This window comes from Diachasmimorpha longicaudata, chromosome 19 (assembly GCF_034640455.1).
Source record: "Diachasmimorpha longicaudata isolate KC_UGA_2023 chromosome 19, iyDiaLong2, whole genome shotgun sequence".
In the NCBI taxonomy this organism is placed as follows: Eukaryota; Metazoa; Arthropoda; class Insecta; order Hymenoptera; family Braconidae; genus Diachasmimorpha; species Diachasmimorpha longicaudata.
The window spans coordinates 1,349,881-1,494,059 of record NC_087243.1 but is presented as its reverse complement, the minus strand read 5'-3'; the positions used below and the strand labels follow the sequence as shown (position 1 = coordinate 1,494,059).

Genomic DNA, 144,179 nt, shown 5'->3' with positions numbered 1-144,179 from the left:
CCTTCCTCTTCTTCGATACTGGAATACCGGAAACTGCATGTTCCGAGCCTTGGTCCCGCTTTCCTGTGTTCTCTATATCCAACTGGTATAAAATTTCGATAAACCCGTAAAAAAAAATCACTTGTAAAGGATTCCCCACCGATTTTGAGCGACTGAATGAACGAGAGTCAGATAACTTCTGTTTTGATTCCCATTCGGGTGAGTGTATTGTGCCATTGTCAAAACAAAACATTGACGTTCATTGGCCCGCAGGAATTTTACGAGTTCGCGGAATTGTACCGAGTATCTTGATCGTTTTTTTCGGATATTTTCGGAAATGCTTTCGTCATAAATTAACGGGATATTCCAAATCGGAGGAAAAAAGAAGGCATCAGAAAAGAGTTTATAAAACCATTTGAATATTAAGCAATTATCAATTACGAATGGTAATAGAACAAATTCTGTGTAATTAGTCCCTCCGAATGTCTCAGACAATTTAATGTAACTTGCAGTTACAGGTCACTCCCCTCAGAAACACTAACAATTGAATAGCAGATTGATTTTGTTCATTAATAATACAAAAAGGAAATTGGGACGTTTCGGAATATTCACCATTTTACAAAATTCTTAATATCACAATAGCCCAGTGGTGCAGTGGTTCAGTCCCGGTCTTACAGCCGAAGTGCCACCATGGAGCTGTAAGCTTCCGATGCAATATCCAACACAAAACTCAACAATCATACACCATTAGTCAACAATAGTTCAAATGGTTCTTAAATACACACCTACTGAATCGTGTATATACACGTTTCCGAGTGGAATCGCCATAAAATCAGTGAAAGTGCCCAACATCCAGCTAACCTCAAAAGCGGACACGTGTGAGCATCCCACGCCAGGCGTGCCTCCTGGCACTCGATGTCGAACTATAGAGTCACTGATATCCAGCTCCCCAACAACAACTTTTCACCGTAGTTATACACCATCTTACCAAAACAAGACGATGGAACTCCATAACTCAGATATGGACATTGAGGCCGCCAAGACAAACCTCTTGAACAACACAACCAGCATAAAACCCACCGAGCCTGACGAACTGATCATCATAGGCAATCAAGCCATGACCAAAGCCCAAATCAGCAGATCTAACGGCAAATTTAAACCGACCATACCGAACAGACCCTCCAAACTCACCAAAGACACAAACAAAAAAGGTGAAAAAAGACAAAAATTACAAAACTCAGAATCAAACAACTCATCATGTAGTGACATCGACGAGAGCTCATCCCAGCCAAACCCGCAAACACATCAATGGTTGGAGAATTTATTCGAGGAGAATAAATCACTAAAAAACCTCATCATCAACCAACAGGAGACAATAGCAAGACTGAACATAACCATCACAAAACTCCAAAACTTCATGGACAAAGCCTTTGACCTCCATAGCGACAACACCTACCCAGCCAACTCTACAAATACAGTGATGCACCAAGCCAGTCCACCAGCGGCTAATTCCCCAAACCAAACAGGCAACTGGGAGTACCCGCCTCTCCCGAAACCAAAGACACTACTGGAAGCTACACTACACTTAGGGAAAGAAAAATCCTCTGGTGCCAAGCAGCCTATGAAACCCAGCAACTCCAGCAGAGCACCATCACCGTCTCCAGCAGCCCCTCCCCCCTCGCCAAAAGGTAACCCACCACCAATACATATACACAACAAATCCCCAGAGCAAATTGTCAAGTTAATAGAGATAAATATCAAAAACAATCTAACAGAAGACTTCTACACTAAAAGAGTCTCTCATTTCAAATCATCATTATAATTAAGCAACGCTCACGATTTTAATTTAGCAAAAAATCTTCTTATTGAAGAAAAAATTCAATTGTTTACTTTCACCCAAAGTGAAGTAAAACCACAAACATTATTATTAAAAAACCTTGCGGGTAACTATTCCGACCTGGAAGTTCTTGAAGAGCCCAAAAAAGAAGGGTACAAACTAAAAGACGTAGAATTCACCAACGTCAAACGCTTTTCAACCAAGAAATCTATAGAAACAAACAGGAAGTTATCAATGTTTATCGTGCAATTGTCCCCAGCCAGTTCAGTCGGGAATGTTAAGAAATTGAATAAAATTTTCCACCAAATCGTTTCTTGGGAAAAACTTTACCAAAAAAAGGACACATCGCAATGTAAAAACTGCCAAAGATTCGGACATATAGCATCTAATTGCAATTTACCTCATAGATGCGTAAAATGCACAAACAATCACCTGCCTGGGCATTGCCCTCGCAATAACACAGAAGGGATGGAATCTGATGGTTCTCCATCCCAAACCCCTAGAGTAGCCTGTGTAATTTGTAAACAGGAAGGCCATCCGGCATCATATAAAGGCTGTCCAGTCCAAAAAGAGATGAGACTGAAAAACAGGCTCAAAAAACGAAACATATCCAACCAAAGAAATATTATCAAAGAGAAAATACTTTAAAAAACCATACCCGGCCTAAACTACAGCTGAGTAGTAAGGAACTCCACCCTTCCTGCCTCCACATCGCACACTACCTCACCACCCCAGAATAAACCCACCTACGCACCAACTATGAATCCTGTAATCATGAACACACTCAGGCACGCAGCTCCGAGGCCCCCATTTAACACCCCCCATCCGGAATCCTATCACTTGTCTCATTTCTTCAAGAAATTTAAAGAGGATATTACCTCAATCATCGACGCCAAATGCAACTCCTGGCAGTACGCATTGGATCGTCACACCAACCAACTAAATTTCATCCTATCAACAATGGAGAAGGCCCACCTGATTCATTCCAGCAATGCATAATACACCGTATCAACCCCAAAAATTTAAATCAATTAACGAATTGAAATTTTTCGCAATGAATGTCAACTCAATTATAACGAACCAACGCAGAGCCTCCCTACTCCAATTCATAAAAAAATGACCCAGACTGTATACTACTCAGTGAGACCAAACTATCAGAGGTACACACGCCTTACTTTGATAATTATAGACTATACCGCGATGATAGATCAGCCATGGCGGGGGTAACGGCGATTTTAATCAAAGAGTCGATCAAAGCGTCAAAAATAGCGACAAGGTCGATGCCTAATTTCGAATGCCTAGAAACCACCATCTTAAAAATTAACATAAATAATTCTGTCATTTTATACATCATTGCTGCCTACGGGGTGGGCGACAACAGAAAAGAATTTATGCAGGAACTTCAAACCCTCTTTATTGAACTCAAACTCAATAACCCAGATGTTTACTACATTCTAGCAGGTGATCTTAACGGCAAACACGAAAATTGGGAAAATTTTAATCATAATAACAGAGGTCTAGCCTTGAACAAATGGATAGAAGGCAACGAATTCGAATTCAAAATCCAATTTAACAGCTCTCATGAGCCATCTATGCCTAGGAAGGAGTCCTACCTCGATATATCTTTGTCTGACGCCAGATTAACTATAACAAACCCAGAGCAAGACGGACGATTAAAAACAATAGACTATGACAGCGATCACAGCGGCATCCAATTCAATGTATAATAATAATAGATCAACTCTAGAAATCCATGCACCAGAAAAACAACGCAATTTTGGGGCCACGGATTGGCAGAAATTCTCTTCATATATACAAAAAGACTGTAAAGTCAAAATAGATAATCACAGAAACCTTAATAACGCGGAAATCGAAACACACATATCCAATGTCAATAGAATCATCCTGGATGCAATAGCAACCGTTGTTCCAACAATTAAAAAAAAAAGTCGTCTTGAGGACTATTATAACGAGAAAATTATTAATCTCCTAAAGAATAAAAGCTTCCTTATCACAGAAATTAACAGAATATACAGAAAAAATAACAAAAGATTTTTCTCCAATGAAATTAAATTACTAAAAAAAGCTATTGTAAACATTAATGAGAGACTGACGATTGAGTTTTCCAGATCAGTATCTAAATACTGGGAAGAAAAAGTTGAATAAATCCCCAAGAATGAACCAGCCAAAATGTTCCCCACCCTTAATAAAATATTCAGACCCAAACAACCAAGTGACATTGACACCCTGCATATCCCAAGTAACAAAACAGGACTACTAGTAGCCGCGGAAATTCCATCCACCCAAAGATCGTTAGACAATAATGGAGACACATTAATACTACATCCTATAGATAAACTGAATGTCATTGGCGCCCATTTCGAAGCCGCAAATACCCAAAACATTCATCTTGATAACCCTGCACTCGATAACACCATTAAATTAAAAATCGACACCTTCAAAGGCCAGGTAACTCACGAAGAAGAAAACATGATATCAGTAACCCACTTTAATCAGAACAACCCTGCATCACTTCCAAATACGGTACTTGAGGACAAATACTTCACTTCTTCCCTAGAATTAACAGGAATATTAAAAACTCTCCCTACAAAAAATCTTCCAGCTTTGATAAAATTCCCCACATTGCCATCAAACATATCCCCTCAATCCTCATAGAACAGCTTGTCATAATATTCAACAATGCACTAAATAACAAATACTTTCCCTCCTCTTGGAAGTTAGCCAAGGTCATAGCCCTAAAAAAAAGGTAAAAACACCCAAGACCCCGCAAATTATCGTCCAATCTTCCTCCTGCCCAACTTAAACAAAATCTTCGAAATTATCATAAATAGAGCAATAATTAAATTTTGTGATAAAAAAATGCTGATGCCTGAACATCAGTTCGGTTTTAGACGCAATCATTCCACCCTACACGCAGCCACTAAATTCTCCTCTGACATCTGCTGGACCCTAAATAAAAAAGAATGCGTCGGAGCCTGCTTTATTGACCTTGAAAAAGTATTCGATAGTGTCTGGCTGGATGGCTGAATTTACAAACTAATTACCAAGAACTGTCCTTCTCATCTAATAAGAATAATTTTTAGCATGATCCATAATAAAGAATTCACAGTCACTAGCGGTGCTCACAGCTGAAACCGGAGGTTCAAGGTCTTGAATGGCCTCCAACAGGGTACGGTAAATTCCCCTGTATTATTTAATCTATACACATGTGATCTGCTTAATCTATTTGGAGTTAATGTTGACCCTGATAAAAAAGCATTAGCTTTTGCTGATGATCTCCTCATCTACGCCACCAATAAAAAAGTATCAGTGATCCAGAAAAATCTACAAACAATCTTCAATAAAATTAACAATTACTTTCACAACTGGAAATTAAAAATGAACCCCAATGCGAAACAATACTGTTCACACCTAACATAAACACAGCTTGCGCCGATGTTCGCAAGAACTGGAATATCTTCAAAATAAATGAAAAGGCAGATGGTACATGCATCTCGACCCCACACAAAAAAGTGGTGAAGTATCTGGGTATTTATTTTGACAATAAACTAAATTTTCGGAACCACACCCAAACACAACTAACTAAAGCAAACAATGCCTTTAAAATGTGCCTAAAACTATTCCAAAATAAATACCTACACGTAAGAATAAAAGTAATATGTTATCAAGCTCTAATAAGACCTATTTTGTCATACGGATGTCCCATATGGTTCACTATAAATAATAGACAATTGGAAGAACTGCGAAAATTCGAAAGAAAATGCATAAGAACATGTCTGAACAAATTCAGAACCCCTCAATCGGACTATAAAAAATTTCACAGTAATCACAAATTATACAACAGCGCTGAAATACACAGATTTGACTGTTTTACCATCAAACTGACCAGAGACCACATATATAAATCAACAAAACACATTAAAATTAACAACCTAATTGGCGCACCTTATTACACAGATGAAAAATACATAGAAAAGACACTAACATCGGGATTCATCGCCCCGGAAGCATTTATTTACCTAGATAAAAACAATATGGTTCAAGATAGAAACAACATACCTGTAATTCACCACGCCAAAAGAGGTGGTTATTCCACCAAAATAATATATAAGAAAAACATTGATTGCAAAACGGAAAAAAATCTGATAACATGCGATACAACAATTTCTGGCAGAGATAGTGAACTAGATTATAGAAAAATGTCTAAAATATACTGGTGATTACATGACCCCCCCTAAGTCAATCTATGGTAACCCTTTCCCCTGTATTATACCCCCATAACCCTTGTAAATACCCAAAAATGTATATATGTATTTTTCTACTAGACTTAGATTTGAATCCTAAGCACTGATGATGTAAGTCATGATCACACCAGTTTTTACTGGCCATTTCTGGTCCCAAAAATCATTAAAATAAGTCACAATACAGTCAAAGACTCAACACACCAAAAAAAATAAATAAATAACATTCAATACCTCAAGCTAAAATCAACCAACATTATGAGTTGCGAAGCGAGCAGATCTCGTATGTATCCTCCGTAGCATTTAAGCCATCTTAATACGTTTTTCTCATGTTTCTAAGTAGCATTAAGTACAAACTCTGTCACCTGCAATGTACAATTTCTATGATCTCGGCCAAATACACATGATTTAAAAAAAAAAAAAAAAAAAAAGTGGTGCAATGGTTAGATACCGTAGTTCCAACGCTGGAGATCCGGGTTCGATTCCGCCTCATATATATATATTTTTTTTTTATTTAAAATTGCAGTCTCATTTTCAATTTACATCGATTAATCATTTATTGATAGTGACCCTCGTGGAATTGGGGACTGTTCATGGCCCTCATTACCCTTATGACCCACATGGAATCTGCCTCTCGCCTCACTGCCGTCGTTCCCCTCGTTGCCCTCGTTACCCTCGCGACCTACGTAGCCCTCGTGACCCACATGAAATTTGACTTCCCTTCGCTGCCCTCGTGGTCTTTGTTGCCCTTATCACCCTCGTTGTCCTCGTGACCCACATGAAATTTGACTTCCCTTCGCTGCCCTCGTGGGCCTCGAGAATTTGGACTTTCCCTTCGCTGCCTTCGTGGGCCTCGAGAATTTGGACTTTCCCCTCGCTGCCCTCGTGGGCCTCGAGAAGTTGGACATTCTCCTCGTAGCCCTCAGCACCCTCGTCACCCACATGAAGTATAACTTTCCCCTCGCTGCCCGCGTCGTCCTCGTCCCCCTTATCACCCTCGTGGTCCTCGTTCCCCTTATCACCCTCGTTCATTTTTTTCATTTCCCTCCCCTTCCTCTTACCCACCGCCGCCAGTCATCTCTTTCTGCCGCCGCAGGGGAGTCGTACCGTATGGTGGGGACACCTCCACACTCGAACGTTTTCCTCACCGTCGTGCGACCGGGTATTCCACGCCCCTGATTCGTCCAACTTCAACCCTGAATAAATGGAAGAGGGTGCGTCTGATCAAAAAGTCGCTCAGGAGTTTTCGATCCAGAATTTCACCCCCAACTTAAGTTTAAACTCTGGACGTGCAATTCTGGGACACCCTGTATACATTAAGCATCCGATTAAATTGCGACATGGGGCGTCATACTTATTATCGCAACTCAGTGCTTCAAAATTTATTTTGCTTTTGCCGTGTACTAACTCCATTACATTCATTCATTTTGAATTTCGTAAGTACTGTTCTAATATATGCATTCTGGTCTAATGTAGTCCTATCATTGCTTCGACAAATTTTGGTAAATGTCTGGTATAGCCCCCCCAGGAATTATACCGTCGAGGTTGGCTGATCCTTGTATACAAACAAGGATTAGGCAGACTTCATGGGTTCTGGGGACTATTAGCTGTCATTATTAGATCCCTCTTCAGTATCGAATGTTACGCGAATCGAAAAACATGAAACTTAGCGAGATCTTTGGTGTTAGTGAGAAATACGATGTGCTAGTTAATTTCTTACGTGATCATAAAGTGTTACTGAAAGAGGTGAAGTGCCCTAAATGTGGTGAGAATATGAGTGACAACGATTCGAGACCCAGGTTCAGGTGCAGAAAGATGAAACGACCTGATGGCAGCCACAAGAAGGGAGGAGGAGTGAAGTGCGACACTGAGCTTAGCCACGTACATGGTTCCTGGTTTTATGGAATGCGTATCCCCTTGGCTACAGCCATACGATTCATCAGTAGGTACATCCTAATGCATCCTCCAAGACAAGAATTCCTTGAATTCGAACTTGGATTGGCACGACAAACCGTGGTGGATTGGTCCAACTTTGTACGAGAACTGCTCATAGATTGGTGTGAAGACCACACTACTACGTTGGGAGGACCCAACATTATAGTGGAAATAGATGAGACCAAAGTGGGCCATAGGAAGTACAACCGAGGACGTATTATCGAGGGGCAATGGGTATTCGGTGCATACGAGAGGGATTCGAAAGCCTTGCTCATCACGACAGTCAAAGATCGGACAGCCGGAACTCTTGTTGATGTTATCAGGAAGTGGATTTTACCTGGAACAATAATAGTCTCGGATCAGTGGAAAGCATATTCGAAACTAAACGAGGAAGGGTTTCATCATCTTTCAGTAAACCACTCAATCAATTTTGTGGATCCTGAGACACAAGCTCACACACAAAACATTGAGAGATCATGGAGAGACCTCAAAGGACAACTCCAGAGGTACGGCACAATCGAGGACCACTACCAAGGATATTTATGTGAGTTCATGTTCAAGAGGAGTGTACCATTCCAGGATCGAATGAAACAGTGTTTGGAAGTAATGGCCAAACATTACACCGTCAACGGGAATTTGAACAACCCAAGTGAAAGCCGTACCTAAACTGTTAAATATCAGCCACCGTCTTGGCTGATAATAGTGTAAATAAGTTTTTAAATTTAAATTCTCTAATTAATTATTATTATTATTTACTAATTTAGCTGCTAGAAGGAGCAGTGGCGGAATTTTACACTTATTGTCAGCACAAGATGTTTAAAGTAAAAGGCCATATTTACCTCGAGGGATTAGCTGCATTTGGGTGAGTAAATATACCAACCACAATAGCTCTGTGTATTGTCCATTGTCTTTAGATGTATCAACATGTGTTGTTTATGGGGCCGATAACCGCCACGTCCAAGCCGTGGCCCTGGGTAATGCAGAGAGCGTGTACGGAGTAGTCGATGCGTTTGGCCTTATGCTATGTTGGGCCTCTTCTCTGGGGTCGTAAATCCCAGGTATACTGACTGCAGTACGTCGACACTATCATCTGTACTTGTCATTAACGGCAAGTGACCCGAAAATGACTTTATTAGGGTGAGGTGTATTGAAAGGAATTATAACACAATTCAAATACACTGATGATATAATGAATATATTTAAGTTTGAATGATTAACTGTTTTTACACTGATAAATTAATTGATTACACAAATAATACTTGATTGCACTGAATGATTGCGCAAGTAAACGAATTAACTAAATGAAATTTCGGATATATTAAGTATTGGGAGAAAACAAGGAGTAGGCGTCTTGTCTCTGCTGTATCGTGGAGCTAACTAACTCTATTCCTCTTCTCTTACAAGTAAGTGCGATGAAGGGGTGTGTTTTTCCCGGAATTTGAAGAGTGAGGGTTGTTGCAGGCAAATAGAATTGAAGAAACTATCCTGTGGGTTTTCTTATTGGTCATGTGCTAGAAAGAGATTGTGAGAGTATTTGGGAGAGTTGAGGGGTCTACGAAGAAGCCCTAGAGGGGAATTGGGGTCCTTCTCAAGAGGCCCAAATGTGACAAAAAAAAACGGGTGGAGAGGAATGGCTTTATTGCACTGAGGCCTTATTGCTTGTACGTGTCTTGAAAGTCTTTTTCTGACTTAAGGGGAATTCCCCACATATATTTTTTTCTATTTTCTTTACGGTTTAACAGGGTAAAATTTATGATTATTTATGACTACTTGAGTTGAAAGATTTGAAGTGAACGCGTTGTATTTTTTCCGTCGAATTTCTCTGGCTTAACTCTATGGTTTGTTTGAGACTGAACAGAGCGGTATACAAATTCCAACGTTGTGAGGAAACTAATTGTTTCCCCACCAAACGGTTTTTAGATTTAACAACAAGAGGATGAAATCTATCAGCAGCCAAAAAATCAGAACGGAATTCCATGGGGGGGGGGGTGATACTAGACATTTACCCAAATTTTTATTCCTAAAAAAAGTTTAATTTCGTTCAAATCACTCATTGAAAACTTATGAGTTAGATCATTTTTAAAGCCATTCATTGTCTCGATGTTTGCAGTAACTATTACGAGGTCATCGACGTACAAGACTACATAAATAATTTCAAAGATGTTTCCTCTATATAACATATAAATACACCTGTCAACTAATGAATTTTTAAAATTCCTCTCGGTGAGAGCTTTCTCAAAAATTTCAAACCAGCAACGAGCTGCTTGCTTCAGCCCATACAAAGCTTTATTTAGTCGACACACTTGATTATCTTAACAATTAATACCTTCTGGTACCCTCATATAAATTTCTTCCTTCAAGTCACCATTCAAAAACGCTGTTTTTACGTCCATATGATGTATTAGCAATTTATTCTGATTTGGAAAAGCAATAATAAATCTAAAACTCGGTATTCTTGCAACAGGAGCAAATGTTTCATTATAATTTACCATATATTTTTGACTAAACCCTCTCGCGACTAAACGAGCCTTATATTTGAATGGCTTCCCAAACTCATCATTTTTAATTGCAAATATCCACTTACAATCTACAATATTTATATTGTTCGCTCTCGGTACAATCGTCCAGCTTTGATTTTTAATCAGAGAATCTATCTCTTCTTTAATGGTCTGTTCTCAATGGATTCGGTCATCATTCTCCTCTACCTCCACCTACGATTGCGGAACTTTACACGCGACCGATCGAGCGCAGAGGAGATAATTGTTTATATTTTCATCATATGATACAGGGGTTAGATTTTTTAATCGATTGCTTCTTCGCAACTCACTAGTTACGTTTTCATCTTCCGATGAATCCATCGAATTATTTCTAAAATCAGTTTTCGTTTCACAGTCATTGTTTATTTTAGGAATTTTATTTGGTCCACCACGATCATTATAATCATCGACCTTATTTGTTTCCTCTATTTCATGTGATTTCATCCTATCAGATGCATGAGACATTACTGATCCCGACTTGTCGTCAAAGATATCAGTTTCAATCCGGGCACCCCGACCATTTGCCCCTTCATCTCCCTCTAGCCCTTTAACAGGCCACGAGTGTGGGGAATTTGTCTCGTTTACAATGACGTCCCTCACGACAACATATTTACCATTCGTTACATCCCAAACTCTATTACCATTCGGTTCATATCCAACCAGAATTCCTTTCCAAGACTTTTCTTCAAAATTGGATTTTCTGTTTTTTTATGAACGTATGCTGTTAAACCGAATACTTTTAGATATTTAATTTGGGGTTTTCTCTCATGCTACATTTCGTATGGAGTCTTGTCCTCCCTGAGAGCTTATATTGGCGTCATATTGATCAAATAAGTTGCAGTTAATACTGCATCACTCCAGAAAACTCGCGACAACTACGCATCAGTTATCATTGACCTAGCTTTATTTGTTATGGTTTGAACTATTCACTCTGAAACCCCATTTAACTGTGGCGTTCCAGGAACCGTTAAATGGCAACTAATACCCCTTTTTGTACACTATTCTTTCATTTCGTTGGATAGATATTCTCGTCCCTTATCACTATATAAATGCACGACTTTCATACGGAAATGACTTTAAGGCTTAGATACCAAATCTTTAAAAACTGAGAATACTTCCTATTTATATGTTAGGGGATAAATAGCGCAATAATGTGTTTTCTGATCTGCAAACAAAACAAAAATAATTGTTACCATCTATCGAAGAAGGAGTGATTGGCCCCGCAATATCTGAAAGTACAATAAATAATGGGCGTTTTAAATTCTCTCTATCTTTCTCCTTTCCTAATGGTAAACGCGCTTGCTTCCCTAATATGCATGATTCATATAAATCATCGTTCGGTGAAATATTTTTTATTCTTTCCATGTCTTTCACCATTGATTTTAACTTCATTTGCATAAGTTTTCATTTCCCAATGTGTCCTAATCGCCGGTGCCATAGTTCGTAATTCTCTTTTGTATTAACACCAGCAACATTATTCGCCGTTAGCCCAATGACTTTTAGGTTAACAGTAAATAAATGATTTTGTACTTTACCTTCTATAAGTATTCGACCATCTTTACTTAGCTTTATTCCCTCTGGGTCAAATATGGTTGTGAAGCGCGCCTCTCGCTTTCTGGCGACTGATAGCAGATTATGTGGGAGCTCAGTAGAGAACGTCCTGAAGAGTCCCTTTAATTCCTCTGTCCGTTATTATATCTCGTATTCCTCGGTTCGTCGCATTGATGTTTTGCCCATTCTTGGCAACAGAAATCTTAATCGGCGTTTCCAGATTGATGAAGTTTTCAGTCAAATCGTTTCGGTTCATTAGATGTTCCGATGCACCCGAGTCTAGGATGAATGTGATTCCTGTATCTTGTTTTTGTTGACACAGATTGCTGTTGACCATAAAAGCAAAGCCATCTGCGTCTCAGCTGGATCTCACATTTTGGGCAGTTTGAACTGTCTTTAATATTCTCTGTCTCTCTTGGCCTGATCTTTCTCCTTATGGTGTCCTCTTTCCTTCTCTTCCATTTGAGCCTTCAGAAAGTGTCGGCATTCATTTTTTCTGTGTCCTGGTTTTCCACAGTGAAAACACTTTCGTTTAAATGTTGGGCCTCTGGGATTAAGCTTTTTAAGTCCCCGATGACAACTCCGTCGCCTTAAATTAGCACTTCCATAATACACCTTTTGTTTATATTGCAACGAGGCTACATAACCTCCCATGTTACTCTCCCCCCGCGACCCATATATTCCCGTTATTTTTATTTTATATCGCTCACCGTTGGAGAACCCCTTCCTATAAAAGTCCTCCCTGTTCCCCCATTCCCCTACTCGCTGCGCTCGGACAGCGCGAGAACCACTGGAGGAATCACCACTGGAGGATAGGATGACGTAGGCATCCCCCTCCTACCCGCAGTCCCCTACTCGCGGCGCTTCGCCGTCATCGAAGGAGTGGATGACGTAGGTCGTCTCCCCCGCCGCAGTCTCCTACTCACCGCGCGGACTCGGACAACGGACGCACACGCACGTTGCGTAGTGCGTATTCCCGATACCCCTCTGCCCGCCGAAGATGTCGACAGGCATCGATCGGTGGATCAGAGGGATGCGGACGTTATGTCACCGAAAAGGGACGAATGTGGACCGAGGACTCTCGAATACATCGAGGAGATCCTCGAGTGTCCCATCGAACGACACTCATCGTATAGCTATCTCAGTAGTCAGTACAGTCCGTCAATAAATATAATATTAAAATCGATCGCGGAATATAGTGAAGTGACCCAGGATCTCCAGAATTGAAAGAGAGGCTACTTTGGACCAGAGCGAACCTTGCTTCACTTCAGGAAAAGGGTAGACACCCACCAGACCCAGAGAGGATGAAAAAGCCAGAAAAATCAGGGAATTGTCATCAGCCGAGTGAGTACCCTTTCTTTCCCCCTTCACCGAGCGGCATCATTTCCCCCATTAATATTTCCCTCACCCTTCCAACGGTGAACCGTTTATTCATCATTATTCTATTTTCTCCCAATATTATTCTTATTGATATCTCGTATTAATTACTATTATCGACCATCGATTATTATTAGTGAGTGCCTGCCCCTCACCCCTGAGAATAAGAACAAGCATTAATTCTTTATGTTGTAATTTGGTCAAATCATTGTAAATAATATTAACTGTAATGAAGAAGCTAATTTAATATTAATAGTCTTTGCCCCTTTTTTTATTTCTCCTGACCCGCCCGCTAATTAATAAATAATTAGAATAAAGGCCACAATATTTATCACTTTTATTTTCAACATATAGCACTTTAGCACTTGTCTCACTTGCTTTCGATTTTAATTTTACTCCATGGTCTAGCAATCGCTTTTTGACACATTCGAGTGTCAATTCATCCCCACTGATGGTTTTCAGTGCAGTGACGACGCTTTCATAAGAGTCCGGCATTGTTAGAAACAAAAGGGAGACTTTGTCAGGTTCAACCAATCTGCCACCTACTGAAATGAACTCGCCCACAAGATCATCAAATTCTCTGAGATGGATGATCAGTGGTGTAGCTCCATGAAATTTTAATTCATGTATTTTCTTGCGAATTGAGTGTTGGCTGGGAAGACTTTTTCGACCGTAAATTCTGTCCAGATTGTCCAGGATCTGCTTGGCTGTCTGACCGGGTTTCGCAAAGGGCACGAATGTGTCATCAAGTTGTTGAACAACCGTTATTCTTGCCAGTCGTTCAACTTTCATCCACTTCCTCGATGTCGGGTCCTCTGGCTAAGAGTTGTAACGTAGTAGATTTTTCTCATCTAAAAAATGCACCAGTTATCCCGCCCTTTTCCCCTGACGGTCCGTAAATGGAACAAATGCTCTGAAGAGCGCGAGTTGTTCTTTGTCTCGACGGGAAGAACAAACCGAAAAACATAATTGAAGCGGATAACTCACGACGACGGACTAAAAATTCTAACTAAAACCTAAACGTAGGAAAACTTAATCTAAAAAGTGAAGGAAAAGGTGGTAAATGCTCACGCTGCTCAGGATGGAGGTTGTGGTGAGACGGGTGGTTCGGGTGGTTGCTGGTCACCGAGCTATTAATTCAATAAATAAGCTCAAACCAAACACATTTTTATTATTTCTGGATGGAACTATATTCTGTACCTTTCGATAATAATAATTCTAAATACAATAATTTCTTGAATATTCCCAATTTTCCTAAGAAGCTAATATAATCCCAATAATTTTCATGAGAGAGAGATAGATCTTTCAATTTATTCATCATTCCATTTTTTTTTAAGGAATGCGGCGTATTCCACGCAGAGAGTGACCCAAACTGTTTTTATCCGTCTAATCTAATCTATCAAATTTATCAAAAAAACTAAAACAAACGAAAAAATGGTGACCCTACAGTCGGGTTAAATACGACTAATTTTCCCGAAAATAACCTAGTGGACTATGATTTCCATTCATTCATGATCGGTACATTAAATAAATTCGAACTACAAATTTCGAGGCGTAACAAGCGCAATTAATAACAGAATATCCTAATACAACATAATCCTAGGAAACATACGGGCTCCGAGAGCATAATAAAATCTAGTAGCTAGAACGACGGACGCGGGATATGCAATATACGGAGGCGCGATCTTGACGAGAGAAAATACGCGAGAGATTCTCGCGTGGGCGCGTAACGTAGACAAAATTAAATTCGCACACAAAACGACGAATCGTTCAATACTTTTGGGTAGCGAAGTGTAGTAGCAATGGTCTAAGGCATAAAAATGGAATAAATCCGTCGGCGATAATCGCAGACACCATATTCCATAGGAATATCGGTACAAGGCAAAAATTTGCAGATAATTTCAAATTAATTTGGAAAACACGGATAATCCGTAATAAAACTTATTTTTGGAATGGATAAATAAACCGAAAGGCCAAAGGCACAAAGACTCGAAAATTCGAGAAGGTGATAAACGCAAAATCAAATAGGTAGGCGACTAGCGCAAAACATATTTTAATCTATGAATTCTTAACCCAAATTCACCAAATATCTTCAAGGACATGAGTATTACGTACCCCTGCCAGAACATGGGAAAGGTTAATAATTCCCAAACAAAAAGAGGCGTAAAAACGCAAAAGGCATAAATGCATGATTTTGGCGTTATTTAGGCTCTACCGCACAGAGCGAAATCTCAATACATTAAACGAAACGATAAATATTACCCTGAGAGAAGAATCCCGGATGAATTGTTCTAATATTTAATAATCATTATGAACAATTAAAAACTCACGGTTGTGGCGTACACGCACCCTGGGACAGTATTAACTGTATTTCGTGAAGGGCGTGGATTCAGCCTCAATGGGTCCTCAACGGAGTGTCCTGATGATCGGATGTTCCCTTAGTGACGGCTCGATTGCAACTCTCTCGATGAACTTCGAATATTCACTATTCTAACAATTACTTTAATTTACAGTGAAGCAAAACGTGTTTGTCCTGTCGATGCCTGGGCAGAGACAGTTGCTAGGTGCCGCTTTGGCGCATGGCGACAGGCATGAACCTGGCGCCCCATGCGCTATAATAACGCAGATTTGACCTACGGCCGGTAACAACAGATTTCGGCGCGAACGTTTGAATTTCCGCGTGACTCGATTTTGATCTTCGCGGTCGTATTCTCGGGATCTCCGGGGTTAGGAGAAATGTGAAAAAATAATCAGAAACAAAATAATATTTTCGCGATTTTATATGATATTTTTATCGCCCGAATATTGCAGTTACCTTAAACGTAAATGAGCCTTTCGCAATTCCCGCGAGAGCAACGGTCGTGATTGTTCATGTGACCTTCCACCCAAAGCCTAAAACAAACCCATCCTACCCCGTAAATCCACTTATTTGAGCGGCAGTATTTCATCTGCACCTACACAGTTCCGCGAAGACAAAAAAAAGGGTTTCAAATAAAATAAATCGCGTAGCTGGGTGCCGGCAATGTTTCGGCCTTACACGATAATTTTTCCTGAACCCAATAGCCTAATTTTAAACCAAAATTGAAAAACCGCGATGCGCGTCAAATACCCGCAGTGTCTAATAAAACATAAATTTCCAAATCCATCGGATTTTCTAACTCAAAAAAAACGCAACACGCGAAACATAGATAACTAACTATTCAATCAAAAGACAAATAAATGAATCCATTTTCTAATTTTCCCTAAACTTTGACTGGGTTATTCTCTCTCTCTGCCTACTGACGATAAAAGCAGTATTTCTTCAAATTCCGCGGTGAGCGAAGGGAATCACTCGGAATTGCTTACACCCCCTCCCCTTGACGGGGCCGGATCGGGGTACGCCTTGGTCAAGGGTTGGTGTTGGTGGTGGGCGGCGTTCGTCCTTTCTTCCTTCAGCACTGTAGCATAGTGCTCACCTGATGGTTTGGTATCCTTCGAACCCACGATCTGAGTTGAGAGTCTCATGTCCTGACACTCAGAAGTCGGCAACTTATGGGATTGTTGGTCCATAATCGAAACAGTGACCGATGATGAAGGTTCTAAGAACATTTTGGCACAGAGGCACAACAAATTCAATAAACGTAATTAAAGGCAATAAGATGCAATTATTGATGTACACTTTTCAGTACATTGGTCAACAGGCAGTGGAAGCTTCAAGCAAAGCTGACAGGTGCACAGTTAGGATTAATATGTATCACAGACAAAATCACAAAAGACTAAAAGAGAATAAGAAAATTCTCGACCCAAAATAGGTAGTTCACGAGACAGGGAATCGGAAGGTATTATAGGAAACGAGAATTAGGTGGTGTATTCCCAATATCCAATAAACCCAAGTGATATTTTCTGACACTTATGTTTATTCAGTCAGGGGTTCACTAGTAATATTAATGTTAATGAGTCTTTCCTTCTCTCTCTTCAACATTTGACTTTGGGCGGTCGTATCCGCAAAACGATAAGGGAATGTATGACTTAGGAAAGGAAAGGTTGGGGTGCGATATTCGCCTTGGCTATGACGAGCATAGATATACTGGCCCTTTATTTCGGGAATCCTGTATTCTCCATCTTCTTCAGGAATCGAGCAAAGTCTGCCGGATCCAGGCGAGCAATGCCTTCTAGCCAGTCCTCGGCATTCCTTGGTGTTGAGGTAGCAAAAGTGATCTTTCGGGCCGCTGTGGGATCACTTCCTGAGGGCAGTATGGCCGGATTGGCAGATTGACTGGAGGCACCTTGAGTGGATTCAGAGGTGGTGGATGAGACCGCTGATTGGGCCTTCTGAACCACAGCAGAGGTCCTCAGTCGTTTGGCGACTGAATCCGCATATGATAGGACCTGGGCACGATTCAATCTGGCTTGAACAGGCACTCTCTCCGAGGTGCTGGAGGGGATAGTTCCAGGGTGGTAGATGGTTACAGGCCTCTTGGGCACAGCTCCCTGGTTGGTGTTTGGAGTCCTGAATTTACTCAGGAGAGTGGCACGCGCTGCAGTCTTAGGATTCAGCTGGGGTAGCTGATCCACCTAATTGGCCCTTATGGTAGTCCTCGCTCTCTCGTGGCGTTGATCAGCGAGTTCGCAGGAAAAGACGTTGCAACGCCACTTCCCGCAGACAGCACAGTAATCGTGTCGGGCGATACGCGGGCAATCGGGATACCCGTGGCCATAACCATGGCATTGGTGGCACCGAACTTCTCTCCTGGAGCGTTTGGTGAGGTCCTTGGGGACTTACACAACTTTCTCTCTTCGAGTGGCCTCTGGCAGGTTTTTGGTTGGCAGCTCCTCTGCAGGTGTCTCGGCCAATTCTACCTGGGACGCGTGGATCTCGAGCACGTCGGCAGGGTTAGCCAGCTCTTCTCACGGGTTGTTAATTGTGGGCTCGGGTGAGGGTGTATCCACAGGAGTTGATGGGTTGGCATTAGGCTCTGAGCAGGATAGGGATATTTCCGTACTGGGAACTGAGGGGTCCGCATTTGTGGCAATTACATCTGCAATTGGAGTTGAGGGATAGGTAAAGCAAGGACTGGATATTTGGGTGTGGTCAGGGGTACATGGTTTAGGATCAAGATTAGGTGTTCCGGGAATTGTGCTGGATGGCCATTTGGGCAATCGCTTCGTCAATACAGGTGGAGTACCAGCCCTGTGTCTGGGGCTTGTCCTCCTGGATCTCCTCCAACGATGGGAATGGAGGCATCTGGGCAAACTCAGCAGGTGGGTCTTGGTTGAGCAGAGATGTGGCGAAAAGTCGCAAGACAGCCATGAAAGCAGGTTCTTTACTAGCTATGGCCCGATGTTCTTCACCATCGGAGGTCAATGTCGACCACCACATCTCCTCAGCTTTTGGCAACTGAATGGCGGTGGAATCGTTGGCCTTACTGTCAGTGGCTTGGTCAGCAATTTGAAGAGTCTCCTGACTCTCGACCGAGTTGGCGTCCTTGGTCACAATATTCGAGAGAGTGGTCTCCTCATGGTTGGCGTTCCTTTCCGCAATGGTTGAAGGTATCCCCTCTGGGTTGGTGACCTTCATGGGCGCCTCGTTCAGCTCCTTCTCAATGTTACTCTGAAATTGGATCTGGAAGTGGAGGAGTTCATTCATGCAAAGTGAGGCGCAATCATAGCGAATTAATATGCAGAGCAAAGTTGCAGTTTTTCACAGGTGGCATGCAATAGCAGCAAGAAAGCGATTTTCTTCTCGGGTACTATAATTCGTTATCCTCATCTAATTCAGCGGCGGTGAACATGGTTTTAAATCCTGTATGGATATTTTGCCTTGATTGTTACCTGAGAAATCCGCAAGTTGGTAACGTGGTTTCGATATTTTCATACAAACAACGTAAGGGGCTTCAAATGGTGGCTCAAAGGCAGCAGAAAAATGCTTCGCTGCACTTGAAGGTGGATGTGATCAGCGCACACCAAGGTCTTCTTCGTTAAATTCATGATCACGACGGCGCACATTATAATAGTGAGCTTGGTGAGCTTGAGCTTCAAACAATGCATGATGCAGGGTCTTACGAAGGGTCTCCAGCCGTTTCATACGTTTTACCCACTCTTCCGGTGATCCGGGTTCCATTTCTAACTCACCTTCCAGGTCTCGACGAAGAGAGGTAGCCGATAGAGGTTCACGACCAAAGTTGGTAAGTGCGGGAGTAGACCGCAAGGCGTTGTGAATCGCAATAATGAATGGGAACCGAAACTCATGTAGGTGTGAATCCCACATTCGATGGTCGCTATCAACAAAGGCTCTGAGCATCATTTTCAAAACCCAATTCACCCGTTCGACAGGGTTTGCCGGAGGGTGATACGGAGGCGATGTTTGGTGACGAATACCCGTGATGGCGACTAAGGCGCGGATATCTTTATTGATGAACTCCGTTGGATTGTCCGGGAATAGGACTCTCGGAGTTCCCCAACGAGACACTATGATATTCTCAATATGTTCTCGAATAACTTGCCCAGTTGCACGACGCAATGGGATGACTTCATTCCATTTGGTGAAGAGTTCTTGAAGAACGAGAACGTAACAATGGCCAGATTTGCTAGCAGTGATTGGGCCCATGGTATCAGCGGCAACCGTAGTCCAAGGTTCTTCGATTACTCGATTTCCCATGAAACCTCTCGGTGGTGCGTTGTCTACCTTACATAATTGGCACGTAGTGCAGCGGTTGACAAAACTTACGACATCGCTCAACATCTTAGGCCAATAGTATAGCTGGACCAGTCGTCGATAAGTTTTGTGGACACCAAGGTGGCCAGATTGCGGCAATCCGTAGCATTCCGCAATAGCTTGGGGACGATGTTCCCTTGGGAGAACCAGCTTCCAAGCATCTAGGTCTTCCATCTTCACGGAAATGAATTCGGAAGGGCGATGGTGGTATAATTGTCCCTTCGAAGTTTTCCAATCGGGGAAGAATTTTGGCACCTTCTGCACATGGTAGAACTTGTCGTTGTACCCTTTATCGTCGCTTACGCGAATACGTTCGATTGTCTCACAATCGGCACTTTCCTGATCTGGAGCGCGTGATGAGGCATCAGGTACGTGATACAGAGCTCCATGACGGTGTATGATCTTGAAGTCATACTCCATCATGCTGAGGGCCCACCTGGCTAGTCGATCAGTTGGATTTTTCAAATTATGCACCCAGCGAAGGCGACTGTGATCAGTTATCACAGTGAAGGCATACCTTGCCAGGTAGCAACGTAACTTATAGATAGACTAGAAGACGGCTAAGCACTCTAATTCGGTGACCGTATATTTCTTTTCAGTGGCTGTTAATGCGCGAGTCGCATACGCATGACTCTCTCAGCACTGTCAATAACGTGAGTTAGTACAGCACCTAGTCCAATGGTGCAGGCATCCGTTTGCAGGGTGAAGGGCCGCTCAAAGTTCGGACAGGCCAAAGTTGGCGAGGTCGTCAAGCCTTCCTTCAAGGCTTTGAAAGCAGCATACTCTTGTTCCTCTCTCCACTGCCAGGGTTGCTGTTTCCTGGTGAGACGTGTGGATGAATCGACGGTACCACGACACCATACCCAGAAATCGGCGTAATTGCTTAAGGGTTCTGGGAGCGGGATAGTTAAGGACCGGCTCAATTTTATCCGGATCTACGTGCAATCCTACACTGTGGACTATGAAGCCAAGGTATTTAACGTGCGAGCAACAGAAGTGGCTTTTCTCCCTGTTCGTTGTCAAACCAGCGGACTTGATTTCATCCAGGACCTGCTTGAGGTATTTCATGTGTGCCTCAAACGTCCGAGATATGATGATGATGTCATCTAGGTAGACGAAGACGTTGGGGTATAACCCTTGGCCCAATAATCGATCAAGTACGCGATGGAATGTTGCCGGCGCCTTAGTAAGGCCAAAAGACATGCGTTGAAAGTCATATAAACCTCTTCCAGGAGCGATAAACCCAGTAATTTCTTGACTTTCAGGTTCCAATGGGATCTGAAAGTAAGCCTGACTCAAGTCCAACATAGTAATATAGCGCGCATGGCGCAATTCATCCAATATTCCAGTCATATTCACGGGATAGGATGTTTCTCACGGGATAGGATGTTTGCTTGATTGGAGTATTAGCTACGACGTCGATGTGATGAGACGTAAGGAATGTAATTCCTGGTTTTCCAGTATCTTTAGGGAGATTTCTCTTCAGGAAATCTTCGAGTAGCTTCTCTTGCGTAGTCTCCAGGGTACGTAGACCGTTGCAGATAATGACACGCACAGGTGAGTGGAGTGGTGTAAATTCGTGAAGTTCTTCCGGGGCTTCTCGATAATGCCAGGATTGGTCGAAGAAGTCGATCACCATCCTTGCCCATAATAGGAAGTCGATTCCCAGGATGAAGTCCTCCGACAGCGTTGGCATTAGAAGCACGTCCAGTCGAGTAACTTGACCAGCGAGTTCGGGGTCACATGTCGACATGAGTCGAATTCTTTCCACTTGGCTACCCGCAAGGATCACACGCTTCTCCGGTACTTCGTACGAGGTGTGACGAAATTTCAAGCCATCCCGTCACCTCCGACTCCGAATAACAACAGGGTATTTATTAGACTAAGAGAGAGAGAGAGAAAGAAACTAATAGAGACCACCGAGTTACCTTCAAAATCCGGGAAAAATCGTAATCCAAACCACTTTAGTATTTCGCGATTCGAATAAATAAAAGCTACCTTTTGTTATAGAAATGGATTAGAGTTACCTGCTACCTAAATCCGGCGGAATAAACCTCGCGGAAAACCGGAATTAGATCTAACGGTTGCTATTCAATTCGTATTATATTTTAGGGACTTTGGGCAGTAAAAAGGCCGCTTCACGGCAAATAAAATGCTGAAAAATAAGAAGATGAAATTGATAATGCCTAAATGATTTGACGTTTGATATAATAAGAATAAGGTTTTGAGTTAGAGTCCGTATGATTGAGCTAACACCTGGAGGTCTCTTCGCGAAAAATCCGGTTGAGGGCCAGGATAATACCGTGGAATACTCATGGCCAAGATAATGTGCTACCCGGTGTTACCTGCAACCCTTCTTTGGGTTAATCGGTCATATGAGTATAGAGGTCGAGTTGAAATACTTGCGCTCCCTTGCGCGAGAGTGTTAGGGCTTTCAGTTGGAAGGCCGCGGAGACAATCACCCAATTGTTGAAGCGGATCGCCATTTGGGTACAAATTTTCGGTTTAGTTGAATTACGGTTTGCGTTGCGAAAGCCCTAATTCCTCTCCGGAGAGTACCTGTGACAGAAAACTCCCCGATTCGAGTCGCGAACAGAGTCAAAAACCCCTCGAAAACCCCAGGTAATTAGCTAACTACGATAAAATATGGATTAGAAGCAATAAGTTAAGAAAAATAATACTAAGGAAAGAAAGAAGTAATATTTAAGAGTTTGAATATGTCGCGCCCTAGTCCCGCGAGAGATAGTACGCGTTGCCACCACCGCGCCAGCGCCGCATGGGCGAATACGCAAAATTCCCCACCGCGACGCAACAGGTACAAGTGGGGCCAGGAGGTTCCGCCATGAGAGTCTTTGTTACACCGTGAGACGTTGAACATCGTCTCCAGAGAAACTCCCGGCGAGAATCATCCGGAAGAATCCAACACAATCCCAATCAATGGAGAAATCGGCCCAACGCGACTCTCCAGAGATGGTAAGTACCAGTGTATATATTACAGTGGTGTTACCGCGGGAAATGAGTGCTGAATTCTCGAGTTAACCTGCGTGGCTCGAAATTGCGTCACTACCTCACTTCAAGGACGCCAACGACAGGACCAGCGATTTGGAGGATCGAGAACCTTCCAAACGCCTGGAAACGCTACCTTATCTATTAAGAATCAAAATGTTATCTTAAGTTTTAGAAAAAGAATAAAAAGATTTGGTCCAAGGAGGACGAATAAGGCGTCTCGCCAAGGCGATTGACGCAGCTACCTTTTCTTCTGCTACCTTTTCGTATTATCTACGCTACCTATGCTACCTAATAATTGTTAAAGTGTGGAATTCCGGTTGGGCATGGGGACGTTATCTTTTTTTGCTACGTTAATTAAAAATTATGGTTGGAATTCCCCACAAAGAGACCAAATAAAGAGTTAAAATCGGACAAGAAGAAATTGACGGATTCAAATATCTTCGCTAACTAAAAAGTAAGCTACCTATAATCAGAAATTGTAGCTATCGAATTTAGGCAGGAAAGCGGGTGAAATTGCGGAATGACACAAATGGCGGTACAAACGGTGTTCTTGACGAATTATCGGCGACTCGAATTAATTGCGCACGTCGAACGTAACCAACTCATTATTTGAAGTATCAAAAATGAATCTCGAACTCACGAAGTGGTATCGTTATGCGTTCCTTCGCATAGTCTATTATAATTCATCAAATTAATCGACAGCTACCTTAATCCGATAATCATTCCCGTTATGGATCAGTACCGTTCCGAAGAAATTGGTTATTAATCTCGCGGGCTACCTATTGTTGAAATGCCTTCACAACCGCACTCGCTCTGAAAAATCCGGTAAGCTACCTATCTCGCTCTCTCTCGGTTTCACGCTACCTGTACCTCTTTTCTCTCTCTCAGATTCGTGTCTAGTCCCTGACTCGTCACCCACGTGACCTGGCTAAAGAGGAATACTTCGAGTAACTTCCATAGTTAAATAAATTCGCAAGGGATTCCTGTAATTATTTAGTTCTAAGAATCCCGAATCTGCTAGACTGGATTGTGGTCATTTAATATATTAAATTATGAGGATTAAGAATAAATTATTGATGATTAATTAAATTCGGATCAACCATTTATTGCCCATCATTAGCCTATGCCTGTCCATCATCTAGAATTAAGGGTGAGACCCTCGATTTCGATTCCGATCATGGGTTTTCATTGTTCTTGTTTTTCTCGTCCACGAATCCACCCCTCTCTCCACGACCCACACACTGAGCAACCGCGCAATCCCGTACCCTCGTAATCCACAATTCCGAGTAAGGTTTTCGAATTCCGTTTTGTCGTTAGAGGATCTCGGGGAATAATTAGCAATCATTTTTGATTAAAGCCTGGTTTATCTGCGGTTCGTCGATTCCGCGTAGTCAAAAATCGGCTGGCGCCCTAAAATTATGTAAGAGAGGATTATTGAGCTGTTAATCTTCCCCGAGGTCCCGTTTATGTATTGAGTTTTTGGCGTTGCGGATTTGTCGGATTGCGAGAACGAAGGTAATGGTTTGGCCAGGTTTATGGATAGTCGAGATATTTGGATATTAGGGCATTGAGTTTTCGCTGAGGCCAAAGGAAAACCGTTACAGAGGTGATCCCGGCCTTCTGGAATAGCTTGAGTCCAGCGGCACCAGCAAAACTACGAGTGGCACCCGAGTCGATTAAGGCTCTCACTCGACATTTATTAATTAGAATATCGACGTGAAAAAGCAAGTGGCTTTGGTTCCCTAGAACTATTCAGTATCAATGGCGTTTCCGCAGGGATTTCAGGAACCATTAGTTCCAAAGGGTCAGACTCTACTCGAGTCAAATCGATCGAGAGAGGAGCAGCAGGTCTGAAAGTAATAGATTCCGGTTTAGGAGAGATAGCTATTGGAGGCGGACGTACCGGGTTGGCCCGTCTCATTGTTCGTTTCCCTCGCTACAGTTGGGACATTTCCTGACCGTGAAACCGGAGTGTCTGCAACGATAGCACAACAGTCTTCGAGGATGGGGGCAATCTCGATGGCGATGTCCCTTCTCATTGCAGTTCGAGCACTCGATCTCAGTAGATGATGGGTAAGCTGGCGCAGATGACGATGGCACGTTGGCAGCTAAACCGGCGGTTGAAGTAGTGGCTTTCGGGGAAACCGAATGCGTGGCGGCTTGAAACCGGGGTTGGATGCGTTCCCGAGGCTGAGGTGTTGCTGGCTTAATGATGTCCTTCGGGGCCAGGGGGTTATTCGGAATTTTTGCTATTCCCCTACGTGGCACGAGAGTCTTCCTGAGTCAAAATTGTGACCTAGGTACTGCAGTAGCTGCATCCAGTCCTAGCTCCTCGAAGTGCTCATCTAATCCTTCCTCAATCAGCTCTTCATTCACCTCGTATGGGTCTTCGAACTGAACAGCTCTAACCCTAGATCGAGGGGTTCCGTTAAATGTAGAACGAGTGCTGGCACGAGATGCACGATAGGCCAGACTAGGGCAAACTGGGTCTTCCGGTTTGGGAGGTGGGCGACGATCTAGGATGCCCTGATAAATCCTTTCGATTCTCAACACTCCCATCTCCAGTTGATCCATCGTCAATCCTTCCCTCAGTTGGAAGTTGATACGATACATCGGTAGCATGTTGCGATGGGTCAGCTTCACTTGTTCCCATTCGCCCATGGCAGGTCGTAGGCGGGCAAAGTAGCCTCGCAAACAAGCGAAATAATTTCTCGCAGATTCGTCTTCAGCCTGGGTACGTCGGCTGACCTCATCTCTGAGAGCCATTTGGTAATCCGGGACAGCGAAGTGATTTCGGAAGGCTTCACGAGCATGGTCCCAGACGAGAAATTCTTGGAGGTGTCCTCGATACCATATCAAGGCGGGACCGTCTAGCACGAACGGTAGTGCACTCAGTAAATCCGACTCCCTAATATCTAGGAAGGCGAGCCCCTCATCTATCCTAGATGTGAGGAGTTCCACATCCTCGTGGGGATATCCAGAGAATTTTATACCCCACTTCTTCAGGATATTTAGTAACGCGATAGGCGTAATTGGACGGCTTCTGCTACGATGTTGCATGGGGTCGTCCTCATCAGACCATTCAAATCCTGGGTTAACGGGGACTCGTCGACGTAATCCGAGTTCGGGGTCGTTGTTGGATGCTCGTAGGGCGTATTCAGGGTTTAACGGGCCAGGATTGGCAGTTTGACCCTGAGAGGTATGCCCTCGATATTCTGGTAATATCGGGGAGGCTTCTGGAGCAGCAGTATCGGCATTGGGAAATGCAGTGTTCTGGGTATTTACAGGAAAGGCAGATCTTTGGGCCTTTGAAGGAAACGCAATAGCCGTGTTGGATTGTTGCATCCTAGGATCGGCATTCATAGAACTTTGTGTCGGAGTACGAACCTGAGCTGAAGTGTTAGCGTCGATTGGTGGTTGAGTAGGGACAACGGTGGAAGTTGCTTTCGCTCGTTCGTTCTCCACTTGAGAAGTTTGACTACTGGCATCGGAGTCGTACGCCAAGGGATTCTTCCTAGGTCGTCCTCGACTCCTCTTCAGTGGCTCCTGTTGGTGTAGTGTGGTTATGTCGCCGGGTAGAGACTGAGCGCTAGACACTGGTCTTTCAAAGATGTTTACCCCACTAGGAATATCCCATCTAAGTTGGGTATAGACACTGGTGGTGGGGTTTCCAGCCGCGGTAGTGTATAAAACTCGGGTAGCTTGTAACTGACCACCCGGAATAATGGCGGTTGAACCCGCAAGAGTGGCGTTAGTATTCGCATTGGTAGTTGAAGCGGTTGCATCCGCAAAATCTGTATCAATACTGAATTTATCTAGGTCAGGATTCATCTTATAAATGGAAGGTGCAACCTAGGTAGTCTCAGGCGTTTCCGCAAGCTAGGATAGGGAAAGGACAAAAGGTTAGGTAAGCAGAATTATCGAGATAAATAATTACTGTAGTCGGAATTTGGCGACAAGGCGCAAGTAGTCTCGAATGAGAAGAAACCGTATTATTTTCTATTAACGAGAGGGTAATACGTTGAACGTAAGCTATAGTCAACCGTAGTATTCAATGTAGGATACGATGTGATTATCCGGGACTAATGTCTAATCTTTGAAAGAATTAGCACGTATCGAATTGACTGTTCAGCGGAAGATTTCGACTCAAAGTGAGTTATGCTCTGTGACTTCCCGAGTAATTAGTTCTATAAGCATTCCCCACTCTCGTTGATTCAGCCCGGGATTGATGCGCAATCAGTAATCGGTACTGATGATCCCAAATTCTACCCCTACTTCTCGAGGCAGGATCAAGACGTTATTAAACGTAAGGCTCTCTGGCATCAGAATTTATGGGTGTTATGATTTACGAGGTTCCGAAGTTATTTTCGAATTATTCTCTCTTATATTTCTCTAATGATAAAATTCCAATGTAGGTTTATCAGAGGCAAAATATATACAACGGCGAAGAATTCGCAAATCTCCTGGCATCAAGAATGCAAACAATGTTAATCCTCAACGGAATTTTGGCTACCAAGGCAAGAGAAAAGATATTTACTACATTCCGTAAGGGATTATTTCACTTTGTGGTCGATCGGGAATTAATTCCGTTCGATCACCGAATTATCAAGACGAAACACTTACCAATGAAGCAAATGAAATGGGCGTTATACGCAAAGATATCAACATATAAAATCACAAAAATCGATTGGCGTAGAACGCATGTATAACACCAAAAATTTTAATTTGGCGTAACTCGCAAAAGATGTATTCAAGTCGGATTTTGGGTTCTCTCAGTCTCACAAAATTTTAACTTTAAACTTTAATTCTCTATAAACTTATTATTTAACTATAAATATCCCAACAAAAACAGAATTAACGCGCCCAATGAACCGAGGCTGCCCCACGTTGGGCGCCACTGTAACGTGGTGGATTTCCACTGACATAAAAATGGACCAGTTAACCCGCCCTTTTCCTTTGATCGTCCAAAAACGGAACAAATGCTCTGAAGGGCGCCAGTTGTTCTTTGTCTCGACGGGAACAACAAACCGAAAAACGTACTCGAAGCGGATAACTCACGGCAACGAACTAAAATTCCAACTAAAACGTAAACTCAATAACTTAAAGCTAAAAGATCAAGGGAAAGGTGGTATTTGCTCACGCTGCTCAGGATGTAGGTTGTGCAGAGAGGGGTGGTTCGGGGTGTGCTGGTCACTGGGCTATTAATCCTATAAATTCAAAACTCAACACATATTCCACATTTTTTTTACAGAACTATATTCTTTAACTTTTCGATAATAAGAACTCAAAATACAAATTTCTACAATATTCCAAATATTAATAATGATACAGATATAAACCCACTAATTTTTGTGAGAGAGAGAGAGATTTTACAAATTAGGCAATATTCCATTTATTTTAAGGAACCCAGGCGTATCGTCGCAGAGACAAAATCAACTATGTTAATCCTTCTAATCCATTACAACAAATTTTATCAAAACCAAATAAAACAAAAGAAAAATATACCGATCCTAATGTCGGGCTAAATGTTATTAATTTACCCAAAAACCTAACAGTCCATAATTTGGAACTCATTACTAATACTCAATACATCCAATAAATCCGAATTATAAGTTCCAAGGCGTCATAAACGCAATTAATAACGAAAATTCCTAACGTAACATAATCTATAAAACATACGGGCTCCGAGAGCATAACACATAGCAGCTAAAACGACGGACGCGGTATACACACTATACGGAGGCGTGACCTTGGCGAGAGAAAACACGCGGGAGATTCTCGCGGGGGCGCGTAACGTAAACAAACGTAAACTCGTATTCGAAACGACGAATCGTTAGACACTTTTTGTTAGCGAAGGGTAATCGCAATGGCCTAAGGCATAATAAAAAAGAACAAATCCCTAGGTGATAAACGCAAACACAGCTTTCCAGAAAAATATCTGTAAAAGGCAATAATCTACTGTTGAGGCGACGGCCTCATGTGGCGAAGGGTGGCAGCACCTCCTGGGCGAGGTCTGCCTGACCGGCCGCGCTGGCATCCAGGTGCCTAATTGCACCTGAGGCGCTGCCCTAATCACCATTTCCGATGATTTATCTGGAACGTTCGATTTTGTTCTCGAACGTTCCATATTTCCGTGGGAAGTCTCTCGACTCTTCCGGGGGTCACTTCTCAACGTGCTCTCTTGGTGATCTATCGCTACGTTACATCTCCGTCACCAAAGTTGTCTCTACCGCGCTCAATAGTTAACTGTTCGCTCGCGGCTCAAGTGCAACGCACATAATTGTATTTTTTATAACTTCTACTCGACATTGACGTGAAATAAATAAGTTTTTTGAGTGACAAATAGTGCGTCTCGTGTCACCAGTTTATTCTCCCCCGTTAACCCGCATCCCCCTCTCTACCGGTTTTTTTGTGCGCTCTCGCCGGAACATCTACAAATAATCCACACGACTAACACGTATCCAAATTCAGATTTTGGATTATAAAATAAACGAAAAGGGCCATAGGCACAAAAATGGAATAAATCCATAGGCGATAAATGTAGACACACAATTTCATAGAAATATCGGTAAAAGGCAAAACTTGCAAATTCTTCCAAATTAATTTGGAATATACGGATAATCCATAATAAAACGTAATTTTGGAATATATAAAATAAACCAAAAGGCACAAATGTACAAAAGAACTCGAAACTTCAAGAAGGCAATAACCTAAATAAAATATATATAGGCGACTAGCGCAAAGTATTTCCTTAATCCGTAAATATTCTCCCAAATTCCAAAAACATACGTGACATCATCAAGGTCACGAGTATTGCGTCATTCAGGCGTGGCTTGCAATTGCTAAGCGATTGCTAAGCAATAGAAAAATGTAAAACGTAAAAGACGTAACTGCATGATTTTGGCGATATTTAAGCTCGACCGCACAGAGCAATGACTAATCAAACTAAATAAATCGCAAAATAATACCCTGAGATGAGAACCAGGACTAGTTATTTTAATCTTTAATAGTTATTGTTAATAATGAATTAAAAACTCACGGTCACCCTTAAACAGTACCAACGGTGTTCCGAGAATCAATTGGGATTCGTTCTCGATGGATCCTTAGCGAAGTGTCCTGATGGCTGGGTGTCCTTTGGGCGATGGTCCGATTGCAATTTTCCTCGATGAATAACTATTTTTCACTATTTTAATTATTAATTTTACCGGCGCTCACACAACACGTGGTGATGTCGGCGACGTCTACGTAGAAACTGTTGCTACGCGACAGGTCGGCGCATGGCGACCGACGGGAGCGTAGCGCTCCAAGCGTTATGGCAACGCAGGGTTGGCCTGGCAGGTCTCGGCGCGAAAGTTCAAATGTTCGCGTAACTTAATTTTTATTTTCGCGGTCGCATTCTCGGGATCTCCGGGGTTAGGAGAAACGTAACTAAATAACTAAAACAAAATAATATTTTCGCGATTTATTTTTATTTTCCTATCGCCCTAAATTTTAACTTAAACGTAACATAAATCGACCTTTTGGCAATCCACGCGATGGTAATGGTCGTGATTACTCGCGTGGCCTTCCACCCTAAAACTAAACTCAAAACCCATCCTACCCCGTAAATCCACTTATCTTAGCGGCCGTATTTCACCTGCACCTACACGTTTCCGCGAAAACAATAGAGCGGTCTTAAATTGAATAAATTGCGTGGCTCGGTAATATTTTGGCCTAATAACGCAATAATTCTTTTTGGACCCAATAGCCAAAAATGATAAAACCGCGAGGCGCGTCAATTATCCGCAAAATCCGATAGACGTAAACTCTAATTCTCAAAACGCAACAAAAATTTCATATAGCTACGGATTTTATTATTCCGAAATCTAATTAACTACAAACGCAAAAATATATATTTTAGATCTCTTAATATAATTAATATAATCCCTTATTCTTAATTTTGACTAACTTAGTTTCTCTCTCTCTCTCTCTCCCTTTACTCACGAGAATTTTACATGGCTCTAGATTTCGAAGGGATGCCTTCAGGATTCCTTACACCCCTTCCCCTTGACGGTTCCGGATCCGGGTACGCTTCGTTCAAGGGTTGGTGTTGGTGGTGGTAGGTGTCTGTCCTTCCTTCCTTCAGCACTGTAGCATAGTGCTCACCGGATGGTTTGGTGTCCTTCGAACCCACGACGGGAGTTGAGAGTCTCATGTCTTGACACTCTGGAGTCGATGACGTAGGGAATTTTTGGGTCTATACTCAAAACAATGACTAATGATAGGTTTCTCAGCATTATGACACAGAGGCACACTAATTCAGTAAACGAAAAATAAATAATGAAATGAAAATTAGTTATGTACTTATCTCAATACGTTGGCCAGTAGGCAGTGGAAGCTCCAAGCAAAGCTGACCAGCAGACAGTTAGGATTACTAGGTATCACAGACGAAATCACGAAAGACCACAGGAGAATAAGAGAATTCTCGACCCAAAATAGGTAGTTGACAAGACAAATAATGGAAAGGTAGCCTAGGAGAGGGGAATTAGGTAGTATATTCGCAATATCCAATAACCCAATAATACTTTTTGGAAACTTACATTTATTCAGTCAAGGGTTTTATAATTAGATTAAATGTTAATAAGTCTCCCTTCTCTCTCCCTTTACCCTTCGACTTGGGCGGTCGTATCCGCAAAACAATAATGAGATATAGGCTTATAAGGGAAGCATGTGGTGCGGTAGGCACTGGCTCTGATGAGCAAAAACATGTTATCCCTTTATTGTGGGGGCCCTGCCTTCTCCATCTTCTTCACGAAGCGGGCAAATGCAGCTGGGTCCAGGCGAGCGATACCTTCCAACCATTCCTCGGCATTTCTCGGCGTGGACGTGTCAATGGTGATCTTGCGGGCCGCTGGGGGATCACTTCCTGAGGGCAATTTGGCCGGATTGGCAGGTTGTTCGGAGGTACCCTGGGTGGACTCAGAGGTGGTGGATGAGGCCACTGCAGGGGCCTTCTGACCCATCGCGGAGGTCTTCAGCCGTTTGGCGACTGAATCCGCATAAGTGAGGCCCTGGGCACGACTCAATCTGGCCTGAACAGATTGCCTCTCCGAAGGGCTGGAGCGGATAGTTCCATCAGGGAGGTAGATAGTGACGGGCCTCTTGGGCACAGCTCCCTGATTGTCCTTCGGGGTTCTGAACTTGCTCAGGATGGTGGCACATGGTGCAGTTTTGGGGTTCGGCTGGGGTAGCTGGTCCACCGAATTGGCCTTGATGGCAGTTCGAGCTCTCTCGGGGCGTTGGTCGGCGAGTTCGTAAGAGAAGACGTTACAACGCCACTTCCCGCAGACGACGCAGTAGTCATGCCTGACGAGGCTTGGACAGTCGGGGTATCCATGGCCATACCCATGGCACTGATGGCACCGAACTCCTCTCCGGGAGCGTTTGGTGAAGTCTTTGGAGACTTCTCCAACCTTCTCACTTGGAGTGATCTCGAGCAGAACTTTGACCGTCAGGTGTTTGGCAGGATCTTCTGCAGGGGTTTCAGCCAACTCTTCTTGGGACGCATGGATCTCCAATACGTCGGCAGGATTGATCGGCTCCTCACAAGGGGTGTTGATTGTGGGCACGGGGTTAGGTATAGGAGTGGTGGTGTTGGAGTTAGGCTCTGGGCAAGGTGAGGATGTGTCCGGAGTGGGAATTGAGGGATTCGCATTTGTGGCAGTTGCATCTGCAATGGGGGTTGAGGGATAGGTGAACCAAGCACTGGGGAGTGCGGTGTGGTCAGGTGTACAGGATGTTGGTTCGGGGTTACGTGTTAGAGAAACGTCCTGGATGGCCATCTGAGCAACCTCCTCGGCAATGCAGGCGGAGTACCAGTCCTGTGTCTGGGGTTTGTCTCCCTGAATTTCCTCCAGTGATGGGAATGGAGGCATCTGAGCAAACTCTGCAGGTGGCTCTTGGTTGAGCAGAGATGTGGCGAAGAGTCGCAAAACGGCCATAAAGGCAGGCTCTCTACGAGCTATGGCCCAAAGTTCGTCTCCATAGGTGGTCAGGGGTGACCACCACATCTTCTCCGCTTTAGGCAGTTGGATGACGGTGGCATCCTGGGTCTTACTGGCAGTGGCTGGGTCAGCAGGTGGGAGAGTCTCTTGACTCTCAATCAGGTTGGCGTCCTTGGTCGCAGTTTGCGAGACAGTAGTCTCCTCAAGGTTGGCGTCCCCTAGCGCAAGGGTTGAAGGTGTTCACTCTGGGTCGTTGACCTTCATGGGCTCCTCACTCATCTCCTTCTCCATGGTATTCTGAGAAATTGGATGTATAAGTAAAGACATTTGTTCATATATAGTGAGGTGCAATATGTGACATATGGCATACGATAGCAAAAGAAAAGCGATTCTCATCTTGGGTACTTAAATTATGATTCGTCATCCTCGTCTAATTTAGCGGCGGTGTATATGGTTTTAAATCCTGTACGGATACTTCACCTTGATTTTTACCTGAGAAATCCGCGAGTTGGTAACGTGTTTTCGATATTTTCTTATAAACAACGTAAGGGCCTTCAAAGGGTGGCACAAGAGCGGCAGTGAAATGCTTCGCTGCATTCGAAAGTGGGTGTGATCGGCGCACAACAAGGGCTCCTTCGTTAAATTCGTGATCACGACGACGCAAATTATAATAATGAGCTTGGTGGGCTTGAGCTTCAAATAGCGCATGATGCAGGGTCTTACGGAGGATCTCCAGTCGTTTCATGCGTTTTACCCATTCTTCCGGTGATCCGGGTTCTATTTCTAGCTCACCGTCCAGGTCTCGACGAAGAGAAATAGCCGATAGAGGTTCACGACCAAAATTGGCAGGTGCTGGCGTAGACTGCAAGGCGTTGTGGAACGCAGTATTGAATGCGAATCGAAACTCATGTAGGTGTGAATCCCACGTTCGATGGTCGCTATCAACAAAGGCTCTGAGCATCATTTTTAAAACCCGATTCACCCGTTCGACAGGATTTGCCTGAGGGTGATACGGAGGCGATGTTTGGTGTCGCATACCCGTGATGGCGACTAAGGCACGGATATCTTTGTTGGTGAACTCCGTTCCATAATCCGTGAATAGGACTCTTGGAGTTCCCCAACCAGATACTACAACATTTCCAAGATGTTCTCGAATAATTTTCCCAGTTGCACGACGCAAAGGGATGACTTCGATCCATTTGGTGAAGAGATCTTGAAGAACGAGAATGTAACAATGGCCAGATTTACTAGCAGTGATTGGGCCCATGATATCGGCGGCAACCATAGTCCAAGGTTCTTCGATTACTCGATTCCCCATGAAATCTCTAGGTGGTGCGTTCTCCACCTTGCATAATTGGCACGTAGTGCAGTGTTTGACGAAACTTATGACGTCACTTAGCATCTTGGGCCAGTAGTACAGTTGGACCAGTCGTCGATAAGTTTTATCTACTCCGAGGTGGCCAGATTGCGGCAATTCGTGGCATTCAGCAATAGCTTGTGAACGAAGTTCCCTTGGAAGAACCAGCTTCCAAGCGTCCAAGTCTTCCATCTCCACGGAAATAAGTTCGGAAGGGCGATGATGGTATAATTGTCCCTTTGAAATTTTCCAATCGGGGAAGAATTTCGGCACCTTCTGCACATGGTCGAACTTATTGTTGTACCATTTATCGTCGCTTACGCGAATACGCTCGATTGTCTCACAATCGGCACTCTCCTGATCTGGAGCACGTGATAGGGCATCAGGTACGTGATGCAGAGCTCCACGACGGTGTACGATCTTGAAGTCATACTCCATCATGCTGAGGGCCCACCTGGCATGTCGTCCAGTTGGATTTTTCAAATTATGCAACCAGCGAAGGCTACTGTGATCAGTGATCACCGTAAAGGCATACCCTTCCAGGTAGCAACGGAATTTATGGATAGACCATAAGACGGCTAAACACTCTAACTCGGTGATCGTATATTTCTTCTCAGTGGCTGTTAATGCGCGACTCGCATAAGCAATGACTCTCTCAGCACCGTCAATAACTTGAGTGAGTACAGCACCTAATCCAATAGTGCTGGCATCTGTTTGCAGGGTGAAGGGGAGCTCGAAGTCGGACAGGCTAAGGTTGGCGAGGTCGTCAAACCTTCCTTCAAGGCTTTGAAAGCATACTCTTGTTCCTCTCCCCACTGCCAGGGTTGTTGTTTCCTGGTGAGACGTGTGACTGGTTCGGCGGTAGTCGCAAACTGTGGAATGAAACGACGGTACCACGACGCCATACCCAGAAATCGGCGTGACTGCGTAAGGGTCTTGGGAGCTGGATAGTTGAGAACCGGTTCTCCGGATCTACCTGCAATCCTGCACTGTTGACTATGAAGCCAAGGTATTTAACTTGGGAGCAACAGAAGTGGCTCTTCTCCCTGTTTATCGATAACCCAGCGGACTTGATTTTATCCAGAACTTCCTTGAGGTATCTCATGTGTTCCTCAAAGGTCCGAGATATGATGATGATGTCGTCTAGGTAGACGAAGACGTTGGGGTATAACCCTTGACCCAATAGGCGATCGAGTAGGCGCTGGAATGTAGCCGGCGCATTAGTAAGGCCATAAGGCATCCGCTGAAAGTGGTATAAACCTCTTCCAGGAGCGATGAACGCAGTAATTTCCTGACTTTCCAGTTCCAATGGGATTTGAAAGTACGCTTGGCTTAAATCCAGCGTAGTGATATAACGCGCATGACGCAATTAATCCAATATTCCAGTCATATTTGGGATTGGATCGGCATCTTTCTTCGTCACGGCGTTCACCCGACGAAAATCGATGCAAAATCGGTATTTACCGTTCGGTTTTCGAACCATAACGACGGGACTGGACCATTCGCTCTTCGATGGCACTATTATGTCTTTCTCCAGCATCGAGTCGACTTCCTTCCACATGACCTCACGAATGGCGGGGCTCACAGGATAGGGCTTTTGCTTGATTGGCGCATTAGCTCCGACGTCGATGTGATGGGACGTAAGGGATGTAATTCCTGGCTTCCCAGTGTCTTTAGGGAGATTCTTCTCCAGGAACTCTTCAAGTGTTTTCTCTTGCGTGTTTTCCAGGGTACGTAGACCGTTACAGATGATGACACGCACAGCTGAGTGGAGTGGTATAAATTCGTGACGTTCCTCCGGGGTTTCTCGATAGTGCCAGGATTGATCGAAGAAGTCGATCACCATCCTTGCTCCTACTAGGAAGTCCATTCCTAGGATGAAGTCCTCCGACAGTGTTGGCATCAAAAGTACATCCAGTCGTGTAACTCGACCAGCGAGTTCGGGGTGACATGTCGACATGAGTCGAATCCTTTCCACTTGGCTACCAGCAAGGATCACACGCTTCTCCGGTACTTCGTAGGAGGTGATCCCGGCCTTCTGAAATAGTTTAAGTCCAACGGCACCAGCAAAACTACGGGTTGCACCCGAGTCGATCAAAGCTCTCACTCGATATTTATTAATTAGAATATCGACGTGAAAAGCAAGCGGCTTTAGTTCCCTAGAACTATTCAGCATTAATAGCGTTTCCGCAGGGGTTTTGGGAACGATTAGTTCCAAAGGATCAAACTCTACTCGAGTCAAATTGATCGAGAGGGCAGCAGCAGGGCTGCAGATAATAGGTTGCGGTGTAGGGAGAATAGCAATTGACGGCGGACTTACCGGGTTGGCCGGCCTCACTTCTTGTTTCCCTCGCTGCAGTTAGGACAGTTCCTTACCGTGAAACCAGAGTGTCGGCAACGATAGCGCAATAACTTTCGAAGATGGGGACAATTTCGATGGCGGTGTCCATTCTTGTTGCAGTTCCAGCACTCGATCTCAGTAGAAGGTGGGTAGGCTGGCGTAGGTGGCGAAGCCCGTTGGCAATTAAATCAGCGGTTGAAGCAGTGGCTGTCGGGGTAACCGAAGGCATGGTGACTTGAGATCGTGGTTGCAGGCGTTCTGGAGGTTGAGTTGTTACTGGTTTGAAGGTCTTCTTCCAGGCCAAGGGGTTGGTAGGAATTTTCGCCATTCTCCTACGTGGCATGTTAGGGTTCCCGGATCGAAATCGTGACCTAGGTACTGCAGTAGCTGCATCGAGTGCTAGTTCCTCGAAGTGGTCCTCTAATCCTTCATCGGGTAGGTCTTCCTTTACCTCGTATTGGTCTTCGAACTGAGTGACTCGAACCCTAGGTCGAGGTGCTCCGCTAAAAGTAGAACGGGCAAGGGCACGAGGTACACGATAGGCCAAACTGGGGCAAACTGAGTCTTCTGGTTTGGGAGGTGCGCGACGGTCGAGGCTGCCCTGATAAATCCTTTCGATTCTTAGCACTCCCATCTCCAGTTGATCCATCGTCAATCCCTCCCTCAGCTGGAAGTTGATACGATACATTGGCAGTATGTTGCGATGGGTCGGCTTCGCTTGTTCGCATTTGCCCACGGCAGGTCGTAGGCGGGCAAAGTAACGTCGCAAACACGCGAAATAATTTCTCGCAGACTCGTCCTCAGCCTGGGTACGTCGGCTGACCTCATCTCTGAGAGCTATTTGGTAATCCGGGTCAGCGAAGTGATTTCGGAAAGCTTCACGAGCATGGTCCCAAACGAGAAATTCTTGGACGTGTCCTCGATACCATATCAAGGCGGTACCGTCTAGCACGAATGGTAGTGCACTCAGCAAATCAGACTCCCTGATAGCTAGAAAGGAGAGTCCCTCATCTATCCTAGATATGAGAAGTTCCACATCCTCGTGGGGATATCCACAAATGTTAATACCGCAAATGGTTCAGGATGTAAAGTAACGCGATAGGCGTAATCGGACGGGTTCTGGGACTCATGAGACCATGCGAATCCTGGGTTGACATCGACTTTTGCTCGATGACAAATCGTTCCCAGATGAACTTCGTGCATGGTAGACGTGTAGTTCGACGAGACAAACATATTGCACGCAGTTTGATCGATCTACGACGATATGGACTCAAGTTATAGGCCATCACATCGGAAACGAATATCAAATTTTGAAGTGAAACTTCTTTGCGCTCGTTGGGCTGTCAATCCAATATCGTATGTAACGAAAAAGCGACAGGAAAAGGGAGGGGATGGCGCGCGTGGTGGGGCAGTCGGACGGAAAGAGACATGGGCGGGAAACGAAAACGCGATAAATTTGGAGTAAGAAAAGGACGCATTTTATTAATATGACGAACACTACTAATAAAACCGTATTACTCATTTCGGGATAGTTCACTGGGAATTACCAATCCAGTCCCATCAAATACTTATTACACATTTTGTACGGTGAGCGATCTGGGTTGCGTTAGAGGAGTGTGTGAGGAGAGCTGGTGGCGGTGAGGGGTGATGAGAGAGGGAATGAGGAGGGCCGGCACAAAAATCACGACACAAGTTCCCACCCGTTTTGAGTATATCACGTCACTTTAATTATAAAAAGATAGATGTTACTTGAGATACAATAATCATGAGCGGTCACTGAAGTTAACAGTTGAGTTATCAAATGAATCTAATAGTGAGAAACCGAGAATTATATTTAATGGTGAGAATTTACGATAGAGAAAAACTAGAGCACACAATTGCACGTGTTACCACTGTGATATCCGGGAGACGAGAGAGCGAGTTTGGAAGAGGTCACGGCCGAGAACAATCCAGATCGATGGCACGTGACCCTTCCAATTGGTCAAAGGGCGTGTTTTCGGGGTTGATGTCTCCGGAAGGGGGCGCCCCAGTTAGGCAAAAATGCCAAAAGGTCCACTGGCAACAGCGGGTTGTTTTGGGCCAGGGGTCGAGCGGTCATAGGTTGTAGAGCGCGGGGGAAGGGAAGGCTGGGATTTAGCCGGATTCCCAACACATTTGAAAATCATGAAATCTCCGGTCTAACTTATCCTTCATTAAAATTCCCGAATTTTAAGCGGTACGAAAATGAGAATTTCGTAATTTATTTAGATTTGTACTCTGATATGAATATTGGAGATCGATCAATCTCCGCGATTTTTCAATGAAATTGTAAATTTCCTGATTTTTTGTCCTAAATGGGTTTCGGTGTCACTGTTCCCCAAATTCAAAAATGCATTGACAGCAATTTCTTCGTTTTCTGTTAATTTTCAGGAAAATATGGAACAGAAATTGACTATTCTATTTGGTTTCTCCGCGAGATTTCCCCGAATTTTCAATGACAAAATGATCTGAAATCTTCCTGTGTAGCTCAATACAAATTTCCGAAAATTATCAGTCGTAATACCTCAAGACCTTCAAAATTAAGGTGTTATGCCCCAAAATGCAATAACATTTCAGTTTCGTAATCCGGAGAATACGAGGACACGAAAGTGGCACATATTATTCGGAATGGAAAACATATCATATAACATCTGTTTAATTCTGATGGGAATATTAACGAGAATCTTAATGTGCAACGGAGATATAACCGATGTTTGCATCAGAACTTGTTAGCTAGTGGTCATGCACAACAGGTTAGGGTTGTCGTCCATCGGGAAGAGGACGATCTGCCCGAGGAATTACCTGAGGAGCAGCTGGCTAATAGCACGCGAGGGGTTGAAGGAGGAAATCAACGATCCTCTTTCCAAAATCCTCCGAATGTACCTGGAAATCCGTCTGAGGATTTGGATGAAATTCAGGAAGACAAGGCAAGGGATGTGACGCCCAGACATGAGTACTCCACACCCAGTAATGTGTTCTACTGTACAGGAACATTAGCGGCGGGAGGTTTCGTTTCTGGGGGCGAACGCCATGGGGCAGATCAACTTCCCGAGGGGGTACGACCACTTCGGCGAAACGACGAGCTGCGGGACTCAATAGCAGAGTTGCGCGAAAGAATGGCCGAGATGGAGATGGAGAGGCAAGTAAAACAGGGGGAAATGCAACGCCTCCCGGATTCTGAGCGGCGGCGTCGAGAGGAAGCTGAAAAGGAAAAAAATCAAGTTAGAGATCTTTTGGCGGAGGTCTGGGCAGATCAAAACATGCAGAATAACCAGGCACCGGGGAGAGCATACCTTGATCTGAAGGGGGCACTTCAAATGGTACGTAATTTTGCTGGGCAAGATGCAGATAAACTAGATGTTTTTTTTTTAATGAGTGGAAGCTGCTAGGAAATTGAAATATTCAGAATTTCAAGATTCTCTTCTAGAAGGTATTCTGGGAGGTGCTATGAAGAAATTGAAGTATCGAACGATCACCTCATTTCAACAACTGGAAAATGAATTGCGATCACTTTTGGGGAAGACAAAACGTCTCGTCGGGCTTCAAGCAGAATTTAGCAAAATACAGCAAAGGGAGAATGAAAATGTTTCTAAATATGTTGCACGCACGGAGGAAGCCACCCTTGATTTATTGAATGGCTTACTGAGTCTGCATGCTGATTTCACGGAGGGAGAAAAGGTAGCTTCTAAAACCCTTCTAATGTCTTTGGCTAAAATTATGTTCGAACAGGGATTGCGAGGGCAGTTGCAGATTTTGGTGCGAGCCCATAATTTCAAGACACTCCACGAGTCCTGTGCAGGGGCCATAGAATTGGAGAAAACCGTCTGTGGTCCTCAGAAAGGGAGAAATTTTGAGATGCCTCAGAGGAACGTCAGTGGCGGGAATAGAGTTTCTATGGACCGGCAATCCACTGGGAATCGCTTCAACTGCGCACAATCAGGTCATCTTGCAAAAGATTCTCGCAATTCGCAGGCGGGTCAACGCAAATCGTTGCCAGTTGCGTCAGAGCGACGCAGCGTCAACGCATTCGGCGCTGTTTGTAAATATTGCCGATATGCAGGTCATGAGGCCGCTGATTGCCGTGAACTAAAGAAAAGGATAGGAATATCTGATTCACAGAAAATTCCTGCGGAGCTCGTGGAGTCCCATTTTGCAGGTAAGCAAAATGATAATTCAGGTACCGACAATAATAACCTAAATCCAAAAAGGAGGGTTGATAAGTCTGATGATGAGAAAATTAGGCCTGTCGGAGCCTATCAGGATATGATGGTGAAGCCTACACGGCAAGGGAGAGGTTTTCAAGGGAACAATACGACAATGATAAAACCAGCACTACAGGGGGAAATAAAATCACCGATTTTACTCACCGCGGGGAGCTGGAGTTGCCAACTAGGTTCTTGACAGATTCCGGAGCGAAGATCTCCTTAGTGAGGGTGGACAAGCTGACGAAAGGAGTTGAAATTACCCCGAGGAGCCGAATCTTGAGGGGGATTTCGAATCATGACCTCGCTATCTTGTGTGAGGTTATTCTTCGGGTGGAAATAGGTAATAGATGTCTGGGACATACGTTTCAAGTCGTCCCTGAGAATTCTCCTTGCCTTGGGGGAATTTTGGGCGAAGATTTTCTGGCTTCACCTACATTGAAAGTGGAAACAGTCCATGGGCAGGCGTTGGTGATCAATGGACATCCTTTCAAGCTGTTCCCGGATCAAACACCGACGAAAATCAGGGCTAGAAGTGAGGTATTACTAACAGTACCCACACGAAGCAGGGGAACTGGTATCGTCCAGAAAAACTAACTGACGAAGGGCGTCTTCATGGGGGAATGTCTCACAAAAGCAGTGGAAGATCAAGTGCTCGTTTGTGTGGTGAATCCGAACGACAACGATGTGTTCATCAATCTACCGACGGTTAAACTGGAATCGCTAACTTCGGAGGAAATAATTATGATGCTGCGGGATGCCGAGAGGGGCGAGGTGAAAGAACGCATCAAATTATTGCGCGAGCATTTGAGGATTGAGCACCTGAATCAGGAGGATAAATATTCCCTTCTGGAAATGTTGGAGGAATGTAACTCCATCGTACAGCTGCCAGGAGATCCTCCTGGAGCTCCAGATCATCTGAAGCATGAGATCCCATTAAAACCATGGACAGCGCCTATTAATGTCAGGCCCCCTCGGTTACCAGAGTCACAGACGGAGGAGGTGGATCGCCAGGTCAAGGAGATGTTGCAGAATGGAATTGTGCGCCCAAGCAAAAGCCAGTTGAATGCACCTTTGCTTGTGGTTCCTAAAAAAATGGATGCGTCAGGGAAGGTCAGGGTTGGTGAATTTCCGACGCTTGAATGAAGTCACGGTTGGTGATTCATTTCTATTGCCCAATATATGCGATATACTGGATCGATTGGGAACTGCCAAGTATTTCTCAACTCTGGATTTGGCCTCAGGATTTCATGAAATTCCTGTAAGGGATGAGGACAGGTGTAAAACTGCCTTTTCCACACCGTATGGGCACTACGAGTTTTGTAGGTTGCCATTCGGGGTTAAGGGCGGGCCTGCAACATTCCAAAGGCTCATGAATTCTGTTCTGGCTGGAGTTCAGGGAATTCGGTGTTTCGTCTATCTAGATGACTTCGTGATTTTTGGACCGGATCTACAGGAACATAACAAGAGGCTGAGGGAAGTACTGCAGTGCTTAAAGGATGCAAACCTCAGACTTCAACCTGATAAGTGCAATTTCTTGAGGAAGGGCGTTGTGTATTTAGGACACATCATCACCAAGAATGGTATTAAAGCAGATCCTAATAGAATAGAGACAGTAGTGAAATTTCCAGTGCGGCGCACGAGAAGGAAATTATGTCCTTCCTAGGATTAGCGGGGTATTATCGGAAGTTCATCCGAGACTTTTCGAAAATGGCTAAACCCTTATCTGAATTATTGAAAAAGGACATAACTTGAACATGGGGAGAGAGAGAGCAGAGCGCCTTTGACGCCTTAAAAAGGGCTCTGACAAGAGCTCCGGTGTCGCAATATCCGGATTTCGGGAATCCGTATCTGCTCACCACAGATGCGTCAAACAAGGCCGTAGGTGCTGCACTATCGCAGGGCGAGATCGGCAAAAATTTACCGATTGCCTATGTCAGCAGGACCTTAAATAAGGCAGAGCAGAACTACAGTACCATAGAGAAGGAACTCTTGGCTATTGTATGGAGAGCTCATCACTTTCGTCCTTATCTATATGGGCGTAAGTTCACCATAGTGACCGACCATAGACCCTTAAAGTGGATATTTAACGTAAAGGACCGAGGGTCAAGACTCGTACATTGGCGGATTAAATTAGAAGAGTATGAATACGAGGTGATACACAAACCTGGTAAATTAAATACCAACGCTGATGCGTTAAGTTGGATAAACGTGGTAACCCGAGCGCAGATAAGAGCGGACACAGGTGCGATGGACTCGGACGCTGACGGCGGGGTCAGTACATCTGCTGACGACGACATTCGGGAAATACTACGGAAGTATCATAACACGCCGATTGCTGGTCATACCGGTGTAAAACGTATGTACGCTAAATTAAAGCAAAAATATTACTGGAGGGGGATTAAATCGGATGTTCAAAACCACGTGGGGAATTGTGAGGAATGCCAACTTAGCTAGTTGGGAAAAGCCACGAAGGTCCCCATGATTATCGGGGAGAGCCCTGAAACAGCATTCGATCAATGTGCAATGGACATTGTTGGTCCATTACCTATTACGGATGCTGGGAATAAGTACATCTTGACGTTTCAAGATGGACTAACTAAATTCAGCAAGGCTATACCCATCCCGGACCAAGAGGCTAATACGATCGGGCGTGCGTTGGACGAGAAAATCAAAACCAAAGAGCAAGTCCTGCCTATTTGGTTCTCAACTTCCAGCTTTTTCTTAGCTCTTGTCAGCTTTTAATCAACTGTACAGTTTGATCAGCTATTTCTCAGCTGTGTCGTTGAAAAGGAGCTGAATATGTCTCTCTGTGACATATTCAGCGCCTTTTAGCTGTTGTTTTCAGCTTCTCTTAGCTGTTATCATTTTTTATGCAGCTTTCGTAAGCTGTCTCCCTCAGCTGAATACAGCTGTTGCTAGAATGTATTGTATGTTTTATTTCTTTGATGTTACAAAGGTTTCTTCTTTGTTTAACATCCTCCCAGGCCTCTCTTAAAATCCCTTCTATTTTACTACATCATTTCTACAAACAATTAGCCGTATTTGTATAATTAACACAACAAGGTCATCCATAATTTATTCTCCTTCCGCCCCTACTCTTTCTTTAACCTCCTCTCCGTAGTCCTAGCTGCCCGTCTCATTTTCCTTCTTCTCTTCGGTCCCCGCGTGACCTTCCTCTTCTTCTTCCTCTTCTGTTCTCTGCTGCCTTTCTCGCACCTCCCTCTACCCTCTTCTGCCTCTCGCTGCACCATCTTGACCTTGTTCTCCACCACCTCTCGTCCTCTTCTCCTCGCCTCTTCCTTGACTTCTCGCCTCCGCAAACTTGCTCCATCTTCTTCGTCCCACCAGCGCGTTCCCACAACTCTCTCTAGCCCGCCCTATCTTCTGCTCTTCCTTTAGTTTCTTTTTCCGCCAGTGTTCTCCCACAACCCCTCTATCCTCTCCTCTCTTCCGTCTAACTCCTTTTTCCCATTCTTCCATATCCACTTCACCACCGATTTTCTATTTTCCACCTGTTTTCGCCACTATCACTTCCTTCTCCACCCATTTCTTCACTTTTCCTTTATAAATCTGTTTTTTATTGTCCACTACTTGCTCACACGTCTACTCTCTAGCCCGCCACCTATCGGCCTCCACCACGAAAGGAAAAAACTCCAATAATTTTTGTATTCTGTGAAAGGGTGTCCTTAGTCTCAGAAAAAATCATCTGAATCTTAAGTGCAATAGAAGTAATGCATTCTAGGAATGTCTTGATCGAAAAAATGAATTTTTGAACAGGTAAATACTGCTCTGAAGTGACCGAGTATTTAGGAAAATTATTGTTTTTCTTATAGATGGCTATAATTGATCTTATGGTCATCCTCAAACTCCATAATGAATCACTTTCCGGTCTAGGGCCAATCAGAACATATAACTGTTGACATTTCTTACGCCTTCAGTCACTGCTCCACATACTCGATTGCTTGAATTAAAATTTTTTTTTTCTGAAACGCAGCTCCACTGCCATTTTCCTCATTGTTGACATTGTTGTGTTGGTGCTGTAATATTTTTAGCCATTCACAAGCTGTGTTTATTATATTTTATTATATTTAGTTGTGTTTGTTATATTCATTATACGTTCATGTGTGACAGTATTATTGTTAAGTGTGTACAATTTCATTCACCAAGCGTGACTGCATAAATTGAATAAATTGAATAAATCTTCAGACCTAATTGTTGTAGTTCATTCAATCATGCCTTTGTTCAATCGCAATTTAATATTAACAAGGGGACGAGAAGGTTGGTTATCTGATGATGAGATTGATTACTTTGCGCAATTACTTCATCAACAATTCCAATTTGAATTTCGAGAATCTTGGAAATTCCAGCTGCCTGGTTTTATGGAACCGATCAATCCCTGTAAGAAACACGTACATTTGTTGCATAGTATGAGTGGAAATTTTTCAGATGAAGACACCAGAGAAATGCGTAATGGGCACTGGATTTGTACGTATTATGACGGAAATTCTATCTATATTTATGATTCCGATAATAGACGCAAACTTGACCCAAAACATATTGAGTATTTGAAAGCTCTATACCCATTTTATCCAATGGATATACTTGGCGTAAAGTTCTGTACAGTTCAACAACAACAAAATATGGATGACTGTGGACTTTTTGCAATAGCTTTCTAATGCGTTGAGAATGCGAGCGCATTTATTGCGCATATGTGTATGCGCATTTCGATAGTGGCAAAATCTACAAGTTCCCAATTCTCAGGGATTCTTCGGTGCAAATTGGGGCCACACCAAAAACCAACCAATATCCAGTCATGGAGAAATAGAATTCGGATCACTTCTAGAAGAAGATAAAGAGAATCTGCAGACGAATGACCAGCAAACCGTGGTAAAGGATGGTCAGAATCTTCCGCAATATATCGACCAAAGTCAAACCAATGACGGTGGTTTGTCAGGACACACAAACCAATCAGACGCGATGGAGGTTGATAATGGCCATAAAGCGAGCAATAGGCGATTCATTGAAGTATCTCAATCTAAACGCGTTTTCAATGAAACATCATTTGGAAAGTCCACAGGCCAAGAACCCCCATTAAAAAAAGTCGCCGGGCCACAAAAGTGTGCGGATTGCAGGTTTCCCGCTTGTGCTCGAGTGGATTGCGGTAATTCGTAGATCTGAACTACTCGCAAGTCAATACATGGATTTTTTTGGGAAATTATGATCAAATCATTCCGATTATTGTCAACAAGATACATTATTTTTTCAGAGGCCCGAGCGAATTGCACCCCTACCTCCTGCACAGAAAAATATTCAGATTCTATATAGTAATGATAATGAACAGAAAGGAGAGTATGAACATTGGGTGTGTTCTTGGTATGATGGTAGGGATATTTTCATTTATGACTCATTGAACCGGCGCTCATTACATGACGATCACGAAAAATTTCTACGCGCTCTATCCCTTCTTCACACGGAGAAAAAAATCTGCTAAAAATTATAGAGAGATTCGGGATAAAAATTACCATGTGGCAGAGTAATTCTGTAGCATTTCGTCGATGGGTTAAAAAGTGTTAAGTGTCAAATAAAAATTGCAATTGCAGAAATAAAAGCAGTCAGGCCAGCAGGAATAAAAATTACCATGCCCGCATAGTAAACTTTCTTACCCGGGAATTCAATTTTCATTAGGCGCTGGATCATTTTTGACCTTGATCGCCTAATATTTTTTCCTGGATTAATTTCTTTTTTTTTTTGGTCCGTTAACTTCTTTTCTCAAATTACAATCAATTTTAAATAATGGACGAGTACATATCGAAGATTGTTTATGAAACATTTATTTTTATTGAATTGTCAAAGTCCCATACATTCAAAAATAACTTATTATTATTCTTATTAAAAGTCAAAACCAATTTTTTAGAAAAAATTTACCTTGGAGCGTCTTAACTAAATTCGTCACTCTACATCCATTTAAATCGATAGCGCGAAGAATATCCATAATATATTGTTCACTGCAGAGTGCAAACGATTTGTTGTGTTCATCAAGAAACACATAAATGAATTGTTTTGCAATGAAGAAAAACTCATTATCCTTGATAATGATGTGTTGTACATCGTAAACATCAGGCCCATCTTCTCCAGGAACTACGCAGAAATGCCCAATTTGAATGTGGGTGCCACGGAAAATTATGTTTTTGATCAATTGGACTTTTGAATTGAGCGACTTATTACAGAAAGGTTCAAGATTTAGTAGCTCACTGATGCCATCGAATCCTCCTACTTCTCTCTCTTCGACTTTGTCTGCGTCATGAATCAGTTCAGAGGGTGTTTCTTTTTTCAAAAATCTATAATTAAGTTGGAGCTGATGCTTAATGGCTATGGTCCTGCAAATATTTACCCGACAGATTGCGGTCCGAGACGTAATCATTCCGTCTCTGTGCTTCGCTTCACACCTGATCGTGCTAACTTTCTACAGAGGGCCGCATAAGCGAAGTACTCGTGGGTAATGCAAAGGGAAGTGGTGTTTGGGTTTCATAGAATTGGGGAATATCGAAGTTAACAATGTCAAATATTGAGTTATTTTTACCCCGAGGATTTGGTCAGAACCGTAAGGAAGATCATAGCTCGTTACCATGTCAATTAGGTCTTTCATTTCTAGAAGCAATTGCCAGACCAGTTCATCATCAGTAATTAGATGACCAATCATTAGGGGTGAGGAACGAACTAGAGTGAGCATCTCAGATGCAGACAATGTAATACTTTGTTTATTTAAGTGGCCAGGCGTGATTTCTGGGGGTTTGTTCGTGATTATACCGTAATCAAATGCGCGTATGAGATTGTTTAATTGAATTAAAGTGAATTTTTTATCTTTTATAAAGTAATGGACAATGAGAGCGATGTCATAACGACATATTCCTTCCAACAGATCATGTACGACGTCCACATATAGATTGACGAGAAGGTGAAAACCGCCTACACCATACAAAACGGATTCTCCCTCGATACCGGTAGTTTTCTTATCGTTTTTTGCAACATCAAAATCATAGGTTTATTTCGAGCGCAGTTCACAGTCATTGTCATTGAAAATTTGATTTATATCCGTCTTGTTGGTCAGACAAAATCGACAGAATTGAGCTTGACTGAATGCTTCTGTAAAGCCCAGCATGTAGTGCACACCTAAATTATCGCCACTAACTAAAGCTAGCCTGAAATAAATCGTCTACTGATTGGTTCCTGAAGACACATTAATCCCTACAGTCTCTAAAAATGCTAATTCTGTTTTAATTTTGGAAAAAATGATTTTATCCTGGAAATATTTCCGATCTAGCGAGTTGAATAAAACCATTAGGAAAATACTTTCAACTTTTGATGCAAAACGAGGTGGTAAGCACGGTATCAAAGCATAAATGGCACCGCATTTGGAAATCCCTCGATGAGAACCTAAGGGATTGTTGTTCTCATAATCATCAAAATAAATTATGAGAGGAAAAACTATTGTGTTCCCATCATTAGCACTCAATTTTTTCCAAAGTTCTCCCTGAATGAAATTGGAGAAAATCGATGTCTGATATTTTAGTCTTTCCATATAATCCATTGTCTCCTGTAGAACGTTAGGCAGCTCGAAGACAAGTTTTAACACGGAACTTAAGGGTATGAATTGCACTGTTGTCGGGTGCATCACCAATTTGTGACGATTTCTTCTTCGGAAAAATTCATCTCTTTGACCTAATGAGTACGCTATGGGAGGGATGAATGTATTTCGATTCTCAAAATTTTGGAAGCACATGTGCTCTGATCTGAGGTTAATAAAAGGGTCCTCGCGCTTTTGAAAAACCTCCTCGATTTTCTGCCTAATAGTTACATCTTCATTCGAAATAGAATTTAACAAATCAGTCTTCAATTTGTTAACTTCACACTCCACGAAAGTTGCCGTTTCATTTATTACTTCAAGTGACCTATTTCTCCTAACATCGGGGTAATCCAAAAATTTAGCGGCGAGCATCACAGCAGAATTTGAATTATTAGGGAATTGTCCTGATCTGACTGTTTCGATCACATTTTCTGGGTCTGAACTAATGGGTTGAACTACAGCTACTTCTACCTCGTGAAGCACAGCTTCATTTTAAATTAACAAATTTTTCCCCTGCTCTCTCAATCGTCTTTTTTTCCTGATTTTAATCACGGCAGGATTTGAATGTTTATTGTAAATATAACATCGGAGTGACCCTATAGTCGTGAACGTCCTGAGACAGTTTGCGGAGCCACATCTAAATTTCGTCAACGCAGGATGAATTAACTTCAAGTGATGTAAATATTTTTTACATTCGAAACCGCTCAACTTACATATATCACAGTACAATCTCTCGTGCGTATCCATGTTCTTATCGTATGATACACGAGACAAATAAAAGCGAGAATCAAGAGAAACCAACTTCAGACACTAAGTTTAGGATTACAAGTTATTCGGTGCTTCGTTCTCGTTATTTCTGGCAAGCCAACTTGAAATTTTACCTATCAGTACCAGTGTTTCTCTGCTGAATTTGTCTTTGGGGCGATGAATGTCGTAAAAAGCCTTCTGAAGAAACATCCAGACGCAAGATGAACGCACTGGATATGAGCATTTCAGGGCGAATAAGATTTTCAGAGTAACATCAATCGCGTACAAAACTGAATCCACAGTGTAGATCGTTGGATTGCCCACTGTGTCATTAATGTACACATAAATACTTTCTATATTGGCTAGGGGACCCACGATGACTGGCAACGGCTGAAGAGTCAAGCTTGTAGCGCGGAGAATTCCCAACTGTCGTTCTAAAGCTGGCTGAATATCGTCTGGCGTCTGAAAAGAATAACGTTTCAACAGACTCGCACAAAACAATTATGAAATCGATAGTTACCTCAACATGGAGTATAAAAGAGTCTTGTTTTTCTCGAAATGAAATTTTACGTAGTGCCTGATTTCGTCGACGTTTTGCAGGTGGATTGGAGAGTAGGGCAGGGAGGAGATAGAGAATGAGAATGTCTAGGTTATCTAAAAGCAGAATTCAATTCTATATTATCAACTAAACTCAATCGGAATAATTTAGAGGGACTGATCGAAAAAAAAAACGAGAGCAAAACATGAAAAAATAAGGAAACGAAAGAGATTGTGAGGGAATTTTGCTGCTAAGCAAAGAAGGTTGTTTGTTCTTTAACGGAAGAACCAAACGGTTGGATGATAATATTAAAAAAAAAGGACCCAACACACTTTGATAAAAAATACTATCATATATTTTGAAAAGCGAAAGGATAAAAATACACTTGTAATTAAATTATTGGATCGTTTGAATCGTGAAAGATGAATCAATTTTTTTACGATACTGGTTGCAATTTCCGCGTAGTTTAATATTTGGAGAGTTGGAAACCTGAACAGTATATATGTGAGCAACGTTACACGGATAGATGCCGATGCGTGAAAAATAGTAATCGTAATCTATTGTAGAAAATCGGGGGTCTTATGGACTTGCACGGACCATGACGAGAATCGACAAACCTGAGAGGTTACACCCTTTTGGGGAAATTTGGAGAGATTTGGGGAGAACGGTTCTGCCTAGGTCAATATTCCGTACCGTAATAAAAGACATTTCTCGGACTTTTCACCGTAGACAGACTTTATGACTGAATTGAGTGAAATGTCTAGACTTGGGGAATTACACGAACCGTAATAAAACATCTATTTGACTGGAGTGTCTCAATAATTCAAGGGTCAAAATAAGACGGTTCTGGTTATTCTGAATTTAAGGAAAATCCGGAACGTACAAAAACAAAAAATAATATTCTGGAATATTCTGACAATCGACGAAAAAAGATTCCACGACGGAACATACTCCCCTATTGAGTAGATAATGATCAATAAGTTATGTTTTTTCGTCGTCATTGGTTATTAAAGGTGCGAGCTTCTTGACGTTTCGTTTGAGAGTTCCCTTGGGTGTCTTGATAGAGACAGTCCGAATAATACCGTCAGCACCAGGGTGAAATTGGATCACTCGACCCATAGCCCACTGTCGTGGTGAGAGGTTGTCTTCCTTCAACAAAACGATGGTACCTGCTGTGATGTGGTGCTCCCCGTTGGCCCACTTGTTCCGCAGATTGAGCTCGCTGATGTACTCGCGATGCCAGCGAGTCCAGAAATGTTGCTTGAGCTTCTGGAGATGCTGCCATGAGGAGAGCCGATTGGAAGGAGTTTCTCGGAAGTCAGGTCCTCTCAACGCTGTCAATGCTGCACCAATCAGAAAATGCCCAGGGGTAAGTGCTTGCAGGTCATTTGGATCTGATGAGAGAGGTGTCAGCGGCCTGGAGTTCAGCACGGCTTCAATCTCGATCACCAGAGTGTTTAGCTGTTCGAATGTCAGAAGTTCGTCTGTAACAATTCTCTTCAAATGAATTTTAAACGATTTGACGGCAGCTTCCCACAGACCCCCACAATGAGGTGATTGTGGGGGAATGAAGTGCCACCTAATCGATTTGATCGCAGCAAATGATTGAATTTTTTTCTGTCGATCTTCGTTCTGGAGAAAATCATGGAGTTCCCGGAGTTCGTTGTTGGCCCCAACGAAGCAGGTCCCGTTGTCCGAGTAGACATTGTCGCACAACCCTCTCCGACCGATGAACCGACGAAAAGCGGAAAGGAAGGCTTCGGTGGTCAGGTCACTGACGATCTCCAGGTGTACTGCTTTCACAGCCAGACATACGAAGACTGCTACCCACACTTTCACACGAGCCCTATTGCGGAACTTCTTCTCCTTGATGAAGAAGGGCCCACAATAGTCAATACCCACGTTGTTGAAAGGGCGGGACTCGGTGACGCGCGTTGCGGGTAGACTCACCATGACGTAGTTCACTGGAGGTGGTCTGTGGCGGATGCATCGTACGCAGGAACTGATGAGGTGTCGCACAGTACTCCGTCCATCTGGGATCCAAAACCGGAGTCGAACAGCACTGAGGGTGGCTTGAGCTCCCGCGTGAAGTTGCCTGTGATGCTCTTGATGGATCACGAGGTTTGTCACGTGGTGTTTCTTGGGCAGTATCATGGGGTGGCGTTGGGAATAAGGTACGTTGGAATTTCTCAAACAACCACCCACACGGATCACTCTCCGTTCATCAAGAAATTGGTTGAGTTTAGCGAGAGGTGCTAGCACTGCTGCTTTCTGCCCGGGATTCTTCTTGTGGAGCAAAGTGATCACTGGCATGAAGGTTTCCCGTTGGACCCAATACGTAATTCCGTGGAGAACAGAATCCATCTCCTCCACGGCAATTGGACCCTTGTTGCGAGTCACGCAGCGGCGACAATGGGCAATTATGCGCTGAAGTTTGGTTAGAGATGAGTACCATGTGAGCACATTGCCGCTGCGCTGTTCCATGCCTGTCATGAAACAGGTTCCAGCTTGAGGCGATGATTGTTGTTTTTTCAATTCTGAAGGATCTGAAGGGAAATCGAGATCAAGGATAGGCCAGTGATGTTCATCCCCAAGAAGCCATGCTGGACCCTCCTTCTACAATGAAGGTTTGACGAACTCTTCTGCTGTTTGCCCTCTGGACACCAGGTCTGCTGGGTTCTCGTGAGTCCTGACGTGCTTCCAGTCGGAGATTAGTGTCATCAGCTGAATCTCAGAGACTCGATTGGCCACATACCAAAAGCCATGCAGCTCAATTCTCTGTACTAGTTGAGTCAGAGCCTTGCGTGGATATTGGAATTCTTGGAGAACTGGTAGCTGCTGGTAGAACTCTTGCCACTACTTCTGAACGTCGGCTGGTAGTGGAGAATCCCAATTCAGCTTCAGCTTCCACAACCGTTGGATGAAGGTTTTGGCGATGATGATGACTGGAGCTAGGAGACCCAACGGATCGAAGATCTTAGCTGTCTCAGACAAGACCATCCGCTTCGTGATTGGAGCAGTTATCTCGACCGATTTCACCTTGTACGCGATGTTGTAACTCGTAGAATTCCAGCATAACCCCAAGGTCTTCAATGTAGGCGAGTCTGAGATGAGCAGATGGCGGTTGATGTCGTCGTGTGCTAGGTCTTGCAGCAGGGCTGGGGTCGTTGGATCCCCACAGACGCAGGTTGAAGTCTCCCCGTTTAACCAGCTGGGTTAATTCATTCCGAATGGCTATTGCATGTTCTCGAGTTTCAGCTCCGGTCAAAAGGTCATCGACGTACATGTCGCGTTTCAAGATCTCAGCAGCTATTGGGAAATCTTGAGCCTCATCAGTAGCCAGTTGATGGGGGCATCTAATGGCGAGATATGGTGCAGCGGATAGCCCGAAAGTAACAGTATTCAACTCGTAGGTTCGGACTGGACCATCATCGTTGCGCCACAAGATTCGTTGATATTTACGATCCTCCGGTTTCACGAGTATCTGGCGATACATCTTCTCGATGTCCGTTGTCAGGACGTATTGGTGTAGCCGGAACCTCAAAAGAAGAAACAGGATGTCATCTTGGATGGTGGGCCCAACATGGAGAGTATCATTCAATGAGATACTCGTGTTGGTCTTGGCTGATGCATCGAAGACCACTCTGAGCTTGGTTGTCAGACTCCCTTCTTTGAAGACGGCGTGGTGAGGCAGGTAGTAACCTGGATGAGAGATGTTATGGGTGTTGACTTCAGTCATGTGGCCGAGGTCAAGGTATTCCTGAAGTACTGCATCGTACTGGGTTTTCAGTTCTGGATTCTCAAGTAATTTCCGTTCACAGGCCTTGAATCGATGATAGGCTCTAGAGCGAGATTCTCCGAGATTGCTGATTTTCTCGTTGAATGGGAGTGCCACAACGTATCTCCCCGTGGAGCTTCTCGAGAAGTTAGCAGTGAAATGTTGCTCGCATTCATTCTGGATGATGTTGGATTCTGGAACGGCTTCTTCAATTTCCCAGAACTTCGTTAGGTCGAACTGTAGATTCTCAATGTTCGTGAGACGACAGGAGAATGATGATGATGATTGTCGAACAGGAACCCCTCCACCGATGATCCAGCCGAGCGCTGACTGCATCAAGTATAAGTCTGGTTGATCCTTGGAGGACAGGCGCCGTTTCGATGTGCCAAGCATGGAAAGGGTTGTTCCACAGCCTAGGAGCATGTCAATGTGCCCAGGCTGATAGAATTCTGGATCTGCTAATGGTAGATTAGCAGGTATCTTGATGCACTGATGATCAAGACGTTGATCGGGAACCAGAGATGAGATACGGGGGACAGTTAGAAAGTCCAGTGTCTTCTTGAAGTTGCTAACTCGAGACCGTATCGTTGCAGTGACGAGGTGTTTCGTGGAAGTGTTCATGGAGTTCAGAGCACCGATTGGGACTACGAAGTTTTTTGTAGGTAATTTCAATGACAAGGCGAGACGCTCGGTCATGAAATTTGTGGTGGAACAGGTGTCCAGAAGGGCCCGACAATTTACGGGTTGATCGGAATGATTGATTGCCTGGAGTTGAGCGGTGACCATCAAATCACAGTTGGAGGTGTTGATGATGAAGGACTGACCTGTTGTGTTGGTGCTCTGATGTTCCTCTAGTCATGCCGGGCTGTCCATGGGTGGTTGCGCTTGAGGCTTGACAGCTGGCTTTGTTGAAGATTTGTTGACTGGATTCCTTGATTCAGACTTATCATTGAAATGAAGAAGGGTGTGATAACGTTCGTGACAATGGTTGCAATCGAAGCGTGAAACACACTGTTGTCTTTCATGCTTGGCGCCAAGACAGTTGATGCACAATAGTTTTTGTTTTGCGATTTTGTAGCGTTCTGCTGGTGAGAGAGCTCTGAACTTCGGACATTTACCAATCTTGTGGCCTTCTTTACACATGTCACAAGTGGTTTCTGACGTGAAGAATGCCTGTCTACCTCGTTTGGAATGACTCGAACGTTCATTCAAAGTTGATGTGATCCGAGTTGAACACTGTGATCGATTCTCTAGGAATTCCAGGAGGCTGGTGTAGGTGGGCAGCTTGGAATCCTTGATCTTGAGTTCCCAAAGAGTGAAGAGTTCGGGGCTGATCTTCGATTGAATCAGACATATGAGCGGTAAATCCCATTGATTCACTGGTTGATTGAGATTCTTTAATGACCGAGGGTGTTGGTTGATAGTATCGACAAGATTGCTGATGGCTTCTGGAGTTTCCTTGGTGATGATAGAAAGATCTTGGAGAGTCCACCAGTGTCTCGAGAGAATTTTTCTCTCAAAGTTGAATTTTTTGTCGACCATTTCCAATGCAGTTTCGTAATTGTTTTCGGTATTTGGAAGAGCTTCAATAACTTTGGCAGCCTTGCCAGTAAGAAGACTGCGGAAATATTGAAGTTTATGAACCTTGGAGAGCTGGGGATAATTATTGATGCCAGACATGAATGTGTCGATGAATGGTCGATAATTTTGATATTGGCCATTGAACTTGACGATCTCCAGCTCCGGTAAACGCATGAGGGCGAGGAGAGATGTGGGTGTGTCTGCTGCTAAACCGGCTGGGGAAGGCTGCCGTTGGATATCACTGGTGAGACTTCTGGATCTGGGCAAAGGAGACACGATGGCTGTAACTTCCCCGATGACGTCGTAATAATCACCCTCGATTTCGAACCGTTTCGCTGTTTCGGCTTCATCCAGTGTTTCTATTTGTTCTTGAAGGTCATCAAAGGCTGCGAACTTTGCTTTGGGAGCCTCGACGGCAACTTGTAGCTTCTCTGGACTCTGAAGTTCAGCTTCTAAGGCCTTATAATACACCACGGCATTTTTTAGGTGTGTGATGGCCCCAATGATGTGACCACGTTGACGTCTGAGCTTGGATAATTCAGGCATGCTTGAAACCATATATCGGAGTCCACAGGGGTGTAACGAATGTGCGTCGTTCACTTCACTACACGGACACTGGTGTCACTCACGATGATTTTTAATGGTTTTAATAGAGGTTTCGTTGCTATGTCGGGATTCACAGGTCTGGAGATGAATGCGCGTCGTTCACTTCACCACAGTGCACTGGTTTTATCCACGATGAGTTTACAAAGTTCAAAGTTTTTATTCAATCACGATTCAATATCCGGCTCGAAGGACCAAATTTTATGTTTGTTCGTTAACGGAAGAACCAAACGGTTGGATGATAATATTAAAAAAAAGGGACACAACACACTTTGATAAAAAATTCTATCATATATTTTGAAAAGCGAAAGGATAAAAATACACTTGTAATTAAATTATTGGATCGTTTGAATCGTGAAAGATGAATCAATTTTACTACGATACTGGTTGCAATTTCCGCGTAGTTTAATATTTGGAGAATTGGAAACCTGAACAGTATATATGTGAGCAACGTTCCACGGATAGATGCCGATGCGTGAAAAATAGTAATCGTAATCTATTGTAGAAAATCGGGGGTCTTATGGACTTGCACGGACCATGACGAGAATCGACAAACCTGAGAGGTTAGACCCTTTTGGGGAAATTTGGAGAGATTTGGGGAGAACGGTTCTGCCTAGGTCAATATTCCGTACCGTAATAAAAGACATTTCTCGGACTTTTCACCGTAGGCAGACTTTATGACTGAATTTAGTGAAATGTCTAGACTTGGGGAATTACGCGAACCGTAATAAAACATGTATTTGACTGGACTGTCTCAATAATTCAAGGGTCAAAATAAGACGGTTCTGGTTATTCTGAATTTAAGGAAAATCCGGAACGTACAAAAACAAAAAATAATATTCTGGAATATTCTAACAATCGACGAAAAAAGATTCCACGACGGAACAAAGGTAGATACAGAGAAGAGGAGCGGTAATGAAAGGAGACAGAGAGTTGAACCAACGTACGCTGTAATAAGTTCTCTGCACTCAACAACACTCTGTCAGCTTCGGGAATACTCTTGCACTTCTTTAACTCCTCCAATACACGATTCCTCACAGTCCTCCATCTGTCGAAGAACTCGTTTTGTCGATTGGGGTATAAATGATCAAAGTCTGACAGAAGCTACAGAGAAAGAAAATAATTTAATTCATATTTCGGATCAACTTTTGATTATTTAATTGTTATGAAAGCACTTACCAATTCAACCCCTAACTGGATCTTTAAGCACGGCAAGTCTTGGTAATAGTCGTGCACAGAGCAACCGGTTTCCAATAACTCGTGACGTGCTGGACGAGATATTTCCCAGTTAAATTTCACCCTGTCTTCTGGAGACATATGTGCATTCAGCCATTCCTTGCCTTCAGTGGCACCAACTATAGAAACACGATTTGCGGTTTAATTATCAAAATATCTTCATAGTTTATCCAGGTGATAATTAAACAGAAAAAAACACTCAAAATTTCCTCAGAATTAAATCCGAAATATGTTAATTAAGGCCCGGGTGTATTATCTTTCGTACGTTATCTACAATCTGTCATCCAGCATTATGAGGGGAAATCATGCACTCAGCAAAAATCCTTTGGTATACTGCACATAGACAATAATTAACCAAAAACTCTCTTTAGCAAGATTCGTAATATTTTTAAGAATTTTTCCATTACGCTTTTACTACAAAACAGCGATAATTAGCGACGTAAAATGGAAAATACACTTTAAGGCATCAAACTGTCATTCGAGGTGTAATCTGTGCAAAGATAATCGTACAACTTCACACAGACATCAATTCCCCATAGAAAAGACAGCTGGATGTCTCATGCGTATTTCCAATTTTACGTTGCAAATTATAACTAGTTGATGATAAAAGTGGAATTGAAAAATTCTAAAAAATATGACGAATCTCGCCAAAGAGAGTTTTTTGTTCATTTGTTGCCTATGTGGAGGGCAGTGAAGATTTTTTTGGAGTATACGGTTTCCCTCAAAAAATTGAAAAAACAATGGCGATAACATTCTAAAAATAATACACCCTGGCCTTAATCCTAATAAATCTAACCTGGGACTTTAGGGGCAGCTACTGGAGCGTTTCGCCGTGGAGCAACTTGCTGAAGTAGGTTGTTCTTCCTTAACTTCTTCTTGGTGTAATGGTAGTGTTCATAGAGAAGTCCTCTTGGGTCTATTTTAATTCCATTTTCCATCCGGAATGGAGTATAATAGACGAAAAAGCTTTCATCAATGAACACTTCTGCAATCTGTGTGGCCCAAGTGGTGAACTTAGCAGACGTTATCCTGCAAATAAAATTAATATTTATAATTGCAACTCACAGATAGATTATAATTACCAATACTTAGTAAATAAATACTTGAATTGTCTCAAGTAGGTGATTCCTTCTTGTCGAAAAACGTCCCTGAACTGTCGATCTTTCTCCTGTGCGATGACCAGGCGAGTCAGCAAACATCGAGTATTTTTCGATAGACTTCCATCGTTCCTGTATGCACCTATGATAGTCTTCCCGTCAGTACTGTCAAGCAGTAATTGATAAATTGGCTGTAAGACAAAAAAAAAATTCAGGTTAGAAACAGGACTAAAATTAGTTTTTCAATCAATTCACTTCCTACTCACATTGTTGTTAATACGTGGGTGATTGAAGTATGCAGGATCAGCCTGGAAATAATTTCAAGTCAGAAACAACTAGGATATCCACTTTTTAGATTACCAACGAGAGACTACAAAAAGCATGCGAGAAGAGGATTCAGGAGTCAGTCAAAAATGAAAAGATAATTTTGTATGATTTATGTATACTATCCGTATGGAGAAAGAAAATAAATGTGTGAGTAAAGCCCTTACCATATTGATAACCTTCTGTAAAAGAAAAAACAAATACAAACGATGCACAGGACAAAGAGTGTTGCGATATATGGAGATGAAACCACGTCTTTAACCTAATTAATAACGCAATTTTTCGCCATGCCAATAACCACGTGCTTAGATCTCTTTCATGGCAAAAAAAAAATGACAAAAACAATTGAAGACAGAGAAGAAAACAATAATTATACTTACGTCGAAGTTTATTAGGATTTCACCAATTATTTTGGTAAATAAACCAAAAATTTGCAGCGTCCACTTAATCCTTACACGGTACGCACTGCGAATAACCCACGGTTTTTATGCGTGCATTTTCGGGGGTGCACGGACATTTCCGAGGCCGAAAGGTCGCGAATAAAATCGGAGATAATCGACGGACGCTTACCCGACGGTCGGATGATTTTCTAATGTGCAGCATGGTAAAAAGTGCATGCGCAGCTTAGCAAAAATCGTGTATTTTTCTGTCACATTTTGAATGGATGGAAGAGTAAAAATTCATCTGTCTCACAAGACAAAAAATGAAAGTATCAACTCAATAAAAATTATAGGAAAATTAATAAATAACATTAAAGGATCTTTCATTTTTTGTTTTCCGGGTAACTTTTATTATTTGAAAGGCGTCTAAAATCGATTGACCTGGAATAAATTACCATGCTACTAAATAAAATTTGATAATTGAGACAAGAATTTTTCTTGATGACATTTTAGTTTTTTTTCAATTGTCTTGATAAAATAAACTAGAAAGGAAGAAAGCTACACCATTATTCGGCTAGCATAGTAATTTTTACTTGAATTTTTTCTCCGTGCAGTATCTCGAGTAATTTTGTCCGATTCATATCAGCACAACATCAGTTGAATCATGTTGACGGTGGTGCATTTGCCATAGCGTTTATAGTATCGTTATTATTTAGAGAAAAACCGGAGTATATCAGGTATGATTACTCACTAATGCGTGACCACCTGATCAATATGTTTCAGGCAATGAAGATCACCCAATTTCCTTATACGTCCAATTCCAATCCACCGACATTATTATCGTTACATCTAATTCAGCAAAAAGAATGGAAGGCATATCAAGTCCGTAGCTGTAGGGACAAAAAGGCTTCAAATATTACTGATTGTGTTCGGAGCGTGAGTGCGAAGAATCTATCTTCATCCTTCACATATAGATGAAAAGAGAGTAAATGATTTAAGCGAGTACTCTACATACATTCAATTAGACATGCCATGTAAAGAAATAGGTTCTCAGTCATTGCTGCCTGATGTGGACAGGAATAAAGCTAAAGAGATTGACGGACTGGCAAAACTTGAGCAGCATGATATTTCTCTAAGAGAACATTCGAGCAAAGAAGAACACAGATATCTCACCGATTTGAAGCCAAGAAAAGTTACATTCAATGAAAACTATTGGAAAGTGTCCGAAAAAACCATGAAAAAATTTCAAATTTTATTTATTGTGAAGAAAGGTACTCGTATGGATTGTAAAGCGAAGCTGGAAACAATTCCAACTAAAGTCTGTTCTGAGCAATGCGTAGAAGAATTGACAAAGATAATCAGCCAAATGGAGGGAACTGTTCACGCTGAAAGTAAGCTAGAACCTCAAAGGATAATAAAATGGTGTGTAGAACAACGAAAGAATTACCTGAAGAATTTGAATCATTGGGCGGATACACTTCGAAAAAATGCAGATCATCATCTTACTCAGACGAATGGTAATAAAAAGGGAAATAAAATAGGTGATCTTTGCGGAAAATCCAGGCATACAGCATCGACAGAATCCTTCTTTTCCGAAATGATTTATGTATTTCAAATCCCTAAGAAATTCAAAATTGACATGAATTCGAAGGGACAGGCAATGAATATATTAGCCCTGATGAGAAATAGAAGAAAATATGTACAATGCGTATGCAATGAGTATTATAAAGTACAGCAGAGTGAAAGCTTACGGGGAGATTACCCAAAGTTTCTCGAAACTTTGTCAGCGCAAAAATTCTGTACTTTGAAAGAATTTTTAAAAAGTTGTTTTCCAAAACATTCAGAAGACAAGTTAGGACATTCAGCCCATTGTTACCTTGAACAAAATCCATGTGACTCTTTATTGTCTTCTTTGGAGATGCTATTATCTCACTTTCCAAGCGCGAGAAATCTCAGAAGACTCTTCTATAAACTCGATGAAACATTCAAAAAGGTAGAAGATTTGGATGATGATTTGGATTCAATGAACCTAGCTAAATTGAGACAGATCTCAAATCAGATGAAAAGATCAGGCCAATCCTTTGACCCACGTTCGACAGGGATCGATGATTTAGATGAAGATGAAATACAGTCCAAGCGTAAAAGTGCTTTTCTAGCCCTGAACGAGCGAGGTATGGCTGAATACGCTTGTATGTCGTGTCAAAAACTGCATTCAAAATCTTCAGTTAGAGTGATCAATAGATTACATAGCCCACTCCCATCGGAGTATTGGGAGGACTTACAAAATTTTGTGAAAGAGCATACGTCTTTCTCGAGCGACTATATATGTGATTATTGTTTAGGAAAATTGCGTAAGAATAAATTACCACCATTTTTTATATTGAACCATACTAATGTCGGTGATGTTCCACATGAAATGAAGAATTTGAATGATTACGAGAGAATACTCATCCAGAAAGCGAAGGTATTTCAAGTTATACAAAGAGCGGGAACCATTCTAAAAAGAAACATACGACATTCCATGCGAGTCCAGAAATTGGTGGGTCAAACATTTCACTTACCGTTACCAATTTCAGAAAATTTGGCGAAAATAACTTCAACGACTGATCCGATTAATAAAGATCAGCAACTACACATTTTAATTAGAGGAATCCCTACAAAGCTAAGGTCGTTTGGCAAAACCTAGTCAATCTGGAGAAAATATGCACAGCCCGGAAATGGTTGCAACGTAATAATCCGCTCTATGCAACTATTAAATTGCCTGAATCAGCTCAAAATCAGATGGAATTGTTAATAGCTGATGATGTTGAGTGTCCAATTGAGTCAGGAGAAAGTGATACAAAAGATGATTGTGAAATTCAATCCGACGCTGTAGGTAACGAAGGCGAAGCAGAGGGCAATGCTAAAAATGAAGGTCTTTTCCCCCCAAAAAAAGAATAGCGGAGAACCGAAAGAAAATTCATCAGCAATACACGGAGAAGGTCTTGATGTGATGAATGAGAGAACATCTCACTCTTTCAGTGATGGTAGTCGAAAAAAAAAGAAAGTTGTGTTGAATCACCATCATCCATCGATAAAAAGAGTGCTCATGTATCTCCCATCTTAACTCAAAGTTTGGATCGAACGGCACGTTTTGAACAATGCACAATTTATCCTATGCATGACAAAAGAGTAAATGCTACTGCATGTAATTTATATCAAATGAAAAAAGTACGAGACGTACCACTGAATTATAATATGCAACAGTTAGATTTACTCTGTTTCCCAGATTTATACCCATATGGGCAAAATGGGCAATGGGAAGAACGTAACACCCCTCTTACGGATCAGGAGTATATAAAAATGCGTCTTTGCTCGAGGATAGCACGTTTCCGTTTGAATCACCTGTATTTGTCCTATCTTTTAAATAACACTAATATAACGCAAATCAACGGTGGTGTCGATCACACATGGCACGTGATAAAGCCATGGCAAAACTATACGGCTGGATGGTATCTTGAGGGAATACAAACTGGACATGTGGAAGGGAACATGAATACAATTTTCGAACGGCTCCGTAATTCTGAACAATACTGGCGAAAGCCCCGAAATAAGTTGAAATGCATGGCTAGGCACTATGGGCCTGCTACATGGTTTTTCACAATTAGCCCTGCAGAATGGCATTGGAAACATTTAGTCTTATATCTCCGCAGAATCAATCCGCGGATCCCGTTTCAGTGTCTCGATTCCTTGATATGAAATTCCCCGCTTTACTCGATTTTCTATAATCAGATAGTCATCCTATCGGTCAAATTGAGCATTATCTTTGGCGAAGAGAATATCACAGCCGAGGCATTCAGCATTTCCATTTATTAGTGTGGGTGAAAAACGCATCAATGGTTGCGATTCACTCGAATGAAGAAGTGGCAGAATTTATTATGAAATATGTGACTTGTAAAACGCCTAATCCAAAAATTTTACCGACTTTAAATCGCCGAGTTATCACACATCAAAATCATAAACATAACAGTTATTGCTTACGCACGCGAAAGGAAAAGTCTGAGAAAATAACAAAAAAATATCGGTTTGGTTGTCCTCGCCCTGTAACCGACACGTTCATCCTCCGGGATCATGCCATTTCAATCGCTGGAAGAAAAAAGCTCAAAACCAAGTCGAGATTTTAGGATCTTCCCAGAACCGAAACAGAAATTAACACCAATGATTACAACCCTGCTATTCTCATAGCATGGGAAGGAAATATGGATATCCAGTTCATTGGAGAATCATCATCTCTCTTGACACAATACTGCACGAAATATTCAACGAACCATGAAGTCTCGAAGTCGTCAACAGTTAGAAAAGAAGCATGTACTATTTTTTTTTTATTTGTTCCTTTTATGTTTTTATTTCTTTTATACTATTTAGAACACAAAGGTATACTTAACATATATATGTATGGATATAGTTCGTCACAATATTGTCGAAAATTGGCAGAAGCTAATTGGCTCCAGTCATAAAACTAAACATATATCACCTCAAAATAATTAACATTGGTACAAATAAGGAGAGAACTAAAACTACTTATCTCTAAGAGTGCCCGGTGAGGAAGGAGAATGACTTCTCCTTCCGGACAGTGAACCGGCCTCGTATCCCTTCTACCCATTTTATCGATAGTGGGGTGAGGGATAAGTGGGAATAGGCGTTAGGTCCAGTACCCAATAATTGTGCCTTTCCCTTTGAGGCGCATATTCATTACAAGCAGCGTCAATGAAAACTGTAAGGCAAAAATTATGGAATGTTGGAATGCGTGCTCTCCACAATCGAGAAATCGGAGCTCTTGAAGCGTCCGATATGCTATTACCGATTTCTTTATACGGAACAGACTCTACCGCAACTATTGAATGGTTGGATGTGAGGATGGTCCGGAATCGAAAAGTACAAGTTCACGACGAAATCGCTAAGGTGGACAAACAATCTATAGATATATTTTGTCCATCATTGATTGATGATCATTATCCCAAACGAGTAAAAGAACTCGAGTCTATAAGTCTTTACGAATTTTGCAAGTGGTATGACCTAGTCAGATTAAAACCGAAAGCTAAAGGTGTGGAATAATACACTCTGGATTCTTCGTTATTCTTGAAAAGACGGGAACGAGGTTCTTTAATCAATCAGTGGAGAAACGATATCACTACTGAACCTGAAACATATTTCTTCGCGCTATTACTCCTGTTCAACCCACGGAAAGATACAGACGAGTTGAAAAGAGGCTTTTCGACTTATACTGATGCATTTGAAAATGAAAAAGGCTCTCTGAGAGAGGCTTGTGAATATTCTCAACAAATGGGAGATTTCCAAAGAGGAATAGAATATATTTCCGAGAAAATTCGTAATGAACTGGAAAAATCTAATGAAGAGATAATGCAATCATCGAGCGTACAAGCTGGGAATGATCCAAAGGAAGGCAAAATGGCTATGAAAGAATTCCATGATATTGATGAAAAAGAAACAAAGAGTGTAGATTTGCGTGTAGAATCCATTGGTATTGCAACTTACAATATCAATCGATTGACAATTCATAGATACTTTCGCCTTAGTAATAGAACATGGTGACACCCCAAGATATAAGCAATTATCGGATGATTTATTGAAATTAATGCGTGAACAGATGCGAGACGTCAAGCTCATCATCATCGATGAAATATCAATGGTGTCTCATACTACCTTGATGTACATCAACCAACGACTCATGGAAATATTTGATACATTTGAAAAGACTGATGGATGGTTCGGTGAAAAACATATTCTCGTGTTCGGAGATTTTTTCCAACTACCCCCTGTTCGTCAAGATCCACCATATATGAAAATCCCATTAAATGAAGTCGAACAACGGTTAGGATCTATGTGTAGCGTCAATCTTTGGGTCGATCTATTCAGCTATGATGAACTGACAATCAATATGCCTCAGAAAACAGATAAAGTCTACGGAAATCTTCCATCACGTTTAAGGGTTGGTAGTATGACAGCTGAAGACGTTGCATTATTGGAAACGCAGAAACTTGACTTCAGCTCATCGAAAACTTCGAATCGCATCCATCTTCTAGCTCTATACATAAGAAATTTCCCACCAGACCCAGTGTGTTTACTAGCAACACGTAAACAATGCGAATGTTTGAATACCATAATGTTGGAAGAAATTCAGACAGAAGAGATACTACTTATCTCTGAAAACTCAGTCGACTGTCGCGACTTCCGTCTGAGGAAGAAAGCAATGAAAATTATGGACAAGGCAGAAGAGGACGACCGTTCATCTGCTGGATTAGCGAAAATCATAACTATCAAAATTGGAGCCCGAATAATGTTAAGACGAAACATTGATGTGACCATCGGTTTCGTGAATGGAACAATTGGTGTTGTAACATCTATCACCCAATCCATTGTGAAAGCAAAAGAATACATCAACTCTATCACCATAAAATTGGAATCTGGGCAAGAATATGCAATTGAACGTTCAGAGGTGAAATTTGAAATCATGAACGGTGCATTTATTTCGAGACGACAGTTTCCAATTTATCTGAGCTATGGAATTACAATACATAAGAGGCAGGGTTTGAGTTTACGCAATGCTGTCATGGATATAGGACAAACAATATTCTCTCGCAGTCAAACTTACGTTGCGCTTTCAAGCGTAACTACTCTAAAAGGTGTTCATCTAATCAACTTTGATCCATCTTCTGCCAAGGCATCGATCTCAGCGATTGATGAATATAATAGACTTAAAGCGCAATATAGACCTGCATTGGGACGAATTTCACTGCCCGATAAATACTGGCACAAGGTATGGGATATCCAATGGGCTTTCGAAAGTGGATCCATAGCTGAAACACAATTCCCAAAAACAACGTGGAGTAGTATTCCATCTGTTCACGGCCTATGCAATTATAGTGGCGGGTCTACTTACGCAAATGCAATCATTCAATAGATATTTCACTCCTCAATATTATGCCTAGCATTGTTGCTGACACCTGATGATGAACGTACAGTGATGAATGAACTTCGTCGAGAATATAAAGAAGGGTCGAAAGCATTGAGTGCTGTTACCATTGTTACGTCAAAAATACCAGGGAAACAATGACTCGAATCAATGACGTAACTCTTCCTCCTAATAATTTGCAAGTACTTGAAGAGTCACTTCAAGTTAATAGAGACGGACCAAGAGAATATATTTGAACAAGAATTTAAATCCCAAAAAGAGAGTTTAAAGGAAATAATTTTTATCGAGGTTCTTGATAAGAACCGTAGGAGAAATGTGAAAAATTTAATAAAAACGCAAAACAAAATGTTGTAAACAAAATGACTCTAGAGAGTCTATATTTGAAGAAATCAAAGATTTTTTACTTACAGGTTTGGTTGAAATCCGTTACAATTGTTCGCATTTAACGCTGGATGTTGAAGTATAAAACTGTCACTTAAAGACAGTGTGCAAAAAAATTTTCACACACACACAAGAATTTACCACACTGAATATTGTTTAATACTCATGTTCCAATTATTTCTTGAGGAGTTAAAGGATAAATGTGGACTTGCCACGGAATACAAAACTGACCTCGACTGGGTTCAACTATGCTTAATTGCTCTTACTTAACTGAGGAGGGAAAACACGGGGATGCGGTTTTATAACTTCAATCTGAGGGTGTGTCCTTAGATATGAAGAAAATTACGGGCCCAATCGTTACTAACCTTGGAACCTGATTTGTCTTACTTCCTACTCTAGTCTTGATGCTTCAGGGTTAACTCCAATCCCTCCACATCAGACATTGAAAAATGTGGGCGGACTTTTCCTACCCCATTGTACCAAGGAGAATTCTTTCGGGAGGTCCCATTTTCTCCTTGCACAATTGTAAATACTAAATAGAACATTGAAAAAGAAACTAAAATAAAGGAATTTTATCAAGAAGGTTGTTATCGCTTCCTATTACAAGGTAAATTCTATCAAGAGCTTGGGAAGAAAAGAAACTGAATCTTCCCATTTATTTTTGGGCGAAACTTATTATCAAGGAACCAAAAGAAAATATAGGGCGTGGATGGATGTATATTTAATGTGATAAGGATCCTATTCGAGTCCACAGTCTGCCAACGAATTTCCTCTGATATTTCAACGGAAAAATGATTAGTTAGTTTGCTCATATGAAGTAGGTCCTTATGTGTCCCAAAGTAAACGATGCAACCTGGAGAGCATGATTCCTAGGTTTTGATAACGAGATAAATTTCAAAAGGTGACTTCGTGTAGATAGTACACTCGTATGCAGCCGACTATTACAAATCTTAAGACAAATAATCCAACGTGGGAAACACGGGACAAATGTCTCAAATGTGTATTTTCGACGGATGTTACACCATCATAGGATTAGCTGGTACTCAATTTCGTCAGAATTCGGAGAATTTGGAGGAGGTTCCAGTGATATTGCTGGAGAATTTATGTCCAAAAAGAATCCAATTTCAGAAACATCTGCAACACGAAGTGATGCAACTCAATCGATGTAAAGTATGTGATTATACGAAAACTTATAAAGAGACTCATGTGGTGATAAGTTTATGTTTGGATGGCATGAAAGAACCTGTACCTTTAAATGATTTAATGGAAAACTCGTTGGCGAAATGGCAGGACATCCTTGAATGTTGTGATAATTGTGGGAAAATTACAGAAGTTTGGCGAAAAACGAAGTTTGCTAGTACGAATGGAGGATTGATTATTAAATTGAATATTTTTTCATTCAATAGTAATGTCGTTATATGGTGTCAAAGAGAGCCTAATTACCGATCTTTATCGGTAATCGATTTTACGCTCAACGAATTAAATCATTGTCCTACCGTTACGCGGATCTGTCGGTCTGGTCGATAAAATATGGCGTATGTATAAATACGTGTAATAACGTGCTCGACATATAATCCGATATTATTGTAATAATCTTAAATATATTCATCAATTATTGGAGTGATTGTTTCTGATCACATTATTTCCTAAACCTCCAACAAGTAAGAAGTTTAGACTGAAGACCAGCAAATGGAAGCTGAAAGCCATTCCAACAACTACACTTAATGTTTGTGAGAAGGCGTATTACGTCAATAGTGCTGTTTTACATGGTGAAGTCCAAGGGAACTACCATTGTAGTGATGTTTTGAAAGGTCAAAAGAGTGAGTGGATATATGGTGATGATTTGACCATTGACACAATACGATGGCCAAGGAACTCGAAGGACATTTATATTCTGTTTCTGGAGCAAAGTAAATCCAAATAAGATGTCATATTATCTGGAGTCTTTTTTTATGACATGAGTCGTGTGATACGTAACTCAGTCTGCTAGAATAGATGTTAGAAGTGTACTTCTCTGGGTTTGGAGAAATGATTGAAATCCCATAAAAATCAAAAATATTTTTTGAAAAAAATGGCCAAGTCCACGTTTCAATGCATTGTGTTTTGTACGGTTTCGTTAATTTCACTGGTTTCAAAAAATGCTAAAAATAAAAAAACAGCCAAGCTGGTATAAATACACTGCCTTCTTTACAAAGCCACCACTCTGAATACAACGTTTATGCCAAAAATGACTGATATTTGGTCGAAAGAAAAATGTTCAAAAAAAACGCCGCGACCAACGTACTTGGTGCGGTTTGTCTTATTAACGAGGATTTAGCTTAGGAGGTTCTGTATCCTGAAGCATACTTCAGGATCAGGAACTATATTGCCACAGGAGGTGTTTGGAGATTATGAGATAATATGTGTTTTATTCCAATCAGTTAGAATGACTCCATGGCGTAAACCCAGAGCTGTTCAATAGTGCCACCCTGGAATTAAGGCAATTTTTAACTTATACCATTGGATAATCTGGCATCCACAGATCAATAAATCTGGCACAGTAAGGCAGCAATGATATTTTTGTCCAGGGACACTTCTTGCACCCAATCCTATAATGTAAGACCTATATCTACCGTCAATAGCAGCTCTGAGCTGATGGGGTTTTTTAGAAACCGCGCCAAGTACGTTGGTCGCCGCGTTTTTTGGAATGTTTTTTTTCGATCAAATATCAAGCATTTTTGGCATAAACGTTGTATTCAGAGTGATGGCTTTGTAAAGAAGGCAGTGTATTTATACAAGCTTGGCTTTTTTTAATTTTTAGCATTTTTTGAAATCAGTGAAATTAACGAAACCGTACAAAAAACAGAGCTGTAATGGACCCGAGCGGTTGGGTTCGTGTTTCGGGATTATCACACGCGGATAAAAGATGGAAACAAATATCTTCAATTGATTAACTACTTTTATTCATTATTTCCGAAGATTATTAATAATTAAAGACTCGCTCTGAGACAGAAGGTATCAGGCGAGCATAAATACAAAAGAGGTAACTCTTAATGAAATGAATTCAGATCACTGGCCCAGAGAATACGAATTTACGAGTATTTATTGTCTCGTGGGTTCGTATTTGTTTGTAGAGGGATCTGGTTTGCGTAAGTGGGAGTGAGTGAGGAGGACTGGCGGCGGTGAGAGGTGAGGGGTGAGAAAGTTAGCCAGATGTGGGCACAATAATTCACACGCGGGTTGAGTTATTTTTGAGTCACTTTTATTATAAAAAACGAGTTAAACACTAATACAATTGATTATAAAGAGCGGTCACTGATTTGAGTATAACTATATGATGAGAAGTCCGCGAGTTGAGAAACCGATACTGATTATACGCAGTTGAAGAGCGCAAAAGTTATACACGTGTGGTCGCTAGGAGATCCAAACGTCGAGAGAGTGATTTTCGGAGAGGTCACGGTCGAGAAGGATCTAGATTGATTGACACGTGACCCCTCTGATTGGTTGAAAGGGCGTGTTTCCGGGGTCAATCGTCCGGAAAGTGGCGCCTCGGATAGGCAAAAATGCCAATTGACCCCCTGGCAACAGCGGGTTGTTTTGGCCAGGGGTCGAGCGGTCAAGAGTTCGGGGGGCGCGGGGGACGGGAGGCCAGCGTTTAGCTGGATTTCCAACAGTATTACACCATGCACGGTGACGCGCTGAAGGCCAGATTCAAGGCGTAAACCGCTGACGGTGCGCCCCAGTTATCTACATAAGTTGAATATACGTGGATTTATCCACATATATTCATCGTCTTTAAGTTTACCTTCTTCATGTTTTTAATTCCAAATAATACGTGCTACTTTCGTGTCATCGTATTCTGCGAATTACAAAACTGAAGTGTTCTGGAATTTTGGGGCATAGCAATGCATTGAAACGTGGGCTTGGCCATTTTTTTCAAAATTTATTTTTGATTTTTATGGGATTTCAGCCTACACTACACGTAAAGCGAATATTGTTGTAGACTGCCCGTTTTATTAAGATATACATCTATTTCAAGAGTGGGAATAAATAGATATCGTACCTGAGACGTGAGAATCTTCTTTACCCGAGGTTATGGGAATGATGCGCAGGCACAGAAGGATCGGACTGATGCGCAGGTGGAAGGGAATGAGACAGATGCGCAGGCGCAGAAGAATCGGACTGATGCGCAGGCGCAGAGGAATCGGACGGATGCGCAGGCGCAGAGGAATCGGACGGATGCGCAGGCGCAGAGGAATCGGACCAATGCGCGAGCGCAGAGGAATCGGACCGATGCGCATGCGCAGAGCAGTCGGACTGAAGCGCATGTGCAAGCGGAGCGCATGCGTAGGGCGTGATTTCAGCACGGGAGTACAGCGAGAGATTACAAAGTGTAATTTCAGACTACACTCCACATAAGGTGAATATTGTTGTATACCGCTTGTTTTATTAAGATATACATAGATTTCAAGGGTAGGAATAAATAGATATCGTACCTGATACCTGAAAAAATCGTCTGACGAATCGAATATCGCCGTCCAAATTGCCATAACTATGTGTTTGGAATTATGATTTTTCTTGCGATGGACGTGGTTGGGGGCGGGATTTTTTATGGGGAGAATAATTAGAATCGTATTTGGGTTTTTTGGTTTTTATTACAAAATAAATGAGCAATGGTAATTACCGGTGGATTACAACCGAGAAACCGTTGGTTTAATTGTCCAACCGTTGGGTGAATATAACAATTGGTGAAATGAACCGTGGATTAATTAGCACAAAAAGGACGCTAAGAACTTGGACGTATGGATCGTTCCATGGGAAAACGAAGACAGATGTGACGAGTGGGTCAGCCAGTCTCGTCGGTGACCCGAGGTCAACCGAATTTGGCCGACGAGGCTGATTGCCCTCCGTCTTCAGATTTAAATCTGAACATTCCGCTCGCCTTCGTCATCTTCAGAATGACGAATTGAGTCCGCTGGGAGTTGGTCTGGATGTCCGTTGCCGATGGGTAGGAGACAGAGCTTGTGGATAGGCCTCTGGAGTACTGATGTGGCCGTTTTTAAATCCACAACTCTGATGAGTCCGTCATTGCCAGGATGAACCGCGTGGACCCGTACAAGTGGCCACTTAGACGGTGGGAATCGCTCATCCGAGATGAGAACGGCGGATCCGATGGTGATGTTGGCTCTTGGATATTACCAGTTGGGATTAGAATGGAAACGGTGGATGCATTCTTGCGACCATCGTCGCCAGAAATCTTGCACCCTGTTGGTACTGAATTGCCACCTGTCGAGGCGTGGAATATTTTCCTCGAGCAGTGATGGCTCCGGAACCGTGGTGATGGGTCCGCCGATGAGGAAGTGCCCTGGGGTGAGCACTGAAGTGTCCGCTGGATCGTCCGAGGTAGGTGCAACGAGCCGAGAATTGAGAACTGCCTCGATCTGCACCAGAAGAGTTGTAAGTTCTTCTAGGGACAGAGTTGAGGTCCCAATTGTCCTTTGGAGATGGTGTTTGACGGATTTAACAGGCGCTTCCCATTTTCCGCCGAAATGTGGAGCGCCTGCTGGATGAAAATGCTAGGTTGTTCCGTCTGCTGCTAGAGCAGCCCAAATCTGGTCCGATTCGGCTGAGGCCTGAGCAAATAGTTGGTTCAGGACTCGATTGGCGCCGATGAAATTCAGCCCTCTGTCACTGGTGATAGAGGCTGGGATTCCTCGTCTGCCCGAGAACCGTTTGTAGGCTGCTATAAATTCCTGGGAGGTGTATTCCGTGACCGCTTCGAAATGGATGCCTGAGGTGGAGAAGCAGACGAAGACCGAGATGTAGCCGTTCTGGGCCCGATGGCCCGATCCCTTCCACCGAAGTATATTTAGTGGACCGGCAAAGTCGACTCCAGTGTGGGTGAATGGCCGGGATGGTTGAATACGTGGTGGTGGCAACTGACCCATCAGTTGTTGAGCGAGCTCTCCTCTGTTTCGAACACAGACAACACATTGATGGATGTGTGTTCTCACAGGAGCTCTACCGCCGATGATCCAATACCTTTGCCTGGTGAAGGTCAGGGTGAGCTGGGTTCAGCCGTGATGTTACCGTCAGTGTGCATCTCCGATGACCAGATCCGTGAATCTGGAATGTCGTGGTACTACCGCTGGATGGATCTCCTCAAAGTCCAGGTGAGCATTGTGGAGCCAGCCGCCGATCCATAAGATTTGTTGGTGGTCTAGGTAAGGAGTTAGCCTAGACATTGGAGATGTATTTGGTAATTTTCTGCCACTTACCAGGATCCGGATCTCCTCGTGGAAGTGATGGTGCTGTATCCTTTTTATCCAGAAAAGTCTAGCTTCTTCGACTTCTGCTGGAGTGGCAAACCGTTGATCTGGAACTTCTATCCACCGTAGCCGCCATCCGAGCCGATTAACGAGTGCCGTTACTCTTAGAATTTTGTTGAGATCGTTGTGCCGCTCTAGGAGTTCATTGCCCTCCTGAGGGCCGATGACAACTGGATGTGCTGAGGATGGCTTTTCCCTAAGCGCCGCCGCCGCCGTGGATCCGACCGATGACACTGGCCAATGGATGTGGAGGTAAAACGAGCCATGGTGGCCCATTCCACCATAGTGGATGGTGATGAAGTTGTTCCGGTGATAGCCCCCGTGAGGCACAGTCTGCTGGGTTGTCCGTTCCGCTGATGTGAAGCCATTCTCCGTTAGGTATGGCCTCTTGGATTTTTAGAACACGGTATTGAACGTATTCTTTCCAGCGAGATGGATGAGATTTAATCCATGCTAGAGCCACCGAGGAGTCCGTCCAGAGGAAGATGGTTGGTTAGGTTAGCTCCAGCTGTTTGATGGCGTAGGAGGTGAGCTCTGTCAACAGCCCTGCTGCTGTTAGCTCAAGTCTGGGGATAGTCACTCTCTTAAGTGGGGCGACACGTGTTTTGGCGCACACCAGCGAGATGACTGGAGCCGTACCTGGTTTTTCCGTCCGAAGATAAACAACCGCCCCGATGGCGAGGTTGGAGGCATCCGCAAAGCCGTGGACTTGGATGTTGGAGACCGTGGAGTCAAGTTGGAGCCACCGAGGAACTGCGATGAGGTTGACGTGGCTTAGTTCTTCCCTGAACTCATTCCAGCATCTGATGGTGGACATGGGAAGTGGATCATCCCAACCGACCTTGATGAGCCACAGTTCCTGCATAATAATTTTGGCTCTGATGGTTACCGGAGAGATGAAGCCCAATGGATCAAAAATATGGGCGATTTCCGATAAGATGAGCCGCTTGGTTACTGTTTTGGTGGAGAAGGTCTGTGGTTTAAATTGGAAGTTGTCTTGGTGTGAGTTCCAGCACAAGCCAAGCACCTTGATGACCTGCTCCTTTTCCTGAAGCTCCGATGAAGATGATGGGAATGATGGAGGTAATATCCCAAGTTGGCTGAGGACCTCCGGACAATTGCTGGCCCATTTCTGAAGGGGGAAGCCGCCCGCCTTGTAGAGCCCGATGAGCTGAATGATGATTTCTCTCAGCTCTCCTGGTGAATCCGCTCCGCCGTAGATGTCGTTTACGTATCTGCCTTTGGAGAGTGAGGGTACCGCCGTTGGATACCGATGTCAGTCGTCCGCCGTGAGCTGCTGGAGAACTCGCAGAGCTAACCATGGAGCGCAGGTTTGGTCGTAGGTGACCGTGGTGAGTTGGAACGTGATGATTTGGTTCTCATCACGTCAGAGGATACGCTGGAGGGTCCAGTCGTCCGAGTGGATCCTGATTTGCCGGAACATTTTTACAATGTCCGTGCCGAAGATGTACCTGTGTCTTCTCATCCATAGAAGCACGTCAGGAGCGTCTACCTGGAGTTTCCCGCCGGCATGGAGGATGTCGTTAAGTGACGTACCGGTTGAGGTGGGAGTGGAGCCGTTGAATACGACCCGAAGCTTGGTGGTTGTGCTATCTGGACGTACCACTCCGTGATGTGGCAGATAGTATGCTGGAGATGGTTCCGTGGTGTCCACTACTCGCTGCATCTGTCCAAGAGCTTCATATTCTTGGATGAAGTCTCGGTACAGCATCCCGTAGATGGAGTCTCTTTGGAGTTTGCCGCTGAGCTGGTGAAGTTGCCAAAGAGCCTTGGGTTTTGAGACCCCAAGGGAATTGGCCGATGATTTAAAGGGTAGTCTTACGCCATACCTTCCCGTAGGATCCCGAGTGTGGGTGGATTGAAACTGTTGCCTACATTCGAGCTCCTCCTGGGTGAGGGGGGTATTGCTCTGAGCTGGCAATTCCTCCTGGGTCCAGAACTTCTTCAAAAGTGCCAGCAGTTGCTCGTTCGGAGTCTCTTGTACTGCAGTTAGAGAGACCTTGGTCGAATAGCCTGAGCAACAAACTGATCCGGAAATGATCCAGCCGAAGGTGGTGTTCTGGCCGACGAGTTGATTATCCGTGGATTTAATCACTTGGTCTCCGATGATTTGGCCGTAGAAATCTGCACCGATGATGACGTCTATGGGACCAGATTTTCCAAAACTTGGATCCGCCAGTTGGAGGTGTTGGAGTTCTCCGATGGATGGTGATTCACAGGAAATAGAGGGTAATTTCGCTGTGAGCTTGCCGAGGATGTGGGCCCGTATTTTGACAAACTGACTGTCAAAGTTGGAGTGGAGTGTAACGGACACCAAGCCTCTTGTGCGACCTGAGTCCGTGGAGCCGATGCCGATTGGATTGATAACCGCCGCCTTCCGTTGGAGTTGGAGCAATTTGACCAGGCTTTCAGAGATAAATGACAACTCTGAGCCCTGGTCGATGAGGATTCTCGTTGGTTGCGAGAAACCGCTTGGAGTAGATGCTCTGGCCCGTGCCGTTGCCAAGAGCACCAGCTGTGGTTTGGAGTCCGATGGAGATTGGATTGAGTGCGCTGTTTTGACCGCCTTGGATGAGTGGTGACCCGCCGCTGATGATCTCACAACTGTGAGGTTCTCGATAGACGACCGAATCAATTCCGCCGTGGTACTATGTGCCGTTGGTGGTGGTTTGGATGAGTCTATCAAGAAGATCCAGGTGAGAAGGTGGATATAAAAATTAACAATGGAATTTTTATTCACCCGATCCGCTGGTCTAGCCATGTCTGGTGGTGGCCTTGGTGCCGTTGGTGGTTGACTGGCCGCTTTTTCCAGCCGACGTTGGATTGAGCTCGTTGACTGGGTGTTGGCTGGACGAGCTGCGTTTGGAGCTCCTGGTGATCCTTCGTGGATCATTGTATGGTGTTTGCTCTGGCTAACCTTACACCGTTGAGTTTCTGGGCAACTCTCCGCTCTGTGGCTTCTAAAGCAGTTGAAGCACCGTGGACTGCTCATCACGTATGACCTCCTGTCCAATGGCTTCATCTGGACGAAGGTGGGACACTTGATGAGTGTGTGGCCGACCGATGGACCGCAGGGACAATGACTTTCCCTAGTACTGGTGGCACTTGCCTTGGCCGATGATCCGCTGGATGGATGACTGCTGGATGCCTGAGGAGTGTCCGCTGACACCTGGTGAACCCGAGCCGTGGTGGTGGAGGTGGAGGTGACCGATGATTTATTGGATGGAGTTCTAGTTTCGCCCTCGAGGTTTTCCAACCCTCAAGCGATGGAGGAGAGGAAGTTAAGGAACTCCTCTAGAGTTGGGATTTCTCTGGAATCTCCGAGCTTAAGCTCCCACTTCTCTCGTGTATCCGGGTCCAGCAATCTCCTGATCAAATGACCGATGATCATGTCCCAATGCTCCGTTGGGGCTCCGAGGGTTTTCAGAGCGTGTATGGCTTTCTTGGTAGTGTAGATGATTGTTTGGATGGCCTTGGCTGTCTTGACCTTGACTGGAGTCAAGGCCAGGATCCTGTTGAGGTGGGAGACTACGAGAACCCGTTTGTTCTCGTAGCGATTTCTGAGGGCCTCCCAGGCCGTTGCGAAATTGTCATTTGAAATGGCAATATTGGAAATGAGGCTAGCTGCCTCACCCCGAAGAGCTGCCTTCAGCCGAGTGAGCTTCTCACCGTTGCTGATTTTGGATGGGTTAATCACGAGATTGGTGATCAAGTCATCAAATGCTCTCCAATCATGATACGTTCCGTCAAATGTGGGAATAGTAATTCGGGTGAGCGAATTAAAGTCCGTGGATCCGGTTGCACCTTGAGGTTGGGTTCTTTGCCTCCGCCTGTCAAGAATGGTCCGAAGTTGTCCGATAATAATGCCGATGTTAAAATTGGTGGAGGATACCTGGCTGTAGATGTCCTCCGTGTGGTATTGATGATCAAAGATCTCCGGTGGGGCTTCGCTAAGAAGGAGCTCGTGATAATCCGAGAACTCCTTCCATGAAGCGTTGCCTTGCGATTGATATGCCTCGAGGACTGCCACCCATGCTTCCTCCTCTGACAGCTGGGTTAATCTCTCGCAGATCCCGTTTAGCATCAATTGCCTCCGTATTTGCAGGCCGATTTGCGCCTCACTCCTCATGAGGGCAACACTTTTTGTTGTTGATGATTGGTGGGCCGTTCCGTGAGGCTCCGATTTGGGTGGATTTATAAATACCGTAACTAAATCCGCTTCCCGTTGTCTCTCCACTATCGTTTCCGTTGACGTAGTGGAGCCTCCGGCAATTGGGTTATCCTCCGGGGTGTGGAAATCAGTATCTTCCACTTGGTTATCCTCCATGGTAACTTGGGTTGGCCGATGGGTTACCGACTGTGCGCTGGGGTCGAAGTACTGTACTCCGCCGCTGTCCGTTGGGTCCGTAGTGGGGATGGATGTGGTGTGTACCTCGTGGGCCGAATGTTTTCACGATGGCACTCGAGCTACGATACAACCGACGTTTTTGGGTTGGGTTGTGCTAGGTATTGGTCTACCGATGTAAACAAACCCGAGAACAAAGCACTGTCCGAAGACTGTCCGAAAATAATAAACCCGCACAGCACTTAGAAAATTCCCGAATGTTCCGAGTCCGTGGGAATGGTCAAGCGAACCCCTAATGCACGTTTCAATTAGCACGAGGCGAATTTTCCGATGGATTTTCACCGGTTTTTTCACAAAACACTCCCGATCCGGCTCCTGGTCCGGCTCGAAGGACCGATGTTTGGAATTATGATTTTGCTTCCGATGCGGGTGGTTGGGGGCGGGATTTTTTATGGGGAGAATAATTAGAATCGTATTTGGGTTTTTTGGTTTTTATTACAAAATAAATGAGCAATGGTAATTACGGGTGGATTACAACCGAGACACCGTTGGTTTAATTGTCCGACCGTTGGGTGAATATAACAATTGGTGAAATGAACCGTGGATTAATTAGCACAAAAAGGACACTAAGAACTTGGACGTGTGGATCGTTCCATGGGAAAACGAAGACAGATGTGACGAGTGGGTCAGCCAGTCTCGTCGGTGATCCGAGGTCAACCGAATTTGGCCGACGAGGCTGATTGCCCTCCGTCTTCAGATTTAAATCTGAACACCATGATATTTCCGAAGATATGGACGAAGAACGGTGTGATCCCAAATCCGGGCCCTTTTTGCCCTAGGAGCCATAGGAGCCGAGAAAAACGCGAAAAACGAATAATTCGATTTTAGACTTTTCCCGGACACGGAGAAAATTCGGAAATCGTCTCACGAATCCAATGGCGCCGGCCAAATCACCCTAGCTATGATATTCCCAAAGATATGGACGAAAAACGGTGTGATCCCAAATCCGGGTCCTTTTATAGGAGCCATAGGAACCGAGAAAAACGCGAAAAACCGAAAAAATCGACTTTCGAGTATTCCCGGATATTAGATTTTCATACATTCTAAACCAGGTTAATTAAGAAAAATGAACGATATAAGTAAGAGCATTTTTATTTCTGGATGAATAGCTGTTTAAACTTCAAGAGCAGTCGTCGAACTAACAAACGAACTGGAAAATCTTAAAAACTAAAGCATCGTCATCATGGTTTCTTTCTTCCAATGAACAACGATTTCTTTATTTCATTCTATAAACATAAACTGGAGGTTTCGGCGTGAGACCACGCAGACGGTCTCTCCAGGAAACAATGACCTCCCAGTACTGATGTTAACTTATACAGGGTGTCCCAGAATTGAACCTCCAGACTTCAAACTTAAGTTGGGGGTGAAATTCTGGATCGAAAAGTCCTGAGCGACTTTTTGATCAGACCCACCCCCTTCAACTTATTCAGGGTTGAAGTTGGACGAATCAGGGGCGTGGGATAACCGCTCGCACGACGGTGAGGAAAACATGCGAGTGTGGTGGTGTCCCCACCATACCGTACTACTCCCCTGCGGCGGCAGAAAGAGATGACTGGCCGCCGAGGGTAAGAGGAAGGGCAGGGAAATGAAAAAAATGAACACCCGCCCGCTACATCAAAATTATTTACTCCTCCCCTAATTAATGCCAAGGGATGAAACCAAGGGCATTCGATGGAGGAATAAATTTCCCATCGATTAAGGCCCATTACATCTCTTAATTTAATCGAAAAGGAGAAAAAAACAGCGTTGAAAATTACAGCGCTGGAAAAAAAAACCCGGCGATTTAATTTTCTAAAGCCCCATAGACCCTGTATGAGATTTTCATTTTTTCTTTCAGCGAAGGAGAAAAAAAATGATCAATCGCTGATGATTTTTTTTTTTGGGTGTTCATTGTGTTCATTTCCCTCCCCCTCCCCCTTGCCCTTCTTCTTGCCCGCCGCCACCAGTCATCTCGTTCTGCCGCCGCAGGGGAGTAGTACCGTATGGTGGAGACACCACCACACTCGAACGTTTTCCTCACCGTCGTACGACCGGGTATGCCACGCCCCTGATTCGTCCAACTTCAACCCTGAATAAGGTGAAGAGGGTGCGTCCAATCAAAAAGTCGCTCAGGACTTTACGATCCAGAATTTCACTCCCAACTTAAGTTTAAAGTCTAGACGTTCAATTCTGGGACACCCTGTATAGGGCTCTAATATAATCATATTGTTTTTGCTCTTTTTCATACCGGAAGCCCAGAAAAATCGGAAATCGTCTCACGGGGTGGTAAGGGTCACCTGATTCAAAAGGGAGTGTGGGTGGAAAGTGGGTGGCGTGGGAAATGTGGGTATGTATGTGGAAAATGAAATAAATATATAATACATAATTCATTAAGTATATAAATCATTTATTCAGAAATTATACTTGTATGGGGGGTGGTACAAAATATTAGGGATTTAAAAAATAGTAGTAGTCAAAATTATTATTATTATTATTGAATTACTGCAAACGGAATATGTTTTTTAAAGACCGTTGGTTACAATGGAAACTACCTTTATCAGACAAGTTCTGAAACGGTTTACGTAAATTTCTATGATTACAATTGTGTTTATGAATAAGTTTATTCAACATTTTCATAACAATGCGATCGTTACGTTTTGTGTCTGAAGGAAATAGTTTATGAAAGGACTGTAATGACCTATCATTGAACAACCCGTGAAGCACATCAATGGAGTACTGCCCACAAACATCAGACGATATATCTTGGAGTCTTTTCTGGCTCCATTCATAAGCATTGCAATTTCGCTTAAGGCGCTGAGAGATTCTTGTATCGAAGAGTGGCATTCCGAAGCTGTCGAAATAGATTCCGCGCCTATTTGAACCGGGGTAAACGGCAACGCAGTGACTTCCTGCCTGATTGTGGTTGTCGGTGTTCATGATGATAGCACAGGGCCGGGGCCATGTCCAGGGGACACGGTCGGCAGGGTAGACACCTCCAATGCATGTATCTGTATGCAGTAATACCTCCAGGAGCTCAAGTGTATTCATAGAACCACGGTAATCCGGGAAATTAGCGTGGGTCTCGTTCAGCAGGCTGGATGCAACTAATGAAATCTTATGCTGCGCGTCCATTAAGTAGTCTTCCATTTTCATCCGCTGTAGTCCACAATAACCTGCCTTGTGGAATCAATTTCTAGCAAATTGTCATATTCGGCGTACAACAAACAATTTACATTCTGCTCTGTTGCTCTATTGAAGCGAACTTCAATGCGAATACTTCCACTTTTCACCAGATTCCAATGGCCAGCGGAAATTGCAGATAAATCAGGAGTCAGATCGAACTCGAACAAGCAAAATCCATTGGAATAGGCCGGACGAGAGATGCTATGTCCATGGTCGCTGAAATGTGTTCCAGTACCAGCAAATAGGGTGTTGAACGCCTCCACATCTAGGCAGACGCCAGAGATGAAACTTGGCTGCAGAGGTTTTGTAGGGACTTGACGTCCATCGACATTCAGGCATAAAAAGTTTATCCCAAAATTTTGAAAGTTGAAGGGATTCTTCTTCCTCGATCCGTTGAAACTGACATTTTCAACCAATCCCAGAATAATTCTTTTAGGCAGCTGTCCCAAAATCGCATTGTCTATTGTCTCTCCCATAATCCCCTTATGGAGAACAAAAGATTTGACCTCCACACCTGTCAAAGGATATTTCGCAGTTGTCTTTGCAAGCGTTTTAGCGTGAGCTATCAAAATTCCAGGGCTGAGTTTCACACGGCTAACTATCAAGGAGGCTTCTTCTATATGCAACTTATAATTCTGGGCAGTATCCTCCATAAGGCAATAGTCATCCTTTCCACGGATAAGACGAACGCGTAGCTCTACGCCATTCATCAAAAACTTATCTTGATTGAACACGTCACAATGTAAATGTCCTAGTAGATCAAATGTTTTTCCACCTTTAGTAAATGCCTGACGTGCGGCTAACCGATTGTTGTTTCTCGCATCACCCGCCGCTACAGCAGTAGAATCCATTGCACCATAACTATCCGTAGCCCAAAGAGACATTCCAAGATGGGAGGACTTGGCATCTGTTTCATAGTTTAGCAATGTTTCAATGTATGCTCTATAGGCGTACAAATTATTTAGAGCCGTAACAACCTTTTGGTTGAAATATATATCCACTTGGTTAAACATTAAATGTAAAAAATTATTCACAGGACCAACAGAGTCGTCTAGAGCAGCAGTGCCCTTGGGTTTCAGGATTCTGGCGCGAACTTTGATCATGGTGTGTGCCAAATCAATATATTCTTCTCCATGGCCTGGTACGATGAATTCAATTGGGGCATCGTCCGACAGCGTAGACACAGGATTGTAATAAACAAATTGAGAATTTTCAATACTTGTTCGGGTAGGTGGTATGGTAGATAGGTCCAACTCCGACTTCACACACTCAGAAAAGTGCGAATGTAGAAACGACAAGATGATTAGTTGAAAATATCGTACAAATCACGAGTCTTCCGCTTTGATTTATGTCTCGTTACTTTTTTCACTTTCTTGCTTTTTTTGTTTGCAAGAGGTCTCTTCTTTTTATTCTTCCGAGTTTTGGATGTCTTGGCAGATCCACGGCTAGTGAGCTTATGAGAGGTGAGGCGTTTAGGCTTCCTCTTATATCCTGAGCCACGCATCATGGTTCCAATTTTGTCCTGGGCCCTCCTTTCCATTTTCCATCCAGACTCGGCTAATCGGTCTTCCAGCGCCACCTTTAAAGGCTTGCCATTTGTCACTACATCCCCATCAACGTTAATACCCGCATTGAGAGCTTCTTTACCGACAGCTTCTGGCTGCGCTTCCGAGATAGGGCAGAATGCGCCGAAAAAGACCTCCAAGGAAAGTGCCAATTCCATGACCTCGTTGATAAGGACTTCCAACGAATACCCTTCCAAAATCAGTATATCGATTCACTGTTCCTCCACCAGCTTGGTTTGCATAATATGCAATGTAGGGACTCATTTTTTAGTCAATCAATCCTCTTGAAATGAAGTGTCACGTTCAAAAGACCATACTCGAATGGAATCATATCACCCTGATTGCATTTTATATCTCTTTCAATTGTGCGAAATGAATACCTAATCAAGGGAATATAATGAGCATTGGAAAAGGTAGTACAGTGTATGGACCCATAGGTATACGTAGAAGCGCTGAATGGTACCACTCGTAACAGAGATGACTGTACGTCACCTGTTACGGAGGGTACACAATGATCGCTGTAGATGAACAAATTCGCAGGCAAACCTCCGGCCAAACTTGCTGGTAAAGATCCTCGACAATAGGGCTTGGCGTTTCTGAGGTTGTGTACACGTCTCTCAAATCCCAAAATATCGGCTACTTTATCGGAAAAGTCTATTGCATAAACTGTGCTAGTGCCGTTTCTGGAGTTGCAGTGTTTTACAATTTTCACAAAACCTTGTTGCGACAAATATTCAAATCGAGTATGAGTACTCAAAGGCGGAAAAGTATTCATGAACCCCACTAAATTTGTTATATCTTTGAAAACTGCAGTAGGTAGAAAAAATGGTTGTAGTGAGTTTATCTTTCTCTTATTGGGGATTGAATTACTAACGAAATTGATTGAAGCATCTTTTCGATCACGTATATGTAAAAAATTGCAAGGAAATTGTATTTCGCTCAGACCCACTACCGATTCTCCTTCCAGTTCAACTTGTTTTGGACGCAAGGTGGTGAATTTCGATGCTGTATTATCAGGATGATAGCTCATGCTGTTGTTGCTGGGGAGCACCATATAGAATTCGTTTCTCTTCATTTTTTCCCAATTGCATGCAGTTCTGCAGCAGGTATCCAAGAATCAAACTGATCAGGATATCCTTCCCAATGAACAAGAATCTGCTTATTTTTTCTTTTTCCCTTGGAGCGTATGACACGTTCCACTATGAACTCGTCCTTGTCCCTTGGTTTATTGACAAGCCCCAATTCTGGTTCGTAGAAAAATCCCTCAATTGGTTCGTCAGCAAAATCCATCAACTCGTATTGTTACGTCCAATTTTAAAATGACGTATGATTTCTAACTGCTTTTTCCAACGCAACCGGTTGGAGGGAATTTCTCTCTTGTCAATTATTTATTTTCATCTCGTTTTTTAATTTGTTGAGTCGTACCTTAATTTTTCAGTTGTTATAGTTTTTCCTTTAGCCCAGTCAGGAAATTCTTCGTCGAAACAGAGATTTTCAATGAACCGTGATCCTGGCTGGAAGGAATTTGGGTCTGCTGCTGATTGACCACGTAATCAGGGGTAAAGTATCCCTGCGTCTGGGCATCTGATGCAGTTCCTGGTGTCTCCTGTTGGGGTCCGGATGAGGGGTCACGACATTGGACCAGTCTGAAGTTTCCCTGGCTGTCCCTGCTGACGGCGATGCTGAGGGTGTCACTTCTAATTACTGTCGACACTGGGTTATTACTTCCGAACAACGTATCCAAATCCACTTCTTGTGGATTTTTATAGATCGCGGCCAACTTCGAAGCTGGTATTTTCTACCCGCACGTCTGGTCCTTTTCGGCATGGAAATGATTGCGGGGGAAACAATGAAGAGTTTGAAGAGGATAAGATTGAACAATCTTCTGCTCCAATCCTTTAGTGGACTAGGACTATGATTGAGCAGTCTTCTGCTCCAATCAATTAGGATAAGGAGATTTAATGCGAGCAATATTCTGCGCCGCAATAAATTATGAATTAAGGAGATTTAATGCGAGCAATATTCTGCTCCGCAATAAATTATGAGATGAGGAGAAGGAGATCTAATGCGAGCAATATTCTGCTCCGCAATAAATGATGAATTCACCACGGTGGTAGGATTATGAGTGAACTGTTTATTATTTAAACTGGGGGTTTTTATACCAATTTTGTATCCGGGTGTAAGATCAGCAGAAAGCATTTTCGTCCGGTGGATTTTGTCAGCGCAAAATCTTCGTCCAGTTTGTTTTAGTTGATTTAGCATTTTTTCTTGGCACGTGCATTGTCATATTTAATCATTTTCGGTAAAATGATGCGCTGGCAAAACATTCCAATATAATTCCTTATATATATTAGTTTTATAACATTCCTTAGGTTTATTATTATTAGCTTAATTTTTACTTATTTCTATTTCTAATCAGATCGGTAATTCGCTAGAGCGCGGGTAACTGGTTCCGTACGTCGATAACTAGACTGCCGGTAGCAGGATTCGACAGTCGGTATCTCGGATGTGGGAGAAACAGTCATAACCCCGTTATAGGTAACCGGCTCCAAGCGTCGATAACGGGGCTGTAGGTAATCAGATTCGTCGGTCGGTATCTCGGCGGTGGGTAAGCAGTCGACGCAGTGTGAGGATGTGACAGTATATCATCAATGATTGCTTGAAAACAGCTTTCAATATTTTGAATATTTCTTTACTCCAATTACTTTCATATCCTTTCTCAAAGATGCCTTTCGTTCGATTGATGCGTACATAGTCGCCAACTTTATATTTAACCCTTAGCGCTCCGTTGGCTCCGCTACGGAGCCAACCGTCATTTGTTCCGTAACTCCATGGGCTCCGCTGCGGCGCCCAATCGTTCCGCTGCGAAAATGTGCCGGAGTTGCCGGTAGGCAGTGGTACAAAAACGTGCGGAGCGCTAAGGGTTCAAGGATTCTTTACGTGGTTTCTCCCTTTTGAATGGACTTTGTATATTACGCCATACGTATGGTGCATTATCCATCGTCACAGCCGCAGGCGCCATCTTTATGGAAGAATGTCGCGCGTTGTTGTAAGACTCGACAATTTGTTTCAGAACATATGTATACTTATATGTCCGACTATGTGTAAAGTAACGCCACATACGTTCCTTCAATGTCCGATTGAAGCGCTCCACAACTGCAGCTTTTATGTCGGGATTACGTGCAACACGAAATTTTATGTTCTTACCAGAAAAAATTTTTTGGACACTGTTGGAAGAAATTGACTTTCGATTATTTGCGGAGCCGTAGAAAAATCGAAAATCGTCGTAGGAATCCAATGACGCCGGCTAAATTGCCGTAGCTATGATATTTCCAAAGATATGGATGAAAAACGGTGTGATCCCAAATCCGAGTCCTTTTTGTGCCAGGAGACATAGGAGCTGAGAAAACCGCGAAAAACGAAGAAATCAACTTTGGATTATTTGCGGAGCCCTAGAAACATCAGAAATACTCTCACGAATCCAATGGCGCCGTCCAAATTGCCCTGGCTATGATATTACCAAAAATAAGTACGAAAAACCGTGTGATCCCAAATCCGGACCCTTCTTGCTGTAGGAGCCATAGGAGGCGAGAAAAACAAAAAATTCGGATTTAGACAATTCCCCGACACGAAGAAAAATCGGAAATCGTCTCACGAATCCAATTGCAGGACCAAATTATCCTAGCTGTGATATTTCCAAAGATATCGACGGAAAACGGTGTGATCCCAAATCCGGGTCCTTTTTGCTGTAGGAGCCATAGGAGCTGAGAAAAACACGAAAAACGAGAAATTCGGATTTAGACCATTCCCGGACTCCTAGAAAAATCGGAAATCGTCGCACGAATCCAATAGCGCCGGCCAAATTGCGCTAGCTATTATATTTCTAAAGATATGGACGAAAAACTGTGTGATCCCAAATCTGGGTCCTTTTTGCGCGAGGAGCCATAGGAGCCGAGAAAACCGCGAAAAACGAAGAATTCAACTGTTGAATATTTGTGGAGTCCTAGACAAATCGGAAATCGTCTTACGAATCCACTGGGGCCGGCCAAATTCCTCTGACTATGATATTTCCCCTGACTATGATATTTCCCCTGAAGATATGGACGAAAAATGGTGCCTTTTTACCCGGGTGAGGGTTTCCAAGCTTGAACAATAGGCTCAAGCTTGGTCCAACCTCGGTTACCAAGCCTCGGGATTCCTAGTTTGGGCCACTGTTGACCCTGTGGTAATTCCTAGGTAAAACCAAGTTTGGCGATTCCCTGTGAATTAAAGCTTGGCTACCAAGGCAATTCCTATCTTGATCTAAGCTTGGGTCTCCGAGCTTGGATTGATAAGCTTGGACCAAGCTCGAGCCAATATGTTGTAGAAAAAATTCAATAGTTTATATTATGTACAGATATGAATCCATATTTTTTATAAATAAATATATTATTTATTTTATTTTCTTTAATTTTGTGCAAGTTCAAGAATTTCTAACTGGTTATCGTCCGAGGGCTTTGAGCCAAAACCGGAAAATTATGAACAAAATTCGTGGAAAAAAATATAAAATGCTTTACTAGGAATCTCATTTCGCTGCAATGCAATTTTCTAGGGAAAACCCTGAGTTTTTTTCTATTTCGTTTCTTAACATATGATTTGTCATACTGTCTTCTTATGTCAGTTTCGTCTCTCTTACGGCCATAACCTCACTAGTTGTATGATATTTGGTGCATATTGAATTTTTTAGTGTTGAACGAAAATGTCTTCGGGAGCTCGTAAATATTCCACATCTCGTAAGAGAGTAGAGAAATATCGACATTTAAAAAAAATGAAAGAGTTAGATTATGAAGTTTTCATTGACAGTAGTGCTAATAGTGATAATGGTAATCAACAAGATGATGATGGTGAATGGATGGATTTCAATGAACAGTATCAGGAAGAAGTGTCATATACTGATGAACTTGAAACAAATAGAACATCGAGTGATGAGTTTTCATTAAATGATGAGTGTCTTCGTGTTCACACATCTGCTGAATCCTTGTACAATCCGGTATGCGAGAATATCTCGAGTTCAGATTCAGTTTTGTCTGAAATATTAGAGAAAAATGTAATTTCTCATACCCCACATACATCATCAAGTAATTTCGTCATTCGGGAACCGAAAAGTTTCAGAGAAAAAATTCGGAAATGGACTATCGATAATTTGGCAGGGACAAAATTGAAGACTGTTAGTGAACTTCTCCAAATTTAAAAACGTGAAGGGTACAGTGAAATGCCTGCCACAGCTTCTGAGCTTTTAGGATTCCAACACAAGATTCACGTAACACCATTAGTTTCTTCTAAAGGAACCATCGGCGACTACATTTATCTTGGTATAAAAAATGGCTTGGAGAGCCGAATCGATCCGCAAGTTTATGAGGAGGAAAAAATTAAGGTACTCGTATTTATTGACGAAATGAAAGTCTTTAATAATAGCAAAGCGCAATTGTGGCCAATCGCTATGAAGATTTTCAATCCAAAATACATAGTGACCCCATTTGTCGTGGCTTTATACTATGGCACGTCAAAGCCTAAACATGTTGCACAATATCTCAAAGATTTCGTAGAAGAAATAAAGACTTTGATTGAGGAAGGTGTAATTATCAAGGGGCGAGAATATAAATTCGAATTGCAGGCCATCATCGGCGACAGTCTAGCTGGAGCCTTTTTCATGTGTACCAAAGGTCCAACGGCATTTTTTGGATGTGAGAGATGTACCATCAAGGGGAAAACAGTCAATAGGAAGAGAATTTATTCTAAACTGGAATGTCGTCTGAGAACTAAGAAATCGTTTTTGAGTCAAACTCAAAGCCAGCACCACTTGAAAGATCCTGTCACCAAGGAACCACTTACCACTCCTTTGATAAATATCCCCGGATTTCATCCAATAAAAGATGTACCTCTGGACATCATGAATCTTTTGTTTTTAAATGTGATGAAAAATCTTGGTGACAAGTGGATAAGTAGAGACAAAAACGAGTATAAAATTCCGAAAGAACAACTACAGATTTTTAAAACATCATTGGACGCGATTTCTCCTTTCGTACCCAAAGAATTCCAACGAAATAAATTCGACGTGGATGATTTTTCACACTGGAAGGCAACACAATATTCATTTTTGCTCCTGTATGTATGGTGTGTGGTTCTTAGAAAGGTCCTGGATACAGAGAAATATCAACATTTTCAGCTGTTACATGTCGCATCCCGACTTCTTTGTAATAACGAATGGGTTGTTGCCCATACAGCATCAGCGATTAAATTTTTAAAAACTTTTTTCAAACTAATGCCGACGTTTTATGGACCAGATTCGCAGACGATGGTCTTCCATCATCTTGAACACGTTGGAGATGATGCAAAACATTTTCAGAGAAGTTTAATTTATTATTCTGCTTTTTGGGGAGAGAATTACATTGGGAATTTGAAGAATCTTATTAGTCCACGTGTTAGAGTTCTATCTCAATTAGTTAATCGACTCACTGCTACGGAATCCTCTGAAAATGTAAAAATAACGAGACGTGAAGCAATTCGTGACATTATTGAAAGCAAACGTGTTGAACTTACCAAAATTGATAAAAAAGAGTTTTTCAGAGTAGATTCAGTGACCTATAAAGATAAGATCCTGTATTCTAATTGTCCAGATAATATTGTGCAACTCTCGAATAATGACATTTTCATAATTACTAATTTATATGTACAGCACCAGCGCTCAACGAAGTGTAGCGAGATTGATGATATTTATCTGGAAGGTTATAGATCTGAAAAGGTATCTGATGTGTTCAACACACCATATCCTTCTCGAGATGTGGGAATTTGTAAGATAAAAATCATGTCTAGATCGTCAGAATTTGTAACATTACCAGAGGTTAAATACAAGTGCATGGGGGTAGTGTTAAAAAGCGAAATTATGTAATATCGTTGCTGCATGAATAAATTATTTTTCGAATAAGTGTCAGAATTATTGAAATTTATAGCTGGTAGCCACGGTCATATGTGCTTCAATACATGGAAATAATTTTAAAAAATGTATTATGATTAATCTAGGAGTAAAATTGGACAATTGAATAAATTGGCTTAGCAGGGTTGAATGATATCTTCAGCTGCAATTACCATTTTTTGAAAAAATGAAAATACATAGCTGCATACGTGTGACGAGTTTGGAAGGAGGGTACAAGGGCGTCAAATGTTTGGGGGGCTACCCATGTCACCAGTCTCGTGAACACAATCAAACAACGTAACGTATCTCCTCTCCAGTATATCGACAGGTAATTGTGTAATAATCGGGATTTTATTAACATAGTTTATTTAGGTGATAAACGAAAGTCTATGTTGGAATATTTGAGTACAGTTTTTTCATTGTCGTACACAAATCACTCGACACCTCTTTTATTTCTCTGGGAAACAGCCCTACTAAGGGACTAATTTACGATGGGTTGCACTCCGCTTTCGAAGCGGTTTAATCCTAAACATATGCGGAAATTTTAACAACGGACTGTGTTCCGTTGAGTCATAAAACTGTTTTTCTTTTCCCTGAGAGCGTTTTCCCTCTAATATAGTTTTTCGTCTCTGGACAACGGTCCTCCAGCTCAGACGTGCCTTCCTCGCGTTAATAAAGAGTATCTTATAAAGTATTTTCACTGTGTCGTTTAAATAATTTTTTCATTTACACCCATATTGCAAAAGTCTATAATAGTGATTGTACATTAAAACCAAAAAACTGATAGGCAGTGATCAACGTCATCACCCGATTATACTGCCCAAGGATAATATAGTGTAGTGTACATGTGTGACAATTCATTTTAATTTGTGGAAGCAGCCATTTAGAAAGGGACCCATACAACGAAAACAATTATTTTCCTATTGAAATCCTTCAACGTTTTTATTGAACCTTACGAGTTTATCATAAATATCCTCAAAATGTGCTGATCAACCTCTATTCATTTTTCAGCATGACTTCCGAAGTGGCGGAAATAGCGTTATATTGCGTGGTGGAATTTTGTGGTGAGGAGAATGCGAAGGGGCAAAAAAATGGTCGAGATTGTCCACAGACAGTGGATTGACCGGGACAAACATGACACCAAAAAGGGAGTTTGTTATTTTCCACCAGCCCACGATTATAGAAAAGTGGAGAAATGGCTGAAGAATGAAACGAAGCGGAAATCGTCATGGGAGCCATTCGATGTGGAGATTTTGTATTCTGCAGGTGAGCATTACTGTGCAAGTTAAAATAATTTATAAGTTTGAAATATTTTGGAATGAAGGCGCGGTAAACTGAACATGTCTGACTGACTTTGATTGAACTGGAAAAAAGTAACAATCATTCTTGTATTTTCCTACTTTGTTGAAAATAACAGTCATTCCTTCAGACTTGAGTTTTTCGCAACGAAGCTTCCAGGAAATTTCTCATAATTTCGGAGATTTTGGGATTTCATTACTGCTGCTAATTTTAAGGAGTTCTCGATTTGAATTAATTTATTGTATTTCATTTTGTAATCTATTGTAATTCTTTTTCTATAGGTGATTTAGAAAGTGCTCGTAGAAGGCTTCAGCGATTGTACAAAAAACGATCGGATATTGAGTCCCCCAACTCGGACTCTGATGGAATCCAAGAGCCCCATATCTCCAAGAAGTGTGCTGCATTAATGCTGAATTTGTCAACTCCTTTACAGTCAGTACCTGAGGTGAATGAGGAGAGTACTTGTGATGTAGCACACTCATCACCCTCTACAAGTGTAGAAATTGTAACCACGGAGAAATCATTTCGGAGTCTTCCTTCAAAAGGTATTACTGATTTTGTACACGATTAATTCTTTAGAAAAATTCTAGTCCTAACCCGGGAAAAATGATGTAAAATAACAATATCGGAAAAATTCCAGTGGTCGCGATTAGATTTTCATTGGAGGCAACACCAATTTTTTCCCGTATTTCTCCGATAATTTTTTGATATATAGATTTGTAAAAAAATATCTATTTAAAAATTATTTATTTTGTATGCAGAAAGTCTGTTACTTAGATTGTGAAAACACTCGATTTTCAACTGGTTCATTTTGCTTCAGTCTCCTCTAGAAGTAATGGTTTTCTCTCATATTTTTCTTTATTGAATAACTAAAACAATTGAAATTCTAATGTTTTGAATAAAAGTGTGGCATTTCAATTGTATTTTTTAAAATACTATAACGTAGGGTATCATAAAATGTACGGTAGTATATGAAACTGAAACTATAAAATATAGAAAAAAATTGAATTATTAAACGAACTTACCTGTAAGTGAAGTTCTATCATAATTGTATGAAGCGCCTTTTCCGAAAGATAAAACGTAGTACTCCTTAACTCAATGCCGAGGGCGCCACAATTTTACAGCATAAAAAAACATTCTATGCCTACCACCTAGGGTACCATGGTTTGGGCTCTAGCCCATTGCGTCATTCTATATTTAAAGTATCCAGCCGTAGTCTAATTCTAACTCGGGGTTCGGCTTGGCCTAACATGGGCTTGGGAGGGACTTATCTTTCGGAAAAGGCGCTTCATACAATTATGATAGAACTTCACTTACAGGTAAGTTCGTTTAATCATTCAATTGTATTCGCGCCTTTTCATCAAGATAAAACGTAGATGTTCAAAGAGGGATACGGCTGCAAATTACAACCAACTTATTTATTCGTTTTATAACGTTATAAATGATACAATGTTGTTAACCTAATATCGCCCGACTAAAGGATCTTGGATCCTGAACCAAGGGCCTATCATAAAATCTAGCGAAAGTAGCTGAGTTTGTTGTCCAGCCAGCCGACTTTCTGATCAAGTCTGAATTGACACCTTTGCGTTTCGCCGCAGAAGTGGCCGCATGTCTAGTGCTATGCGCTGAAAAAATATTGGTATCTATACCGCACTCATTTAAAACGTCTTTTACCCATCTGCTGAGGGTTTGAGTTGTCACCTTCTTAAAGGGCTTTCTAAACGAGATGAATAACTCACTGGTGTCTCCTCTCACACTCCTTGTTTCTCGCAAATAACACTGGAGCGTGGTGACCGGACAAATCCTGGGGTTTTCGATATAAAATGCTAAGATCAATATTGGTTAATTTTTTCCGGCTTTTGAAGTCTTAATTCTACTTGGAATCTTGATTTCTACGAAGCTCTCTTTGAACACAATGTTAGAGACATTTATTAGCGATAATGTTTGGACCCTTTGGCTGGTGACTAAAGCTAGTAAAGTAATTAATTTCTTACTTAAATCGACTAGAGACAACTGGTCATTAGGAAAAAGCTTGAAGTAATCCAATACAATCTTCGGATCCCAGGTGGAATCATATTTAGACTCCGGAGGTCTTAACTTAGCTAAACCTTTGAAAAATCTTACAATATTTTGATTTTTACCAATTTCTGAACCTATTATAAGAGAAATTGCAGAGCAAATGCAATTGAGAGAGCCATAAGACGCTCCTTTGTCAAACTGTTCGGTTAAAAAACTCAAAATGTCTGGAATCTCAACGTGAAAAAGGGATAATTTCCTGCCCCTACAAAACTGCCACCACTTCTTCAACGAGCAATCATATTGCTTCAAGGATGACTCGCACAACGAGGACAGAGTGATATCTATGGACTCTTCCGGGACTCCTTTCAAGAAGAAAGCCTTCCTGATAACTTGCCTGCCTCCAGGGTACCTGTCCTCCAGAGTGGATGTGGTTCTCTGTCAGGAGCAAACAACAAGTCTCTGTTAGGGTGAAAGTACAGGGGTTCCGATTCCAGCATTGAGCAGAATAAGGGAAACCACGGTTGGGCGGGCCAATGTGGTACTACTACGATTCCATTACTCTCTTCAGCTCTAATTTTTTGCAAAACTCTCGTAATCAAAATAAATGGTGGAAACGCGTAGAAAAATCGTTCCTGCCATTTTAGGCTGAATGCGTCTATTGCCACAGATCCCGGGTCTCGTATCCACGAGACGTAGTTGACACATTTGGCGTTGACTTTCGTGGCGAATAAATCAATCTCTGGTATACCCCATCTTTTAACGATATCTTCGAATGCATCAACTGATAACTCGAATTCCGTATCTCCATCGAGTCTTCGAGATTCATAGTCCGCTGCATGATTTTCGGAGGACGAGATATACGACGCGAAAATAATCAACTCCCGCTCCTCGCACCATTGCCAAATCGATTTGCCAAATTGCTAAGATTTTTGAATCTAACACCCCCCATACGATTGATGTAGGCGAATGCTGTAGTATTATCAATACGCAATAAAATATTGCAATTTGAGAGGTCTTGGGCGAAGCATTTGAGCCCGAAAAATGCTGCGAGGTGCTCCAGGTAGTTGATGTGATTTTCTCTATCAGAGTCACTCCAATGACCATGAGCTCTGTTGCCTTCCCATGACACTCCCGAACCGGAGCTAGAGGCATCCGAAAAGATAACCATTTCATAAACGCGACTAGAAATGTCGGAGACTCTTAACAAGATATTCTTTTCCCACCATAAAAAATCATCCTGTAAATTTGGTTTCAACATCATCCAAGCTTCATAATTACCACTGGATCTTATCAAGGCTAAATACTTTTCTCTTTCGAACCCTTTTCCATAAGCCCAACCATATTGGATGGCGGGGCAACAGGCCACCAAACAGCCAATTAACTGTGCAAAATCTTTAATTTTACACTTATTTTTTCTCCTAAGAAGTGAAACCCGATGTTTAATTTTTTGTCTTTTTTCTAACGGTAACTCTAACGTCATTGACTTTGAGTTGAAAATAAATCCAAGGAATTTACACGATTGGGTTGGGATCTTACAGCTTTTCTCATTATTAATGATGAATCTCAACCGCTCTAGAAGTTGAATTGATTCTGAGATATTATTGCAACCTCGAAGTAAATGTTTCCTAACAAAAGCATGTCATCTAGATAGACAACTGACAAAAATCCTAAATTCCTCAAGTGAGATAAAAGTGGTTTCATGATTTTTGTAAAAATAAAGGGGGCTGTATTAAGACCGAAGGGCAAGCAATTAAATTCATATATAATTTCCTTAAAACAAAATCGTAAGAATTTTCTGCAATTTTTGTCTATTGAAATTAAATAATATGCATCTTTAAGGTCTAATTTTACCATGAAACAATTAGAATTCAGTAATTTATAAGCCACTTTATAATCTTCGAGCTTGAAATGCTCTGTGCTGATGAATTTATTCAATCGCTTGAGATTAAGAATTAATCTGCTTGATCCATCTGGCTTAGGAATGAGGAAAATCCTTGATAAAAATTAATTTTCACATGGTTTAACCTGGCTGATAGCTCCCTTGGTTAATAATTCCTTAATGTGTTGCGTGACAATCGTCTTTTCTGTGGAACTCCAGGAAGGTTCTGGAGGAATAGACTTTTGAACGACTGGTTTCGTAAAGGGAATCACATAGCCCTTGTGACGAGGCAACATAACCCTAGAGGTTATGTTGATTTTCCCCTCCGCACGCCCCCTATTTTTACCGTTATTCATATATTTCTCTACTTACCGTTGGAGAACCCCTTTTCCTAAATCCTGCCCCTTCCCCCGATCCCCCACTCAACGCGCTCGGACAGCGCGAGGAACACCACGAAGAAGCACCACTGAGGGATGGGATGACGTAGGACGTCCCCCTCCTTCCCGCGGTCCCCTACTCACCAGGGTCACACTCAAGAGAGGAGGATGATGACGTAGCGCGTCCCCCTCCGCCGCAGTCCCCTGTCCACCACGCGCTGCAGGACAATGGGCGCACACGCACGTTGCGTAGTGCGTCACCCCGCCACCCCTCGGCCCTCGAAGATGCCCACAAGCATCGATCGGTGGATCAGGGGAAGACAAATGACCTACCCCGGAAATAACCGAAATTAGGCCGAGGACCCCCGAATACTTCGGGGAGTTCCTCAAGTGGCCAATAACTCGTCACTCGTCGTTCAGCCGTTAATAGCATCAGTGCGCCCATCATTATTATTATCAAAATAAATCGCGGAAAATCGGTGAAGTGGCCCCGGACGTCAGAGCTGGAAAAGAGGCTCTTACTGGACCAGGATCAACCTGTTGCCCCCCCAGGAAGAGGCACAAGACCCAGAGGACCCAAACAAGGAGGACAAAACCCCCAGGAACTCGGAAAATTACCGGCCGAGTGAGTACCGTTTCTTTTCCCCTCATCGCCCAGCGGCATCATCTCCCCCAATTACGATTCGCGGAACCCCTCCAACGGTGATAATTAACTTTGTTTTTTTCCAGTTATAAATAATCTCTTCATTATATTATTATTATTATTCTTATTGTTGGATCCCTCAATTCTCCCCCTTTTGTTTCAAACGTAGAGCCACCCCCTTTTTTTCATTGTATAATCTCAAAAGTGGTCCGACAAGCGACCTGCCTGCCCCCCACCCCTGAGAATCTCCAGAAACGGGCATTCTTTATATTATTATTATAATTTCAACTAATTGTATTTTGACCAACGATATTGTACTTTCTATAATTATTAATTTGAATAAATACATTTGATAAACAGCCTCTGCCCCTTTTTTAATTAACATTTGACCCGCCCTCTAATTTATTAACAAATAATTAGGGAAAAGGTCACACCCTTTATCCAACTCAAAATTCGGGAATCGGAAGTTAAAACTTCCCACTCTTTCAGGAAGAATCGTAATCTCCCCGCCATTTTACTTACACCACCTAAGATGACGTTTTCTTTTCTGAATTCGCTGGCTGCGACTGGCTGTTGCTCTTGTTCGAGTTGTTCTGGCTGGTGTTGTTCCATTTCCTGTTGGAATTCTGACCGTGGTTTCTGTTTCGCCACCCGCCTGACTGAGAGCCTTTGGTATTTTGATGTCGAGGCGGGCCCTTGAAGTTTTTTGATTGAGTTCCTCCCTTGGATTTCAGCTTCAAGTCCTGACCTGACTTCTCTATAACTTTTGCTGCTCTGAGACGGTCCCCTAGCTTGGGACCAAACACCCATTCATCTGCAGCAGATAATTCCAAAGTCTCTTTTTGAGCGCTATTGATGGTTGCAAGGAGTAGACTTCTTCGAGTCAAGGATTCATCCCTCTGGAGATCCGCCATTAAACGCGCTGCTCCACTGAGCTTCTTCACAAGACTCATTTGAGCTGCTGATAACTTTGGATTTTCTGACTCAGGCTTACCACCATTGACGATGTCTGTAATAACATTACCCAATAGAGCAAGGCAAGCAGTGATTTTCTTCTGCTTCTCCGCGATTCGCTAGTCTCGTTTCAAGGAGGTTTCGTTTATTGAGGCCTTGATTTCGTCATTTAATTTTGGAGGGTGTAAAAGCACACAGTTTTTCGGAGGGGTGTGTTCTTTGACTAATTTTTCCTTCTTCTCTCTCGGTAAGCCTTTTTTTAAAATATCCTCGAGGAGAACCGCGATGCTTTTAGAGATCGCTAGTCCGAGAACTCGGTCAGGGGCTACTCGATTGCCAATTGCCTCCAGGATTTCTAAATCCAGTCTGCTGGCCTTGATCCGTTGCGTGGACCTCTGCTTGGACACTGATGGTGTTGTCCACTGAGTCTGGATGACTCGATGCTGAGGAACCATCGCCTGCAGGCTTCTGCTGACCCACGTCGTCATGAGAACCTCCACTTGGTGGAACTATTGACGAATTTTCGACTTCAATGCCATTTAAGGGAGAATAACTTTCAACCCTCTGTACAGGAGGCGCAGGGTCTTCTCGTGGCAATGAGCCTCTTGAGTCTTGTGGCATTGAACGCTGGTGCTGGTCTTGAGGGGAGTCTTTTGAACCGCTGTGAGACTCCGAATCTGACTCCCTGGGAGTCACCTCCCGACCTAACATCACCCAAAGCCGTAAATTAGACTTTGTCTGAATTTCATGTTTTCGTTGCTTTTAATCGCAAAGAAAATGCCCGGAGATTCCACCTCCACAAACGGTAAGGCCGGTTGCTTTGGGCTAAGCTTCCACACACACACAAACAAGGACTGAAAGTCTCTTGCAACTAGGCTAACGCCTGCCGCTTGGTAAGAGCCTGCGGCTCGCCAATAGGTTAGGGCCTATGACGATAGTGTGGGACGGTCAACGCAGTAATTGCGTCATTTTGTTATTTTATCTAACCGACTCAGAAAAATAATATTTCCGATATACTTACTGTGACTATCTCGCGCACGTGGGCGTTTCCCATGTCTAACCTTCACTCGACGATTTTTCTTGTGTTTTTTCATTTTCCTCAACAGGCGTTTCATTTTTCTCTCGAGCCTGTTCTCCTTGTCATCCTCTGACTCGGAATCAGAGTGTTTTCTTTTGCGTCCCATCGCAAACTTGATTAAACACAATTAATTGTACGTGACGATGTGACTATCTCGGCACAATGAAACAGAATGACGCAATCGGCTAGAGCCCAAACCATGGTAACCTAGGTGGTAGGCATAGAATTTTTTTTTATGCTGTAAAATTGTGGCGCCCTCGGCATTGAGTTAAGGAGTACTACGTTTTATCTTGAGGAAAAGGCGCGAATACAATTAATAAATGTGTTCATTAATTTTTTCTCTATCTTTCATATTCTTATTTTCATCTATTATTCAAATATGTTCAAATATGCACAAGAACATTGTATGTTTTTTTTACGCGATCAACTGTTCAATAGTTATGAATAACGCTCAAACCAGAAGAGAGAAAAAGACTGAACTGCAGAATCGGCTTCAAACTCTACGAGAGCAGGGAAATGAAGATTTTTCAATGGGTATGCCCTATTTTAGTCACACAAAACTCAAAATTTTTAGAATGAATATTATGGACTTTTCTCTATTCTAGGACGTTTAATGGACTATTTGGATACCAAATTTGAAATAATGACGTTCACAATCCAAGATGAAATTCAGAATACTAGAAGAGCTCAACAGTATGACCTGGGAAAGCGGCTGGATGAATTGAAAGGCTCAATTTCAATTCAAACATCGAACCACGACGTAGGTCCTTCAGCGAAATCTTCATTGGGAGTGGAATTGCCAATATCATCACTGGAGGAATTCTTAACATTTGAGAAAATGTTGGATCCCAAGGCTGATAAAAATCTTGGAAATCCTGCTGCTGCACTTGAGAAACAGGAACTTTTGGTAAGTTAAATCGTCATCCACATCAAATGCTTAATGACTCGTTGCTTCAGAGACAATTTTTTCTTCAAATTTTTAAGATCTCCCAAAAGTTACAAATTTCTTTACTCAACAAAACCATCGTAAAATAGCTGAAACTGTTAATTATTTTGAACGATTAGACTTAGTTTGCGGCATATATTTGATAATTTATTTCCATGGTATTTTTCCAGAAAAGGGTTATGAAGACGTTTGCCCGGGGAACCAAAGAATGTGACAAAAGTGTCAATGCAATCATGCAAGAGCTGTTCAAGAAAGCTGTGCAACAGCACTACTCTGGGTTTGGTAGTCGAGTAAATGGAGTTGCTAAAAAAACTTCAGTGCCACGTTCTCATTTGCATGCATGAAAGGTGAGGGTGATTTTTTGATCAAGTGATTTCTTACCTAGTATCTATCATTCTAGGATATTAATAACAATTCTGAGGAATTTAACGAAAAAGAATCGATTTCGTATCATTTCATTTTTGTAAGAAATTCAATTGAAATCCTCTTGAAATTGTACTATAAAATTTCACTCGTTTTGTGTGCAGGATCTTTCAAAATCATGCGAATTGGCCCTGCGTCTCGCAATAAATGTTTATCCATGGTGTAAAACTTATTGCTATTCAATTTTTTATATTAATTTGTGGGGTTGAGCAGGTGATTGAATGAGATTCACGCCAGTGCGGTGGTCGAATATTTTATTTCCTCTTCGAAGATACAATGAATGGTATGTCCAAGGTAGATCGGGAGTAGTGTGTCCGAGGAAGGTAGAGGAACGACTGTGTAGAAATCGGGAAGAGTGTGGGCTTATAAAGGAAAAGTGTAGGAAAGGGAATGCCTTGGGATCTCTGATCTAGGGTTCGGAAGGCGCCGGTTCTGGGGAGTTCCCCACTCTCTAAATAATGGTTTATTGGTTGTAAATGACCAGGGTTTGGGGTGTTCCCCAAACTGATGATGGTCGAGTGGGTAATTAGCCTCCGAGGGTCAGGTCCGGGGCTATACTCGGTTGGGGAATTTCCCATCGAGTTGATGGGGTGTCCTGGCGACACTGTCACCACAAATTTATTTTGTTATGATTTTTGGTCTGAAAATTTGCAGGCATAAATATTTAGTTACCCAGAAAGAATAATATCTTTGGAAGAAATGACGCTCTAAAAAAATCCGTCAGTTATATCAAAGATGATGAATATCAACTGTTAAAAACTTTTTCTTTCTACCAAATGAATCCTGGGAAAAAGTCCAAACAGATCTATTTCTTAATAAAAAACAGACGATTTTATCAGTATGGCGTGTTATGTCCGGAGACGTTGTCAGCGTCGGAGGACAACTGTTATATAATAGAGTGTGACCTTTTCCCTAATTATTTGTTAATAAATTAGAGGGCGGGTCAAATGTTAATTAAAAGAGGGGCAGCGGCTGTTTATCAAATATATTTATTCAAATTAATAATTATAGAAAGTACAATATCGTGGGTCAAAATACAATTAGTTGAAACTATAATAATAATATAAAGAATGCCTGTTTCTGGAGATTCTCAGGGGTGGGGGGCAGGCAGGTCGCGTGTCGGACCACCTTTGAGATTATACAATGAAAAAAGGGGGTGGCTCTATGTTTGAAACAAAAGGGGGAGAATTGAGGGATCCAACAATAAGAATAATAATAATAATACAATGACGAGATTATTTATAACTGGAAAAGAACAAAGTTAATTATCATCGTTGGAGGGGTTCCGGGAAATGTAGTTGGGGGAGATGATGCCGCTGGGCGATGAGGGGAAAAGAAAGGGTACTCACTCGGGTGATGATGATTTTTCGAGTTCCTGGGGGTTTTGTCCTCCTTATTTGGGGTCCTCCGGTATTTAGCCTCTTCCTGGGGGGCAACAGGCTGATGCTGGTCCAGTGCGAGCCTTTCTTCTAGCTCGAAAGTCCTGGGCCACTTCACTGTTTCTTACTCGATTTATTTCAATAATGGGATTTCTTTACGCACTGACGCTATTGACGGCTGAACGACGAGTGACGAGTTATTGGCCACTTGAGGAACTCCCCGAAGTATTCGGGGGTCCTCGGCCCAATTTCGTTTAGTTCCGGGGTAGGTCATTTGTCTTCCCTTGATCCACCGATCGATGCTTGTGGGCATCTTCGGGTGCCGAGGGGTGGCGGGGTGACGCACTACGCAACGTGCGTGTGCGCCCATTGTCCTGCAGCGCGTGGTGGACAGGGGACTGCGGCGGAGGGGGACGCGCTACGTCATCATCCTCTTCTCTTGAGTGTGACCGTGGTGAGTAGGGGACCGCCGGAAGGAGGGGGACGTCCTACGTCATCCCATCCCTCAGTGGTAGGGGATCGTGGGAAGGGGCAGGATTTAGGAAAAGGGGTTCTCCAACGGTAAGTAGAGAAATATATGAATAACGGTAAAAATAGGGGGCGTGTGGAGGGGAAAATCAACATAACCTCTAGGGTTATGTTGCCTCGTCACAAGAGTTATTTACGGAAATCAACAACTAGAAATTTTGATATAAAAATAGGGAAAAGCTAAATTAAAAATATGGAATGAAGCTGAGTATTTTTATATTTGAGGTTTTGTTGGGACGACGCTAGGTTTGGTTTTTCGCTCTTACCTTAATTATGTTGTTAATTTAAATGGAAAGGGGAATAAAAGAATTAGGAATAATCAAATGATTCCGAGTAAATTTTATTCTCAAAAATAATCTTCTCTATTATGAACCTTTTTCAATTACAATTAACAATGATTGAGTGCTATCTAGAATTTTATGTAAATTTTATTTAACGAAAGGTATTGACGGTAAAATATTTGTCCCCGAATAATTTCTTAGAGAGTTTGATAGCCAATTAATTTGGAATTGAAGAAAAATATAACTATTTCTATGAGACTCACAGTTTAGCCGTGTAAAACAATGTAATCCTTATGTATTGGATATGTGTGGATCCTTCGGTGACACAATCGTTTTTCTTCACCAGAATGAGAGTAATCTCTGATCCTATTATGAATACTTCTTATTCAGGTCACGTTCACACACTCGCTTATAATTAATAAATAAAGTTTGGAAAAGTATTGAGCATGTCCACAACCACGGAAACTGATAAATTAGTCCTCTTAAAATGTAAGAAACACTGCTACTTTCGATTAAAGAATGCAGTATCCCTATACACTTCCGGCCGTTTAGCTATTTATTATGGTTTAATAGGTTACCGCGCACTAGATCGACTCTGTTGCGAATTATAGTATGGGAGGCCCGAAAATGACAGATCGATTCCGGACAGTAATTTCCACCAAGTCAAACTATCGCTCCGACGGTTGCTTCTAGACTGATTTCAATTTTGGATTTTGGGGAGCGGATCGGTTCGTGGCGGTTACACGGATTGACTTTTGATTGGCGGAGATTATGGTGTGGTTTTCCCACTACCAATTCTTAAAGGGGATTGAACTGTCAATTCAACAATTTTGGTAGCGCATGATTTCCCCGGTGAGGTTCAATGCTCTGGCATGTGTCATTCTGGTGCGAGGTGAATGCACTCACCTGTATGGTGAAACCAATTTTTGATGACCTTGTATTTTTTTGCTGAGATAATGAAATTGGATTGGTTTAAGGAAGGTAGAATTTATTATTTAAAGAATGTGGTTGCTATGGTTAAAATTTATGGAAAATGCAGGAAAAACTGTTTATATAGGGTTTTGGACATCACAGGTGTATTAGAAGTCACTTTTTCTAATGAATTTTCTATTACAGAAGTTATTGAGGAAAAATATGACGGTGAGCCTGGAAAATTGAAAATTTCATCGGCAGCAAGCTCGTTATTGGCACTCTGGAAGGATCGTGAAGGTAGTGCTGCAGAACGACAACGAGTGCGCCCAGAGGCAGCCAATGAATAACTGGCTTATTCATTTTTCAACTCGTTTGTTTTCGTTTGCACATTTATTCTATTTCAAATTTATCGTTTTTATACAAAATGTTTCTATCAAAAATATGTTGTATTTGAAACCTTATATCTCTCCAATAAAAAAAAAATGTATTTTGTTTAATGAGGAACCTTCATCGGAGGGGATCAGGGTGGGTGGGTGCGAGCAGCCCCAAAAAAAAGAGAAAGAAAAGATTACACACTGAGCACGTCTCACACAAGTCGCGTTTATTCAGTAAAAACAACCACAATAGTGGGTTGGAATAATGTCAATTATAATAAACTATTGATGAGCAGTCCGTTAATGCAAAACTAATTACGAAAAAACCCAAAGAGCTGTTCCGCGAGTATAACGAGTCAGAGTGGTTTGAGCGGTCTAGAAAGATCGATTAGATATCAGAGCGGCACTAAATAACCACGTGTTGCCAATACAATAATCCGGAAGCGAGAGTGCGAGCGAATCGCCCGATCGATCGGATGAGTCGAATTCGGGGATCCTCGTGGTCGGTGGTTGGGGCAGCTTTCCTATGCAGGATAGCTAGGAGCGGTCCAGGAAGTGGCGCCCAATCACCGAAAAAACGTGAGGTAGGCCCATGTCAACGACCGATTTGTTATGGTCCTGCCTAACGGTGAGCTGGCGTAATTGTGTTGGTGTGGACCTGCCGATTAGCAGGAATTCCAACATATTTGAATGCGACTGCCAAAAGTGAGTTTTTTTGCACAGCGAGCTAAACATATTTTTGTTCAAGTCAAACTTGGAAGTCGAGCGTGGGTGAAGGCTGATCACCAACCTAGGCTGAAGCTTGATCTCAAATTGGGTGACGCTTGGATCGAGGTTGGTCCAAGTCTGGACGCCGAACCTGGTTCAAGCTTGGATCAAACTTGGGATCCAAGCTCGCACGGCCGTTACAAACCAAGGGCTAGCCAAGATTGTTCCAAGCATGGAAACCAAGGTCGAACCAACCTAGCCTAGTCGTGGTCCAAGCTAGGCCACCACCATTCACCATTCACCATTCCAATTCACCATGGGTCCAAGCTTGGAACAATGAGAAACGAAAATATCGCCTTTGGAATATTTGCGGAGCCCAGAAAAATCGGAAATCGTCTCACGAATCCAATGGCGCCGGCTAAATTGCCCTAGCTATGATATCACCAAAGGTACGGACGAAAAATGGTGTGATCCCAAATCCGAGTCCTTTTTGCTGTAGGAGCCATAGGAGCCGAGAAAAACGCGAAAAACAAAAAAAACTCGTTGCACTCCGGGAGTACAGGCAGAAGTGAAAACTTGAACTTATGGCGCGTTGGGCCCTTTTTTGGGTGAGCTCTTTTAGATGCGCTCGCGACATGAGAAATTGTACAAAAAAATCAAGTTTATCAAAGCAATGTGGGCACTTTTTGAATGGACATGAAGTATAATAATATAGAAACTATATTCGAAGGAAGTGGTTTTATTTAAATGAGTAAATATTAGTAAATAGTAAATACAAAATTTATCAATTGTCATCCATAATTTCAACAACTCTTATATCATCATTATCAGCATTTTCATCAAATTCTAAAACTGAAACAATAGGTCTGTGGCAACTAAAGTGTGAAATCAACAATTTTGATTTAAATCTATTTATATTTCTTGTGAATACTGCATCACTAGTAGTTTTGTATTTTTTTGTGCTAAGATTGCGATCATTGGACATCGTTAAATCAAATTCTTCATATAAAACCGCATCCATTTTCAAGACAAATCTATAATCAAAAATAAAAATGTAGATTTTGTTAAAGCTATAAGGTGTGTGAATAAGTCGTTCCCGTTTTTTTTCAAATTTTGAGCCTTTATTGTGAAAAAATGTTTACAAATGAATTTGTTCAGATTTAAATCTGAAGACGGGGGCAATCAGCCTCGTCGGCCAAATTCGGTTGACCTCGGGTCACCGACGAGACTGGCTGACCCACTCGTCACATCAGCCTCAGTCTTCGCCTTCTTTTGCCAGTGGAACGATCCATACGTCCAAGTCTTTAGTGTCTTTTTGTACTAATTCATCTACGGTTAATTTCACCATTTGTTATATCCACCCACCGGTCGGACAGTTAAACCAACGGTGTTTCGGTTGTAATTCATCTGTCATTACCATTGCTTAGTTATTTTTTAATAAACGCCAAAAACCCAATTACCTTTCTAATTATTCTCCCCATAAAAAATCCCGACCCCAACCACGTCCATCGGAAAATTATCCTAATCCCAAACATTGGTCCGTCGAGCCGGATCGGGGGCCGGAACGGGAGTGTTGTGAAAAAAAAACGGTGAAAATCCAACGGAAAATTCGCCTCGTGCTAATTAAAACGTGCATTAGGGGTTCGTTTTACCGTTCTCACGGACTCGGAACATTCGGGAATTTTCTAAGTGCTGTGCGGGTTTATTGTTTTCGGACAGTTTTCGGACAGTGTTTTATCCTCGGGTTTGTTTACATCTGTAAACCAACACCTCATACAACCCAACCCAAAAACATCGGTTGTATCGTAGTTGAGTGCCATCGTGAAAACATTCGGCCCACGAGGTACCCGCTACATCCATCCCCACTACGGACCCAACGGACAGCGGCGGCGCACAGTACTCCAACCCCAGCGCACAGTCGGTAACCCATCGGCCAACCCAAGTTACCATGGAGGATGACCAAGTAGAAGACATTGATTTCTGCGCCACGGAGGATAACCCAATAGCCGGAGGCTCCACTACGTCAACGACAACGATAGTGGAGAAACAACGGGAATCGGATTTAACGGTATTTACAAATCCACCCAAATCGGAACCTCACGGAACGGCCCACCAGTCATTATCAACAAAAAGTGTTGCCCTCATGAGGAGTGAGGCGCAAATCGGCCTGCAAATACGGAGGCAATTGATGCCTAATGGGATTTGTGAGAGACTAACCCAATTGTCGGAGGACGAGGCATCGGAGGTAGTCCTCGAAGCATACCAATCGCAAGCCAACGCTTCATGGAAGGAGTTTTCGGATTACCACGAGCTCCTTCTCAGAGAAGCCCCACCGGAGGTCATCGAGCACCCCTACCACATGGAGGACGTCAACAGCCAGGTATCCTCTACCAATTTCAATATCGGCATCATCATGGGACAACTTCGGACCATTCTTGCCAGGCGGAGGCAGGGAACCCAATCCCAAGGTGCCACCGGATCAACAGATTTTAATTCGCTCACCCGAATTACTATTCCAACATTTGACGGAAAATACCACGACTGGAGAGCATTTGATGACTTGTTCACCAATCTGGTCATCAACCCACCAAGGATCAGCAATGCGGAGAAACTCACTCGGCTGAAGGCAGCTCTTCGGGGTGAAGCAGCCAGCCTCATTTCTAACATTGCCATTTCGAATGACAATTTTGCAACGGCCTGGGAGGCCCTGAGGAATCGCTATGAGAACAAACGGGTTCTCGTAGCCTCCCACCTCAACAGGATCCTGGCCTTGACTCCAGTCAAGGTCAAGACAGCCAAGGCCATCCAAACGGTCATCTATACAACCAAGGAAGCCATGCACGCTCCGAAAACCCTCGGAGCCCCAACGGAGCATTGGGACATTATCATCAGTCATTTGATCAGGAGACTGCTAGATCCGGATACACGGGAAAAGTGGGAGCTAAAGCTCGGAGATTCCAGAGAAATCCCAACTCTGGAGGAATTTCTTAACTTCCTCTCTTCCATCGCTCGAGGGTTGGAAAACCTCGAGGGCGAAACAAAGACTCCATTCAGCGGATCATCGGCCAAGGCAAGTGTCACCAGCACCAGGGAAAGCCATTGTCCATGCGGTCCATCGGTCGGCCATACACTCATCAAGTGTCCCACCTTCGTCCAAATGAAGCCATTGGACAGGAGGTCGTACATCATGAGCAGTCCACGGTGCTTCAACTGTTTTAGAAGCCATAGAGCGGAGAGTTGCCCAGAGACTCAACGGTGTAAGGTCTGCCAGGGCAAACACCACACAATGATCCATGAAGGATCACCCGGAGCTCCAAACGCAGCTCGTTCAGCCACCACCCAGTCAACGAGCTCAGTCCAACGTCGGCTGGAACAAGCGGCCAGTCAACCACCAACGGCACCAAGGCCACCACCAGACACGGCTAGCACCAGCGGATCGGGTGAATAAAAATTGCATTGTTAATTTTTATTACACCTTCTCACCTGGATCTTCTTGATAGACTCATCCAAACCATCACCAACGGCACGTAGTACCACGGCGGAATTGATACGGTCGTCTATCGAGAACCTCACAGTTGTGAGACCATCACCGGCGGGTCACCACTCATCCAAGGCGGTCAAAACAGCGCACTCAATCCAATCTCCATCGGACTCCAAACCACAGCTGGTACTCTTGGCAACGGCACGGGCCAGAGCATCTACTCCAAGCGGTTTCTCGCAACCAACGAGAATCCTCATCGACCAGGGCTCAGAGTTGTCATTTATCTCTGAAAGCCTGGTCAAATTGCTCCAACTCCAACGGAAGGCGGCGGTTATCAATCCAATCGGCATCGGCTCCACGGACTCAGGTCGCACAAGAGGCTTGGTGTCCGTTACACTCCACTCCAACTTTGACAGTCAGTTTGTCAAAATACGGGCCCACATCCTCGGCAAGCTCACAGCGAAATTACCCTCTATTTCCTGTGAGTCACCATCCATCGGAGAACTCCAACACCTCCAACTGGCGGATCCAAGTTTTGGAAAATCTGGTCCCATAGACGTCATCATCGGTGCAGATTTCTACGGCCAAATCATCGGAGACCAAGTGATTAAATCCACGGATAATCAACTCGTCGGCCAGAACACCATCTTCGGCTGGATCATTTCGGGATCAGTTTGTTGCTCAGGCTATTCGACCAAGGTCTCTCTAACTGCAGTACGAGAGACTCCGAACGAGCAACTGCTGGCACTTTTGAAGAAGTTCTGGACCCAGGAGGAATTGCCAGCTCAGAGCAATACCCCCCTCACCCAGGAGGAGCTCGAATGTACGCAACAGTTTCAATCCACCCACACTCGGGATCCTACGGGAAGGTATGGCGTAAGACTACCCTTTAAATCATCGGCCAATTCCCTTGGGGTCTCAAAACCCAAGGCTCTTTGGCAACTTCACCAGATCAGCGGCAAACTCCAAAGAGACTCCATCTACGGGATGCTGTACCGAGACTTCATCCAAGAATATGAAGCTCTTGGACAAATGCAGCGAGTAGTGGACACCACGGAACCATCTCCAGCATACTATCTGCCACATCACGGAGTGCTACGGCCAGATAGCACAACAACCAAGCCTCGGGTTGTATTCAACGGCTCCAGTCCCACTTCAACCGGTACGTCACTTAACGACATCCTCCACGCCGGCGGGAAACTCCAGGTAGACGCTCCAGACGTGCTTCTCCGGGTGAGAAGACACAGGTACGTCTTCGGCACGGACATTGTCAAAATGTTCCGGCAAATTAGGATCCACTCGGACGACTGGAACCTCCAGCGTATCCTCTGGCGTGATGAGAACCAATTCATCACGTTCCAACTCACCACGGTCACCTACGGCCAAACCTGTGCTCCATGGTTAGCTCTTCGAGTTCTCCAGCAGCTCACGGCGGACGACGGACATCGGTATTCAAAGGCGGTACTCTCACTCTCCAAAGGCAGATACGTAAACGATATCTACGGCGGAGCGGATTCACCAGGGGAGCTGAGAGAAATAATCATTCAGCTCATCGGGCTCTGCAAGGCGGGCGGCTTCCGCCTTCAGAAATGGGCCAGCAATTGTCCGGAGGTCCTCAGCCAACTTGGGCTGTTACCTCCATCATCCCCATCATCTTCATCGGAGCTTCAGGAAAGGGAGCAGGTCATCAAGGTGCTTCGTTTGTGCTGGAACTCACACCAAGACAACTTCCAATTCAAACCACAGACCTTCTCCACCAAACCAGTAACCAAGCGGCTCATCTTATCGGAAATCGCCCATATTTTTGATCCATTGGGCTTCATCTCTCCGGGAACCATTAAAGCTAAAATTATTATGCAGGCACTGTGGCTCATCAAGGTCGGTTGGGGTGATCCACTTCCCATGTCCACCATCAGACGCTGGAATCAGTTCAGGGAAGAACTAAGCTACGTCAACCTCATCGCCGTTCCTCGGTGGCTCCAACTTGACTCCACGGTCTCCAACCTCCAAATCCACGGCTTTGCGGTTGCCTCCAACCTCGCCATCGGAGCGGTAGTTTATCTTCGGACGGAAAAACCGGGTACGGCTCCAGTCATCTCTCTGGTATGCGCCAAGACACGTGTTGCCCCACTTAAGAGAGTGACTATGCCCAGACTTGAGCTAACAGCAGCAGGGCTGTTGACAGAGCTCACCTCCTACGCCATCAAACAGCTGGAGCTAACCTAACCAACCATCTTCCTCTGGACGGACTCCTCGGTGGCTCTAGCATGGATTAAATCTTATCCATCTCGCTCGAAAGAATACGTTCAATACCGTGTTCTAAAAATCCAAGAGGCCATACCTAACGGAGAATGGCTTCACATCAGCGTAACGGACAATCCAGCAGACTGTGCCTCACGGGGGCTATCACCGGAACAACTCCATCACCATCCACTATGGTGGAATGGGCCACCATGGCTCGTTTTACCTCCACATCATTGGCCAGTCTCATCGGTCGGATCCACGGCGGCGGCGGCGCTTGAAGAAAAGCCATCCTCAGCACATCCAGTTGTCATCGGCCCTCAGGAGGGCAATGAACTCCTAGAGCGGCACAACGACCTCAACAAAATTCTAAGAGTAACGGCACTCGTCAATCGGCTCGGACCGCGGCTACGGCGGATAGAAGTTCCAGATCAACGGTTTGCCACTCCAGCAGAAGTCGAAGAAGCTAGACTTTTCTGGATAAAAAGGATACAGCACCAGCACTTCCACGAGGAGATCCGGATCCTGGTAAGTGGCAGAAAATTACCAAATACATCTCCAATGTCTAGGCTAACTCCTTACCTAGACCACCAACAAATCTTGCGGATCGGCGGCCGGCTCCACAATGCTCACCTGGACTTTGAGGAGATCCATCCAGCGGTACTCCCACGACATTCCAGATTCACGGATCTGGTCATCGGAGATGCACACCGACAGATCTACAGGAGCATAATAAAAGGCTGAGGGAGGTACTCCAGTGCTTGAAGAATGCGAACCTGAGACTTCAACCTGATTAATGCAAATTCTTGAGGAAGGAGGTTGTGTATTTAGGACACATCATTACCAAGAATGGTATCAAAGCAGATCCTAGTAAAATAGAGGCGGTAGTAAAATTTCCGGTACCACAGCATGAGAAAGAAATTATGTCCTTCCTAGGATTAGCGGGGTATTATCGGAAGTTCATCAAAGACTTCTCGAAAATCGCTAAACCCTTGTCTGAATTGCTGAAAAAGGACATAACTTGGACATGGGAAGAGAGAGAGAGCAGAGCGCCTTTGACACCTTAAAAAGGGCTCTGACAACAGCTCCGGTGTTGCAGTATCCCGATTTGGGGAACCCGTTTCTGCTCACCACTGATGCGTCAAACAAGGCCATAGGTGCTGTGTTATCGCAAGGGGAAATTGGCAAGGACTTACCGATTGCTTATGCCAGCAGGACCTTAAATAAGGCAGAGCAGAACTACAGTACCATAGAGAAGGAACTCTTGGCTATTGTATGGGGAGCTCGTCACTTCCCTCCTTATCTATATGGGCGTAAGTTCACCATAGTGACCGACCATAGGCCCTTGAAGTGGATATTTAACGTAAAAGACCCAGGGTCAAGACTCGTACATTGGCGGATTAAATTAGAGGAGTATGAATACGAGGTGGTACACAAGCCTGGTAAATTAAATACCAACGCTGAAGCGTTAAGTCGGATAAACGTGGTAACCCGAGCGCAGATAAGAGCGAACACAGGTGCGATGGACTCGGACGCTGACAGCGGAGTCATTACACCTGCTGACGACGACATGCCGGAAATACTACGAGAGTATCATAATACGCCGATTGCTGGTCATCCGGGTGTAAAACGTATGTACGCTAAATTAAAGCAGAAATATTACTGGAGGGGGATTAAGTCGGATGTTCAAAACCATGTGGGGAATTGTCAGGAATGCCAACTCAGCAAGTTGGGCAAAGCCACAAAGGTCCCCATGATTATCGGGGAGAGCCCTGAAACAGCATTCGAGCAATGTGCAATGGACATGGTTGGTCCATTACCTATCACGAATGCTGGGAATAAGTACATCTTGACGTTTCAAGATGGACTAACTAAATTCAGCAAGGCCATACCCATCCCGGACCAAGAGGCCAATACGATTGGGCGTGCGTTCGCCGAGAAAATCATCTGTGAATATGGTACCCCACAGAGATTGCTCATGGATCAAGGACCAAATTTTGTAGGGGAGATATTTAGGAATGTTTGTAAGCTTCTAAGAATTAAGAAGATCCAAACCACGGCGTATCATCCGCAGACTAATGGTATTGTCGAGAGGTCACACCGCACTCTGGCAGAATACCTGAGGAGGTTCATCCCGGAGGATCAAACGGATTGGGATACGTGGCTGTCATACGCAATGTTTGCGTATCACACCACTCCCCACACGGCTACGAAAATGACGCCATTTGAGCTGATTTTTGGAAGACGCGCCGAGTTACCGACGGCCGTCAAACACCCACCCTGTTTGACGTATTGCTATGATGATTTTGCCCAGGAGCTTCGTGAACGATTGCGCGTGGCGCACCAGGAGGCAAGGGAGGCCCTCGATGAAGGGAAAGTCAGGAGCAAGGTCGAATACGACAAGGACGCCGTACCTATAGATTTAAAAATCGAAGATAAGGTACTACTGAAAAATGATGTCCTACGACGTGGAAGGTCAAAGAAGCTAACACAGCCCTGGATAGGCCCATACGAGATTATCGAGAGGAATGGTGAGGTTAACTACACCATCAGGTCGGGAACCAAACGAAAGACGCAGAGAGTCCACGTAAATCGGCTTCGACCCTTTATAGAAGCATGACTATATGGACCCCTGCCTCGGAATAATCTATCCTGTGAATTACTGAAATTTTTTTGCCTGGGAGATAAGGAGATTTTCAGGAAAAGACCAGAACGGCAGATACATAAAGTTTATTTAATTAAACCATTTTTTGTTAAAGGCGGTTATAGAATCATTGGAGGGATGCTCTATCACAATATCATTATCATAATAGTAGCCTGGATAATCCCACAGATAGGAGGCACAGATGTCGCACGTCCTTTCGCTATCGTCCAGGAACTGGGGCACGTGGCACGGTTGTGGAGCTGGAGTTTCGCCGAAGAGTCTTCGGAGGTTGAAGACGTCCTCCACGCCGGCCTCGATGTCAGTACGGACGGGGAGATCCCAAAGAGCATTGAGATCTTTCTTACTACGGGCCCTCCAGTCCCTCATCTTCGCCTTGAATTCCAAATTCAAGTACCCGGGATAGTATGGGTATCGATAGCGCTAAAAAATCCAAACATAGCAAGGAATTAGGGAAAATAGAGACTTCGAATGGCAATAAGGAACGGAGTAGTAGGAAGGTGAAAGAGGTATCTGTACTCACCAGATATTCGAATACGAAGTCATCCATGGAGTGTCGCAGGTATGAATGGTTCCTCGAGGAACGATGCGAGCACAGCCGACCCCGAATACAGGATGGTGAAGGTCTTATCCGGTCCACGTGGATGGAGAGATGCTGGATGCAGTCGGAAACAGTGTGTCCAAATCGACCGCACTTAAAACACTTTCCGGCGTTCATGTTGCTGGTTCTTGGGATGTTAACTTCTTCACTGTTAACTCTTTGGAAGACTGTGGCCCAAACGGGGCGGCAGACACTTTTATATTCAAGGGTGCTTCGTCATCAAACATGGCGGCCATCGGGTTGGCGACATCGTCCACGTCAGGTAAAATTAAAAAGTTCACCGCACTTCCTGATTGACAAATCAAGCAATGCGCTAATTTTTATTGCCATGTGGCTAATGCTGGGGAGCATCGCGGTAGTTCGGGGGGAGGAACATGTGATTGAGAGGTTTGTCCACACCCCGGGAATTTATTTTGAGCCGATTGGGAAATTGCATTTGAGCAACTACGTTTGGACCGTTGCTGCAAGCACGGATGGTGCATCATGGCTAGCGAGAGCTGACCAACTGCAGGAACATCTGAATTATACGAAGCAACTTTGCTTCAGGGGTGGACCATGGAGTTTCAATTTCCATCACCTCGTGGATCAATGGATTGTCGATTTCGAGGAAACGAGAAACGTCAGTACGGCGTTGTTTGGGTTGAATGAGAGGAGGAAGGGCCGTCGAGGTCTTATAAACGGCCTGGGCACTGTAGCCAAGTCACTTTTCGGGACTATGGATGCTGAGGATGAACGGGAAATACGCGAGAGGATTTCACGTTTGGAGGCTGGAGTTCAAGGGACACTGGATAGTTCTGGGAAGCAGCTGCAGATTGTTAACTCTACGCTTCTTCATCTAGCTCAAACGGAACAGATGATTCAGAAGAACGAAAACATCTTGTTAAAGTCCATCAAACAAATAAGGGATGAGGATACACAAATGGCACACCGACAACTCGTGGATGAGCATTTCCTGGTGGTCGAGGTCATCTACACTGGAGTGATGCGGGATGCTGCGAGATTAAAAAAACTGCTGACTGACTCCAAGGGGCTAATATTCGACACAGGAGTGTTCACGGAGGAGGGATTGGTCGACCTTCTCAGGAAAGCCAAAGTACCGAAGGGTTTAAGTTTCCCCTTTGAGTTGGAGGTAGCAGGGATACATGAACTGCAAGAGGTATCAACTGTTAGGGTATCCGCAGTTGGCACGAAAATCATCACGGTAATAGGAATACCCCTGGTGGATTTCCAAGCATTCGATGTTATGCTGATGCATAGCATTCCTGTGCGGACAACGAATGAGTATCAGTCGTACTTGGAGGCGTCAAATGCGCTACTGGTCGTACATGCCGCAACACATCAGTACGTGCCAATGACCGAGGGGGAATTGAATTGCTGCAAGAGAGTTCGGGGACAATACTTATGCACCGACTCTTTGCCGATTCAAAAAATGAGAGACACTAGCCCATGTGAGGTGCGAATGTACCTGAGCCCAGATAAAATACCGGAAACGTGCAGCACGAGCCATTTGCGGCTACAAGGTCTCACACATATCAAAATGCGGAAGACTAACGCATGGTTCATTGTGGCACCGGAACATGAAGCAATTGCTATAGCTTGCGGGGAGGGGAAAATTCGAGACACCCTTCAAGGTTCAGGAATAATACGGATAGAAGATTTCTGCGAGGTTATCGCTCCTGATTTCACTATCAGTGGCCGGAAATCAAGGGAAATAACCTGGGAGAATCATATCCAGCCTAGACTGAACTTGACATTAAATAATGACACCATTACGCAACTATAACAACAGGACCATAGCGTGAGCAACATTCGGCTCACAAACGTCGTCGGGAACTTGAAGGAATTGGAAGACCTTCATGTGCAACTAGAGACCGAAAAGGAAGATCAAGGGAAGTTTCAAAAGAAATTCGACTACCAAGAATTTCTACTACACCCATCCACAATATGTTCAATGGTTATGGTGGTTCTTGCCCTTGTGCTAGGAGTATCTCTGTACTGCTGGTGCCGGAAACCCTAGCCTGCGCGTGTTAGAGAAGCGAAGGAAGTTGAAAGTTTTACTTGTAAATACCTATTGACATTAATTCTCAGGTTTAGCCATGTTTCCTTCTATTTAAATGCGGTTTCACCTTCTTAAAGGGGCGGTGAAGTTTTGGACGAATTTTGATCGACCCAGACTTTTGATTGGCTATAACTTCTTCAATAGTGATTTTATCGAGGAAAAATCTGTTGCCGACGAATTTTACAAATTAAATATAGAATAGGTTTTTGGGCTCTTTTCCGCGAAATTGTTCATAGATAAGGCTGTACAGTCTTGTTCAACTGTCTAACCTTTCACTATTTCATGCCCCAGAAGTGATGATCGTGGATATTCTTAGGATTTCTACTTTTCCAGAGAGCATCTCTTTACCTCCACGGAGGAAAAAAGAATGTTTTTATAATTATTGATGAGATAGGGTTAGAGAAGAAAATTATCATCAGTAATAATTTTCTTCCCCGGCGGGGAGGGATGTTATACCCCAAAATGCCATAACATTTCAGTTTCGTAATCCGGAGAATACGAGGACACGAAAGTGGCACGTATTATGCGGAATGCAAAACATATGATGAAAGGAAAATAAAAGGTAATGAATATATGTGGATAGATCCACGTATATTCAACTTATGTAGATAACTGGGGCGCAGCGTCAGCGCTTTACGCCTCGAACTGGCCTCTAGCTCGTCACTGTACGATGTAATACGAATCCACGAGACGATAGACACTCGAGGACTCGTATTCTCTGGGCCAGTTATCCGAATACCGTTTGTAAAGAGTTACTTCTTTTGTACTTTTACTCGCCTGATACATTCTGTCTCAGAGCGAGTCTTTAATTGTTAATAAATTTGGGAAATAACCAATAAAGATAGTTCAACAATTGAAGATATCTGTTCCTATCCTCTATCCGCGTGTGCTAATCCCGAAACGCGAACCCAACCGCTCGGGTCCATTACAGTATAATCGACTTTTTCTCGAAGACAAAGCGTTCACACGAAAACTTCGCGCATTGCACTGGTATAACTCGACGAGACGAAGCTATTGCACGCGGTTTCATCGGCCTACGACAATGTGTACTCAAGTTATATGCCATCATGTCGAACACGAATATCAACTTCAATGATTGAGTTTTTCGTGAGCTGTGGTCGCGAAGAAAGCGATGTTGCATCAGTTTCCTTGGTTATTCGACGTGCTGAAACGGAATATGATGCCAGATTTTGTCTAGGTGCAGCCAAAAAAAAGTGATTCCCACGATGTCGTAAAAACGAATATGTATAATCGACTTTTTCTCGAAGACAAATCGTTCACACGCAAACTTCGCGCATTGCACTCGTGTAGTTCGACGAGACGAACCTATTGCACGCGGTTTCATCGGCCTACGACAATGTGTACTCAAGTTATATGCCATCATATCGAACATGAATATCAACTTTTATGATTGAGTTTTTCGTGAGCTGTGGTCGCGAAGAAAACGATGTTGCATCAGTTTCCTTGGTTATTCGACGTGCTGAAACCGAATATGATGCCAGATTTTGTCTAGGTGCAGCCAAAAAAAAGTGATTCCCACGATGTCGTAAAAACGCATATGTATAATCGACTTTTTCTCGAAGACAAAGCGTTCACACGAAAACTTCGCGCATTGCACTGGTATAATTCGACGAGACGAAGCTATTGCACGCGGTTTCATCGGCCTACGACAATGTGTACTCAAGTTATATGCCATCATCTCGAACACGAATATCAACTTCTATGATTGAGTGTTTCGTGAGCTGTGGTCGCGAAGAAAACGATGTTGCATGAATTTCCTTGGTTATTGGATGTGCTGAAACCGAATATGATGCCAGATTTTGTCTAGGTGCGGCCAAAAAAAAGTGATTCCCGCGATGTCGTAAAAACGCATATGTATAATCGACTTTTTCTCGAAGACAAATCGTTCACACGCAAACTTCGCTCATTGCACTCGTGTGGTTCGACGAGACGAAGCTATTGCACGCGGTTTCATCGGCCTACGACAATGTGTACTCAAGTTATATGCCATCATATCGAACACGAATATCAACTTCTATGATTGAGTTTTTCGCGAGCTGTGGTCGCGATGAAAACGATGTTGCATCAGTTTCCTTGGTTATTCGACGTGCTGAAACCGAATATGATGCCAGATTTTGTCTAGGTGCAGCCAAAAAAAAGTGATTCCCGCGATGTCGTAAAAACGCATATGTATAATCGACTTTTTCTCGAAGACAAATCGTTCACACGCAAACTTCTTGCATTGCACTCGTGTAGTTCGACGAGACGAAGCTATTGCACGCGGTTTCATCGGCCTACGACAATGTGTACTCAAGTTATATGCCATCATATCGAACACGAATATCAACTTCGATGATTGAGTTTTTCGTGAGCTGTGGTCGCGAAGAAAGCGATGTTGCATGAGTTTCCTTGGTTATTCGACGTGCTGAAACCGAATATGATGCCAGATTTTGTCTAGGTGCGGCCAAAAAAAAGTGATTCCCACGATGTCGTAAAAACGCATATGTATAATCGACTTTTTCTCGAAGACAACGCGTTCACACGAAAACTTCGCGCATTTCACTCGTGTAGTTCGACGAGACGAAGCTATTGCACGCGGTTTCATCGGCCTACGACAATGTGTACTGACGTTATATGCCATCATATCGAACACGAATATCAACGTCTATGATTGAGTTTTTCATGAGTGGTGGTCGCGAAGAAAACGATGTTGCATGAATTTCCTTGGTTATTGGATGTGCTGAAACCGAATATGATGCCAGATTTTGTCTAGGTGCAGCCAAAAAAAAGTGATTCCCACGATGTCGTAAAAACGCATATGTATAATCGACTTTTTCTCGAAGACAAATCGTTCACACGAAAACTTCGCGCATTTCACTCGTGTAGTTCGACGAGACGAAGCTATTGCACGCGGTTTCATCGGCCTACGACAATGTGTACTCAAGTTATATGCCATCATATCGAACACGAATATCAACTTCTATGATGGCGTTTTTCGTGAGCTGTGGTCGCGAAGAAAACGATGTTGCATCAGTTTCCGTGGTTACTCGACGTGCTGAAACCGAATATGATGCCAGATTTTGTCTAGGTGCAGCCAAAAAAAAGTGATTCCCACGATGTCGTAAAAACGCATATGTGTAATCGACTTTTTCTCGAAGACAAATGATTCACACGCAAACTTCGTGCATTGCACTCGTGTAGTTCGATGAGACGAAGCTATTGCACGCGGTTTCATCGGCCTACGACAATGTGTACTCAAGTTATATGCCATCATATCGAACACGAATATCAACTTCTATGATTGAGTTTTTCGTGATCTGTGGTCGCGAAGAAAGCGATGTTGCATGAGTTTCCTTGGTTATTCGACGTGCTGAAACCGAATATGATGCCAGATTTTGTCTAGGTGCAGCCAAAAAAAAGTGATTCCCACGATGTCGTAAAAACGCATATGTATAATCGACTTTTTCTCGAAGACAAAGCGTTCACACGAAAACTTCGCGCATTGCACTGGTATAATTCGACGAGACGAAGCTATTGCACGCGGTTTCATCGGCCTACGACAATGTGTACTCAAGTTATATGCCATCATCTCGAACACGAATATCAACTTCTATGATTGAGTGTTTCGTGAGCTGTGGTCGCGAAGAAAACGATGTTGCATGAATTTCCTTGGTTATTGGATGTGCTGAAACCGAATATGATGCCAGATTTTGTCTAGGTGCGGCCAAAAAAAAGTGATTCCCGCGATGTCGTAAAAACGCATATGTATAATCGACTTTTTCTCGAAGACAAATCGTTCACACGCAAACTTCGCTCATTGCACTCGTGTGGTTCGACGAGACGAAGCTATTGCACGCGGTTTCATCGGCCTACGACAATGTGTACTCAAGTTATATGCCATCATATCGAACACGAATATCAACTTCTATGATTGAGTTTTTCGCGAGCTGTGGTCGCGATGAAAACGATGTTGCATCAGTTTCCTTGGTTATTCGACGTGCTGAAACCGAATATGATGCCAGATTTTGTCTAGGTGCAGCCAAAAAAAAGTGATTCCCGCGATGTCGTAAAAACGCATATGTATAATCGACTTTTTCTCGAAGACAAATCGTTCACACGCAAACTTCTTGCATTGCACTCGTGTAGTTCGACGAGACGAAGCTATTGCACGCGGTTTCATCGGCCTACGACAATGTGTACTCAAGTTATATGCCATCATATCGAACACGAATATCAACTTCGATGATTGAGTTTTTCGTGAGCTGTGGTCGCGAAGAAAGCGATGTTGCATGAGGTTCCTTGGTTATTCGACGTGCTGAAACCGAATATGATGCCAGATTTTGTCTAGGTGCGGCCAAAAAAAAGTGATTCCCACGATGTCGTAAAAACGCATATGTATAATCGACTTTTTCTCGAAGACAACGCGTTCACACGAAAACTTCGCGCATTTCACTCGTGTAGTTCGACGAGACGAAGCTATTGCACGCGGTTTCATCGGCCTACGACAATGTGTACTGACGTTATATGCCATCATATCGAACACGAATATCAACGTCTATGATTGAGTTTTTCATGAGTGGTGGTCGCGAAGAAAACGATGTTGCATGAATTTCCTTGGTTATTGGATGTGCTGAAACCGAATATGATGCCAGATTTTGTCTAGGTGCAGCCAAAAAAAAGTGATTCCCACGATGTCGTAAAAACGCATATGTATAATCGACTTTTTCTCGAAGACAAATCGTTCACACGAAAACTTCGCGCATTTCACTCGTGTAGTTCGACGAGACGAAGCTATTGCACGCGGTTTCATCGGCCTACGACAATGTGTACTCAAGTTATATGCCATCATATCGAACACGAATATCAACTTCTATGATTGCGTTTTTCGTGAGCTGTGGTCGCGAAGAAAACGATGTTGCATCAGTTTCCGTGGTTATTCGACGTGCTGAAACCGAATATGATGCCAGATTTTGTCTAGGTGCAGCCAAAAAAAAGTGATTCCCACGATGTCGTAAAAACGCATATGTGTAATCGACTTTTTCTCGAAGACAAATGATTCACACGCAAACTTCGTGCATTGCACTCGTGTAGTTCGATGAGACGAAGCTATTGCACGCGGTTTCATCGGCCTACGACAATGTGTACTCAAGTTATATGCCATCATATCGAACACGAATATCAACTTCTATGATTGAGTTTTTCGTGATCTGTGGTCGCGAAGAAAGCGATGTTGCATGAGTTTCCTTGGTTATTCGACGTGCTGAAACCGAATATGATGCCAGATTTTGTCTAGGTGCGGCCAAAAAAAAGTGATTCCCACGATGTCGTAAAAACGCACATGTATAATCGACTTTTTCTCGAAGACAAATCGTTCACACGAAAACTTCGCGCATTTCACTCGTGTAGTTCGACAAGACGAAGCTATTGCACGCGGTTTCATCGGCCTACGACAATGTGTACTCAAGTTATATGCCATCATATCGAACACGAATATCAACTTCTATGATTGAGTGTTTCGTGAGCTGTGGTCGCGAAGAAAACGATGTTGCATCAGTTTCCGTGGTTATTCGACGTGCTGAAACCGAATATGATGCCAGATTTTGTCTAGGTGCGGCCAAAAAAAAGTGATTCCCACGATGTCGTAAAAACGCATATGTATAATCGACTTTTTCTCGAAGACAAATCGTTCACACGCAAACTTCGCGCATTGCACTCGTGTAGTTCGACGAGACGAAGCTATTGGACGCGGTTTCATCGGCCTACGACAATGTGTACTCAAGTTATATGCCATCATATCGAACACGAATATCAACTTCTATGATTGAGTTTTTCGTGAGCTGTGGTCGCGAAGAAAACGATGTTGCATCAGTTTCCGTAGTTATTCGACATGCTGAAACCGAATATGATGCCAGATTTTGTCTAGGTGCAGCCAAAAAAAAGTGATTCCCACGATGTCGTAAAAACGCATATGTATAATCGACTTTTTCTCGAAGACAAATCGTTCACACGAAAACTTCGCGCATTTCACTCGTGTAGTTCGACGAGACGAAGCTATTGCACGCGGTTTCATCGGCCTACGACAATGTGTACTCAAGTTATATGCCATCATATCGAACACGAATATCAACTTCTATGATTGCGTTTTTCGTGAGCTGTGGTCGCGAAGAAAACGATGTTGCATCAGTTTCCGTGGTTATTCGACGTGCTGAAACCGAATATGATGCCAGATTTTGTCTAGGTGCAGCCAAAAAAAAGTGATTCCCACGATGTCGTAAAAACGCATATGTGTAATCGACTTTTTCTCGAAGACAAATGATTCACACGCAAACTTCGTGCATTGCACTCGTGTAGTTCGATGAGACGAAGCTATTGCACGCGGTTTCATCGGCCTACGACAATGTGTACTCAAGTTATATGCCATCATATCGAACACGAATATCAACTTCTATGATTGAGTTTTTCGTGATCTGTGGTCGCGAAGAAAGCGATGTTGCATGAGTTTCCTTGGTTATTCGACGTGCTGAAACCGAATATGATGCCAGATTTTGTCTAGGTGCGGCCAAAAAAAAGTGATTCCCACGATGTCGTAAAAACGCACATGTATAATCGACTTTTTCTCGAAGACAAATCGTTCACACGAAAACTTCGCGCATTTCACTCGTGTAGTTCGACAAGACGAAGCTATTGCACGCGGTTTCATCGGCCTACGACAATGTGTACTCAAGTTATATGCCATCATATCGAACACGAATATCAACTTCTATGATTGAGTGTTTCGTGAGCTGTGGTCGCGAAGAAAACGATGTTGCATCAGTTTCCGTGGTTATTCGACGTACTGAAACCGAATATGATGCCAGATTTTGTCTAGGTGCGGCCAAAAAAAAGTGATTCCCACGATGTCGTAAAAACGCATATGTATAATCGACTTTTTCTCGAAGACAAATCGTTCACACGCAAACTTCGCGCATTGCACTCGTGTAGTTCGACGAGACGAAGCTATTGGACGCGGTTTCATCGGCCTACGACAATGTGTACTCAAGTTATATGCCATCATATCGAACACGAATATCAACTTCTATGATTGAGTTTTTCGTGAGCTGTGGTCGCGAAGAAAACGATGTTGCATCAGTTTCCGTAGTTATTCGACATGCTGAAACCGAATATGATGCCAGATTTTGTCTAGGTGCAGCCAAAAAAAAGTGATTCCCACGATGTCGTAAAAACGCATATGTATAATCGACTTTTTCTCGAAGACAAATCGTTCACACGCAAAATTGGCGCATTGCACTCGTGTAGTTCGACGAGACGACGCTATTGCACGCGGTTTCATCGGCCTACGACAATGTGTACTCAAGTTATATGCCATCATATCGAACACGAATATCAACTTCTATGATTGAGTTTTTCGTGAGCTGTGGTCGCGAAGAAAACGATGTTGCATCAGTTTCCTTGGTTATTCGACGTGCTGAAACCGAATATGATGCCAGATTTTGTCTAGGTGCAGCCAAAAAAAAGTGATTCCCACGATGTAAAAACGCATATGTATAATCGACTTTTTCTCGAAGACAAATCGTTCACACGCAAACTTGGCGCATTGCACTGGTGTAGTTCGACGAGACGACGCTATTGCACGCGGTTTCATCGGCCTACGACAATGTGTACTCAAGTTATATGCCATCATATCGAACACGAATATCAACTTCTATGATTGAGTTTTTCGTGAGCTGTGGTCGCGAAGAAAACGATGTTGCATCAGTTTCCTTGGTTATTCGACGTGCTGAAACCGAATATGATGCCAGATTTTGTCTAGGTGCAGCCAAAAAAAAGTGATTCCCGCGATGTCGTAAAAACGCATATGTATAATCGACTTTTTCTCGAAGACAAATCGTTCACACGCAAACTTCTTGCATTGCACTCGTGTAGTTCGACGAGACGAAGCTATTGCACGCGGTTTCATCGGCCTACGACAATGTGTACTCAAGTTATATGCCATCATATCGAACACGAATATCAACTTCGATGATTGAGTTTTTCGTGAGCTGTGGTCGCGAAGAAAGCGATGTTGCAAGAGTTTCCTTGGTTATTCGACGTGCTGAAACCGAATATGATGCCAGATTTTCTCTAGATGCAGCCAAAAAAAGTGATTCCGACGATGTCGTAAAAACGCATATGTATAATCGACTTTTTCTCGAAGACAAATCGTTCACACGCAAACTTCTTGCATTGCACTCGTGTAGTTCGACGAGACGAAGCTATTGCACGCGGTTTCATCGGCCTACGACAATGTGTACTCAAGTTATATGCCATCATATCGAACACGTATATCAACTTCTATGATTGAGTTTTTCGTGAGCTGTGGTCGCGAAGAAAACGATGTTGCATCAGTTTCCGTGGTTATTCGACGTGCTGAAACCGAATATGATGCCATATTTTGTCTAGGTGCAGCCAAAAAAAAGTGATTCCGACGATGTCGTAAAAACGCATATGTATAATCGACTTTTTCTCGAAGACAAATCGTTCACACGCAAACTTCGCTCATTGCACTCGTGTGGTTCGACGAGACGAAGCTATTGCACGCGGTTTCATCGGCCTACGACAATGTGTACTCAAGTTATATGCCATCATATCGAACACGAATATCAACTTCTATGATAGAGTTTTTCGTGAGCTGTGGTCGCGAAGAAAACGATGTTGCATCAGTTTCCGTGGTCATTCGACATGCTGAAACCGAATATGATGCCAGATTTTGTTTAGGTGCAGCCAAAAAAAAGTGATTCCCACGATGTCGTAAAAACGCATATGTATTATCGACTTTTTCTCGAAGACAAATCGTTCACACGCAAACTTGGCGCATTGCACTCGTGTAGTTCGACGAGACGACGCTATTGCACGCGGTTTCATCGGCCTACGGCAATGTGTACTCAAGTTATATGCCATCATATCGAACACGAATATCAACTTCTATGATTGAGTTTTTCGTGAGCTGTGGTGGCGAAGAAAACGATGTTGCATGTTTCCGTGGTTATTCGACGTGCTGAAACCGAATATGATGCCAGATTTTGTCTAGGTGCAGCCAAAAAAAAGTGATTCCCACGATGTCGTAAAAACGCATATGTATAATCGACGTTTTCTCGAAGACAAATCGTTCACACGCAAACTTCGCGCATTGCACTCGTGTAGTTCGACGAGACGAAGCTATTGCACGCGGTTTCATCGGCCTACGACAATGTGTACTCAAGTTGTATGCCATCATATCGAACACGAATATCAACTTCTATGATAGAGTTTTTCGTGAGCTGTGGTCGCGAAGAAAACGATGTTGCATCAGTTTCCGTGGTTATTCGACATGCTGAAACCGAATATGATGCCAGATTTTGTTTAGGTGCAGCCAAAAAAAAGTGATTCCCACGATGTCGTAAAAACGCATATGTATAATCGACTTTTTCTCGAAGACAAATCGTTCACACGCAAACTTGGCGCATTGCACTCGTGTAGTTCGACGAGACGACGCTATTGCACGCGGTTTCATCGGCCTACGACAATGTGTACTCAAGTTATATGCCATCATATCGAACACGAATATCAACTTCGATGATTGAGTTTTTCGTGAGCTGTGGTCGCGAAGAAAGCGATGTTGCATGAGTTTCCTTGGTTATTCGACGTGCTGAAACCGAATATGATGCCAGATTTTGTCTAGGTGCAGCCAAAAAAAAGTGATTCCCACGATGTCGTAAAAACGCATATGTAAAATCGACTTTTTCTCGAAGACAAATCGTTCACACGCTAACTTCGCGCATTGCACTCGTGTAGTTCGACGAGACGAAGCTATTGCACGCGGTTGCATCGGCCTACGACAATGTGTACTCAAGTTATATGCCATCATATCGAACACGAATATCAACTTCTATGATTGAGTTTTTCGTGAGCTGTGGTCGCGAAGAAAGCGATGTTGCATGAGTTTCCTTGGTTATTCGACGTGCTGAAACCGAATATGATGCCAGATTTTGTCTAGGTGCAGCCAAAAAAAAGTGATTCCGACGATGTCGTAAAAACGCATATGTATAATCGACTTTTTCTCGAAGACAAATCGTTCACACGCAAACTTCGCTCATTGCACTCGTGTGGTTCGACGAGACGAAGCTATTGCACGCGGTTTCTCGGCCTACGACAATGTGTACTCAAGTTATATGCCATCATATCGAACACGAATATCAACTTCTATGATTGAGTTTTTCGTGAGCTGTGGTCGCGAAGAAAACGATGTTGCATCAGTTTCCGTGGTTATTCGACGTGCTGAAACCGAATATGATGCCAGATTTTGTCTAGGTGCAGCCAAAAAAAAGTGATTCCCACGATGTCGTAAAAACGCATATGTATAATCGACTTTTTCTCGAAGACAAATCGTTCACACGCAAACTTGGCGCATTGCACTCGTGTAGTTCGACGAGACGACGCTATTGCACGCGGTTTCATCGGCCTACGACAATGTGTACTCAAGTTATATGCCATCATATCGAACACGTATATCAACTTCTATGATTGAGTTTTTCGTGAGCTGTGGTCGCGAAGAAAACGATGTTGCATCAGTTTCCGTGGTTATTCGACGTGCTGAAACCGAATATGATGCCAGATTTTGTCTAGGTGCAGCCAAAAAAAAGTGATTCCCACGATGTCGTAAAAACGCATATGTATAATCGACTTTTTCTCGAAGAGAAATCGTTCACACGCAAACTTCGCGCATTGCACTCGTGTAGTTCGACGAGACGAAGCTATTGCACGCGGTTTCATCGGCCTACGACAATGTGTACTCAAGTTGTATGCCATCATATCGAACACGAATATCAACTTCTATGATAGAGTTTTTCGTGAGCTGTGGTCGCGAAGAAAACGATGTTGCATCAGTTTCCGTGGTTATTCGACATGCTGAAACCGAATATGATGCCAGATTTTGTTTAGGTGCAGCCAAAAAAAAGTGATTCCCACGATGTCGTAAAAACGCATATGTATAATCGACTTTTTCTCGAAGACAAATCGTTCACACGCAAACTTGGCGCATTGCACTCGTGTAGTTCGACGAGACGACGCTATTGCACGCGGTTTCATCGGCCTACGACAATGTGTACTCAAGTTATATGCCATCATATCGAACACGAATATCAACTTCGATGATTGAGTTTTTCGTGAGCTGTGGTCGCGAAGAAAGCGATGTTGCATGAGTTTCCTTGGTTATTCGACGTGCTGAAACCGAATATGATGCCAGATTTTGTCTAGGTGCAGCCAAAAAAAAGTGATTCCCACGATGTCGTAAAAACGCATATGTAAAATCGACTTTTTCTCGAAGACAAATAGTTCACACGCTAACTTCGCGCATTGCACTCGTGTAGTTCGACGAGACGAAGCTATTGCACGCGGTTGCATCGGCCTACGACAATGTGTACTCAAGTTGTATGCCATCATATCGAACACGAATATCAACTTCTATGATAGAGTTTTTCGTGAGCTGTGGTCGCGAAGAAAACGATGTTGCATCAGTTTCCGTGGTTATTCGACATGCTGAAACCGAATATGATGCCAGATTTTGTTTAGGTGCAGCCAAAAAAAAGTGATTCCCACGATGTCGTAAAAACGCATATGTATAATCGACTTTTTCTCGAAGACAAATCGTTCACACGCAAACTTGGCGCATTGCACTCGTGTAGTTCGACGAGACGACGCTATTGCACGCGGTTTCATCGGCCTACGACAATGTGTACTCAAGTTATATGCCATCATATCGAACACGAATATCAACTTCGATGATTGAGTTTTTCGTGAGCTGTGGTCGCGAAGAAAGCGATGTTGCATGAGTTTCCTTGGTTATTCGACGTGCTGAAACCGAATATGATGCCAGATTTTGTCTAGGTGCAGCCAAAAAAAAGTGATTCCCACGATGTCGTAAAAACGCATATGTAAAATCGACTTTTTCTCGAAGACAAATAGTTCACACGCTAACTTCGCGCATTGCACTCGTGTAGTTCGACGAGACGAAGCTATTGCACGCGGTTGCATCGGCCTACGACAATGTGTACTCAAGTTATATGCCATCATATCGAACACGAATATCAACTTCTATGATTGAGTTTTTCGTGAGCTGTGGTCGCGAAGAAAGCGATGTTGCATGAGTTTCCTTGGTTATTCGACGTGCTGAAACCGAATATGATGCCAGATTTTGTCTAGGTGCAGCCAAAAAAAAGTGATTCCCACGATGTCGTAAAAACGCATATGTATAATCGACTTTTTCTCGAAGACAAATCGTTCACACGCAAACTTGGCGCATTGCACTCGTGTAGTTCGACGAGACGACGCTATTGCACGCGGTTTCTCGGCCTACGACAATGTGTACTCAAGTTATATGCCATCATATCGAACACGAATATCAACTTCTATGATTGAGTTTTTCGTGAGCTGTGGTCGCGAAGAAAACGATGTTGCATCAGTTTCCGTGGTTATTCGACGTGCTGAAACCGAATATGATGCCAGATTTTTTCTAGGTGCAGCCAAAAAAAAGTGATTCCGACGATGTCGTAAAAACGCATATGTATAATCGACTTTTTCTCGAAGACAAATGGTTCACACGCAAACTTCGGTCATTGCACTCGTGTAGTTCGACGAGACGAAGCTATTGCACGCGGTTTCATCGGCCTACGACAATGTGTACTCAAGTTATATGCCATCATATCGAACACGAATATCAACTTCTATGATTGAGTTTTTCGCGAGCTGTGGTCGCGATGAAAACGATGTTGCATCAGTTTCCTTGGTTATTCGACGTGCTGAAACCGAATATGATGCCAGATTTTGTCTAGGTGCAGCCAAAATAAAGTGATTCCCACGATGTCGTAAAAACGCATATGTATAATCGACTTTTTCTCGAAGACAAATCGTTCACACGCAAACTTCGCGCATTGCACTCGTGTAGTTCGACGAGACGAAGCTATTGCACGCGGTTTCATCGGCCTACGACAATGTGTACTCAAGTTATATGCCATCATATCGAACACGAATATCAACTTCTATGATTGAGTTTTTCGTGAGCTGTGGTCGCGAAGAAAGCGATGTTGCATGAGTTTCCTTGGTTATTCGACGTGCTGAAACCGAATATGATGCCAGATTTTGTCTAGGTGCGGCCAAAAAAAAGTGATTCCCGCGATGTCGTAAAAACGCATATGTATAATCGACTTTTTCTCGAAGACAACGCGTTCACACGAAAACTTCGCGCATTTCACTCGTGTAGTTCGACGAGACGAAGCTATTGCACGCGGTTTCATCGGCCTACGACAATGTGTACTGACGTTATATGCCATCATATCGAACACGAATATCAACGTCTATGATTGAGTTTTTCATGAGTGGTGGTCGCGAAGAAAACGATGTTGCATGAATTTCCTTGGTTATTGGATGTGCTGAAACCGAATATGATGCCAGATTTTGTCTAGGTGCAGCCAAAAAAAAGTGATTCCCACGATGTCGTAAAAACGCATATGTATAATCGACTTTTTCTCGAAGACAAATGGTTCACACGCAAACTTCGTGCATTGCACTCGTGTAGTTCGATGAGACGAAGCTATTGCACGCGGTTTCATTGGCCTACGACAATGTGTACTCAAGTTATATGCCATCATATCGAACACGAATATCAACTTCTATGATTGAGTTTTTCGTGAGCTGTCGACGCGAAGAAAGCGATGTTGCATGAGTTTCCTTGGTTATTCGACGTGCTGAAACCGAATATGAGGCCAGATTTTGTCTAGGTGCGGCCAAAAAAAAGTGATTACCACGGTGTCGTAAAAACGCATATGTATAATCGACTTTTTCTCGAAGACAAATCGTTCACAGGCAAACTTCGCGCATTGCACTCGTGTAGTTCGACGAGCCGAAGCTATTGCACGCGGTTTCATCGGCCTACGACAATGTGTACTGACGTTATATGCTATCATATCGAACACGAATATCAACTTCTATGATTGAGTTTTTCGTGAGCTGTGGTCGCGAAGAAAACGATGTTGCATGAGTTTCCTTGGTTATTCGACGTGCTGAAACCGAATATGATGCCAGATTTTGTCTAGGTGCGGCCAAAAAAAAGTGATTCCCACGATGTCGTAAAAACGCATATGTATAATCGACTTTTTCTCGAAGACAAATCGTTCACACGAAAACTTCGCGCATTTCACTCGTGTAGTTCGACAAGACGAAGCTATTGCACGCGGTTTCATCGGCCTACGACAATGTGTACTCAAGTTATATGCCATCATATCGAACACGAATATCAACTTCGATGATTGAGTTTTTCGTGAGCTGTGGTCGCGAAGAAAACGATGTTGCATCAGTTTCCGTGGTTATTCGACATGCTGAAACCGAATATGATGCCAGATTTTGTCTAGGTGCAGCCAAAAAAAAGTGATTCCCACGATGTCGTAAAAACGCATATGTATAATCGACTTTTTCTCGAAGACAAATCGTTCACACGCAAACTTGGCGCATTGCACTCGTGTAGTTCGACGAGACGACGCTATTGCACGCGGTTTCATCGGCCTACGACAATGTGTACTCAAGTTATATGCCATCATATCGAACACGAATATCAACTTCGATGATTGAGTTTTTCGTGAGCTGTGGTCGCGAAGAAAGCGATGTTGCATCAGTTTCCTTGGTTATTCGACGTGCTGAAACCGAATATGATGCCAGATTTTGTCTAGGTGCGGCCAAAAAAAAGTGATTCCCACGATGTCGTAAAAACGCATATGTATAATCGACTTTTTCTCGAAGACAAATCGTTCACACGAAAACTTCGCGCATTTCACTCGTGTAGTTCGACAAGACGAAGCTATTGCACGCGGTTTCATCGGCCTACGACAATGTGTACTCAAGTTATATGCCATCATATCGAATACGAATATCAACTTCTATGATTGAGTGTTTCGTGAGCTGTGGTCGCGAAGAAAACGATGTTGCATCAGTTTCTGTGGTTATTCGACAAGCTGAAACCGAATATGATGCCAGATTTTGTCTAGGTGCGGCCAAAAAAAAGTGATTCCCACGATGTCGTAAAAACGCATATGTATAATCGACTTTTTCTCGAAGACAAATCGTTCACACGCAAACTTCGCTCATTGCACTCGTGTAGTTCGACGAGACGAAGCTATTGCACGCGGTTTCATCGGCCTACGACAATGTGTACTCAAGTTATATGCCATCATATCGAACACGAATATCAACTTCTATGATTGAGTTTTTCGCGAGCTGTGGTCGCGATGAAAACGATGTTGCATCAGTTTCCTTGGTTATTCGACGTGCTGAAACCAAATATGATGCCAGATTTTGTCTAGGTGCAGCCAAAAAAAAGTGATTCCCACGATGTCGTAAAAACGCATATGTATAATCGACTTTTTCTCGAAGACAAATCGTTCACACGCAAACTTCGCGCATTGCACTCGTGTAGTTCGACGAGACGAAGCTATTGGACGCGGTTTCATCGGCCTACGACAATGTGTACTCAAGTTATATGCCATCATATCGAACACGAATATCAACTTCTATGATTGAGTTTTTCGTGAGCTGTGGTCGCGAAGAAAACGATGTTGCATCAGTTTCCGTGGTTATTCGACATGCTGAAACCGAATATGATGCCAGATTTTGTCTAGGTGCAGCCAAAAAAAAGTGATTCCCACGATGTCGTAAAAACGCATATGTATAATCGACTTTTTCTCGAAGACAAATCGTTCACACGAAAACTTCGCGCATTTCACTCGTGTAGTTCGACGAGACGAAGCTATTGCACGCGGTTTCATCGGCCTACGACAATGTGTACTCAAGTTATATGCCATCATATCGAACACGAATATCAACTTCTATGATTGCGTTTTTCGTGAGCTGTGGTCGCGAAGAAAACGATGTTGCATTAGTTTCCGTGGTTATTCGACGTGCTGAAACCGAATATGATGCCAGATTTTGTCTAGGTGCGGCCAAAAAAAAGTGATTCCCACGGTGTCGTAAAAACGCATATGTATAATCGACTTTTTCTCGAAGACAAATCGTTCACAGGCAAACTTCGCGCATTGCACTCGTGTAGTTCGACGAGCCGAAGCTATTGCACGCGGTTTCATCGGCCTACGACAATGTGTACTGACGTTATATGCTATCATATCGAACACGAATATCAACTTCTATGATTGAGTTTTTCGTGAGCTGTGGTCGCGAAGAAAACGATGTTGCATGAGTTTCCTTGGTTATTCGACGTGCTGAAACCGAATATGATGCCAGATTTTGTCTAGGTGCGGCCAAAAAAAAGTGATTCCCACGATGTCGTAAAAAGGCATATGTATAATCGACTTTTTCTCGAAGACAAATCGTTCACACGAAAACTTCGCGCATTTCACTCGTGTAGTTCGACAAGACGAAGCTATTGCACGCGGTTTCATCGGCCTACGACAATGTGTACTCAAGTTATATGCCATCATATCGAACACGAATATCAACTTCGATGATTGAGTTTTTCGTGAGCTGTGGTCGCGAAGAAAACGATGTTGCATCAGTTTCCGTGGTTATTCGACATGCTGAAACCGAATATGATGCCAGATTTTGTCTAGGTGCAGCCAAAAAAAAGTGATTCCCACGATGTCGTAAAAACGCATATGTATAATCGACTTTTTCTCGAAGACAAATCGTTCACACGCAAACTTGGCGCATTGCACTCGTGTAGTTCGACGAGACGACGCTATTGCACGCGGTTTCATCGGCCTACGACAATGTGTACTCAAGTTATATGCCATCATATCGAACACGAATATCAACTTCGATGATTGAGTTTTTCGTGAGCTGTGGTCGCGAAGAAAGCGATGTTGCAAGAGTTTCCTTGGTTATTCGACGTGCTGAAACCGAATATGATGCCAGATTTTCTCTAGATGCAGCCAAAAAAAGTGATTCCGACGATGTCGTAAAAACGCATATGTATAATCGACTTTTTCTCGAAGACAAATCGTTCACACGCAAACTTCTTGCATTGCACTCGTGTAGTTCGACGAGACGAAGCTATTGCACGCGGTTTCATCGGCCTACGACAATGTGTACTCAAGTTATATGCCATCATATCGAACACATATATCAACTTCTATGATTGAGTTTTTCGTGAGCTGTGGTCGCGAAGAAAACGATGTTGCATCAGTTTCCGTGGTTATTCGACGTGCTGAAACCGAATATGATGCCATATTTTGTCTAGGTGCAGCCAAAAAAAAGTGATTCCGACGATGTCGTAAAAACGCATATGTATAATCGACTTTTTCTCGAAGACAAATCGTTCACACGCAAACTTCGCTCATTGCACTCGTGTGGTTCGACGAGACGAAGCTATTGCACGCGGTTTCATCGGCCTACGACAATGTGTACTCAAGTTATATGCCATCATATCGAACACGAATATCAACTTCTATGATTGAGTTTTTCGTGAGCTGTGGTCGCGAAGAAAACGATGTTGCATCAGTTTCCGTGGTCATTCGACATGCTGAAACCGAATATGATGCCAGATTTTGTTTAGGTGCAGCCAAAAAAAAGTGATTCCCACGATGTCGTAAAAACGCATATGTATAATCGACTTTTTCTCGAAGACAAATCGTTCACACGCAAACTTGGCGCATTGCACTCGTGTAGTTCGACGAGACGACGCTATTGCACGCGGTTTCATCGGCCTACGGCAATGTGTACTCAAGTTATATGCCATCATATCGAACACGAATATCAACTTCGATGATTGAGTTTTTCGTGAGCTGTGGTCGCGAAGAAAGCGATGTTGCATGAGTTTCCTTGGTTATTCGACGTGCTGAAACCGAATATGATGCCAGATTTTGTCTAGGTGCAGCCAAAAAAAAGTGATTCCCACGATGTCGTAAAAACGCATATGTAAAATCGACTTTTTCTCGAAGACAAATCGTTCACACGCTAACTTCGCGCATTGCACTCGTGTAGTTCGACGAGACGAAGCTATTGCACGCGGTTGCATCGGCCTACGACAATGTGTACTCAAGTTATATGCCATCATATCGAACACGAATATCAACTTCTATGATTGAGTTTTTCGTGAGCTGTGGTCGCGAAGAAAGCGATGTTGCATGAGTTTCCTTGGTTATTCGACGTGCTGAAACCGAATATGATGCCAGATTTTGTCTAGGTGCAGCCAAAAAAAAGTGATTCCGACGATGTCGTAAAAACGCATATGTATAATCGACTTTTTCTCGAAGACAAATCGTTCACACGCAAACTTCGCTCATTGCACTCGTGTGGTTCGACGAGACGAAGCTATTGCACGCGGTTTCTCGGCCTACGACAATGTGTACTCAAGTTATATGCCATCATATCGAACACGAATATCAACTTCTATGATTGAGTTTTTCGTGAGCTGTGGTCGCGAAGAAAACGATGTTGCATCAGTTTCCGTGGTTATTCGACGTGCTGAAACCGAATATGATGCCAGATTTTGTCTAGGTGCAGCCAAAAAAAAGTGATTCCCACGATGTCGTAAAAACGCATATGTATAATCGACTTTTTCTCGAAGACAAATCGTTCACACGCAAACTTGGCGCATTGCACTCGTGTAGTTCGACGAGACGACGCTATTGCACGCGGTTTCATCGGCCTACGACAATGTGTACTCAAGTTATATGCCATCATATCGAACACGTATATCAACTTCTATGATTGAGTTTTTCGTGAGCTGTGGTCGCGAAGAAAACGATGTTGCATCAGTTTCCGTGGTTATTCGACGTGCTGAAACCGAATATGATGCCAGATTTTGTCTAGGTGCAGCCAAAAAAAAGTGATTCCCACGATGTCGTAAAAACGCATATGTATAATCGACTTTTTCTCGAAGAGAAATCGTTCACACGCAAACTTCGCGCATTGCACTCGTGTAGTTCGACGTGACGAAGCTATTGCACGCGGTTTCATCGGCCTACGACAATGTGTACTCAAGTTGTATGCCATCATATCGAACACGAATATCAACTTCTATGATAGAGTTTTTCGTGAGCTGTGGTCGCGATGAAAACGATGTTGCATCAGTTTCCTTGGTTATTCGACGTGCTGAAACCGAATATGATGCCAGATTTTGTCTAGGTGCAGCCAAAATAAAGTGATTCCCACGATGTCGTAAAAACGCATATGTATAATCGACTTTTTCTCGAAGACAAATCGTTCACACGCAAACTTCGCGCATTGCACTCGTGTAGTTCGACGAGACGAACCTATTGCACGCGGTTTCATCGGCCTACGACAATGTGTACTCAAGTTATATGCCATCATATCGAACATGAATATCAACTTTTATGATTGAGTTTTTCGTGAGCTGTGGTCGCGAAGAAAACGATGTTGCATCAGTTTCCTTGGTTATTCGACGTGCTGAAACCGAATATGATGCCAGATTTTGTCTAGGTGCAGCCAAAAAAAAGTGATTCCCACGATGTCGTAAAAACGCATATGTATAATCGACTTTTTCTCGAAGACAAAGCGTTCACACGAAAACTTCGCGCATTGCACTGGTATAATTCGACGAGACGAAGCTATTGCACGCGGTTTCATCGGCCTACGACAATGTGTACTCAAGTTATATGCCATCATCTCGAACACGAATATCAACTTCTATGATTGAGTGTTTCGTGAGCTGTGGTCGCGAAGAAAACGATGTTGCATGAATTTCCTTGGTTATTGGATGTGCTGAAACCGAATATGATGCCAGATTTTGTCTAGGTGCGGCCAAAAAAAAGTGATTCCCGCGATGTCGTAAAAACGCATATGTATAATCGACTTTTTCTCGAAGACAAATCGTTCACACGCAAACTTCGCTCATTGCACTCGTGTGGTTCGACGAGACGAAGCTATTGCACGCGGTTTCATCGGCCTACGACAATGTGTACTCAAGTTATATGCCATCATATCGAACACGAATATCAACTTCTATGATTGAGTTTTTCGCGAGCTGTGGTCGCGATGAAAACGATGTTGCATCAGTTTCCTTGGTTATTCGACGTGCTGAAACCGAATATGATGCCAGATTTTGTCTAGGTGCAGCCAAAAAAAAGTGATTCCCGCGATGTCGTAAAAACGCATATGTATAATCGACTTTTTCTCGAAGACAAATCGTTCACACGCAAACTTCTTGCATTGCACTCGTGTAGTTCGACGAGACGAAGCTATTGCACGCGGTTTCATCGGCCTACGACAATGTGTACTCAAGTTATATGCCATCATATCGAACACGAATATCAACTTCGATGATTGAGTTTTTCGTGAGCTGTGGTCGCGAAGAAAGCGATGTTGCATGAGTTTCCTTGGTTATTCGACGTGCTGAAACCGAATATGATGCCAGATTTTGTCTAGGTGCGGCCAAAAAAAAGTGATTCCCACGATGTCGTAAAAACGCATATGTATAATCGACTTTTTCTCGAAGACAACGCGTTCACACGAAAACTTCGCGCATTTCACTCGTGTAGTTCGACGAGACGAAGCTATTGCACGCGGTTTCATCGGCCTACGACAATGTGTACTGACGTTATATGCCATCATATCGAACACGAATATCAACGTCTATGATTGAGTTTTTCATGAGTGGTGGTCGCGAAGAAAACGATGTTGCATGAATTTCCTTGGTTATTGGATGTGCTGAAACCGAATATGATGCCAGATTTTGTCTAGGTGCAGCCAAAAAAAAGTGATTCCCACGATGTCGTAAAAACGCATATGTATAATCGACTTTTTCTCGAAGACAAATCGTTCACACGAAAACTTCGCGCATTTCACTCGTGTAGTTCGACGAGACGAAGCTATTGCACGCGGTTTCATCGGCCTACGACAATGTGTACTCAAGTTATATGCCATCATATCGAACACGAATATCAACTTCTATGATTGCGTTTTTCGTGAGCTGTGGTCGCGAAGAAAACGATGTTGCATCAGTTTCCGTGGTTATTCGACGTGCTGAAACCGAATATGATGCCAGATTTTGTCTAGGTGCAGCCAAAAAAAAGTGATTCCCACGATGTCGTAAAAACGCATATGTGTAATCGACTTTTTCTCGAAGACAAATGATTCACACGCAAACTTCGTGCATTGCACTCGTGTAGTTCGATGAGACGAAGCTATTGCACGCGGTTTCATCGGCCTACGACAATGTGTACTCAAGTTATATGCCATCATATCGAACACGAATATCAACTTCTATGATTGAGTTTTTCGTGATCTGTGGTCGCGAAGAAAGCGATGTTGCATGAGTTTCCTTGGTTATTCGACGTGCTGAAACCGAATATGATGCCAGATTTTGTCTAGGTGCAGCCAAAAAAAAGTGATTCCCACGATGTCGTAAAAACGCATATGTATAATCGACTTTTTCTCGAAGACAAAGCGTTCACACGAAAACTTCGCGCATTGCACTGGTATAATTCGACGAGACGAAGCTATTGCACGCGGTTTCATCGGCCTACGACAATGTGTACTCAAGTTATATGCCATCATCTCGAACACGAATATCAACTTCTATGATTGAGTGTTTCGTGAGCTGTGGTCGCGAAGAAAACGATGTTGCATGAATTTCCTTGGTTATTGGATGTGCTGAAACCGAATATGATGCCAGATTTTGTCTAGGTGCGGCCAAAAAAAAGTGATTCCCGCGATGTCGTAAAAACGCATATGTATAATCGACTTTTTCTCGAAGACAAATCGTTCACACGCAAACTTCGCTCATTGCACTCGTGTGGTTCGACGAGACGAAGCTATTGCACGCGGTTTCATCGGCCTACGACAATGTGTACTCAAGTTATATGCCATCATATCGAACACGAATATCAACTTCTATGATTGAGTTTTTCGCGAGCTGTGGTCGCGATGAAAACGATGTTGCATCAGTTTCCTTGGTTATTCGACGTGCTGAAACCGAATATGATGCCAGATTTTGTCTAGGTGCAGCCAAAAAAAAGTGATTCCCGCGATGTCGTAAAAACGCATATGTATAATCGACTTTTTCTCGAAGACAAATCGTTCACACGCAAACTTCTTGCATTGCACTCGTGTAGTTCGACGAGACGAAGCTATTGCACGCGGTTTCATCGGCCTACGACAATGTGTACTCAAGTTATATGCCATCATATCGAACACGAATATCAACTTCGATGATTGAGTTTTTCGTGAGCTGTGGTCGCGAAGAAAGCGATGTTGCATGAGTTTCCTTGGTTATTCGACGTGCTGAAACCGAATATGATGCCAGATTTTGTCTAGGTGCGGCCAAAAAAAAGTGATTCCCACGATGTCGTAAAAACGCATATGTATAATCGACTTTTTCTCGAAGACAACGCGTTCACACGAAAACTTCGCGCATTTCACTCGTGTAGTTCGACGAGACGAAGCTATTGCACGCGGTTTCATCGGCCTACGACAATGTGTACTGACGTTATATGCCATCATATCGAACACGAATATCAACGTCTATGATTGAGTTTTTCATGAGTGGTGGTCGCGAAGAAAACGATGTTGCATGAATTTCCTTGGTTATTGGATGTGCTGAAACCGAATATGATGCCAGATTTTGTCTAGGTGCAGCCAAAAAAAAGTGATTCCCACGATGTCGTAAAAACGCATATGTATAATCGACTTTTTCTCGAAGACAAATCGTTCACACGAAAACTTCGCGCATTTCACTCGTGTAGTTCGACGAGACGAAGCTATTGCACGCGGTTTCATCGGCCTACGACAATGTGTACTCAAGTTATATGCCATCATATCGAACACGAATATCAACTTCTATGATTGCGTTTTTCGTGAGCTGTGGTCGCGAAGAAAACGATGTTGCATCAGTTTCCGTGGTTATTCGACGTGCTGAAACCGAATATGATGCCAGATTTTGTCTAGGTGCAGCCAAAAAAAAGTGATTCCCACGATGTCGTAAAAACGCATATGTGTAATCGACTTTTTCTCGAAGACAAATGATTCACACGCAAACTTCGTGCATTGCACTCGTGTAGTTCGATGAGACGAAGCTATTGCACGCGGTTTCATCGGCCTACGACAATGTGTACTCAAGTTATATGCCATCATATCGAACACGAATATCAACTTCTATGATTGAGTTTTTCGTGATCTGTGGTCGCGAAGAAAGCGATGTTGCATGAGTTTCCTTGGTTATTCGACGTGCTGAAACCGAATATGATGCCAGATTTTGTCTAGGTGCGGCCAAAAAAAAGTGATTCCCACGATGTCGTAAAAACGCACATGTATAATCGACTTTTTCTCGAAGACAAATCGTTCACACGAAAACTTCGCGCATTTCACTCGTGTAGTTCGACAAGACGAAGCTATTGCACGCGGTTTCATCGGCCTACGACAATGTGTACTCAAGTTATATGCCATCATATCGAACACGAATATCAACTTCTATGATTGAGTGTTTCGTGAGCTGTGGTCGCGAAGAAAACGATGTTGCATCAGTTTCCGTGGTTATTCGACGTGCTGAAACCGAATATGATGCCAGATTTTGTCTAGGTGCGGCCAAAAAAAAGTGATTCCCACGATGTCGTAAAAACGCATATGTATAATCGACTTTTTCTCGAAGACAAATCGTTCACACGCAAACTTCGCGCATTGCACTCGTGTAGTTCGACGAGACGAAGCTATTGGACGCGGTTTCATCGGCCTACGACAATGTGTACTCAAGTTATATGCCATCATATCGAACACGAATATCAACTTCTATGATTGAGTTTTTCGTGAGCTGTGGTCGCGAAGAAAACGATGTTGCATCAGTTTCCGTAGTTATTCGACATGCTGAAACCGAATATGATGCCAGATTTTGTCTAGGTGCAGCCAAAAAAAAGTGATTCCCACGATGTCGTAAAAACGCATATGTATAATCGACTTTTTCTCGAAGACAAATCGTTCACACGAAAACTTCGCGCATTTCACTCGTGTAGTTCGACGAGACGAAGCTATTGCACGCGGTTTCATCGGCCTACGACAATGTGTACTCAAGTTATATGCCATCATATCGAACACGAATATCAACTTCTATGATTGCGTTTTTCGTGAGCTGTGGTCGCGAAGAAAACGATGTTGCATCAGTTTCCGTGGTTATTCGACGTGCTGAAACCGAATATGATGCCAGATTTTGTCTAGGTGCAGCCAAAAAAAAGTGATTCCCACGATGTCGTAAAAACGCATATGTGTAATCGACTTTTTCTCGAAGACAAATGATTCACACGCAAACTTCGCTCATTGCACTCGTGTGGTTCGACGAGACGAAGCTATTGCACGCGGTTTCATCGGCCTACGACAATGTGTACTCAAGTTATATGCCATCATATCGAACACGAATATCAACTTCTATGATTGAGTTTTTCGCGAGCTGTGGTCGCGATGAAAACGATGTTGCATCAGTTTCCTTGGTTATTCGACGTGCTGAAACCGAATATGATGCCAGATTTTGTCTAGGTGCAGCCAAAAAAAAGTGATTCCCGCGATGTCGTAAAAACGCATATGTATAATCGACTTTTTCTCGAAGACAAATCGTTCACACGCAAACTTCTTGCATTGCACTCGTGTAGTTCGACGAGACGAAGCTATTGCACGCGGTTTCATCGGCCTACGACAATGTGTACTCAAGTTATATGCCATCATATCGAACACGAATATCAACTTCGATGATTGAGTTTTTCGTGAGCTGTGGTCGCGAAGAAAGCGATGTTGCATGAGTTTCCTTGGTTATTCGACGTGCTGAAACCGAATATGATGCCAGATTTTGTCTAGGTGCGGCCAAAAAAAAGTGATTCCCACGATGTCGTAAAAACGCATATGTATAATCGACTTTTTCTCGAAGACAACGCGTTCACACGAAAACTTCGCGCATTTCACTCGTGTAGTTCGACGAGACGAAGCTATTGCACGCGGTTTCATCGGCCTACGACAATGTGTACTGACGTTATATGCCATCATATCGAACACGAATATCAACGTCTATGATTGAGTTTTTCATGAGTGGTGGTCGCGAAGAAAACGATGTTGCATGAATTTCCTTGGTTATTGGATGTGCTGAAACCGAATATGATGCCAGATTTTGTCTAGGTGCAGCCAAAAAAAAGTGATTCCCACGATGTCGTAAAAACGCATATGTATAATCGACTTTTTCTCGAAGACAAATCGTTCACACGAAAACTTCGCGCATTTCACTCGTGTAGTTCGACGAGACGAAGCTATTGCACGCGGTTTCATCGGCCTACGACAATGTGTACTCAAGTTATATGCCATCATATCGAACACGAATATCAACTTCTATGATTGCGTTTTTCGTGAGCTGTGGTCGCGAAGAAAACGATGTTGCATCAGTTTCCGTGGTTATTCGACGTGCTGAAACCGAATATGATGCCAGATTTTGTCTAGGTGCAGCCAAAAAAAAGTGATTCCCACGATGTCGTAAAAACGCATATGTGTAATCGACTTTTTCTCGAAGACAAATGATTCACACGCAAACTTCGTGCATTGCACTCGTGTAGTTCGATGAGACGAAGCTATTGCACGCGGTTTCATCGGCCTACGACAATGTGTACTCAAGTTATATGCCATCATATCGAACACGAATATCAACTTCTATGATTGAGTTTTTCGTGATCTGTGGTCGCGAAGAAAGCGATGTTGCATGAGTTTCCTTGGTTATTCGACGTGCTGAAACCGAATATGATGCCAGATTTTGTCTAGGTGCAGCCAAAAAAAAGTGATTCCCACGATGTCGTAAAAACGCATATGTATAATCGACTTTTTCTCGAAGACAAAGCGTTCACACGAAAACTTCGCGCATTGCACTGGTATAATTCGACGAGACGAAGCTATTGCACGCGGTTTCATCGGCCTACGACAATGTGTACTCAAGTTATATGCCATCATCTCGAACACGAATATCAACTTCTATGATTGAGTGTTTCGTGAGCTGTGGTCGCGAAGAAAACGATGTTGCATGAATTTCCTTGGTTATTGGATGTGCTGAAACCGAATATGATGCCAGATTTTGTCTAGGTGCGGCCAAAAAAAAGTGATTCCCGCGATGTCGTAAAAACGCATATGTATAATCGACTTTTTCTCGAAGACAAATCGTTCACACGCAAACTTCGCTCATTGCACTCGTGTGGTTCGACGAGACGAAGCTATTGCACGCGGTTTCATCGGCCTACGACAATGTGTACTCAAGTTATATGCCATCATATCGAACACGAATATCAACTTCTATGATTGAGTTTTTCGCGAGCTGTGGTCGCGATGAAAACGATGTTGCATCAGTTTCCTTGGTTATTCGACGTGCTGAAACCGAATATGATGCCAGATTTTGTCTAGGTGCAGCCAAAAAAAAGTGATTCCCGCGATGTCGTAAAAACGCATATGTATAATCGACTTTTTCTCGAAGACAAATCGTTCACACGCAAACTTCTTGCATTGCACTCGTGTAGTTCGACGAGACGAAGCTATTGCACGCGGTTTCATCGGCCTACGACAATGTGTACTCAAGTTATATGCCATCATATCGAACACGAATATCAACTTCGATGATTGAGTTTTTCGAGAGCTGTGGTCGCGAAGAAAGCGATGTTGCATGAGTTTCCTTGGTTATTCGACGTGCTGAAACCGAATATGATGCCAGATTTTGTCTAGGTGCGGCCAAAAAAAAGTGATTCCCACGATGTCGTAAAAACGCATATGTATAATCGACTTTTTCTCGAAGACAACGCGTTCACACGAAAACTTCGCGCATTTCACTCGTGTAGTTCGACGAGACGAAGCTATTGCACGCGGTTTCATCGGCCTACGACAATGTGTACTGACGTTATATGCCATCATATCGAACACGAATATCAACGTCTATGATTGAGTTTTTCATGAGTGGTGGTCGCGAAGAAAACGATGTTGCATGAATTTCCTTGGTTATTGGATGTGCTGAAACCGAATATGATGCCAGATTTTGTCTAGGTGCAGCCAAAAAAAAGTGATTCCCACGATGTCGTAAAAACGCATATGTATAATCGACTTTTTCTCGAAGACAAATCGTTCACACGAAAACTTCGCGCATTTCACTCGTGTAGTTCGACGAGACGAAGCTATTGCACGCGGTTTCATCGGCCTACGACAATGTGTACTCAAGTTATATGCCATCATATCGAACACGAATATCAACTTCTATGATTGCGTTTTTCGTGAGCTGTGGTCGCGAAGAAAACGATGTTGCATCAGTTTCCGTGGTTATTCGACGTGCTGAAACCGAATATGATGCCAGATTTTGTCTAGGTGCAGCCAAAAAAAAGTGATTCCCACGATGTCGTAAAAACGCATATGTGTAATCGACTTTTTCTCGAAGACAAATGATTCACACGCAAACTTCGTGCATTGCACTCGTGTAGTTCGATGAGACGAAGCTATTGCACGCGGTTTCATCGGCCTACGACAATGTGTACTCAAGTTATATGCCATCATATCGAACACGAATATCAACTTCTATGATTGAGTTTTTCGTGATCTGTGGTCGCGAAGAAAGCGATGTTGCATGAGTTTCCTTGGTTATTCGACGTGCTGAAACCGAATATGATGCCAGATTTTGTCTAGGTGCGGCCAAAAAAAAGTGATTCCCACGATGTCGTAAAAACGCACATGTATAATCGACTTTTTCTCGAAGACAAATCGTTCACACGAAAACTTCGCGCATTTCACTCGTGTAGTTCGACAAGACGAAGCTATTGCACGCGGTTTCATCGGCCTACGACAATGTGTACTCAAGTTATATGCCATCATATCGAACACGAATATCAACTTCTATGATTGAGTGTTTCGTGAGCTGTGGTCGCGAAGAAAACGATGTTGCATCAGTTTCCGTGGTTATTCGACGTGCTGAAACCGAATATGATGCCAGATTTTGTCTAGGTGCGGCCAAAAAAAAGTGATTCCCACGATGTCGTAAAAACGCATATGTATAATCGACTTTTTCTCGAAGACAAATCGTTCACACGCAAACTTCGCGCATTGCACTCGTGTAGTTCGACGAGACGAAGCTATTGGACGCGGTTTCATCGGCCTACGACAATGTGTACTCAAGTTATATGCCATCATATCGAACACGAATATCAACTTCTATGATTGAGTTTTTCGTGAGCTGTGGTCGCGAAGAAAACGATGTTGCATCAGTTTCCGTAGTTATTCGACATGCTGAAACCGAATATGATGCCAGATTTTGTCTAGGTGCAGCCAAAAAAAAGTGATTCCCACGATGTCGTAAAAACGCATATGTATAATCGACTTTTTCTCGAAGACAAATCGTTCACACGAAAACTTCGCGCATTTCACTCGTGTAGTTCGACGAGACGAAGCTATTGCACGCGGTTTCATCGGCCTACGACAATGTGTACTCAAGTTATATGCCATCATATCGAACACGAATATCAACTTCTATGATTGCGTTTTTCGTGAGCTGTGGTCGCGAAGAAAACGATGTTGCATCAGTTTCCGTGGTTATTCGACGTGCTGAAACCGAATATGATGCCAGATTTTGTCTAGGTGCAGCCAAAAAAAAGTGATTCCCACGATGTCGTAAAAACGCATATGTGTAATCGACTTTTTCTCGAAGACAAATGATTCACACGCAAACTTCGTGCATTGCACTCGTGTAGTTCGATGAGACGAAGCTATTGCACGCGGTTTCATCGGCCTACGACAATGTGTACTCAAGTTATATGCCATCATATCGAACACGAATATCAACTTCTATGATTGAGTTTTTCGTGATCTGTGGTCGCGAAGAAAGCGATGTTGCATGAGTTTCCTTGGTTATTCGACGTGCTGAAACCGAATATGATGCCAGATTTTGTCTAGGTGCGGCCAAAAAAAAGTGATTCCCACGATGTCGTAAAAACGCACATGTATAATCGACTTTTTCTCGAAGACAAATCGTTCACACGAAAACTTCGCGCATTTCACTCGTGTAGTTCGACAAGACGAAGCTATTGCACGCGGTTTCATCGGCCTACGACAATGTGTACTCAAGTTATATGCCATCATATCGAACACGAATATCAACTTCTATGATTGAGTGTTTCGTGAGCTGTGGTCGCGAAGAAAACGATGTTGCATCAGTTTCCGTGGTTATTCGACGTACTGAAACCGAATATGATGCCAGATTTTGTCTAGGTGCGGCCAAAAAAAAGTGATTCCCACGATGTCGTAAAAACGCATATGTATAATCGACTTTTTCTCGAAGACAAATCGTTCACACGCAAACTTCGCGCATTGCACTCGTGTAGTTCGACGAGACGAAGCTATTGGACGCGGTTTCATCGGCCTACGACAATGTGTACTCAAGTTATATGCCATCATATCGAACACGAATATCAACTTCTATGATTGAGTTTTTCGTGAGCTGTGGTCGCGAAGAAAACGATGTTGCATCAGTTTCCGTAGTTATTCGACATGCTGAAACCGAATATGATGCCAGATTTTGTCTAGGTGCAGCCAAAAAAAAGTGATTCCCACGATGTCGTAAAAACGCATATGTATAATCGACTTTTTCTCGAAGACAAATCGTTCACACGCAAAATTGGCGCATTGCACTCGTGTAGTTCGACGAGACGACGCTATTGCACGCGGTTTCATCGGCCTACGACAATGTGTACTCAAGTTATATGCCATCATATCGAACACGAATATCAACTTCTATGATTGAGTTTTTCGTGAGCTGTGGTCGCGAAGAAAACGATGTTGCATCAGTTTCCTTGGTTATTCGACGTGCTGAAACCGAATATGATGCCAGATTTTGTCTAGGTGCAGCCAAAAAAAAGTGATTCCCACGATGTAAAAACGCATATGTATAATCGACTTTTTCTCGAAGACAAATCGTTCACACGCAAACTTGGCGCATTGCACTGGTGTAGTTCGACGAGACGACGCTATTGCACGCGGTTTCATCGGCCTACGACAATGTGTACTCAAGTTATATGCCATCATATCGAACACGAATATCAACTTCTATGATTGAGTTTTTCGTGAGCTGTGGTCGCGAAGAAAACGATGTTGCATCAGTTTCCTTGGTTATTCGACGTGCTGAAACCGAATATGATGCCAGATTTTGTCTAGGTGCAGCCAAAAAAAAGTGATTCCCGCGATGTCGTAAAAACGCATATGTATAATCGACTTTTTCTCGAAGACAAATCGTTCACACGCAAACTTCTTGCATTGCACTCGTGTAGTTCGACGAGACGAAGCTATTGCACGCGGTTTCATCGGCCTACGACAATGTGTACTCAAGTTATATGCCATCATATCGAACACGAATATCAACTTCGATGATTGAGTTTTTCGTGAGCTGTGGTCGCGAAGAAAGCGATGTTGCAAGAGTTTCCTTGGTTATTCGACGTGCTGAAACCGAATATGATGCCAGATTTTCTCTAGATGCAGCCAAAAAAAGTGATTCCGACGATGTCGTAAAAACGCATATGTATAATCGACTTTTTCTCGAAGACAAATCGTTCACACGCAAACTTCTT

The 144,179-nt window shown here is 43.1% G+C and overlaps 7 protein-coding genes across 8 annotated transcripts; 2 read left to right on the top strand and 5 right to left on the bottom strand.

Annotated features, from left to right (window-relative positions):
* Positions 1-23,036: 23,036 nt before the first annotated feature.
* LOC135171195 (uncharacterized) lies at positions 23,037-101,943 on the top strand. Of its 2 annotated transcripts, none has more exons than XM_064137578.1 (7): positions 23,037-23,145; positions 89,772-90,026; positions 90,341-90,604; positions 97,448-97,543; positions 97,615-97,916; positions 98,126-98,302; positions 101,686-101,943. In XM_064137578.1, the coding sequence occupies exons 2-6, from the start codon at positions 89,834-89,836 to the stop codon at positions 98,297-98,299; spliced, it is 1,029 nt and encodes a 342-aa protein (XP_063993648.1). In that variant the 5' UTR covers positions 23,037-23,145; positions 89,772-89,833; the 3' UTR covers positions 98,300-98,302; positions 101,686-101,943. The 2 variants fall into 2 exon arrangements, with proteins under 2 accessions (XP_063993648.1, XP_063993647.1); XM_064137577.1 differs by having other exon boundaries at positions 101,683-101,943.
* Positions 54,628-55,899, bottom strand: LOC135171378 (uncharacterized). Its single transcript, XM_064137862.1, has one exon. It carries the CDS (start codon positions 55,897-55,899, stop codon positions 54,628-54,630), a length of 1,272 nt encoding a protein of 423 aa, XP_063993932.1.
* Positions 71,903-73,520, bottom strand: LOC135171377 (uncharacterized). Its single transcript, XM_064137861.1, has 3 exons — positions 73,236-73,520; positions 72,440-73,042; positions 71,903-72,394 (listed from the first exon to the last, which is right to left on the bottom strand). Exons 1-3 carry the CDS (start codon positions 73,518-73,520, stop codon positions 71,903-71,905), a joined length of 1,380 nt encoding a protein of 459 aa, XP_063993931.1.
* Positions 74,043-77,003, bottom strand: LOC135171376 (uncharacterized). The gene is made up of 2 exons (XM_064137860.1): positions 75,967-77,003; positions 74,043-75,906 (listed from the first exon to the last, which is right to left on the bottom strand). Exons 1-2 carry the CDS (start codon positions 77,001-77,003, stop codon positions 74,043-74,045), a joined length of 2,901 nt encoding a protein of 966 aa, XP_063993930.1.
* On the bottom strand, positions 91,515-95,930 carry LOC135171353 (uncharacterized). The gene is made up of 5 exons (XM_064137837.1): positions 95,726-95,930; positions 95,500-95,636; positions 91,917-92,513; positions 91,799-91,863; positions 91,515-91,737 (listed from the first exon to the last, which is right to left on the bottom strand). The coding sequence occupies exons 1-5, from the start codon at positions 95,928-95,930 to the stop codon at positions 91,515-91,517; spliced, it is 1,227 nt and encodes a 408-aa protein (XP_063993907.1).
* LOC135171232 (uncharacterized) lies at positions 95,334-97,153 on the bottom strand. Its single transcript, XM_064137621.1, has 2 exons — positions 96,953-97,153; positions 95,334-96,635 (listed from the first exon to the last, which is right to left on the bottom strand). Exons 1-2 carry the CDS (start codon positions 97,113-97,115, stop codon positions 96,250-96,252), a joined length of 549 nt encoding a protein of 182 aa, XP_063993691.1. The 5' UTR covers positions 97,116-97,153; the 3' UTR covers positions 95,334-96,249.
* A 2,565-nt stretch (positions 101,944-104,508) lies between the features above and the next one.
* LOC135171374 (uncharacterized) lies at positions 104,509-108,267 on the top strand. The gene is made up of 2 exons (XM_064137859.1): positions 104,509-106,000; positions 106,061-108,267. Exons 1-2 carry the CDS (start codon positions 104,509-104,511, stop codon positions 108,265-108,267), a joined length of 3,699 nt encoding a protein of 1,232 aa, XP_063993929.1.
* Positions 108,268-144,179: the final 35,912 nt, after the last annotated feature.

Coding starts and splice junctions, on each gene's coding strand:
- LOC135171378 (XM_064137862.1), bottom strand. CDS start 55,899: ATGCCTGAATTATCCAAGCTCAGACGTCAACGTGGTCACATCATTGGG.
- LOC135171377 (XM_064137861.1), bottom strand. CDS start 73,520: ATGCAGGAACTGTGGCTCATCAAGGTCGGTTGGGATGATCCACTTCCC. Junction 73,043..73,235: donor GTGTCGCCCCACTTAAGAGA/GTGACTATCCCC, acceptor TAAAAATCCAAG/AGGCCATACCTAACGGAGAA. Junction 72,395..72,439: donor ATTCCAGATTCACGGATCTG/GTCATCGGAGAT, acceptor GGCTGAACCCAG/CTCACCCTGACCTTCACCAG.
- LOC135171376 (XM_064137860.1), bottom strand. CDS start 77,003: ATGGAGGATAACCAAGTGGAAGATACTGATTTCCACACCCCGGAGGAT. Junction 75,907..75,966: donor GAAATCCCAACTCTAGAGGA/GTTCCTTAACTT, acceptor GGGCGAAACTAG/AACTCCATCCAATAAATCAT.
- LOC135171195 (XM_064137578.1), top strand. CDS start 89,834: ATGCGAAGGGGCAAAAAAATGGTCGAGATTGTCCACAGACAGTGGATT. Junction 90,027..90,340: donor GGAGATTTTGTATTCTGCAG/GTGAGCATTACT, acceptor CTTTTTCTATAG/GTGATTTAGAAAGTGCTCGT. Junction 90,605..97,447: donor TCGGAGTCTTCCTTCAAAAG/GTATTACTGATT, acceptor ACTGTTCAATAG/TTATGAATAACGCTCAAACC.
- LOC135171353 (XM_064137837.1), bottom strand. CDS start 95,930: ATGAGTCTTGTGAAGAAGCTCAGTGGAGCAGCGCGTTTAATGGCGGAT. Junction 92,514..95,499: donor AAAACGTCATCTTAGGTGGT/GTAAGTAAAATG, acceptor TGCTCCTGACAG/AGAACCACATCCACTCTGGA. Junction 91,864..91,916: donor GTAGAATTAAGACTTCAAAA/GCCGGAAAAAAT, acceptor CGAAAACCCCAG/GATTTGTCCGGTCACCACGC.
- LOC135171232 (XM_064137621.1), bottom strand. CDS start 97,115: ATGGGACGCAAAAGAAAACACTCTGATTCCGAGTCAGAGGATGACAAG. Junction 96,636..96,952: donor ACGTGCGCGAGATAGTCACA/GTAAGTATATCG, acceptor GGGTGATGTTAG/GTCGGGAGGTGACTCCCAGG.
- LOC135171374 (XM_064137859.1), top strand. CDS start 104,509: ATGGAGGATGACCAAGTAGAAGACATTGATTTCTGCGCCACGGAGGAT. Junction 106,001..106,060: donor GGCTAGCACCAGCGGATCGG/GTGAATAAAAAT, acceptor TCTTCTTGATAG/ACTCATCCAAACCATCACCA.